The sequence below is a fragment of the Acanthochromis polyacanthus genome, chromosome 23 (assembly GCF_021347895.1).
Source record: "Acanthochromis polyacanthus isolate Apoly-LR-REF ecotype Palm Island chromosome 23, KAUST_Apoly_ChrSc, whole genome shotgun sequence".
Taxonomy (NCBI): domain Eukaryota; kingdom Metazoa; phylum Chordata; class Actinopteri; family Pomacentridae; genus Acanthochromis; species Acanthochromis polyacanthus.
Window position 1 is genome coordinate 12,335,270 of NC_067135.1, and position 144,179 is coordinate 12,479,448.

Here is a 144,179-nt window from a genome sequence, read left to right on the forward strand (position 1 = left end):
AAAATGCCAAATAGTGAATGAAAACAAGTCTGTTTCACCTTCAGACAACTGGCCAGTCATGGTACTGAAGTACTTGTGAATGTTACCTCATGTATCAGACCATCCAACTGGCAGTTCGAACAAACCATGAACCCCATTTATGAACAAACTATCACCCCCATGTTCAATATTTTTTAATAGAGTGTAAAGCAAAGACTGTATATCCAGTTTCTGAACACAAAAACATGCATTCAGTGTTAAAATAATGTTCATGCACAGATTTCATGATGGCTCAAACTACTCTGTGGTCCAACTGTTCCTACTGCAGCCGTGAATTTTGAACAAAGGCCACACACGCTTATGGTGTAATAAAACATGGGTGTTTATACTGTTTAGTTATTCACTGCAACACTTCTCTGTCTTTACCTCTTTACAGCTTGAAAATGAACTTGCTAACAAGAACATGATGGTCAGAGACAAACAGATTTCCTACAGTCATCAGGCTGTTGACACTGATTTCAGAAGCAATGGGACGTTCGACAGAGGTCACGTAATTCCCAGTTCTTATGGCAGCACAGAAAACGACAAACGGTCGACTTTCACCTTGACCAACATTGTTCCACAAGCAGGTTCGTTCAACAAGGGCAGCTGGAACAGGATGGAGAGCTGCGTCCGATGTGTAATGGATAAATACTGCACCAACAGCAGCGGCTTCACCGAAGGGTTCGTGGTAACTGGAGCTCAACCCAGCTCCAGCAACATCCTTAACAACAGGGTCAACATTCCCTCCACGCTGTGGACGGCCTTCTGCTGCTACAGCGCCGACATGAATGTCTGGATAGCGAGCGCTCACTGGGGCAACAATGTTCCCGATGGCGCTAAAAACAAACACCTCCAGACGAAGACACTGGCGGAGCTTCATGACCTGCTGAGGACCAAAGACTCAGAGTTCAGAGTGTTTCCCGGAGCTCATTGTCCTCTGCACACAACCGTCGCCGAGTTCTACCCCCAGGGCAACAACTGCCACTGCCCATCCAGTGGCTCATCTGCTCTTCATAGTTCTGCAGTAGCTCTACACTTGCCCCTTACAGCTCTGCAACTGGCCCTCACACTACATCTGCCCCTCTCACTTACACATCTGTTTGTCTTACTGCAATATCTGCCCCTTAAACTTTAGCTGTTGCCCTTCCCATTTCAACATCTGTTCTTAACAATTCAACATCTGCCACACACAGTTATACATTTGCTTCTCTTATTGCAACATCTGGTCACCTTTCCCAAACATCTGTCCCTCAAATGTAAACATCCATTCGTCTACTGCAACATTTGCCCCATAATTTTTTATGTCTGCCCCTCAAATGTCATCATTTGCCCCTCAAACGTCATGTGCCCCTAAAACTTCAAGATCTACCTCTCAAATTTAAACATGTGAATCAAAAAATGCAATTGAAGCAATTTCTTTACAAAGTTTCTGAAATATTGTAGATCAGAAGTAGGTTATATTTTAAACAGAAAACTCTCCAATATGTTCATAAAGCTTTCATTAAATTTTACTATTAACATTTAGTTTTCACTCAAAAATATTAAATGATGTCATCCCCCCCCCCCCAGGGTGTCAAAGTTTTATCTGGTCTTATTTTATGCATTTTAAAATATCTGTAGTAAACCTGATGTAGTGAACGTATGAAAAACGTTTTCTTGCCATTTTTTTCAGAAATCATTTATTTTAAGGCTAAAACTTTCAAAGAAGATACCAACATGTCAAATAAATCATCATATTTTCATGTTTGTATCTGTAATCTGTGTACAATGAGGCCATCTGACCAAGTTTTATCTGATTACTGTCTTATCTGATGAATATCTTGCTGTGTTTTGCTCCATTGATAAAACCTGATGCGCCTGGAACTGATGAACAACAGTGACATTTGGACAAACAAAATTAAAAGCTACATACTAGAAAGGACTATCTTCTTACAACGGTACAGGGATCCTCGACTTACGTTGGAGTTCTGTTCCTGTGGATTGATGTAAGTCGATTTTCGCCGTAAGTCGGAACTCTGGCGAAAATCTAAACAAATCTGTAACATGCATCATAATATCAATCAATTCTTCAGAAAAGTCATGAATATCAACGACTTTCATGCATGTAGGAGTCATTTTACAAGAAAATAACAGAATATGTTGCACTGTTTTTACAACTTCATCTAATAATATCAATGTTTGTTGGTGTTTCGCCCTGTTCTGATATATCTAATTTCCCTTCCATGGAGATGGCTTTCTTTTTCCTCGAAGCACTGTCATCAGAATACTCCGAGTTACGTTTGGGAGCCATAATGAAGGGCAAAAAGTTAAATGTAGTACAATCCAAGATGGCGTATATCTGGCGAATGTAAACAAAGCCGTCTTATAGCGCTGCGTGACGACGTAATCGTCCACTCTGCTTGCCAACTAGTTCCGACGTAACAATGAAACACTGTATGTTGTAAACCGAGGACCGGCCCATAAAAAGTTCTGATGTAATGACCAAACGCCGTAGGTCCAGGACGTCATTAACAGAGGACCCCCTGTATATTGTGTTTAAAGTTGGTTTCTGCTGCCCTCAAGTTCTCACAAAAAGAAAATCAGATTTTGCAAGTTTAAAACCTTTAAAATGCTCATATGAAATGATTTTTGAAACATGATTCTGAGTCCAATACACCCCTGAAGAATACTATGTAAATGTCAATGTACTACAAACTCCAAATATTCCTCTTCTTTAAGTTTCTGCAGACTGGAAGTCATCTTGTCATCCAATGTTTATGAAAATCCATGGGCATTCAATGGTGCATCTAAAAATATCATCTCAACATCTTTTGCACTCATGCAGCCCTAACATCATCACACTTCTACCTCCGTGCTTCACTGTCAGGACTACGCATTCACTGCAGTAGTCCTGGACAAGTTCACACCAACCAAACTGGACTCAATCTGAATGCAACTAATTTATCTTGGTCTCATTTCACCAAAGAATGTGCTTCCAACGTTTGTGAGGCTTCATATGTCATTTAGCAAAATTTGATCTTACAGGGCCGGACTGAAGACTGTTGTGGCCGACTTTGACTGCAGTGCCTTCAGAGATGTTAAGGGAAGCTGCATCATTGACGTCTAACCATGAAACTGACTTCATATGTGCCTTGGGTTTGTTGGCTGTCATCATGGCTGAAATAGGCTAGATTATAATGCTTTCTTATTCGTCCTGTGGAATGGGTTTGTTTGTTGCTGGAATTAGTAATTTACTAAAAAAGAAATGCTAAAAACCTTCTGGTATCAGATTCTAAAATGGAAACTTTCACTTCTTTTCTTTGCTTGTAAATTAAACATCACTAAGTTTTGATGATTGTGGGAGAAAATAGATATTTATCTTATCTGAATCAATTGTGATTGTTCAACATAATTTTGTCACATGTAATCACTCTGATGACTTTTGATTATAATCTAAATGTAGCTCAGTTTCAAACCTATATCCTTATTGCACTACTTTCATATCATACCATGAGTTGAACAGCCATACTAGCTACTGCATTAAACTACACTCAACAAAAATATAAATGAAACACTTCCTCTGAATGCGGAAGACAATAATGTGGCAAAAGGTTATTCTCCATGAAGAAAACATCTGATATTGGACAGCATGAGTCTTAAAATATAGATGTTGCACAGGGTTCTCTCTGAGTTTCTGTTTCAGTGAAGGTAGAGGAAACATTTTCTCAGAACAGTCTAGAAACTCCTCCATCATTAGGGTGGTTTGGCCTCTCTATCAAAGACAGGAAATATGGAGAACAAAAACAACTGGTTGGAAAACTGCCACATCTCCACAACCACCAGTTAAGGCGACGTGTTTGCTGGAAATTCCTCAATGGATAGCTGTGATTAGATCTTTATCTAACCCAGGAAATGTAGAGAATAAAAACTACTGGTTGGAAAACTGCCACATGTCCACTAGAGCAAAGAAAGACTTCTCTCACAGGGTCAGTTAAGGCACCGTGTTTGCTTTCCATTTCGGTTTTAAACATATAAAACCTGGACTGTCAGTCTGTTTCTGCAGATTTCAAGAAGCTCTAATCTAAGAAGGTAAGTTTTTCTCTGCATATTTTTCAGGATTTTAACTAACTGCTTGTTGTGTTTGACCAACGATTACCCAAATTTTCATATTTTTCTCACTTTAAATGAATCTATCAAAACAGTTTTCCAGAACACTTAGCAATAAGATATACAAGATATGTGGACATTATAGATCTTGTTACAGTGCAGGTATTTCATCATCTGCATTTTCACTGTGATGAGGGTTTTAATTCATGTAGTGTTTTTTAGTGCATGTATTTTTTAAACTCTCTCTTCCAATTATGCAGTGTGATGATGACATCTGTGAGGATGTGGTGCCTGCTCTTTGCTGCCTTCATGCCCATCGTTCCCACTGTGACTGAAGTGGTGGATTCAGTGTCACAATGTGCTGAGTTTCTTCTAAACAAGAGTCCACCACAGATCCCAGGCATCTTACAGAGGGGCAACATCCTGAACCAGAACCGATACAAAGTCATCTGCCAGACTTTTATGAACCAAAGAAGATTTTTGACGCTCTACGACACTGAGAACAAGATTCCAGTGTTTTCTGCCTACAAGTACAAAGAGGTGCAACACAAGGGAGGATATAGACCAAAATGGAAGATAGAGCCACAGGTTTGTTTTCCTTTCTGTAATTTATAAAATAACATTTGTTCAACAAATTTGCAAGCAGTGATGAGGAGACCAATCAGTTTAGCAGGGCACAGCAGCCACTGAAACTTTATCTGATCATGTTGAAAGCACAGCGGCAAGCGTTGATTGCAGGTTTTATGTAAATGAAGCAAAAAATTGCTTCATTTATTGCTTCTGATATGAGGTCATGTCCTGTTTTGGTCATCTGGCTGATTAACATTGTCTATAAAAAATATTCATCCTCCCTGGAAGTTTTCCCCATTGGACAGCTTTTCAGCATTAAATCAAGGTTGACATAATTTGGCTTTTATTAAAAGAATTGATGTAACTTTCTCAAGTCAAAGTGAAAACAGATTTATACAACGTCATGTCAAGCTCTGTAAGGTACACAGAGATCACGAGTGAAGAGCTATTTTCAAGTTCATCCACAAATCGTTAGTTGAGTTGCAGTCTAGGCTCTGACTCGGCAACTCAAGAACATTCACCCGGTCTTCAGACCATTTCTGTGTGGCTTTGGCTGATTGTCTTGCAAACTGCATCAGATGGTCATCCAGGATTTCCATATATTTTGCTGGATTTATTCGACCCTCTACGTTCACAAGCGTTCCAGGGTCTGCTGCTAAGAAACATCCCCACCAAAAAGGTCCAACTTTAAACATTCAAAGACATGGCCACAATTGAAGCTTTTGAGATCTGTTATGCTTGACTACACTGATTATGCAGATTGCAATGTTGTTTTATGGTTTAATTTTTCTGTAGACAGATCAAGGGCTACTATGATTTGCAGAATCTTAACTGTGGGATTCAAGTTAATCTGGTTACCTATGGATTTTCAAAATCTATAAAGCAGCAACTTTCTTCTAGAATCTAAATTACTTAATCATTTTGGATACATTATCAATGCCACTCACTGAATCTTTCAACTATCATCTGCAGCTTGAAGATATAGACATCAACATGAGAGATGACGAATACACCAAGCAGGCTGGTAACAAGGATTATACAACTGACAAGCCATATAATAGAGGCCATTTATTTCCAGCCTGTCATGCTTTTGACTCTAATGACAGAAAGTCAACCTTCACCCTGACAAACATTGTTCCGCAAGCAGTTTCTTTCAATGGTGGCAGTTGGCAAAAAATGGAGAGCTGCACCCAATGTATCCTGCAAAAGTATTGTATTAATGAAATTGGAATCTTTGAAGGCTTTGTGGTGACGGGGGCACAGCCAAGCACGAGCAACAAACTTAACAACAGGGTGAACATACCTTCCATGCTCTGGACAGCATTCTGTTGCAACATTAAGAACACAGACAGGTGGATAGCTAGTGCACACTGGGGCGACAACATTGCAGAACCTAAATCTAAATATCTGCAGACAAAGACTTTGGCAGAACTCCATCAAGAGCTGAGCAAAGAGAATTCAATGTTTGAGGCGTTTCCTGGATCAAAGTGTCCTCTCCACACAACTGTCGCTGAGTTTTACCCAGAAATTGATCGCCGATGCCAATGCCCTCCCCAGGCTTCAACCACAACTGGCCCTCCCACTACCACAACGACCAGCACAACTACTGCCACAACTGCAACTAGTCAAACTCCCACGACTATGATTCCACCAACCACAACAACAATCACAGTCTCCACAACCACAACATCTAGTACCACTACCACCACCACTACTACTACCATCAAGAATGATAACGAAGAGAACAACTCTAAAGAAGACAATGGGCAAGAAGGAAATCCGGAAAAACCAGCAATAACTAACAGGGCTCCATTTGGTGGTACAGTAGGAAGTGCTGGATTGTTTGCAGGGATAACTGCTATACTCACAGGTACTGCAGGTATACTGGGAGGTATACTGGGAGCTATACTGGGAGCTATACTGGGAGGTGCATCTACAGGTGCTGGTGTAACAGTTCCTGCTGCATCATCGACAACATTTATACATACAACCATTGATCCAAAAACTAATTCAACCTCCCAGACATCAACAACTTTTATTCCTCCCACTTTTGATCCCCAAACTAACACAACCTCCCAGACATCGACAACCTTTTCAGCTACCACTATTAAGCCCCAATCAAAAGCCCCTGTCACACAGTCTATTCAAAACAGGACTGATCCTTTATTCCAGCTCACCTTTCCATGTGAAGAATACGAAGGCAGAAAGTGGCGGCTCTGCTGCTGTGCCTTTAAGCCAGCAATGGAGATAATCACAGGGCCAAATCCACATCTGTGTGACCAGGAAAGTCAGCGTTGTTGCAATGCAGTTCACAGATCATATTCTGGAACGCTGGCCTGTCATCTACAAGCACACACTAGGTCACGAATACATCTGAATTGTTTCCGTATGTGCAGGTGAAGAAAGGTCATGAAAGACGGCATAATGATCGGGTCTTCTGAGTGGTTGATCACTGTGTGAAAGTGACTTAACGCAACCTCCCAGATAAACACATTTATTCATACACTGAATTAAAATGTTCTGTATGTTTTACTGTTAATCTTCTGACGGATTTACTTTTCTTATTATCAGTTTGTTCAATCAATAATATGATATGTTGATCTGAATATGGCCTGATGCATTTGTATTACTAGGAGATGCTGAGCAACAGTTTTGTTACTGCTTTGTGCTTTATGGCTTGAATACACACATATATGTATGTAGTCCTGACATGTATCACACACCTAAACATTGCAGGTCAGGCAAACCGCCACTCCCCCACCCCCCATGGCAATAGTAGTCCTTGATGCCAGTTGCCACCCTCAGGAGAACAATGGCTCACAGAACATGACATAGCTAAGGCGTTCACCCAGATTCCACACTCCCCAGTTTCAAATCTTATTGAGCCTCTGCGGGATGTGCCAGGATAAGCCTGATCTAGAAAGGTCCCACCCTGCATCCCACAGAATCCTGCCACTATCCTGGTGCCACAGGACATCTCCATTGGACCTGTGTCCACGCCCCACTGGGTCAAAGGAGTTTTACTAGCATCAGGGGAACAAACACAAGATTAGGCAGGTGGTCATAATGTTATGCTGGATAACACATGCTGATGGCAATAAATGCACCTGGAAATAAATTAAACTTTGCATGGAGTTCATTCTGGAAAAAGAGACATTTTTAATAGAAATATTTGAAGGAAAATATATTTTGGGAAAAAAAAAGTCCCTCGTGTCAAGGACAGATTGACAATGTCCAATCTATATTAGATAAATTTCAACTGAATTGCAAAAAAAAATAAAACTTTACAGACTTTAAACAGATTAGTTGTCCTCAAGATGGATGATTTGGTTTCACTGGGCATCATTAAACTAAAGTAGACCTGTTTTTAACAATAAAGGCAACAACAGATTAATTAGTACTTCCTAATCTGAATCACATGGTGGAAATTGCATTAAAAATATGTCAAAACTGCTATCATTATGGGTGGATGTAACCAGCAAATCCTCACACTTTAGATGAGGTAATCTGAGCATTTTAGCATCCTTACTAAAATAAAAGCAATCCAACTGCTGGCAGTAAGACATGAAAGATATTAGTTTATTTTTATTATTTAAGGGACACTGAATGGTAAGATGGGCTGTACAGTGGAGTAGTGGTTAGCACTTTCGCCTTGCAGCAAGAAGATCCCCGGTTCAAATCCCGGGATAGGCCTGGGATCTTTCTGTATGGTGTTTGCATGTTCTCCCTGTGCATGCGTGGGCTTCCTCCCACAGTCCAAAAATATGCTGAGGTTAATTGATAACTCTAAATTGTCCGTGAGTGTGATTGTTTGTCTGTATATGTAGCCCTGTGACAGACTGGCGACCTGTCCAGGGTGTCCCCTGCCTTCGCCCGAGTCAGCTGGGATAGGCTCCAGCACCCCCCGCGACCCTAGTGAGGATAAAGCGGTGTATAGAGAATGGATGGATGGATGAATGGTAAGATGTCACCAAACATAGCTTCTTTGGACTCAAAGTCATCACTCAACTGGTTCAAAACACTGGCTAATGCTAAAAGTCCAGTTTATATAACTGCTTTAAGTGTTTGTGCTGTACACACCTTTAACATTTTCCAACAAACATTAAAACTTCATCCAACTGTGCCTGCAGGCGAGTTTAAAACCATGACTCCAAACTACTCTGTTCTTGAATGTCAACATTTTTTTTGTTTAACAAAATTGTGCTTTTGGTTATCTCATTAATAAATGCCCTATTTATTCAGTTTTCATTGCACTTTGTATGTTATGGACAGTTTGTCTTTGTGAAATAATCAGCTGGGTTTTGTGGTGGTATCTTTGAGTTGAAATGGAAATCTTTTCACTTTAAGTGAATCTTCTTCATCTAAAATGTTCCACCAACACTTGCCTACATAATGCAGGTATTGTGGTATCTTGCAGTGGAGTTCTGCTTTTTTATTGCATCACTCTAATTTTATTTAAATTTTTAATAAACTTTTTACACACAGAAAGAGAATAGTCAATATATTCAACAAATTGTGAATCTAGCATGAAATATTATTTCTTTTTTATCAACCTGATCTTAAGGAAAACATAAATGTCTGGACTGAAATTCACGGCAATCCAAGGCTGGGTACAGTTAGAACATGATCTCTTGATTGCAATTATTCCACCTGACAGCAATAACTTTGTTAGAAGCTACCAGCAATATTACGATCACTATTTACACAGTTTTCCAATGTTTCCACATCACTCTTCTCTTGTAGTGACGTCTTTGTCACTGACAGCTGCAGGTGATTTCCAGACGTCTTCATACTTCTGTTTTAGCTAAATCGTCCGCAAAAGATTTACAGACATCAGTGGTGTCGTCTTGGAGCTCAGAGCTGTGTCTTTGTCTAAACGTGTGCGTCAGTTGTATCGGATTGTGGAGGGGTATTTGTGCGCGAGCAGCCGTGCATAAACAGCTCGGCTAATGTGGAAGCAGAGGCTAGATGTCAATGATCAGGAGTGAACACACACTCAGAGGTGGATGAAGTCAGAAGTCGGCAGGACTGTCGACTCAGAGCTTGTACCAAATGGTGAATTAGTCTCATAGTTATATTAGCTGGAGATTCAGGTAACAGGCGGATGTCTTGTCTGTGTGGTGGCAACAATATAACTAACAGTAACAGCATAAGTTTGTTTGCATGAGGAGGAGCCAGTGATTCCTACATGACGGTATCTAAGGTAAGAAAATACTATTTTAAGCAAGCTTTTAGGAAAAATATTACATCTGTAGTAGAGACTCGGTAACAAAGAAATAATATAAGTAAATGAAAATTTTTGCATGTATGTTGTTGGATAAACTGGTGTACAAGATTAGAAATATTTACCACAATTCCTATGATGTTTATGTGTAAAAATATAATTACATATTCATGAATTGAAGAGAGTTCTGTAGTCATAAGACTGATTTTTACTGCGTAGTGACATATAAATTCAACCTGGAAGCTGAATAGAAGTTAAGGACCATAAAGAATACTCCAGCACCTTGAAGTATTCATTTTCTCAGAGTGAGCTTGAAGAGAAGGTTGACATCTGTCTAATATCTGTCACGTAGATATGAAGCTGTAGCTAGTTGCTGGTTAGCTTAGCTTAGCCTCAACACTGGGAAACACTCATCTAAACAGGCAGAAATCTGATCCTGAGCAGCCACAGTAAAGGTCAGAGGTCAAGAAGGAGCTAGTAACAACAAAGAGTGAGTTTGTAACCTGTAAATATTTAAAAGGGACAAACATGCTGTCCTGGATGATGGATCTATCAGAGTGGGTGTGTGTGAATGTGCATAAATGATTAAAAAAGTTATTGAAGAAATTGATTTATTATTGATAAGATTATGGAAGCCAGCAATAACAGCTTACTGCATTATTGATTAAATGAGATAATGCAGCTGCTGAATTTCCATAGCGCTATTATGAGATTATGTCGACCTGACGCACGCACGCACACGCGCGCACACACACACGCACACACACACACACACGCACACACACACGCACACACACACGTTTGTACTTCTATCTTAGTGAGGACATCCATAGGCGTAATGCATTTCCTAGAGCCTTACCCTAACCTTAACCATCACAACTGATTGCCTAAACTTAATCCTTACCCTAACCAAACCTCAATTCATACCTGTTCTCTAAAAACAAGTCTTCACCCTCAAAACGGTGTTGCCACCCGTGGGGACCTCATTTTAGGTCCCCACCGTAAGACAAGTCCCCACCTTTATAGCAAATAGTCAGGTCAAAGTCCCCACCGGTATAGCAGAAACAAGTACACACACACACACACACACACACACACACACACACACACACACACACACACACACACACACACACACACACACACACACACACACACACACACACACACACACACACACACACACACACACACACACACACACACACACACACACACACACACACACACACACACACTTCTCTTTGTTTTCTATTATTTTTTCCATCTGATAATTTAAGCTGTGAAAAACAAAAATCTCAAGCCTGCTAATCTTCCTCCTGTGGCGTTTCCTGTCCTCCAGATGTCGTGGCGTTCATCTTTCCGCTGCTCCAAGTTTCGTCATGTCTTAGGAAAACCCGCCACCAGGGAGCACAGCTACGACGGGGTGCCAATCACACGCAGCGTCCACGACAACCACTACTGCTCAGCCAATCCCTGCTTCATCGCCGTGGTGACCGAGTGTGCCGGGGGCGGGTCTTTCCTGGTTCTGCCCATCCATCATGTTTGTGGGCCTTTCCCATTTCAGTACCATTAATAATATAACATTTTTGATCAACTCTATCATATTATCCTAAAGCACTTCAACACACAATCAGAATAACAAATGAATAGATCCAGAGCAAAACAAACTTAATTTTTTGTTTCAAGGCTGATTATGAAACATTTGGGGACATAGCCTTGGATGCCTGGGCTTAACAACTCCACCTCTTTTTACTATTCTAGAGTAAGCTAGCTAGTTGTCAACTGTAGCTTCATATTTAATTTATAAACATGAATTCTTAGCAACAGAGCCACTACATATAGAACTTTTCCTTTCAGTGTGTTGGGTTTTCTGTTTAAAAATGTAATCTGGTGCTACTTAAACTTCCATATTTTAATAAAAAACAATCCAGATTTTTAAAAGCAGGTGAGTGCCCAGTAGGTAAAATGTCCTCATGCCGTGTCTCAGACAGGCAGGGTGGACCCCCAGCACCCTAGGGTGTGTGGTCACAGAGCCAGAGTTCTGGACGTTAAGTGGAACCCGTTCGACGATCACTGCGTCGCCTCGTGCTCTGAAGACTGCACTGTATGTCAGCCTCGTGTTTATGCTAAAATTTGATGCTGAGGTTGGGTTTAATGGTGGTAAATGTATGACTAATAGCGCATGTGTTGGTTGCAGGTGAAGATCTGGGACATACCGGTCTGTGGTGTCCAACAGAACCTCACCAAGGCCAGGAAGACTCTGATGGGTCACTCCAGGAGGGTGGCGCTGATTGAGTGGCATCCAACGGCCGAGAACCTGCTGCTGAGCTCCGCCTATGACTACAAGGTCAAAGACATCGGCTTAAATCTACATTTTTTTGTCCAGACTGATGTATAAATCAAAACTTTTGTCATATTTCAGCGTATTTTGAACACTAAAGTACACACAAAAATAATAACATATATTGAAAAGCACAAATTTCCCACTCCCATGTACTACATGGGAATGTAACTGAAATTTTTCACAATATGAACATAAAAAAACAGACCAGTACTTTGTCAGAGATTTTCCCATTAAACCCAGCAGGTGTAAAATAGTAACCATCACCTTCGTGTTTCGGTGTGTTCAGGTAAACTCACCATGCAGAACCGGCTTGACTTTGTCCCTGGTATCGTTCCAGGTCCTGCTCTGGGATGTGTCCCAGGCAGGTGCTGTGATCAGGCAGCCGGTCCGGGTGGTGCTGATGCCCGTCCACCACCGCTACCCGTCCGAGGCGCTGCTTCTGTCGGTCAGCTTCAACACGGATGGCAGCAGGCTGGCGGTCACATCCAAGGACAGACGGGTTCGAGTCCTGGACCCACGGACGGGAAAGATTTTACAGGTGTGTTTTTGAAGTCTGTATTTACTCTGATTGTGTGTGCCCGTGGATGTGCAGTCATGCTACTAATGTTCCTGCAGGTGTCCAGCAGTAAGTCGCACAGGGCCAACAAGGTTTTATACATTGGAGCCTTAAAGATGCTTCTGTCCACCGGCAGCTCGCCCTGGAACCACAGACAGATCGTCCTCTGGGACCCTGTAAGACACATTGTCTCCCTTTACTTTTTATCTGATCATTTTTTGACCTTTTAATATAAAATGACCAACATCTTCCTGCAGCAGGCAAGTCACCATTGTTTGGATGTGGCCGGACATAAAATATGGTAATTGTACCAGACAGGGCAACTAAAGCTGCCAACTATCTGAACTAACTCTGAATAATATATAGCATTTTCTTTACTAGATTTTTTTTCAAACTGTGTTGTCAGTTTGCGGATACATTTGACAGTAACTTCTGTCTCATTTTGTCTGCATGTATATGCGAGCAGGACGACTTATCTGAGCCTCTGTATGAAGAAGATCTGGACGGTTCTGCAGGAGTTCTCTTCCCGTTCTACGACCCGGACACACACATGCTGTACCTGGCTGGAAAGGTATAAAACAAATACTACATTTACTCATTTTACAGTTTGGACTGTTTCTCTGCAGCTGGCTGGGTTTGAAAGGGACAAATCAATCTTAAGTAGCTGAAATTAGGTTAAGCCTCACAATAAGTGTTGTCTTTGTGTTTGTAGGGTGATGGAAACATCCGGTACTACGAGTTGAGTTCTGAGAAACCTTACATCAGCTTCCTGATGGAGTACAGATCCCTGCTGCCACAGAAAGGACTCGGTAGGATCAACAAATGCATCAACAAACCCCCACACACACACACCAAACTGTTGACAGAAAAAATGTAGCAAGATCTCCTTTAAAATTGACACTAGCAAAGAAAGCAATCAGATTTGTAACCTCAAACACATCTACAGACTGTATCAGCTTCCATACGTTTCTTTTTTTAGCTGCAGCAGTACTTAATGTATAATAAAGACTAACTTAGTAAAAGACCACTTTGAGCCAGCTGTATGTATTTTAGACAAACAGTTCCACCTTTGACTGTAGCTCTACAAATAAAACATATCAATTTTATTTACCCATACTTATTACAAAAAATAATAGCCGCTTAAGCTAGCTGTTCAGATATTTACTTTAGAAAAAAGACCAACTTGGCTAGGTGTAATAATACGCACTGTAAACAGAAAGAGCTAACTTTGTCTTTTCGTAGCAGTACCTGCATTAGCCCAACTTAGTCAACTTAATCAACTTTAGTACTAAGTAATCCCACACAGAACTGAAAAAAGTAATACTTATGAGAGAAAAGGACAAAACCTAACCAAATTTCAATCAAGTGTATCAATTACTAAGAAGACCCACTTAAAGAAGAACCAAGTACTGTTTGGTAGTTGTACTAATATGTACTTTACAAGAAGAAGTACTTTAGAAAAAGACCATGCTTAGCTAACTGTGCAATGTACTTCAGACAAAAAGTGTCTCCTTTGGAAAGCTGCTGCTATACCATTGCTAGTTTTAAACCACCTTAGCAAACTTGCATCTAAGTAGCTGTACAATATACAGCAAGTTTTAGGAAAACAACTTAAGTTACCAAAAAAGGTCAAAACCAGATATACAAACTGTTAACACAGCTAGTATCCTGTATACTACTACAGGTCTGTACATTCCTTACTACATTAGACTGCATAACAGTGCTTAGCGTGTGTGTTTGGGTGTTCTATGCTTGGAAAGAACCAGTTTTTGTCTAAGAAGGTAGTTGTGCGTCACAGGACACAGTCTTTGCATTTAGTATTATCAAAATCAAAATTAATGCTTCAGACATCCTGTTGGTTTGGAGCTGCATGGACCCCGGAAATTTAAACCTTCAAAAGAAATTGGCCAAAACTTTATGTGCCCAACTTGACACTTCAGCACATAGCTTAGACTCTGCACTGTGCATTTTTTTTCCTGGTAATCTGAAACAACGAAAAATTTTATATTCATTACCGCACAGTCAAAGTTATGAGTTGGCTTCTGCGACAATGATTACGCCAGCCGACCCAACATGACAAAGTTGTGGTTATAGTTAGACTAATGTGAATTGCGTCCTACTCTGCAAGCTCCAACTGAGCATCCGAGCAGCCAAATGTAACATGATTTAAACAGTCACTCAGGATATATCTGATTTTCATAAGCATATATTTATACACACTCTACTCTTGAAGTTTGATAGACATTAAATAAAACCTTAAAAATTACTTGTATGAAACATCCTTAATCTGTATCTTGTACTGTCAAGTCCTAAATGCCCTCTTGAATGCTAGCAGACAGCGCATTTTGCAATTAACATGATCAGGTCCCTCTCTTTTGACCTCTGACCTCGCTACAGGTGTGATGCCAAAACGTGGCCTGGATGTATGTGCCTGTGAGGTTTTCCGGTTTTATCGTCTAATCACCATCAAAGACCTGGTGGAGCCGCTGTCAATGATTGTACCACGGAAACAGGTTAGCGTTTCTCATGTTTCTCTAACTCTGCTGATATAGCTAATGCTAAGAGCAGAAAAAACAGTGGTTCCTTAACATCCTTCCAGTCAGGAACCTTCCAAGAAGATCTATACCCGATGACAGCTGGAAACCAGGCGGCCATGACGGCTCAGGAGTGGCTCTTGGGAATCAACAGGGGTCAGTAGTCCACCTGTCTTCAGTCTCCAGTCTCATATGTGATCATCACAACCACCACCCGTTTCTTACATCTCTCCACCAGACCCAGTGCTAATGTCCCTGAAGCCTGGGACTCAAGTAGCCAACCCTTACCCAGAAACCCAGGCTGAGAGGGGGCTGGTGAGGCAGCTGAGCTCCCTCCGGTTCCAGATGGGTCCAGCTGGGGGCGCTGTGACGGGGACAGACCTGGACTTTATAGAGCAGGTAGAATGCAGTAAATGTGATTGCACGAATTTGCATGATTTTAGAGATTGTTTTACATGAAGTTCTGATAACTAACCGTTCACTGGATCTTACTCCTTTGGAAACAATGACCAATTGGTTTGCCATATTTTACAGAATCTAAAAAACACCCTCTGTAAATGCTATAATGCAATTACTTGTCAAAATAATCTTCCAATTTAGATTGGTTGTTGCAACTTCTTATATTCTTGCAGAGCGGACTTTGAATGTTTTTAGCGTGCCTTGGCAACAGTGTCAGCAGCACCATGTGGGGGCTGTAATTATCCCGATTTTAACTCAGAAAAATCAAACCCTTTATTTTTATGACTATATCCGTGAGTCTTTTATATTAAAATAGGATTAGATAAGACTTTAAGTAAATTAAAGACAATTCTTTTGCCAGATGTTGCTCAGAAAAACAAATTGCTCAGTAAAAAAAATACAGTAAAATATAATCACAATACATAAATGAAAATGGAATAAGTAGGCTAAAAGAAGGGAAAGAATAAAAACTTAATACTGTAATTAAAGGTATTAAAGTACGACCACATAGGATAAACGGAAATTGGAATTTGCACATAAAATTAAAATATTTGACATTTAAAGTATTATTTTAAATATTATTCATAAAATATCATTATATATAAAAATATCACTGCTGAAAAATGAAATATTGGACAATACATTGGCATGCTGTATGTAAAAGTTAAATCTCAAATACTGCAAACTACAGTGACATCATGAGAGCGAAATATTGTATTCAATTAAAATACTGCACATGGTTAAATATTAGATATGAAACTGATGTTGCACAAATTATTGAGAAAAGTAATACTGCAAAGGTTATGGTTAGGTTACCAAGTAATCTGGGCTGAACAACATCCCACACTAGATTTTTCTTCCGATTGTGCGGACGGGTAAAACAATCTGTTCCAATTACTGTTTTCAGACATTGTTGAAAACTTGAGAACCTTCCTCCAAGTTCTCTCTGGTGGTTTTGTTGCTGTTCTCTGTTCAGGCCTTCATGGAGGAGCAGCTGGCTTACCAGGACGCCAAATACCCCAGAGATGTGAGCGATCTGTCCGGTTGGCAGCCGGACGAGACCCAGATCCCGCTGTGGACGTACTGCTGCACCCCACACTGCTGTGAACCCGCCGAGAGGCCGCCGCCGACCACAGAGAGCGAGGTCAGGCGTGAAATCATTCTTAGAAAAGAATAATGGACGTCTGAGATCACTGTGGACCAAGTTCCTGCTCCTTCTCCCATCCTGAAACTCACCCCAGGCTTCTTTGTTTCAGCTGCTGCAGGCATTTTACAAACAGCAGGATGAGATTCAAGGCCTGAGGGAAGAGCTCAACCAGAAAGACGTTAGTATACAAACAGTGCGACTTCATAGAGTGTCATAAAAACTAATGTACCACATTTTAGTGCTTCTGTTTCTGCTCTGCAGGTGAGAATCGCTCAGCTGGAGCTGGAGATTAAAAACACCAGAAACAACATGAGAGCCACCTTCTGACTCAACCGCTGCTATAAACCATCATTTCCAACCAAGACACACAGCTGAGATCTCTACATGGCTATTACGGTTGTTTCTTACAAAAGCTCACTGATTCACAATTCGATTACAATGTGTAGGTTGTAACCAACAAATCTTCTGTTGCAGAGTTTCTCCATGGAGATATTAGATGATTTGGTTTGAAAAATAAAGACTTAAAGCACAAAGCTGCAATTACCTCACATTTTAAGACCCCATACACACTGAATCTCTACAACATGCATGGTTAGCCTGATCCATAGAATTCAATGGAAAATACAGCAGGTTCCCACAACAGTGGAGTCAATGGTGACTGCAGACGTATAAAAACTGTCCAGAACCAAAGATATTACATATATTCTAATAGAAAACAAGAAATGGTTCTGAAATCCAGGAATCAAAGACTTATCTGGAAAATTGTTCCATAAAGAACCTACATTTGCAAAAGTTCTGTGGAGCAAGAATTATGGTACCTAAAGGAGCCATTTAGTGGTTCTTTACATAACCTCTTGGTAACAGGTTCTTTGAGGAACTAGTCTGACTCAACAGACTGTAGTTATAAGCCCGTTTTCTAAATCCCCTTAACTGCAGGAAACACCCTTCAGGCAACAACTTACATGTAGAAAATTACAATTAATTCCCAGGATGTTTGGAATTGGTTTAACGTTTTGGGCTTTTCTTGGTAGCAGAATGATGTGCAGCAGAAAGTTCTGATGGATGGTCCATCAACGCAAGACTGTTGTACAAAGAAAATGGTTCTTTTGTGTCAGCACTGCAAAGAACAGTTTTTGGTTTAAGTTAGCATTTTTACTTTCTTAGTGCAGCCCCAACCGAAGTCAAAAATATTTGCAGCAACGAAACCCCAAAATGGTATTCAGGACACACTTTGACATTCAAAACCTGTGAAAAGAAATGTTTGATAACCCCATAAATCCTTTTTTTGAAGCAGCAGATAGGATTTTTTTTTTTTAATCAAAAGGCTGGGAAAGAACAATCCAGAATCAGGGTTGAGCGTTGCCTAATGACTGTCTGGGTTTTAAATAAAGTGAATCAAATGAAAGATAAAAAGAACACAAAAGGCGCGACAGAGAGAAAACGCCAGGAGCAAAATGTTAAGATTTTATTTACAAAGTCCGTTTTTGTATGCTTTTTTTGTTTGTTTTTCATTTAACTTACAGAAAGTAAAAAAGAAACAAGAAAACACAAACTCAACTAGTCAGTGTAAGTGTGAAGGAACAGCTGGATCTCTCTGAGCGGGAAGAAATGAAAAGAGGCAGAGACAAAGAGGGAGGCAGAGGGAAAGGGAAAGAGAGAGCGTGTCCCCAGACAACCATACAAAATTAAACAAGAAACAATTTCTCTGAAAAAATATTTCTTTTAAAAAGCTCTGTTGGCAAAAAAGAGAGAACACAGTTTGCCCTGAGCGCGCTCGGCCATGGGGGGGAGGGATGGAGGGTTGTTTTGGGATTTTTAGGAGGGGATCTCGGATGCTCGCTTGAATGACATCACAGAGCTCGTCCGGAGCACAATGATGACATCAGAGCTGCTGGTTCAGTCCCAGAGTGATGATGTCAGAGAGGGACATTGGGGAAGAAGGAATAGAGGGAAAACAAAAGTGAACGGGAAATAAGGAAATCAGAGGTTTGGTTATCTTTCATTATTTCCATTTACAGATGCCACCTTTGTGTATTTTTCTTGGGTTTTAGCTCTTGGGATGTTTTCTTCTCCTGCAAAATTGTAACATGAAACCCACACGAAAAAAAATAAAAACATTTCTAACACCGAATTAATTTATGACAAACTTTTTTCGGGAACGTGATGGTTCGCTATTTTTGAGATTTGTGTTTCAATTGTAAAATATAAATCTTGTTTCTAACCTGCACTCCCCTCTGTGACACATTTTGAGCTTATAATGACCGGTGATGCATTTCATTCTAACGAAAAGCAAGATTTTGGAGTTCAGCTTGAACAAATTACCATCACGTTTTTTTTCTTCTTACAGAGCGACACGGCTTGATGACTTTTAATCCTGAAAATCACAAAAAGATGCAAAAAAAAATTTTTTTATCTCTTAAGTGAGACTTTGCTTTGCCTATTTCTGGCCTTAAAACTGTGCTCGTAATCTGCTTTTTTGTTTAACATCACCTCGCCGTGTTTCTTTCCTGAGTTCACACACAAACAGAAGCCAAAAAACAGTAATGTGAGGGGGACTTTAAAGTGTAAGACTACGCTGTAAACTGTCATATTCCTAGCAGGTTTTGTTGCATTTTTGGGATACTTTAGCTTTTGTGATGAGGACAATCAATGGGAGTGAGTTTTGGATCAAGATCACGAAACATGACGCACTGAACGATGAACACCGGAATTTAGAAGTTAACGGAAGTCGTTTAGGTCTGCACTGGGATGAGACCAGCTTCAGAAAAGGGATGCAGTCCTGGAGTCGACCGAGCGGAGGAAGAGGGAGGCGAGCGTTGGTGGGAGGCGGGGCGAGAGGAGGGAGGGGTTCAAGAAGGTCTTTAATCATCATCCTCATCATCCTCATCCTCGGGGTCCCTCTTCCTCTTCTCTCCTTTGGCCGGAGACGAATCCTCGTCTGCAGAAGAGAGATCGAAGGTTAAACAGCGCCAGTGATATAACAACACAACCGATCTATTTCCTGGTTCTGATCATTTAAACTGACCTAAGCTGCAACTGTCCCACTGATAGAGTAATTTTTCAAACAAAAACTTAAAGCAGTTGCAGGATTCTTGTCACATATAGTATTATGCACAGGGGATCATCGACCTACACTGGAGTTCTGTTCCAAGGATCAACATCAGTCGATTTTCACCGTAATCGAGAGCTCCGGTAAAAATGTAAACAAAGCAGCTAGATGAATCACAATATGATTAGTTCTTCAGAAAAGTCATGAATACCAACGACTTTCATGCATGTCAGGAGTCATTTTACAAAAGATAACAGAATATAGCAACGGACTAATATTGTTGTTGATGTTTCAATGTATATTGTTCAGTTCCAGATTTACCTAATGTCAGTGAACATGCCATGTTTAGTTATCTGACCTCTGATTGGCTCAGAGTCAGTAGTGATGTGTGTGTCGAGAAAGAGAGAGCTGGGAACAGCGGCTAATTCTGGGGTTAAGAAGATATTTTAGCGTTGACTATGGCCCACAGTAGCCGGTGTGAAAGTTCAATAAATGACCAGAGAACTAGATAAAGTCTCACTCATTCATCACAGATGGGCAATACAATATGTTGCACTGTTTTTACAGCCTCACCGATGTTCGGCGGTGTTTCACCCCGTTACGAGCATTTCATCATATCTTATTTCACTTCCATGGAGATGGCTTTCCTTTTTCTTTGAAGCTCTGCCATCATAAGACTAAAGCTTAGGAGCCATAATGAAGGGCAAAAAGTTAGCGAATGTAGCACAATCCAAGGTGGCGTACAACCGGCAAATGTAAACAAAGCCATCTCATAGCACCGTGTGACGATGTATTTGTCCAGATCCGATGTAACACGAAGTGTTATAGGTCAATGATGTCGTAAACCGAGGATTCTCTGCATATAGTTCCATTATTTGTATTTTTTCCTAATAAAATCTGAATTCCTAATATGCACTTTACTTTACCTGACTTTTACATGCAATATTAGATAGATAAATCGATAGAAAGATAGAGAAATACAGTGTATTTCTACAATACTGCTGCTTCATTTCATCCTGGATCCAGACGTTGGTTAGCATGGTTAAAGTCTCAAGTTGCCATAAAACTACATTATTTATGTGAATTCAGAGAGCAGCAGCGCTACATCTGACTATGTTGAAGTTTTGCTAAAAAGACAAATAAATCAACCTTAAAAATCCTAAAGAATGCAACAAGCAAACCATAAAATGTTCAGTATTTTTAAACTCCCTGATTTAACCCCTACAAAAATTGATGTGTGTCAAAGTTACAGATATAAACTTTTTATTTAACATGAAAATGAAACATTTGTGCATGTATTCAAGACTAACTATAACTCTAAACTACTGTCTCCTTTTAAAATGTGCAGATCTACTGAATCTCAACACTCGCTGTAACTCACAACACCAGCTCACTTACAACTGTAAAACTATTCAGCCACTCAAGTTAGAAATGAAAATTATTCCTGAAGAACAATAACAATCCAAATACTACTATGACTAGCAATAAGTATAATAATGAAGTAAGTAATAATACGGAAAACCACACCCTGTAAAGTGACAGGATTGGTTCTTTGGGTTTGTTTCGTGTGAAACCTTGAAAGTCTGAATCTGTGTTTTGTTACCTTCAGTTTCAAAGTGGAAATATTTAGTCGTGGACTTGATGGTTTATTAAAATAGAAATATTCCAGCATAAGTTAAAAACAATACATTTTTACTGGAGAGAGTCATAAAAAAACAAAAACTGAAGAAAGTGAAGTATTCATTTGAAGAAATTTCACGATTTTAGGATTTAAGGAGCCACAATTACTTACCATCTTCCTCCTCATCTTCCTCATCCTCATCTTCATCCTCGCTGTCCAACTCTCCGTTGACCTCTCCGTCCTGCAGAGACAAATATGACCCGATTGTTGCTTCAAACCCAAACTCAGCTGACTGTTTAACATGAAAAACCGACTTTGTGGTTTGAGGCTCAAAGATTTTAAGAGCTTAGGAATCGCTGCGGAAGTGAGCAATTATTTATATTATCTACCTCCACGAAGGTGAACTACAGCTCATGAGCTAACTTCTAACAGGCTGTTTACACACGTGGATGCAAGAGGACGCAATCTAGATAGATACTTTATTAATCTCAAGGGAAATTCAAGTATTCAGCAGCTTACAGGCAACAACAAAAAGATACCAGATAAACAATAGCATTAAAGGTTAGTGTATATACTAAAAACTTGCTCTACAATACTATAAATAAACAATTTTATTTACAACTTTAAGAAGCAGGTTTGACTGCATGTTTTGGCAAGAAATGGCTGAAAAAAAGGGTGCAAAATCAAGACAAACAGAAGCGCAGTTTTCTCACAACATACCACAGGACCCGTACCGTCGACTGAATACACACCCTGATTCTTTGCATCAGACTTTTACTTAAATGAAGCTTTAATGAAAGTCCTCCAAAAATAGTAGCCATTTCTTCAAACACATAAAAAAGAACTGGCATCAAATTAACAAGAAGTCTGAAATTAGTGACTTCTGGCTGTTTGTTCCCTCACGGGTCACTTCAGTAGAGCTGGAATGATAATTTTCTAGATTCATTCTAATAAATGGTTAACTAGAAAAGCAGTCAGAGAGTGCAGACCTCCTCCAAGGATAGAGAGGAAAACAGGAAACCCATGCAGTAAACAATCATGAGCTGGTAAAAATTCAAAGTGAAATTAGATCAGCTCTTCCTCTTACCATAGTCTACATCCCCTCAAAATTTGACTGCCAGACTGCCAGCCAGCCAGACAGACAGACAGACGCCAGGTGTCACATAACCTCTTTGGCGGAGGTAAAAATGTTGATGAGCGCTTCCCAAAAGCCCAAGAAGACGACCCCGAATGCCTTGTTTAGTCCATAACTCAAAGATATTCGATTTTAAAAAACAGAGAATGAAAGTAACCAAAAAGTCTTCGCGTTGAAGAAGCTGAACTGCAGAATTTAGACGTTATTTCTTAAAAATATTGATCACACAGTCCAGTCAGCTCTTGGTCAATGGCAAGGTGGAGTACTCAAAGCTCAGAGTTGAATTTGACCTGAAACAAAAAGTCTCACCTCATCGTCTCCACTGTCGTCATCTTCATCATCATCCTCAGCCACTACGTCTTCATCATCCTCCTCTTCCTCCTCAAAGTCCTCAGATTCTCCCTCTGGGACACAGAAACAAGGACAAAAAGTATAAATAAAGAAAAACTCAAAGTATTTGCTGACAGCATGGCAAAAAAAAATATTTAAAAATATCAACAGGAGCTTCTTATTTTTCCGGTACGTCACGACAAAGAAAAGCAAAAACAGGTCTTAAGATGCTGAAATTTGTAATTCTTCATACATTTTTCACTATTTCTGCTCCAAAATGACCAAAATAACTAATAAAATATCAAAAATAATGGCTTATTCTTCTTCTGTCAGTCAACTAAGTGAATAATTAACACTTTTTTATGTTGACTAATAGTTTGAACTGGTCTGTCTGCAAAGAAAAGAAATTTTTTTAACTCGTAGCATTATCTAACCATTTCCGCTTGAAATTGACAAAAACAATAAGTAAAACATCATGAATAGTGGCTGATTCTTCTTCTCAGTCAACTGAACAATTAACACATTTTTCAGCTCTGATATATAAATGATGCAGAACAGAAGAGAGCATTTCTTTTTTTGCAAATATTTAACATTTTTTGATATTTTTGCTGATAACGCAGTCCAAATTCCTGTTGAATTTTAAGACCAAAATTACGAAATATAACAAAAGCAGCTTATTATTTAGTCATCGAATTAATAAACTGATTCATGATTTCTGCATTACTGTCATCTGACAAAAAAAAAGCAATAAATCTTCTTTTTTTTAGATGTTAAAATCTGCAACTCGGGAGACATATTTTCGCTATTTTTGCCAAAAAATAATGTGAAATATCAAAACAGTCATCTGTCAGTCAGAGCCTTGCTGATACTGAACCTTCATCTTCGTCCTCGACTCCGTCCACTTCGCCGTCGGAGTCGGAGGCCTCGCAGTCGTCGATGTCGTATCCGTCCAGGTAGGTGAGCTGAGGCAGCAGCTTGAAGATGGACTCCCTGTAGTCGGCCAGGTTGGTCACCTCGCAGTTAAACAGGTCCAGGCTCTTCAGCTGGGGCAACTTTTTCTGGTGGGATCAAGGCAGATGTTATTGGTCAACCATCAAATGTCTGATTTCAAGCTTCAAGCAAAATTTTTACTTTAGATGGAGGCAAAAAATTCAGACAGAGCTGCTGCACAGCACAAAAAAAATGAAGCGTTTTTTTAAGGTAAACCATGTAAACAGACTTCAGCAAACACTAAAAATTCAATTAAAAACTTGTAATTGTGCAGAATACGGGCGCTTTAAGAGACACAGAGAGCAACTTAATACATTTCTACAAACATAACAGTCAAAACAAGACAGAAAACCAACAAGATATTTAGATTTAGGAATCGTTTTGTTCATTTCATCTGCAAAAAATGTGAAAAAATGTCACCAATTTGATGATTTACAAAAAAAAAAGAAGATACTACAAACCACATAATTGATTAATTAAAGTATCGTTTCACGTGTACGAAAAAAGCTTTTTAAAGACGCTGAAATCAGCAACTCGTAGACATTTGTTCACTATTTTTGCCGCTAAAATGTGGTCAAAGCAATCATTAAATATCACAATAGTGGCTTGTTATTCTTCTGCCAGTTGCATAGTTGACAAATCATTTTAAGTTTCGGTTTCGGCAAAATGAAAAACGGCTACATTTAACAATAATTTCATTTAGCATAATTAATTAATCAGATGTGAGGCAGAACACTGAAGATTTAGGTACTTTTTTTTAAACAAGACAAAGGGAGTGTTTTTAATCAACTACTAGCAAAAAAAGCTACACTAATGTGAGAGAAAAAAATTAACTGAAGAACTCTTAACATCCTCTGGAACCTTTTTTGGTCCAGGTATGACTTTAGTGCCTTGAGACATATAGGGAACAATTTAATACATTTTCACAAACACACGAAGAAAGACAGAAAACCAGCAACACTTACAACAACATTCACTGGATATAGCTGCATTTAACAGTGACTCATAGTACAAGATAACAAAAACTAGATGCAAATAGGAAACAGAAAAATAAAGATGGAGCTACATTTAGAAACTGTTTTTTGCTTAATGTAAACTTTATATTACGCTATGACGCGAACATTTAATAGCATAATAGCAATAGTTTGGATTGTTTTCAACCAACAACATACAAAAAAGCTAAAAGCAACATTTGGGACTCATTAAGATCTTCTGAATGTTGCTTTAACTTCACCCACCAGCGGCTCCAGAGTGCTGATGTCTTTGAACTTGTTGCCGCTCAGGTTAAGGTGCGTTAGGTTGACCAGTCTCTCCGCCAGGACCTCCAGACCTCCAGATATCCTGTTGTCACTCAACTCCAACTGCAAAAAGACAGAAAATACAATCAGTCTCAGAATAAATCACACAAACTCGACAGAGAAGAACAAAATTGAGTTTTAATATTGTTGGTTGGACGTAAAAAAAATAATGTGAAGATGTTCATTTTCACTAAAAGATCCAGCAAATGATTATTTTCTTTACAAATCCACCTGCAGATTATTTTCTAAATTGACTGATGCTTTTTATTTACTGGAAAATGTCAATAAACAGGAAGTTAACGTATAAATTTCCAGAATTTAAGCCATGAAACTTTAGGTTGCTTGTTGTACCGAAACATCAATCCTTAAAATTCAAACATGTTACATTAAAAGCATATAAGGCCGCGTCTAAATATGAGTTCTATTATTCATTCATCTGACAATTACGATTTGATTAATTTTATATATGAAAAGTCAAAACAATTGCTAATCTGAGGAAAACGTCTTATTTTGTTTCACTGATTAGACACGACACAGAAAAGCAGCAAATCGCCTCCTTTTAAGATGCTCAGATCTGCAATTATGTGATTTTTTTCACAAATTGCGCTTAAAAAAACACTGATAAAATATCAAATCAATTATTTATTTCTATACGAGTCATTTAACTGATTAATAGACCATCCTATGACAAAAAAGCAGGAAATCCCTTCTACTGTAGACACTGACATCTGCACAGCATGATACATTTTTCACAGTTTTTGTTAAAAAAATGGACAAAATAATTCATTAAAATATCAAGAGTGGCTTCGTATTCTTCTATTTGTCAAATAACTGAACAATTGACACTTTTTCAGCTCTAATATTACAAATGTAGAATGTAGAAAATGTAGAAAAGCAGCATTTTTAATCTTTTTGCTGATAAAACAGCCAAAACTATTAATAAAATATCAATAGAAGCCTCCTATTTTTCTGCAACTGCTTAATAGGCCTTATTTTTATATATACAAAAAACCTCTTTTGAAGATGGTGAAATTTGCATTTCTTAAGACATATTTTTCTTATCTTTGTATAAAAACAGCCAAAACACAATAAAAACAGCAGATTATCATTATGTCAGTCAAATAAGCTCTATTTTTATATATGAAATTTGATACTCTTTCACAATATTTGCTTAATTACCAAAACAATTTATAAGATATAATAACGGCAACTAACAGTTCTTCTGTTGGTCATTTAATTGATTAATTGACTAATTATTTCAGGACATTTTCTCATTTTGAGACATTGAAATCTGCAACTCTCACTATGTTTGCTCAACAATTTTCATAAATTACAAAGACAAGTGCGAATATTTTTCATGAAGTTAAACTCTACAAATATTTGACATTCTGTGTAAAAAAAAAAACTAACATCTGTAAGCCATTTACACACGTGGACAAAATTGTTGGTACCCCTCAGTTAAAGAAGGAAAAACCACAATTCTCACTGAAATCACTTGAAACTCACAAAAGTAACAATAAATAAAAATTTATTGAAAATTAAATAATCAAAATCAGCCATCACTTTTGAATTGTTGATTAACATAATTATTTAAAAAAAAAAAAACTAATGAAATAGGGCTGGACAAAAATGATGGTACCCATAACTTAATATTTTGTTGCACAACCTTTTGAGGCAATCACTGCAATTAAACGATTTCTGTATTTGTCAATGAGCGTTCTGCAGCTGTCAACAGGTATTTTGGCCCACTCCTCATGAGCAAACAGCTCCAGTTGTCTCAGGTTTGATGGGTGTCTTCTCCAAATGGCATGTTTCAGCTCCTTCCACATATGTTCAATGGGATTCAGATCTGGGCTCATAGAAGGCCACTTTAGAATAGTCCAACGCTTTTCTCTCAGCCATTCTTGGGTGTTTTTGGCTGTGTGTTTTGGATCGTTGTCCTGTTGGAAGACCCATGACCTGCGACTGAGACCAAGCTTTCTGACACTAGGCAGCACATTTCTCTCCAGAATGCCTTGATAGTCTTCAGATTTCATCGTACCTTGCACACTTTCAAGACACCCTGTGCCAGATGCAGCAAAGCAGCCCCAAAACATTACTGAGCCTCCTCCATGTTTCACCGTAGGGACAGTGTTCTTTTCTTCGTATGCTTGCTTTTTGAGTCTATGAACATAGAGTTGATGTGCCTTACCAAAAAGCTCCAGTTTGGTCTCATCTGTCCAAAGGACATTCTCCCAGAAGCTTTGTGGCTTGTCAACATGCATTTTTGCAAATTCCAGTCTCGCTTTTTTATGAGTTTTTTCAGCAGTGGTGTCCTCCTTGGTCGTCTCCCATGAAGTCCACTTTGGCTCAAACAACGACGAATGGTGCGATCTGACACTGATGTACCTTGGCCTTGGAGTTCACCTTTAATTTCTTTGGAGGTTGCTCTGGGCTCTTTGGATACAATTCGAACGATCCGTCTCTTCAATTTGTCATCAATTTTCCTCTTGCGGCCACGTCCAGGGAGGTTGGCTACTGTCCCGTGGGTCTTGAACTTCTGAATAATATGAGCCACTGTTGTCACAGGAACTTCAAGCTGTTTAGAGATGGTCTTATAGCCTTTACCTTTAAGATGTTTGTCTATAATTTTTTTCGGATGTCCTGGGACAATTCTCTCCTTCGCTTTCTGTTGTCCATGTTCAGTGTGGTACACACCTTTTCACCAAACAGCAGGGTGACTACTTGTCTCCCTTTAAATAGGCAGACTGACTGATTATGAGTTTGGAAACACCTGTGATGTCAATTAAATGACACACCTGAGTTAATCATGTCACTCTGGTCAAATAGTTTTCAATCTTTTATAGAGGTACCATCATTTTTGTCCAGGCCTGTTTCATTAGTTTGTTTTTTTAAATATTTATGTTAATCAACAATTCAAAAGTAATGCCTGTTTTTGATTATTTAATTTTCAATAAATTTTTATTTATTGTTACTTTTGTGAGTTTCAAGTGATTTCAGTGAGAATTGTGGGTTTTTCCTTCTTTAACTGAGGGGTACCAACAATTTTGTCCACGTGTGTACATTTAATTTAAACAAACGGTATCAGCTCCACTATCATATTTGACAAAAGAAAATCAGAAATAGTTTCTTTTTAAAAGCTTAATACTGCAAATAGTTTCACAATACCAGCTTAAAAATAGCCAAAACAATTAATGAAATATCAATTTAGCAGCCTGCTATGTTTACACCAATTAACTAATTGATTAATCACCCAATTGTTTGCGTTCACCTATTACACATGACCAAGAAAAGCATCAAATTATCACATTTTAGAAGTTAGTACCAGAAATTTGCCGGGTATATTTGGGTGTAAATGCTTCAACACTGTTTGTGAGATCGGTTCTGTTACCTTTTTGAGTTTGTCCAGTTTGGGGATGTCTGCTACGCTGGTCAGGCCGACGTTGATGAGGCTGAGCAGCTCCAGGTTTGAGAATTCTTCTGTGATTCCTTCGATCTTTCCTACACTGGAGCGACAGTTATCCAGAACCAGCTCCTGGACCTGAGCAGAGGGACACGGGTCGGGTTAAAACAAGGTGGGTCACAGGGTTTTATAATCAAATTAAAGTAGATGCATCACAATTTTTTACATTTTAAGCTGCAGGTGAGCTGTTACTGACTGTTGGGACAAAACTCAGAACTCCGTTTCAAAATGACATCAATGATGTTCGTGGTGTCAGTATGAGTAATTCAAACAGTCATTTTACTCCTGTGAGCTGAAACAAAGATGAATCTGCACACGGGCAGCAGCGACAGGAAATTCCATTCGTTTTTCTTATGAACACATAAAGTCTGATCTCTAGATCACATTTTTTTTTTTTTGGTGCGTTCCACAGCAGAATGACTGACATTATTTGTGAACCTCAGGCCGAAACCATCTTTTGTGTCTGTATCTTTACATGTCTAAATGATTTACCTGTACCTACATGTATTTGCATAATACAATTATCATGACATTTTGAATTCTCTGATTATTCTTTTGTATTTTACTGAATTTGCCTTTTAATATTTTAGTGCTGTTTATTTAGTTTATTTATAAATGTTATCAAAAACTCATTGTTTTCCATCATAAATGGCAGAAATGTGCACATTCACTGTTCAACAGCAGCAAATCTCTGGACCTGCTTTTCAATTAACAGAACTGTTGCTGGTTCATTGTATAAATGATGACAGAAGTGTGATAAAATTCACTGCAGAGAACTCATCAGCTTCTTGCTGGACCGGATCCGGACTCTGTTTGTAAACTCCTAACACACGTGACGCTGCAAAGCTAACTCTCCTGCTAACTGCTAGCGTCCCCGCTGCTCTATTTCTCATCTCCCCGGATCATGAGAAGCTACCTTGACTGAAAACAAACCCGCTTCTTTGGAGTTTCTGGGAGTGATATAGACGAACATAGCAAAACAGGATGTACAAGTTAGCCACATTAGCACGCTAACGCTCACACGCCGCTGGCTACGCGCCTTTAGCACGTTATGAACACGGGGTCCGACTAGTTGCTGGAAAAGCGACGCTATAAACAACCTCGTTTGAGTTTTTGAAGATTTAACATAACTAAATAAAGGCTTTTCTAATAGGAAATAACTATACGTATTTGAACTACAATGCATTTCTTTATTTGCGTTAATATACGATTAACCACAAAGTCGCAGGTGAATTTTAACGCTTATTGCTAACATTATCTAAAAAAATTTACGAACTGAACAACAGCTATAATTTAGAAATAATTAGGAGATTTAAAAAATATATAGTGTTTTGTTGATTAACAAATCGTAAACTGGTGTGAAAATAGACACAATTCCTTTCAAACTTCGAAATATCGTAGATCCAGGTATTAGCCATGTCCGGGACACACGGATGTTGGTTTCAGCGCCGAAGCAGAAGGCGCTTTTAGGTCTTTTCACAAACACGAAATTCGTAACTAACTACTTAACAACTTGCAAGGCAGTTTTAATTAAAAATATCGCTAAATATGAGTGAAAATGAAAATTACAACGCGGTAAACAACTGCGTGACGCGATTGTTTACGAGCGATTAAACTACCGAGAGGGTAAACACGTCCGGGAGTGAACGGAAGCCTTCAAATGCAACTTATTACATCAATTTCCAGGTTTTACATCAGCTCGGAGTTGTACTTTAATCGCTAAATACGCATTTTGGCACTTTTGTGGAGCTGCAGACATGCTGCCATGTGCTCGCCTGCCCCCTACTCCTCCGGCCGGCCAAGTTTACGCAGTAACGAATCCCGTAAAAGCGAGCACAAAGCGGGTTACTCACCTCCGTGGGCGACCGGTGCCTCAGTTCTAACGAGACCCTCTTTTTCATCTCCATTTTTCTGTGGGTTCGGCGAGAGTTTGGGACTCTGCGATGCGGAAAAACTTGTTTCTCCTCGATCCTCTCTTCGGCATCAACACGCGGAGACAGTGTGAAGTTAGCAACAATGAAAACCTACGCGTTCCCGGTAGGACTTCCAAAATATGATTTCTAGAAGCGCAAATGAGACATTTTCTGGAAATGACGTGTCATTTTCACCTGACATATATCTCTTTGATACTAACTACATGTTTTCGACACTTCTATTTAGTTCAAATAATAATTTCTGTATGTATTACTAGTTCACTTCATGATTTTATTTTGAAGACAATACATTTAACTTCCGGTACGTTCCTATTTTCTTACGTGTAACTTGACGCAGCTTCACAACGACGCCGTGGCATGTGTGAAAAGTGGGTCAAGCCGTTGCTGCATTTAATTGTCCTCGAAAATATTGAAAGTGTTTAAAAATTCGCATCACAAATTCACCTCTAATTAAAACAATTTGCAATTTCCAAGCTTTACAATCATTCTTTGCTACTTAATACCAGTATTATTCTACTATATTGAAGAATATAGAAAATTAACACAGACCTCGATTTCAACGCGAGTTCTATAATCATTTAATGATTAAAGACTCAAACTGTATTGTCTCAGTTGTTTTATTTCCATTTTAACTCCTTATTTGATTTATTGTTGATACGTTTTGTTAAGCTCTTTTTGTTTTTCTTATTTTTTCGCCAGATAATATGTGTTTGTTTGGTTTTTAAAAAAGTATATATTTGAGTTTTTCAGGAGAACATGAATGTGTCACATGTTGATTTGTAAAAGGAGGGAAAAGCAGCATAAAGGAAATAAGTATCCGCAGCGCCACTAGCGGCCATTTAGGCTCATTACACACAGAAAAACAACTTCTGTCCATCCATCCATTCTCTCCTCACTTGGGTCGCGGGGGGTTCTGGAGCCTATCTCAGCTGACTCAGGCGAAGGCAGGGGACACCCTGGACAAGGCTGGGCAAGGCTACATATATAGACAAACAATCACACTCACACCTACGGGCAATTCAGAGTAACCAATTCACCTTAGCATAATATTTGGACTGTGGGAGGAAGCTGGAGTGCCCGGAGAAAACCCACGCATGCACAGGGAGAACATGCAAACTCCGTGCAGAAAGATTCCAGGCCCACCCCGGGATTTGAACCGGGGATCTTCTTGCTGCAAGGCGAAAGTGCTAACCACTACGGGACAAGCAGGAGTTGGCAGCCCAGCAAAATTTAATCAATTAATTATTAGTGTTATAATTAGCTTTGATCTTTTATGCTAATTTTGCCTCTTAGTATTTTAGTGTTATTTTTATCCAAACGCATTATTGTTATTATTTTAACTTTTATCCATTTGTTTGTATCCAACCACACTTAAATGTCAATGTTTCTCTTATATAAATCTCTCGCTGAATTGTGATTGCTTTCTCTGTTGTCTATATTAAAATATTGTTATATCTCAGCTTTCTGGAAGGCATTATACTAGGCAGATAATTGCATTTTTATTTAATTTATGCTCAACATAATGCTCTGTGAATATATCAAACAAAACAATCTTTATAATTAAAAACAAAAAAGCAGGACTTTTCATTGAAAAAAACTGTGTTTCTAACCTTTAGGGCCAAAGCTATTTTTTAATATAGACTCACATTTAAGTGTTGAATATGTGCAGAATTTCAAAATATAAGTGGCTGATTGTTGATGCAGTTCCACTTCTGTCCAGTTGGCGGTGCTGTAGCTCTGTTTACTACAAAACCAGCCACATTCTCTGCATGAAGAACAGATTGGAGTCTGGTTGTCTGCAGCGTGTCATCATAGTGTTAATTCTTTATTGTCATTACATTGTAGTTCATCTTCACGACAAGCAGTTATACATACAGTGGTCTTAGATTATATCGTCGTCCAATACGAGGAGAGCAACAGTTAGAGTTAGTATCACAGCGAGGTTTTTTCCACTGACCACCCCCACCCAACCAAAACCCCCAAAATCCCTCCACATCACACAGCAATGTTGTGACAACCGTCAAATATGCCACAGGTGCCCGACCAATAAATAGGACGCAGGAATAAATAAATAAATACATACATAAATAAATAAATAACCAAATGAATTTGTAAAGTCCATAAATAAATAGCAACAAGGTGTGTATACACTCACACACACACATATAGCTCACCAGGAGACGGCAGGTTCCATCGGCCAAGGGCTTTTTTTGTCTTTTTTTTTCTTACAGTCACAAGGCATACAGTAATATTATGTAACAGCCACGGTTCAGACCAAGACCACATTATTACAACCTGAAAATCAACCTGCAGACCGGAGATACAGTTTTTGAGAAATGTCTCTTAGAAGCAGTCCATTAGCAACCTAACAGGTGGAGTTAAACCTCAGCGAGTGGAGGTTTTTATACAAAGTTGCACGACAAAGGGAAAAAAAGAAGATCCAAAAATGCAAAGAAATTATAAATTCTAGTCATGTTTTGAAACTATATTTATGAGCCTGGATGCTTAGTGGAAACTAAACAATTTATTTTATCTCTTATTTAACGTTTTCAGCTGTGAAGACAACCAGAAGATCTGAGCGGATGTAAAACCACAATTTGACCAAGTAGTTATTAACAAAGCTATAAGTGAATTGCTATCTTGTGCTAAGCTAACTGGCTGTAGCTTCATGTTTACCATGCAGATGTCGATTTATTTCTCTAATCGGTTAATCATAGAAGCTGACAGTCAAGAAAAGGTTTTGCTTTTACTCATTTTGATTTACTGGTTGCCTCAAAGAATGAGGTTGTTCTCCTTGCTTTTTGTTTGTCTGTGTGTGAGCAGCATTACGCAGAAACTACAAGGTCAATTGAAACTAAACTTGTTGCCTCAGTAAACATTTTCCTAAAGAGTTTATGATCTTAATTGCTAGTTTCAAGTTTATTCCAATGCAGAAAGATGATCTTTTTGTAAATTATGGTCCCATTTAGCGGAGAATAGGCAATAATGCAAGATATGCTTTAGGGCATAGCTACCTTGTGATTGATAAGTCGTTATCATTTGTGCATGTTCAGATCTGAGCCAGATCCAAGATTTTAAAACAGTAGTTTACAAATCCAATAGGTGGCATCACAGTGACTACATGTATGTTTTACATGTTGTTTAGTTGATGCAGCACAAGAAACTTTGTAGCATTTGATTTGGCATAAAATAGAAGACCGTATTACTGGTGGATTCTTGCATCATGTCACCCATCCATCCATTATCTGTACGCCGCTTAATCCTCATTAGGGTCACGGGGTGCTGGTGCCTATCCGAGCTGACTTAGGGTGAAGACGGGGGACATCCCGGACAGCTTGTCAGTCCATGTCAGGGCTACAAATAGAGGCTAACAAGCACATCTTCTAACCACCAAACCACTGTGAAGCTCGTAAAATTTCATATGTAACTTAAAATGAGAAATATGGAGGACATCACCTATATTTATCAGCGCCTGAACATAAAGAGAAATTCATTCTTATCAGGTTTAGCCCAAACAATGGGAGTATTTCTGTTCTCAGAGCTGCTGTGAGAACTGAAGCTTCAGTCTGCAGGTGCGGCTTGAAATGCAACACTCGATCCACCAATCTGAGAGTGATGCTGAAACCAAAACTCAGGCAGGGAACATGGCCGAGGTCTGACTCCCGTTGAGGTGAACGGGGATGGTGGAGGGTAACACTGTACAAGTCCCTCATTGAGGTTAGAATACATGTCGCCATAGAGGGCAAATCAGCACGAAAGAAAAGAACAAACATAGAAAAAGAAGAAGAGCGAAAAAATAAATTAAAACATTCGAGAAAATTAAAAATGTCTTAAAGCACTTTGTAATTGGAATAAGAGCGCTATATGAATATAGCTTAAGCAGGTAAAAAAAAACAATACAGTAATCGAACAACAGAACTTAAGAACAGCAGTTAACTTAGGCTCACTGCATCACAAACAAAAGCCAGCAGGACAAACATCTCCTCCTTTTGTTTAGATCTTTAAACTTTTTTTTTCCTTTTTTCTTTTTTGGAAAACCATCTCGAACAGCAGATGTAAAGCGGGTCAGTTGCATGCAGCTCACAGACTTTCCACAGGCGGACTCCAAAAAAAATCAGGTTTTCAGACACAGAAGTCACGGACGAAATAATTTAAAAAATAAACAAATAAAAGGAAAAACTGAACACAGATGAGCTCCAAACCCCTGACAATTACAACAACCTGAAATAGTTACAGAGCAGCAGAAAGAATGAGAGAGGAACAGAGATTATTACCCAGTTTACTGCAGTTGTGATTGTATTGTTGTTATCATACATGTGCTTTGGCAATGGAAGAGATGTCTGAGCAGATAGATAGATAGATAGATAGATAGATAGATAGATAGATAGATAGATAGATAGATAGATAGATAGATAGATAGATAGATAGATAGATAGATAGATAGATAGATAGATAGATAGATAGATAGATAGATAGATAGATAGATAGTTTTCCTTAAGTCATCTCTTCGTCTTATTGAAACTTTCCGTCATAATTTATTGCGTTTATATTCAGTGTTTATTGACATTTAATGGAAAGTCTTTAATTTCTGTGACCAGCCTGAAACTTCCATTTTTATTAATATTTGTGTCCAAAAGAAACATAGCTTTGAACTTTTCAATCCTCTAATGAAACACTTCATATCATATTTTGTTTGCTTCACTCGTGCCTCGTGTCTTGTACTTGTGGATTGTGGACTGGCTCAAAAAAAAAACAAAACAAAAAACAAAGTACAAAGTACCCACATTCAACACAGGATATATTGTTCAATAGATACTTCATAATTTCTCAGAAGAATATTTTTAGTTATGAGCTAGCTATCTTAACCTGATGAGGCGGCATGGCTCAGTGGGTAGCGTGGCAGTCTTGCAACCCAAGGGTTGCCGGTTCGATCGTCGGCCCGTTGGGCTCATGTCGAGGTGTCCTTGAGCAAGACACCAAACTCCTGATGGGTCGTGGTTAGTGCCTTGCATTGTAGCTTCTGCCATCAGTGTGTGAATGGGTGAATGTGATGTATCATGTAAAGCGCTTTGGATACCTTGCAGGTATAGTGAAGCGCTATATAAATACAGGCCATTTACCTGATGAATCCTAATTTACCTTTTTTTTTTAAAACTAATTTAAACCAGAATCTATAAAAGTAAACAAACAAACAAAATATCGGAAAATGAACTTTCCGATTGTTCTTGAACTAATCACGTGTGATGTGTATGGTTACGTCAGGAAAATTATCCAAATCTAAGCTAATATGTAATTTACAATCAAGTTACTTGACATGCCTCATTTTAAATTGGTTTATTCCACATTCTGGAAAAACAAAACAATTCTGTTCTCCTTGACGCAACCAAAATTCAGCTGTGACCATCAGTCACCTGAAGTGACTTAGTCCTGCAGTCTGTCCAACAGCCAGCAGGGGGCGACTAGTCTGGTTGCAGATTGTACGGAAGTCAATGAGAAAATGCCCGAACTTCTCACTTGATTTGTTACCTCAGTAAACATTTTACTAAAGAGTTTTAAATTCAACAACTTTTCAGCTGAACTGCAGGCATTGTTTACATGGAGCAGAGAGGTTCTGAAACATTGTGGAAAATGAAATCAGTTCTTAAATAGAAATCAGAGATAGTTGAAATCTCCCATGTTTTCCTCTTGGTTTTCTCTCTATATTTTAATAATTTCATTTATGTGTTACATTTAAAGACGTGGTATTCATTACTCAGGAAATAAGTAGTCGGTTCTGCTCAACTCAGCATCCCCAAAGTGCACAAATGTAAAGGTCAGTTGGTCAGTCACATCTGGCTCATCAGCTATGCTAGCACAGATTCCTGCTGATATTCAAGACATAATAAATAATGCCTAAATAGAAAAACCCAAAGCTTTTTAGAGGCTTTAAGCTGCCAACCATGTAGTTTTTAGTTTCATTAAAATGAAAATGACAGCAAGAATTCTATTTACGTGACTGATTTTACATCCCGATGTTTGCTAATTCCAGCAAGACATGACTACAATATGCTGCTCTCTGGACTTGTCAGACATTTGAGCTTCTAACGTTGCAAACTGGCTGCCAAATTTTGAATCCAACTCTTAAAAGTTCCACATCTGCATATGACACTCCCTGTCAACTTGTCTTGCAGGTAAAAAGACTCAACAAGCTCCAACTTTAAACATGTGAGTATATTATTTTTGAAAGATCAGTCCCACCCCATCAGGTGTTTTACCTCCAGGCTGACCAGCTTTCAACTTTACTGCAGGTGGTCAAAAAATAAATTGTGGGTACTGGGATTTATGAATAGTACTGAAGAGCCTTTAACAATAAATAACAATCTTATAAGGTCACACTCCTTCATACTGCCTTTGAAGAATACTGTCATTTAGTTAGGTAGCACTTTGGTAGAGTAACAGTTGCAGTCATTGTACCAGCTCCACTATATACTGTACGTGATGCATGCTCCAGGGAACTAGTTTAGCTTATAGTTACCACCAATACTGAGTGCTTCCTAACACTAAACTAACTGTTTGAGTATTGAAATGTGATTTATCCCAAAGACTTTAAAACAATCAACAAGAGCCCACTCTCTTTAGAGCTTCGTATCAAGACCAGACAACAACAGACAGCCTTTTCTGCTGGAAAATTACCAGCAGTCAGAGGTTTTGGACAAAAGCACAACTTATAGCATTAGCATTATAGCTAAGGCAGTTTCGCAGTCTTATATATCACGCCGACGGACGCAGAACATGCAGCACAAGACTCCTGTTTTTCCACTGTAATGTGAAAACAGATTAACACTGGAGGTGAAGACTGGTACTGAGATTCTAGAAATGTCTGTAAGTCAGAAAACGTTCAAGTTTCTGGAGCGTTTGAAAGGTTATACTGAAACTCCACACTATGAACGACATACTAAATATGTATATATCGCTGTGCAGACAGTGCCTAAAAAAATATTCACTGTGCTTGGGAGTTTCTCTCTTATATTGCTTTTCAACTTTAAATCACAGTCAGTTTTGGGGATTTTTTGACAGGAATGGACAAAAAAAGACCATTTAAGTGCAGTGAATGCATCTCAATGATTGTAGTAAAGACATCTGTATCTAGAAGGTGAATCAATACACCTGGATGTAACTACAACATGAAGACCAAAGAACACTCCATAAAAAAGGCTTCCAAGTCACTGAATATCCCTTGGAGTGCAATTAAATTCATTATTAAGAAATGGAGGGAATGTGGCACATGTGTAAATCTGCCTGGAGCAGTCTGTACTCAAAAAGAAAGTGACTGAGCAAGAACAAGACAAGTGAGGCCACCAAGACACCCATGACTCCCTCTGAAGAGGCACTGATTCAGTCATTTATTTCAGATTTTATATTTTGAATGAATTGATGTTACTTTGTAAAACTTTTTTATTTTATTTTAACATAAAGCAGTCCTTTTTTTGTAAATTGAAATGGCCTTGATTCATTGTTAAAAAACAACAAAAGGAACATCCTTTGGAGTGGAGTTAAATCTATCAGTAAAAAAATGGAAGGATATGGCACATGTGTAAATCTGCCTAAAGCAGGTTGTCCTTAAAAAGTGATCGACCAAGCAAGAAGACACCAAGAATAGAGAGAGGCCACCAAGACTCTCCCTGAAGCAGGACGGACTTAGTCGGTTTTTGACGTAATATTTTTGAATTTGTTGATATTACTTTGAAGAGAAGTTTTTTTTTCTTATTTTGACATGCAAGAATCCTTAACTGCCAAAACACCAAAGTGACCATGATTCAATGTTGAAAAGCAATAAAAGGGGTAAAAAAATCCAAGGGGGGAGAATACCTCTTATAGGCACTGTACTTTTTAGTGAATAAAGCATAATGGGTATCTTTTCATTGTCTTTACCTCCACTAGCATCCGTTAGCTTGATATCAGGCAGAATTCTCAACTCGGTACACTTTGTTTCCATCTCAACCTTAGACTTAAACCAAAGAGTAATGGTCATTAAGGCCTAGTTCACTACTGCATTGAATTGTGGGATATTTATGCCGGTATAGTGTCCAGTGCTTACATACTGTAATATTCTCTCAGAAACATTGAGCACTTTGCGTACAGTAAGTTCATAGGAAGGCATTGGAACTGAAAACTGGAACTGAGTATCGACAGCAAGAATGTTTTGAAGGTTAGAGAATTTGGTCAAAAACTTTCTGTGTATCGTGAGGTCACATTGGAATGTCTGCTGCCTTAATGACACCGCAAATATTCAGGCAAATCCTACTGACAACAGGTTGTGTGATAACAGCAATCGATAAACTGTCCACCAACTGCTGTGTGTCCTACTTACATGGCCAACCTGAATAGATGTCCAGACAGGTTTCTGAGCAAATAAAAGTTCTGAAAACAGGAATTTTACCACTGTTCACACGGCCCTGCATGCAAAAGCCACAAATAAGACGAGTCAGCAAGCACCTACTCCACACAGTACACACAAAACACTGTGAATGGGTAACTTAGTTTAGTATACAGCGAAAAACAAGCCTCTTTTCCTCTACGCAAGGCTTATCAATTCACCAAGCTGGTGGTACGTTCTGTTCAGTACAACAGACCTGTGCTGCTTACTGATGAGTTCAAAGAGTTTCCTGACCCTCAAACGGTTGAAATTTCCATTACAGGACTAAGCTTATTGCAGGTACTGCTTTACCCCAGCAATGCACTCCTAAAACCTGGATTTCACCCGGCGTTCTATCACTTGAATTTTTTCAGTTTGGCTGGTTCATGCATGCAGCCGCTGAGCTGAAATTCTATGCAGAGGATTCTCGGAGAAAAAGGCAAAGTATGTTACAAGAAGAGCTAAAAAAAAGAGGGCGAGGTATACTCGAACGGAAAGCAGAAGGGTCTGACGCCCAGCTGTAGCTCTGGATCTGTACCGAGTATGGAGCCATGCTGAAAGGCAGTGCTAGGCAAGGGAAGAGGACAGAAAGACAAAGAGAGAGTACGAAAGACAGAAAGTGGGGAAGACTGTGACAGCTGCTTAGAAATCTGAAGAGGAGCACAGGAAAGGAAGGCAAGTCAAGGTAGAAAAGATATTCCAGGGAAAGAGAAAAGTAGGAAGAGAGAAAGAAGGAAAAGCTGTCAGGCAGTTGCACCGACGGGCAGGAATTTGTGCTGGCTTGATCATAATAGAGTAAGAAGAGGTCGAAATGCAGACACATACATGCACGTACATATACACCGTGCCTTATGCAAGTCTCCAAAGCCTCATTGGTATCCAGTGCTGCCCGGCCAAGCACCGACTCCTCTCGGCTTGCTTTAATCCTCACGCTATGATCCTCATGTCCTTCCCTTCTTCTCCTCTAATCGCTGCCCCGTCCAGTCCGTTTTGTGAAAGCAGAATCGCACAGAAGCACAGAAGAAGAAGAAGAAGAAGAAGTAGAAGGAGGGCGTGGTTTGTTGTTTATGCAAATACAGGCTGTTTTCGGGGGGTCAGTCGAAGGGGAAGAGGGCCGGGTCTGGGCCTAATGAGGGAGCGGAACCAGGATATCCACGTAGTTGATGGGGAAGAAGCCCGACTGGCCGTTGATCATTCCCTCGTACCAGTTGTCGTCGATCTGGTTGGTCAGGGTGATGACGTCGCCCTCTTTGAAGCCGAGCTCGCCTTCGTTCTCCGGCTCGAAGTCGTAGAGCGCTCGGCAGCACGGCTGGTCCATCGGGGCTGTGAGGGGACAGAAAGAAAACATTAGGTTTAAATCGATTTACTGACAACTTTTGAATACATTGAGCACAGATTAATAAAGTACTTTTGCTCTCTTTACTAGCTTTGCTGCAGCCCCTTCAGTATTTGTGAGCTACCTGGTGATCTTCCGGGGGATTTGGCAGAGTGTATCCCCCCGTTGTGGCTCTCGCTGGGGGGCAGCAGCTCCAGGGTCATCCTGGGTTTCGGTGCGTACTCCTTCCTCGGTTTACTGGACACCTCCTTTATCCTGGAAACCAAAAACAAACGGCACATCAGACCTATTCAAACGCTGACATATTTTTGCTGGTAGGCAGGAGGACGGATGGTACCTGTCCTCCATCTTGCTGGAGAGCTGCTGGAGGATCTCGGCGGCCCGGCTGTGGTACTCTAGCTGGGCCTGGACCAGCGCCGCCAGCTGGCTCACCTGCTCAATCTGCAACACACACAGGACAGGTGCTATTTCTGAGCCCGGCTTCACGCTGGGCCCGTTCTGAGCATGCTCAGACGCTGCTTTTGTAGCTATGGCAACAGCAGAAGCATGTCAATATCCAGAGCAGACGTAAATATTTGATGTGTGTGTGCCATTCCAGGACTGTGGTGCTTTAGTTTTATCATGCTTGTGGTTATTTTTATTGTTGTGGTTCTGCTTGAAACCCGTTATTATTAGTTTTTCGCATTTTATTTTATCCTTGTTTATTTGAAAATATTTATTAAAAGTATCTGTTCGTTATTGTTGTACTAACAGTAAAATTACTGCCTGTATGCTTTGATAAAATGTAGTTTCGTTCAAAATATACCCTCAGATTCCTCTTTATAATATTGTAGACACTTAACTCTATATTTTAATTAGTTGCATGAATTGATAGAATTAGCAATATTATAGGACTACGTAGATCTTTGTTCTTACATCGCTCTCCAGCAGGTTAAACATGCTCTGCTCTGCGATCTCTTTGCTCTCGTCGAACTTCTCCAGCGCCTGTTTGATCTCATCGTCCTGGACTTTCCCCTGACGCTTCTTCTTGTAGTCAAAGTCCAGACGGCGTCCCTCCATCTTCTTTAGATGATGCTGCATTGGAGGAGACTCAGGTCACTTTGGATTCACGTGGCTCCAGCACAGAATCTACAACATCCAGCTGTTCGATCTAACCCTCTTCTGCTTCCACTTTCGGCTGACTCACCTGTATCTCTTTGAGGTCTTTGTCGTGGAGGTTCTGCAGCGGATCGATGAAGTTCTGTTTGACCTCCATGTCCAGAGCATCCTTCACCTCCCCGAGTTCCTTCATGGCCTCACCGGCGTCCATGAGCGCCAAACCTGGAGGAAACATAGAGGATCGGTGGAGAAACTGTGAGAAAGCAGAAGAGGTGAGAGAAGATACAAATGGAAGAAAAGCGCATTTCTGCGATTACAACAGCGTCTGATGGACTCAGACTGCACTTATCTCTGATATCTCGTCTGGTTTTTAATGCTTTCTAGTTAATTGCTGGATTTTAGTGATTCACAAGTGCTTTATTAAACTGTGATATCAGATCTTGACCTTGTTACACCAGATTTGAAATTAATAAGCTACTTGAAAGTGAAAATAAAACATCCAGGACATTTGCTCATTAATTAAAGCTAAGATAACAGCCCTTCAAACTAAGAGGTTTTCATAGCAGCATGTTGCTTCTGTTATTCCTCAAATCAAGCTCGAGCTGAGTTTTTAGTTCCACTGTTCGTTTGTTTGTTTGTCATTAACTCAAAATACCAGACTGAATTTAGTAAAATGTTGTTTTGGCACAGTGACCTCAAAGATGAAACTTTTTATGACGTCTTCAATATGTCTTTGATTTGAACTAACCCATTATCAGAGATTATTTGACCTATTTGTTCAATACTACAGATTTCTGAATCACAACATGTTGAGAAATAACAATGAAAATATCAGGTATTCGTCTTTAATTCAAACAGCCTCAAATTGAATGTGCGAAAAACCTGCTGAAAGTGGGTCAACGGGCAGGATTTGTAGGACTTTTATCAGAAAAAATGCTGCATATCGAAGCTAAAATTTCACAAATATGCATGTTTTCCACAATTTAAAAAAATCGGGTAAATCAGAGAAGGTTTGAGCAGACATTGTCTTAAATTGCTGCAGCTGTTTGTAACTCACCGAAGCAGGACTCTTCTCCTAACTCCCGTCCGAACTTCAACATGGCGTCGCCCAGGACGGTCTCGGCCTGCGGGTAGCCGGGGCCTTTGTCCTGGCCGCGGATCTTGGACATGGTGTTGATCATGCTCAGCTTGGCTCTGGATGCTGTGAGGAAGCAGGAGTTTTAGACGATGCTGTTGCTTTTTGTGCGACGCTGTGTGCAGTAAGTGTGTTGTGTACCTGGGTTGGGCTGTAGGTACTCTGTGGTTCTGGTCATGATGTCCAGGACCGCTCTGCTGGTGATGTCCACTTTCTACGGAGGAAAACGTGCAGGAAAAATGGTGAGAGTCGCAAAACAACACACGGATATTAATGTGGACACGTGCTCATGCGCAACAGACTCACTATGACCAAGTACACATTTTAAATAAAAGAACAGCTCCACATTTTGTAGAGAGTTAAATGATTCCTGTGTCTGTTTAATGTGAAGCTACAAGTAGAAGCAGGTTAGCTTAGCTTAAAGACTGGAAACAGGAGAAAAGAGCTGGTCTGATTCTGTCAAAAATAGCATCAAAGGGCCTCTCGTTTAATTTGCACAAAAATCAAAGTGTGCAGGACATTTTGTTGGATTTACTGCTCAACTACACACAAAATGACCGCAAAGAAACACAAAACAAACAGAAAGTGACACAAAACAACTACAAAGCCACGTAAAACAACCACAAAGAGACACAAAACCACAAAATGACACAAAACAACCACAAAGAGACACAAAACAACCACAAAGCGACACAAAACAACCACAGAGAGACACAAAACAACCACAAAGCGACACAAAACAACCACAAAATGACACAAAACAACCACAAAGTCACATAAAACAACCACAAAATGATTGCAAAGCGACACAAAACAACCACAAAAAAATTGAAATCAAATAATTATAGTAACAACATAATAATAGTAAAATAATAACACAAGTATCACAACAACTGCTACTACTAAAATCAATCAAATGACAAATGCTATGACAGCAATAATACAATTAACAACAGTAATCAGGATAATAATATTAATAACAAAATACATTTAAAATTACATGCAATACTACTACTACTACTACTAAAACAAATAAAAAATACACTCCCTTTATTATTAAGAATAAAATATATATAAAACAAAGATGACAATGATAATAATGATTGGTCTAATAATAAGAATAAGTAAAAGAAATGAAAAGCCAGACTAAAAAGTCAGGTCTTAAGTTTGTCTCTTAATACATCCACAGTCTCTGCAGCCCTCAGCTCATCAGTGAAGCTGTGATAACTACAGGACATCTCACTCTGGGTTCACCTTCTGACTTTGGGTGTAATTAAAAGGTCACATTTAATTATACCAAGTGTTCTCATTTCAACTTTACCTCAACATTTCACAGTGAAACACAGAATCAGTTCTGTTCACTAATATTTAGCAGTGACAGCAGCAGACTCCACAGCTGCAGAAACTGATGCAGATCATGAAGACATCAGCACAGAAAAGCCCTGATAGAGATTCAAAGTTAGCTTCACCATCTGAAGTTTAGAGCTTACTGACTCCCCAAAAAAGCAGAAAATAATGCAGGTGTGCCAAAAACAAGCCCGATTCATCAGTAGAGTGTGATAAGAGCTTTGTTTTGTTGCTTATGGAGGCAAAAATAACATTACACTTTGTCTCCAGTTTGTTTACTTTTCTGCCAAGGAGGTGGAGCCTCTGTGGAGTTCTGTGACGATCAGTGTTGGTTTGTCTGTTTTCCTGTCTGTCAGCAACATTACTCAAAAACAGACTAACGGATTTGGATGAAACTTTCAGGGAAGGTCAGAAATGACACAAGGACCAACTGATTAGATTTTGACAGTGATGCCGCTTACAGTCTGGATCTATGGATTTGTTAAAGATTTCTGTATCACTGCGAGACAGTGGCACAGCATCACTGTAACTATGACAACAGGTAAACACTATACCAGCTGCCTGCCTTTCGTAGCAAAACACAGACTTTCCCTCTGTGGATTAATAAAGTCTGTCTCAGCCTCAGTCTAACTAAAGTTCGTTTAAGTGCATATGTAAGAATTTATCCACATTTAGAGCTAAAAAACAGAGTCTTTGATCAACATTTCACCAACGTTTGAGGCCTCTAACATCAGTAGATTTTGATGTACAGCAAGTATGGGATAACATGGTTCTAGTTTTGCTATTTTGACAAAATTCAGACACGACTCATTGGTAGGAAACCAGACCTGGAGTTCATAGGGGACTATATGTTTGTTTTATATGTCCAAAGTTACAAGCTGCTTCCTTGTTGTATGAGGCTTATTTCAACTTCATGTATATTTTGAAACTAAAATAATAATAATTATATTAAATTCACTCATATAATAAAGTGGAACCAAATCACACAGATCAGGAAAGGAGACTAAATATGATTTCCCACAGAAAATTTGATTTTTTTTTTTGCGCTAATAAAGGAGAATATTGATTTCATGACATGTAATGTAACAGTGACAATAGAGTGTTTGTGGTGTTTTGTATAAATAACAGACAAATTGATCATTACCTTTTCCATTTCTTTGAAGTCATCATCTAGTTTGGTTCCTTCTGCTCCTCCAACCTTCTCGCTGACTTTCTGTAATGAGAAATCCAAAGAGAGAACGAGGAAAGGTTAAGATTTTTTAAATCTGACACTTTAATATCTCGCAGCCTGAAAGAAGAAAGATTCGGTTCAAAGTCAAAAAGCAGAGAAAACTGTGAGTCTCTTCTTTGAAAGCAAAACAAAGAGGAGAGCCGCTGTTGAGGAAGAAGACGGGGAAAAAACCTAAAAGGATTATCAGATCATTTATGCAGGAAAAAAGGCCTAAAGCAGAAAGTCAGAACAGTAAAATGACAAACATTAAACCACTGATCATGGCAGTTAAACTTCCTGTTAACCTTCAAATGTTCAGTGCAGCCATCAAGACACAAAAAGTGACTCAGTTTCACCTTTATCATCTGTATCTCAGCCTCCGAAGGCACAAAATGAGCAGTTTGAATCCTCAAACTGTATTTATTTCTCAGTTTTTACTGCAATCCTCTAATGAACAGTTCATGGACAGCAGAATATCTGAGCCTTCACCTCATTAGATGTTTCAGCGAACACTAATGTCAAAGGTTCAGCTCAGTTTTTTCATCAACTAAGAAGTATGTTACTAAAGCAAAGCTAAGGTTTTCTTCTGGCCGTCTTTTTATAGATATACATACATAATATATGTAATGCCTCTGCAGAGCTTTTCAAAGAGTGTTCAGGTAGATTTATGTGTCCCTTGGTAGCCATGTTTCTGACACAGTTCATTTTAAAATGACAAAATTATCACAAAGAGACACAAAATGGCATGAAGAGACACTAAACACCCACAAAAAGACATAAGATAACCGTAAAGAGACACTAAATGACCACAAAAAGACATAAAATAACCGTAAAGAGACACTAAATGACCACAAAAAGACATAAAATAACCGTAGAGAGACACTAAGCACCCACAAAAAGACATAAGATAACCATAAAGAGACACTAAACACCCACAAAAAGACATAAAATAACCGTAAAGAGACACTAAATGACCACAAAAAGACATAAAATAACCATAAAGAGACACTAAATGACCACAAAAAGACATAAGATAACCGTAAAGAGACACTAAATGACCACAAAAAGACATAAGATAACCGTAAAGAGACATTAAATGACCACAAAAAGACATAAGATAACCATAAAGAGACACTAAATGACCACAAAGTGACACTAAACAGCTGCAAGGAGACACAAAATAACCATAAAGGGAAACAAAAACGGTCAAAATTACAGTAGAGACAGATAATATGACCACACATACACAAAACTACCCCGAAAGAGATGCAACGTGACCACAAGGAGACAGAAGATGACCAAAACATCACCATGAAGAGACACAGTGACTATAAAGAGACATACAATAACCACTAAAGGACAAAAGGTGACCCCCTAAGGGACACTAAATGACAATAAAGAGACACAAAATAGCCAAAAAGTCTTAAAGACAAGTAAAACAACCAAAATTAGACACAAATAGCCAACACAAACAGTTACCAACTCTCTCATGGTGCCCCTTTACAAGCTAAACTCCCAGAATCCTCTGCTTTCCAACCAGGAAGTGCCCACCTCTGCTGGCTGTTTTAGTATTACAGGATTAAACCAGTGGTTGGTACACTTTTATTAGCATGTTGTGGTTTTACTCGTCATGTTTCAGATGTTGCACACAACAGAGTCAGAGTCTTTGTGTCTTTTTCAGGTGTCGAGACTGGACTTTCAATTTTAAACGAATCAATAATTAATCTCACACAGATGCTTTGTTAAACTCCATCATCAGCTCTTAGCTTACAGACATGTTCCCTATGAAGTGTTCTCAGCCAACAAGCTGACTCAGTAAATCCTGAGGCATCAGTCTGACCACCTTCATTCATATCAAGTCTTTCTGATGAACATCTTTGTTGTGCTGCTGACTGACACCCTTCGCTTTCTCATCGCCTCTGGGTGCATTAAAGGAGGATGGAGGAGGAGGAGGAGGAGGAGGGGCAGAGTGGGATTTTCCACAATCGTGACTCACAGCAGCTTCCCACTCAACACTGGTACACACACACACACACACACACACACACAAATACATAAAGGCTACGCAAAGTGACAGCACTCACATACATTCAGATTCATATAATAAAGCTGCAGATGCATGAATAATTAACCAGATGCAATGCTGTCACTGCAACTCTTATTAATACCAAACATATTAGATCATGATATCAATAGACAATGACTATGTATATGAGAGAAAATTCTATTTTTTATTCTCCCAAGCACCGGTCTGCACTGCAAAAAAGAAACAAATCTGAAAAACTGTGAAAATCTGTCTGCAAGGGTGCCAGAAAAAAATACAAAATAAAAACTATGAAACACTGTAATGTTCAAAATTTGTAAAGACAATGAAAATGCCAGCAAATATCTGTGAAATTATATTTTGAGCTGATTTAAATACAGATCACACATTGTAAAAGAAGAAAATACCATTTCAAAAATACAGATTTTTGATGTAGACATTATTTACAGTTTTGGCCCATTTCATTTTATTTATTTATTTTTACATTTTCACAGTCAACATGTTAAATAGTACCTTTTTTCTAAGATTTTCTAATAACAAGGAAAGTTTATAAGAACAGTTGAAAAATGTGTCTGTCCTTATGAAAAAACAACTTTCTTTCGTTTTTGCCTGTTTTTTCTTGATCATTTTCCTTCTTGTTTTTACAGTTCACATGTAAATTAATAATTCCTCCACTGTGACTTTACTACATATTATCAGGAATTTAACAAGTAGAACAGTATGTTGTTGAAACAAATTAGACAGCTAAAAACGTGTTTTTTGTTTTGTTTTTACAATGTGATAAACTTTTTTTTTTTTTTTTTTTTTTTACTTTTGTGTCTTTAAAGAACAAATGGTATGTGGACGTGTTGTTTTTGTCTCCAATCTGACCAGAGTCGTTTATGTTTAAGTATCCATTTTCTTGGATAAAACACACTTCAAGTATTAGCTGTAGTACCTGGTTGCACCACCAGATGGAGCCTCTCACTGTTACATGCTGACCAGAGGGGTCACTGCTTGCCAAGAGCATTGCAGGACTGTAGCTAGTAAAGGGGCACCGTGACAAAGATTTATGTGACGCTTAATGACGTTTGGAAAGCAAAGATGCAATGAAATATTTTTTCACATTTCTGAAGCACTGGCACAGCTTTGTCCTAAAATCTATCACCTCAAAAGTGACGTGATCAGTCCAGACATCCTTAGCTACATATAAGTAACAGTTATTTTTCTGCTTTTACATAATTAGCTCATAAAAATCTATTTTAAAATGACTAAACTAGTAGTTGCCACATTTTTATTAGGTTTTTGTCATGCTTTGGCTGTTTTTGAGCCGTTAGCTGCTCCAGTAAACAGACATTTCCCCATCAAACTTCTTACATGGCTCATTTATTTAAACACGCAAGACAACAAAATGTCCAATTATTCTCAAAACACAGAAATTTTAATGAGTTGAAATGAGATTGATCCCAGATTGGTTTTGTGAGTCGTTGGAGTTTAATGTATGTTAAGCAGCAATAATAAAATCATACTGATGCACGTGTATTAAGTATCTAATTATGCGAAATATAATAATGTAAGTACATTTTGCTTATAATTAAGTATTTCTAGACAAATATAGGATTTTTTTTCCAGCACTGTTCTCATAGAAACCCATTATGCAGAACACTAAAACCAAAAAAACATGCAGCCAGTCGGCTGAGCAGCTGAAAATACGTGTGCGTTGTGTTAAAGCAGATGTCAGGCGTTCTCCTCATCAGACCAACAAGCCATGCAGACGTAAAGGTAAACATGCGTGTGTTTATGTAACCGCTCACACACCTGAGCACCTGCATGTGTGTTGCCGCGGAAACGATTCGATCACGCCACGCGACGATGTGTGTCTGCGAGGTAACATCTATCATGATGATAATGATGTAATGACGAAATGTAAAAACAACGCGGGACAGACAGCGAGAGCGACGGACGGATGAGGAGGAAGATGCAGTTGCCATGGAGACAAGGATCCGGCTGCATCCTCTCATGTTTCCAAGAACCAAACAGACACATGAGGATGAGCCTGGTGTACCGACACTCTGTTACATAACTCTGTCTCCACTGTCTCCTCTTTATTTCCGTTTATTTCTGTTTCACCTGCTTCTGCAGCTCGGTGGTGTTTATTTTTCCTCTCGTGTTGTGAGAAGCTTCCAGAAGACTCATCTGGAAAGGTGACACAGAAGTCAACTTGACTTTGCTCATGAATAAAAAACATTTAGGAATGTGATATTTGGAGTTTATTGTTGAGCTTACAGTCATGCTAGCAAGTGTAGTCTCATCCGACTGTCTGCTAAATCACTGTGAAAGGTTTCTATACAGGATGTAATCATGCTGAAAAATAATGTTGCTGTTAAGTTTTATTTAACGTTAACAAATTAGTCAAGTAGATCTATGTGATATTCAATTCTGTAGCATCTGAACTGTAATTTCTAAATTAATTGAGGCCATTTTTTTTACAGTGTTATAATATTGTCAGGTCTGAATTGTAAAATTTCAATTTGGCAGATAAGCTTGTATAAAAAGTTTTCTAAATTTATGTGGCAAATTTAAATACTGGAGTTACGACCCAACAATATTGTGCTATTGTTGGCTCTGTACAGTAAATCTGTCACATAAATCTGTTCATTATGTAATATTCATAGACTGTATATATAGTGGACGTAGCATCTGGCTCCAGAATTGAAGCCAACCCAGAAGTGTCAAAAACTTGCAATATCACGCCGTCCGCTAGGGCTGGCTCCAAAAAGCTTTTTCTCCATAGACCCCAATTCATTTTTGGAAAAAATAAAATTTGATAGACTGATTTTCTACAGCTCAGGATTTTTTTCCCGTTAGTTTTCATGGTCAAAATGAGAGATCAGGTGGCCGATCTTAAAATAAATCAATACTGAATTTTAAATAAATCGTTAAAGTTGGCGGAGCCAGGGGGCGTGGCGATACTTGATAGACAGCAACAGAAGCCTCTGCGGTAAAATGTGGGCGGGATAAGAGAGTCCTCAGCCAATCCTGCCCCTAGTTGCTCTCCGGTCCAGTCTGTTTGATGACGCTTTTTACGTCACTGGCTCCAAAAAATCCACAACGGCGACCAGGAAGTAGCAAAATCCGGGCTTCATTTTCTCGGCATTGAAACCAACGGGTGACGTCACGGTTAGTTTACGCCTGGTAATATTATAGCATCTTAATCTCAATATTTAAATTATTAAGGTAAATCTGTGTTTTATATACATAGGCTGGTAACTAATATTTAAATTCGGCACACAAATTTGTATAATATATTTCGCAAATTTGTGTGCCAAATTTAAATATAAGGTTAAGACCCAACATTTTTTAAAATACTATGAAGTCTTACCTTCGCTATTATTGTTGCAAATTCATCAGGCAAAATTTCATAAACTTCACTATTTAAATTTTAGACATCAATTTCTATATATTGAATTAGTCAGGTGATTTTGTATTTTACATAATATTGTAGAGTTTCAACTTTAAAATTTAATTCAGATACAAAAATTGGCATTTCCGATATTATTCTATGGTTTCAATGATATTATTTCAATTAGTCAGTAAATTTAAATTACATAACGTTATAGCGTTTAAATGTTAAGATTTTAGTTGATCTGGTAAATCTGTATTTTAAATAATGTTGAGGGATTTCAACTTAATGTTTTAAATTGGCAGCTAGACATTCAACATGTAGTCCGTAGTTGTTCAAATATTAAACTCTGCACCGACTGACTGATGAAAATATAAAGGCTAAACAACACAAAGTAGAATAGAGGTGCAGCATGAAATAAGAATAAAAACAGGTTGAATCTGCAGCTCCTCTCGGCTGTGCAGAGATTTATTTTGACATTAATTGAATCATTTATCAACAACGCCACTGTTTTGGCTCCGTGTCACAGATCTCATGCTGTTGTTTCAGCTGCAGCCAGCAGCTGCTTTCAGGAAAAAAAGCTTTTAAAAGATTCTGCACTTCACCTGCTCATCAGCAAACAGCAGGAAGAGAATAAATGGGGAACAAAGTGGAGGATTTAGCTGCTAAAGAGGCTGATTGAGGTGGTGGAGACCAAAAATGGAGCTAAAAGTGACAGAAGATTGGTCTTAGATTCATCAGGTGGACACAAACATGACTCCAAATGATTGATGTTGTTGGTCACTGCTGGATGCTTACCTACATCTAACTAAAACATATCTCAGGGTGTTTCTGAGATGCTTCTCACAGGATGTGGTGGAGACCAAAAATGGAGCTAAAATTGGGCTTAGATTCATTAGGTGGAGACAAACATGACTGAAAATGACTGATTATGTTGCTCACTAACTGTTAGACGTCCAAAAAAAGAATCTGTTTGCAAAATAGTTCCTTATTTCAGCTTGTCATTTTTGTGCTCATATCTTGTGACAGTAACGGACCAGAAAAAGCTTAACTGCTGCTACACCAGTGGTAAAACTATACGTTTCTATTTTTTCTTTGACAACATACTCTTAAGGCACCTTTAAAAACAGCATGCAGAGTGTCATCATGACTGCTAACAACAGAGCAGAGAGTCTGAAAAGCAGCAACAAACACATGATTCATAAAAAACAACGGCATGCTTGAGATAAACAGCTACATTAACGCTTACAGCACATGATTCGCTTTGCAAATTAGGTAAAATATGCAACAAGCCGAGTTTTATAAATGCACAGTGTATGATTGTGTGGCAGAGTATTTATGCACGGTGCAGCTTGGTTATGGATCTTATGCTGTTTGTGCTGTGATGCAAATTTCCTACTAAAAACGGTGGTTTAAAACACAGCTGCACACGCAACCATTAAAAGAAACCAGAGCAGGCTGTCATCTCTAATTTTACCAGCATGACATCAGCACATTTCACTGTGTGGGTGACTAACAGAGAAGTCAAAGTGTTCAGACGCTGATCACACACCTGGATGAGGTGATGCAAAGCTACAAAACCAGAGAACACGACACAACACAAACTGATCCAGACCGACAACATTTCTGTCTCACTGAGTCTCTGTCAGGTCACAAGAACCTCTGAGCATCAATGAGAGGATCAGGATTTGTGCCGTTTGATGTGTTTTTTTGCCTCTACATTGACCTGATTTCAACACATCAGTGTATAAATGGATAGAATCAGAGTTTTAGTGTTTGGGGATGAAACATTCTGAGCCTTAATGATAGAATTTAATTATACACTATTAACATTAAAAGATTTTGCTTTTGTTTTTGACTTACAAAAGGCATCTCTTCCATGAATTTGAAGCAGATCTGCAGATGTTTATTCACAGTGGACTGGACTTTCTTTTTTATCTCCACAAAGACAGAAAAGTTAGTTTTGCGTAGAAATTGAAAATGGACTCGTGGGTGTTTGCGAGTCATTTCACACCCACATACTCGCCCACAGAAACACAGAATGTAGAACAAACCACCTTTCAGACCACCGAGGCATTAACAAACCCATCTGTTCTGCCTTTCTCCTCCTCCACAGTGTTCACTTTCACTTTTTGCGACTCCCACCTCTTCTGCTGTATTTCCCTGCTGACCTCCTCTATCAGTTTCCCCTCATTTCATCCCCATTTTATCTCTCTGGTCGCTGCGACAGAGACCCGCAGGAAAATAAGCTTGTTTACAAGAAGGTTAAAGGTTAAAGATCAGAGGTTGAATAAAGCCCTGCTGCTCTCTGCTGACATTTATCTTGTGAGAGGCGATTAAAAAGAGCAGAGTTTGGCAGCTGAAGTCGGTTCATCCATCAGTCTGAACGGCTGCCAGAAACACTCAGACGCCATCTTGGACTAAAAGAGGCTGAATCGATGGCCAGCTCCGGCTGTTTATCCAATAAGTCTGTTTCAGGGCAAAAACATTTCATTTTTCCAGCAATATTTAAGAACCTTTGGTGACTTTAGACTTTGTTACTTTTTTAATTACTTTCAAATCATCAGAATGTGATGGTAGTATTTGATTTCCTGCATTTTAAACAGAAAAATTTTGAGTTTGTAGTCCATAATTTTTACTTTGAAGCATTCGAGTACTTCAGCGGCTTCAGTTTAAACTAGTAAAAGTTTTTCTGTTAGTGCTGCTGCAAAGGATTTCTATAGTAAAAAAATAGCGTTATTTAACAGTTTTTGCGGTACAGGAGTAGCTTGGAAAATCCACACTGAATCTCCATGTAATCTCCTTAGGAGATACAGGAGAATCAGTTTGGCATAGGGCAAATTGAATCGCGTTTCCCTCCCGGTACAGTTTGGTACGACCAATCATAGAATGGGAGGCGGGAGTTAATGCTGCGTCATCTTCAGCGCCTTGATTACCCATAAAGATGATGTCGGAGGAGGGGGGGGCGGGCCACCGCCGTAAAACAAGAAGGAGAGAGAGAGAGAGAGGAGGGGGGCCAAAGCAAATCTTTTTGTGGTCTCTTGGCGTTTTGGATGGCGTTAGTCGTTGCCTCTTTTTACTTGACGTTTCTGACGATGAGGAGGCAGTGGATGGCTCGTTACTTTCGGCTTCTTGCCATTGTTTGTACAGAGGAAAATCCCGTTCCAAACGTGTGAGTAAATTTAAGCAACTTTTTCACATATGCACCGACTTGGTTTGGCTCCGATTTAAAGTTATTCCTAACACCGCTAATCGCTCGGAAGGAGTCTTTTGTTGCGTAGCCTTTTCAAAAATAAGTGTTGTGCTTGAGAGTACCCCATGTATTCGCTGATTTTTGTGACAAAAACGGCAGTAATCATTCACTGCGACGCTTTCTCGACTGTATGCCATTGTTGTTTGGACTACATGGACTTCAAGGTCGATTTGTTTGTGCGTCACATCCGTGTTAGGCTGACTGGTTCTTTCTCGTTCAAGCTGCATTCGTTAGCCCCTCCTTTTTGAAATTGTCTCGTATCATCACAATGCCAGACTGCCTTTATTTGTATTGATATTAATACATAAAAAAAGTCAGTCTGGATTTTCCAGGCAAGTACAGGAGGTCTTTAAAGGAGCAACATTTCATTGTTATGTGCAACATCACTAGGTTATCATCATCGTCTGTCTTACTTGTGTATTCTAGTCTTGTTTTAGCTTACTTAGTCTTATTTTAACCTTTAAGAGATGTATTGTGATTGTATCTCATTGCTTTACTATAGTAGTATTGTGTTGTTGTCAAGCTTTACTGAGCAACATCGACTAAACTGCAGTTCAGTTTACATTTTCAGAAATAAAAACCTTGAAATCCTGAGTTACTAACATGTCTGGCAGCTTCTCTTTCTCCTCCTGCAGGAGACTTTTATTCCTTTGTAATTCTGGTTGAAAGTAGACTTCTCTGTGTAATCTCAACAAAGCTGCAGTTTTCATTTAAAACTTTAACTTGATCTATTATGACTATTAATCACCTTTATTGTGCTTTGCTTCAAGCCAGTGAAGACTATTATTATAATTTATGATATGAAATGTCAGGTTTTAGTCTTAGAGCCACGTGGTTCGTTGATTTTAACTGCAGCAGGTTTGTTATAATGAGATGCAGAAAATTATGCAAGTTTTCGCTGTCAGATTCAGAAACCCAAACAGCCACTTCTGCCTCCAGCTTTATTTAGACGAGGAGTTCGGATGCGTGCCCTCGACAGAGAAAATGTGAGAGCAGCAGCCATTTAATTAGCAGACTGAGAGGGAGGTTTGGCTGAAAGGTCTGCAGGAAATCAGACAGAAAGAGACACAACACAGATGTCTGTTGCTATTTCATGACATGTGGAGATAAACATCAGCTGAAGGCATCAACAGAGAAACAAACAGGAAAGAGATGGCAGAGAGGAAAAACAGAACATCTGATTTAAAAAAAAAAAGATGGAATGGAGTTACCTTTTTTCAATTATTTGCACTAGGAAAATCATGTTTAAAACAATTTCCTGTTATTCTACAGATATTGCCTGATTTGTTAATAATAATATCTTGTAAAGTGCAGAAAAAAAGGAGCATCATGATGTGAAGCATGGTGGTGGTGGCATTATAGTATGAGGCATGGTGGTGGTGGCATTATAGTATGAGGCATGGTGGTGGTAGCATAGTATGAGGCATGGTGGTGGTAGCATTATAATATGAGGCATGGTGGTGGTAGCATTATAATATGAGGCATGGTGGTGGTAGCATTATAATATGAGGCATGGTGGTGGTAGCATTATAATATGAGGCATGGTGGTGGTGGCATTATAATATGAGGCATGGTGGTGGTAGCATTATAATATGAGGCATGGTGGTGGTAGCATTATAATATGAGGCATGGTGGTGGTAGCATTATAATATGAGGCATGGTGGTGGTAGCATTATAATATGAGGCATGGTGGTGGTGGCATTATAATATGAGGCATGGTGGTGGTAGCATTATAATATGAGGCATGGTGGTGGTAGCATTATAATATGAGGCATGGTGGTGGTAGCATTATAATATGAGGCATGGTGGTGGTAGCATTATAATATGAGGCATGGTGGTGGTGGCATTATAATATGAGGCATGGTGGTGGTAGCATTATAATATGAGGCATGGTGGTGGTAGCATTATAATATGCGGCTAGCCTAGCTTAGCTAGACTGTATTCCCGTTATAAGGGATATACGGGAATACGGTCTAGCCCTCCTCCATTGACACATTTTGACAGGTTTTCAAGCTCCGAGCAGATCAGACTGAACCAATCAGAGCACCAGAGGCGGGAGTTAACGATGCGCCATCTTCAGGGCCGAGTTGGCGACCGCAACAGAGCGAGGTTTCTCTCGTGCGCTTTCCTCTGTTTTGCACGGGCTGAATTTGTCCTTAAAACCTCAACAAGAAGCAGCTCTTAAAACTTTTCTTTTTAAAAAGGATGTATTTTTAATTCCGGCAGGCTGTACGATAGAATGCATAATGCTGTCCTCCACTGTTGAAAGGGAGAGCTTAGATTTTCCTCAGGACCCCTGTACGGCGAAGGAAGCTGTTAAAACTACAAAACATCATGGCGGAAAGGCAATTGTTAGGTCGCTTAGTGATTGCGTCACACATATGTTACGCTGATTGGCTCTCTCCAATTCAAGCTGTGATCGGTAGTCCCGCCTCTGGGCTAGATTTGGTTCAATGGAGCAGTTCCAGACTGACTTTATGTGTATTTGTAATACACAATATAAAGGCTGTCTGGTCCCCACGCAAGTATGAGGCATGGTGGTGGCAGTATGATTAACCCTATTACAGAGTAGAGATCTTCTACTGCAGTTGTTCAAATGAAAACACTCTAATATTACTGAATGCAAACACATAATTTCCTCAGCAGATGGATGTTTTATCTTCTGAGAGTTGTGTTTTGTTCTGAGAATTTGAGCATCTGTATCTCAGCTAATTCTTTGCGTGTTATCTGCCAAAACTTCCTGATCTAACCTGGTGTTTTACACCCACAAAGACGGCAGAATCAGAGTGAGGTACCGAGACAAAGAATCAGAAATCTCTTCAAAACAACAAAGCTTTGAGAAAGAGAAACCGAGTGAGTTTTGGATACAAACTGAGCGTTCTCAGAGAAACAAAGATCACACAGCAGATGAGTCTGTGGAGGGAAGGAACTCTGTTTGCGTCTGCGCTGATGTTATCTAAAAAGAAACTGATCTTAAAACCTCTCTACGGAGATCAGGATCAGACAGGCGGACGTGACTGATCTGAAAGTGGTTTTAATCCAGACGGGAAAAGATCGGATCAGGAGAAAGAAACACAAGCAAGGAGGAGACACTGGGAGACAGAAAGGACAGAAGATAAACCACGATAAGAGAAAATGAAAAATTAGAAAAGGAAAGAAAAAAAGGCAACAACATAGAGGAAGGAAGATGACAAAGAAGAGGTCATGACGGTAGAAGAGAGGAACAGGAGGATGTGGGCAAAGCTCCTGTTTGTAAACAGCTTCATGTGTTGCATTAGAATTCCTGCAGGTTTCAGAGGTCTGCAGATGCATTTTAATTCTCAGGAGGTTTAATTTCAGCAGGAAGAATCTGACCAGCTGCAGTGCAGAGAACACCTCACCAACACTCATGCATTATTAACCACAAGAGAAGAAGATGAAGAAGAAGAGGTAACTGCAGTTGCATGCAAAGCCATGGTTTCGATTAACACCTCTGATTGGTGGTTTAACAACATGTCAGTCTATGTAATACAGCTGAGTGTTCAACACCTTTTATTGTTTTTTATCAGTGGATCATGGTCAATTTAACTTGGATTTTTATACGAAAATGTACAAAAAATCCCATTTAAGGTCAAACTGAAACCACATTTTAATTCAAAATATGAAGTTTAAAATAAATAATTTAAATAATAAAATATATAAGTGACCTTCCTCATTCAATGCAGCTCAGTTGGTGCTAGAAGTCACACAGTTAGTGTATTTAAGAGTGACTCCGGTATCTGGAAGGACTCCTGGATGTAACTACAACATGAAGACCAAAGGTTATTGAAGAGCTTCAGCCAGGAGATGGATACGGGAAATTTTCCAAGTCACTGAAAATCTCTTAGAGTCCAGTTGAATCAGTCATCAAGAAATAGACGGAATGTGGCACATATATGAATCTACCTACGAGTGATGTTGGCCACCAAGACACCTATGACTCCTGAAGAGTTACAAGCTACAGGGCTGAGGTGGGAGAGACTCTAAATACAACAACTGCTGGCTGAACCTCACCAATCAAAGCTTTATGGGAGAGCGACACAAAGAAAGACACATAAAAACAAGCTAGTTTGAAATCTTTTTAAACTGGATGACACTAACTACTACAGCAAAGCAGATAAAAATGATGTTATGTTACATCATAACAGACTGTGGAGGAGAAAAAGATTGAAAAATAAGACGGAATCAAGGCGCTCATTCAGACAAAAAGAAAGCAAAGATCAACTGGGCTGAATGAAAACATCAAATATGAATGAAATCGTAGCGTGCAGCTTCCAAGTGTCTCAGACCTCCGACACTTTCACACTGATCCGTTTCTGTGTTCATTTGTACTCAGACCATGAAGCCATCATGAAGCAGACTGCAGCTGCTTCAGTCACGATTCACAGGCGGGAAAATGAGTCCAGTCCTGAGCTCTTACAAAGCAGACTGGAGCCTCAGGGAAAACTTCAGGAGCTCCACAGGCTCAGGGTTATTATTATTATTATTATTGTTGTAAGTCAGTATCATAGAAATATTGAAGTCATGTGGCCAAAGTTCAACAACAAAAGTCAGAAAATTCTAAACTTTTCATGCTTTGTATTCCTTGGACCCCTATAACATTCCTTTTCTTTAAAAACTCTCCATAATTAAACCGTTTATCAGAGTCAGAAACTGCAAAAAAAAAAAAAAAAAAAAAAAAAAAAACACAGAAAAACTTCCAAAAGTCCTTGAATGTATCATATATGATGTTAAGTCAAGAAAAATAACTAAAAACACACTAAAAATTTTGATATTTGATCAAAATCACTTTATTCTACACATTGTATTTTTTAAAAAATCAGAGTATAAACCATTTGTTTTAAACAGATTTGGTAAAAAACAAAAAACAAAAATTGAGCTCCTCATTAAAACTGAGAATGCAGGAATGATTCCTGCAACTGACAGTCACGTAATAAAAATTCAGAGAGTTTTCAGATGAACTGCAGGCTGTGTTCCCACAGAGTAAAATGAAACAAACTGGATGTAGCAAGAAAATTCAAATTTTAAATATTTTTTTTGCATGAATGCATTTCAGAAAGTCAAACTAAAACAAAAAGCAAAACAAAAATGGTTGCAAATATTTATAAGAATAATATAAAGCAGGAAAAATGCATAATAATATAAGAAATTAAAAACCAACCAACTCAACATTAAAATGATTAATAATTATTACTATTTAAAATTATAAATATTTTTCGTTACTATACTAACAGCTGGTCTCATATTTAATTTTCTGATTCCACATTATTTTCTCTATTTCAGAAACGTCGCTCACTTTTGAATTCCAGTTTTTAGAATGAGAAACCTATTTTAGAAACTATCCACACAGCTCAAACATGACTTCAACCGGTCAGCCGTCCGACACTCGACTTCTTTCAGACCACGAGAAGCTTTTTGTGGCCTGCAGGGTCTGGATTGATGGACCAATAAAGGAGCTCTGCAAACTGCCACAGAGCGCCGCCTTAATATAGACACTGACTCTGAATTGTGTTTTGTGTTGAGAACATGATGGAGGGATCGAGAAAATGGAAGAGATGGAGGAGAGAACGACTGACGGAGCTCAGCAGTATGTTAAGTTTGTTTTTAAGATGAGCTAAAGGCATCACAAGCAAAGCAAATGTGCAGGAAAGAAAACTGAAAAGCTTTAAATAAACCCTCAAATGCAAAAATTGGGTTATTAATGATGTTTTTCTTGCGTGTGATTCAAGGGTCGTGACAATGTGACGAACAAATGAGAACAAACTTTCCAGTAACATGATGCTGCAGCACCTGGGCGACAGGTTTAGTGCAGAACTGCATTTGATTTAGTGGCAGCAGCTCTACAGATGAACACAAACCTGAGAAAACAGATCATTTTAAGCGCAATCGGAGCATGAAGTTCACATCTTTGTCAAAATATGTCTAGTTGGCGTCCAAAGAGAAGTCAGAACTGGTGATGAATGTCAAATAGTTCCTCAGCTGTCTCGACTCTGCTGCTGCAAACGCCGGAGTAGTTTTCCAGGATAAATCTGCAGAAGCCAGAAGATCTCACAACGTCTCCAGGAAATAAAAGCTGATGGAGGCTCTAATTGTTTTGTAGGTATCAGTTTATGAGAAGTTACAGCAACATAAGACAGTACGAACATGAGTCGTAATCATCCAGGAAGTGAAAACTGAACTTTAAACTGATGTCTATACATGTTTATAAAATCTTATAAATGACAAAAAACTATATTTCTTGTTAATAATCCACTCTGAAAAGGCCAGAAGCAGCTTTTCCTGAGTTCATTCTGCAGCCCAACCTGCTGTGTATAAATAAAAAGAGGACTGTGGCCGTAACTCCTCATCTGCGGATCGATTTTCTGGCTCCAGAAGATAAATAGTCCACAATCACTGCAACCACAGTCGGACACAAACACACTCCAACCTCTCGGATACATTTCGAGCCGAGCGGAGCATCGGCGTGTCAACATGTCAGTTCAGCTGTATGCTGAGCGCTGGGACCAAGTTCATTAAGATGCAGAACAAGCAGACATCTTTTTAGAGCTTAAAAACAGCCGTAAATAACCTTCACTTCAAGGCTTTTTCTGCAGGAAAACACTCCGCCGTGTCCAACAATCAGCCCTGAACTCATGAAAATGAAGCCGAACGATAAAAAGTGGTCGTATTTGTCGTCTCTGGCTACATTATATTTACTGATTTAGTTAAAGTGGAGCCGATTTTATGGTGATTTGATGCAAGAAAGACGATAAAAACGGTCAAAGTTGTATTGACGTTGAGGCTGTATTGACTGAGAAACACTCAATAAAATCTTTCCACCTTAAGAGTTGCCTTAAAAGCTACAAGGTTCAACATGAATTATTAATGTTTGATAATAAAGTTTTGGCTCAAGCATCTACGCTTTGCTTCAATTTTTTTCTATCATAAATAATCAATATTTAAAATGATATCTGAGAATTTCTAGCTTAATATAATGAATATTTTCAGAGATAAATTAGTTTTAAAAGTCACCCATCGACCCGTTTTCTGCAGGCTTTCGTGCACGTTGAAATGTGTGGATGTTTAAACAACAGTATCTCCGGAAATATTAAAGATAAAAAAACGGAAATTTTCACAGTTTTTTCTCATCAAATCAATCATCAAATAATTTCTGATTGTAGATAAGTTGAAATATGAAAATGAAAGTCTCATTTTAGAGCTCATATTAACAAAAAAATCTAAACAGTCAAGGAACATGACTTCCTATTTTTTTTCAATCCTTAACATACATAATATCAGATTTAAATAAGAAATAATTTGTGCCAATAAAAATTTTCTTTTTTATTCAACAGGTGTTTAAAAAAAGAAATTGCTAAATAATTTTCCCGTCCCCATTTAAATTATTACTTTTTTCTGTGATCTTGCCAGATATTATCAGTAATTACAAAAAACATGGAAAATTAAAAAAATAAAAAATAATTCAGTTCTGAATTTTCGTAATATTCCTGTCGAATAATGACCATTGCTCAAAAGGAATAAAAGAAGAAGTTAATTTAATTGAACAAAAAAAAGGGGAAATCTGTACAATAGCAGCAAATTTGAAGAAATTCTGACAAAATAATGTAATTTTTTAAAACTTAGCACACGTATTAATGTGCTATAAATTCTACGGATCATATCGATGACGGCGACGTTCATCATTTTCCAGCTTTCTCTGGTTTTAAATTAAAGTCGTGAGGAGGTGACAGGTGAAGCCGCAGTAGAGAGATTCTTCTGCTTCTCCCTGAAGGTCGATCAATTATTGGACCGACCAATCAGAACGCAGCCTCAGTGTGTGTGTGTGTTCACTTCCTGTTCACACTTGTGTGGTTGTCACAGCAACAGCAGAGAGAGGATCAGGAAGCAACAACAAGCCTTGATTTTCTCATTATTTACACGTTTTTTTTTCGCTCCTTATTCAATATTTCTGCACCAATCCTCCTTCTTCTCTGCACTTTCCTCCTCTTTTATTCTCTCTGATGTCCTTCGCAGACAGAAAACATCAAATAATTAAGAGCTCGCAGGGTAAATTCAGCTTCATGCGTCTCAAGAGAAATGTGATAATAAAAGATAAATATGAACTTCAGCTTTAAAGCTAAGAAAGATAAAAATATCTATAGTGTAACAACAGCTGCCAGTATGACTGCATGTGAATTTAAAGGATGAAACACTGTTATTCGGAAATGTTGCATAAATCCATAAAAATTATACAGAATGTGTTTGCAGCTCATTACTTTGTCCTGCAGCTCTCTGAGATCAAGTTACCAGTCATGACTAAATTGTGATTGAATAATCAGGAACCAGTCAGGAACAAGACAATATTTAAATGACGAAGCATAGATTTTTACTGGTCTAGACCCATAAATATGTCCATTAAAGTGGACACAGGGTCTGAAGGGGTTAATTTTTTTGGCATTTTCCTTTTTTTCCCCTTTAATGTGCTTACAGTGATTTGACCAGATTCATTCAATAATTTTACAAAACAGGGAAGATCTGGAAATTATCAGCAATCGTTTACATATTTTAACTTTTTTTAATTTCATTTTTTGCAGTGTATCCGTCTTTTCGCAACTGCTTTGCCTCCTTTCCTGTCTCCTCTTTAATCCGTCTCTCTTTGATGTTTGCACACTGATCTCTGCTCCCTCTCATGTTTTATTCAGCCGGTCCGACCGGCGGTGTCCCATTTCCTGCCCTCCTTGGCGGCCATCTTGGTTGGTGGCGCATTGACTTGGCTTCGTTCTGCCACCACTAGCTTATTCTGCTCTGGTTTTATTATCCATCTGCTAAAGTCCAGGAGAGCCACATGTCTGAAACACACATGAGCGCTCTCTCATGCTGCGATGTGTCCTAGATTCAAGCCTCAGCTGACTGGAAGTTCATATTTAAGTTTTAATGCGCCTCGAACCTGATTGGCTGAACACAAGGAGTCAGAACTGGAAAGCTTGAAAGCTCACTCACTCCGATTGCCCTGGAGAAAATGAAAAAGAAAACCAGGTTTCCTCTCATTAAAATGTAAAAACGGAGCTTTCACCCCAAATAATTGTGATTTTAATATGAACAATCTGATTTAGACTCAGATTCATCTTTGTATTTTCACCTTTTCTCATTAAATATCTTACATCTGCACTAAATCAGTTTTTTTTTCAGGTTTCTTTAAAGAGGTTTTAGGAAAATTACAAGAGGAAAATGCTAACAAACTGAGAATAATAATTTCTAAAAATCTAACAAATTCAATTTATTTATTTTTAATATTTTTATCAATAATAAAATGCCCAGCTAAATATGCTAAAGTGTAAAATTACGCAGTTTTTATTAGAATTAAATCTTTAAAATATTATTATTTGCAAATATTTACTGTCATTTTAAAGATAAATTATGTAAATTAAGGACTAAAAAATTGATATTTTACAGATTTGCAATTATTTCCATAGTTTTTACTGAGTTTTTTTCAATATTGAAGTATTGCACAGTTTTGTAAAACTTGTTTTAATGTGTTTTCTGTCACCTTTGCTGCTGATTTTCATCACTTTTAAGACAGCTTTTTGTCTTTACAGCTGTGATTCAGCGTTGTGTTATCTGAAGTGACGCTGAGGACTCGACCTGCTCACGGTTACATAACTGCACTGAAGCTGTAATTAATAAAGTGGCTGCTGATCGACGCTGACATTGATCCTGTTGATGCAGCTGATCAATAAACTATAAACAGCTGGAAGCAACAAACTGAAACTGCTATTGTGATGAAACCAGATTAAAGAAACGATCCATCGATCAATACATCAACTCACCAGTCAACAATCCAATACGATCAATGCAAAATTAAGACACTGATCTCAAACATCATCTTTAAGTAAACCGATAAAAATCACTAAATGTGTCACTTTATCGGAAACGACAGAAGATTTATTTTTGTTTTGATGGAAAAGGTTAGTTTTTTTAAAGAGTTCAGTAACCAAGCGGTCAAATCTTAGTGTATTTGCTTTTTCCACATCGCATCACAAGGCTATACAGTGTAAAAAAATAAAATAAAATAAAAAATAAAAAAACAACTATCAGATGAGGAAAAAACTGGTGAAAATGTGGTTCTGGAGTGCTGACAATTATGTTAAAAATAATGAAATGCTGCAACGTTTAATAACTGACAAACAAATACAACAATCATAACTGAATCAAATTATTATTTTTTAATTATTATTACAAATAAAACTATCAGATTTTCTCATGGATTTAAATACAGAAAAACTTTGCAGCTAAAAAAAAATTTGTAAAAGAGAGTTTTGATGTGAATGTTTTTACAGTCACCATGTATTTTTTTTTCTGTGGTTTTACTAGATATTATCTGTAATTTAACAAAAACAAGGAATAATATCTGAAATGATGCTCCAAAAATGACTCACCATTTCCAGTTTAATTAGTGCTGATTTTCCTAAAACCTTTTAGACGGGTCAGAAACAGAAACAAACATGATTTAGTGCGAATGTAAGACACGCAAAGATGAATCTGAGGATCTGAACCGGATCGTTCAAATCAAAACTTTCAAAAAAAGCTCCTTTTTCTTTTTTTTAGCGACTGACAGCATCACTGGAGTGAGACGGAGACTTCTCATCAAACCTAATTTCACAATAAAACGCTGCATCTGTGAACGTGCAGCGTTCAGACTTTGATTTTTACACCTGCTTTCCGTTGTGTTGCTGCATTTAATCCCATGTAATTCAGACTCAGCCTGTTGCTCTCCTCCTGCTGTGTGAACGTCTGAATTAAACATGTGGATGGAGCAGATCACAGCAGGCTGATCAGCTGCTTCAGGTTTCACTCCGATCTCTGCTGGTTTCCAGAGCTACGGCTCGCTGACGTCTCTCTCCACTAACGTCCGCCGTTGATTCACGCGTCTATTTCTGGCCTCGCTGTCGACGTCTCACCTCCAGCACGTTTTTAATCGACACCTCCTGCTCTGCGCGATGCAAATCTGCCGTTTTTAGACCGAAAGAGGCTGAACCGGAAGCTGATCGACATCCTAAACAATCCGTCACAACGTCCCTGAATTACTACGAGCACAAACGCTGCAGTTTATTGTGACTCAGACGCCAACCTGCTGCACAAAATGTTCCCTGAAGCATCAGCGATGGAACACAGCAAATTATGAGCCTTTTTCTTGAAATGAAACTCCACGAGGCATTTTAAAAGATTTACATCCAGGCAAACTATAACTAGTGGTGCTTTTAGTCTTTTCATTGGATTTGCTTCAAAGAATAGAAATAAAAATATTTTAAGTTTCTGATATTTCAGTCCCTTGATGTGGATATTTTTTTCCCCATTTTCAGCTAACAAATAACAAATATCTGTAAAATAAAAACGTTTGCTGATTTGAATGCAATTAAACAGTGAAGTTTTATGTTTTTTAAATATTGATTTTGATGTGGATGTTATTGATAATTTTGTCTTGTTTTATTAATATATAAATATATTTTATTTTGAATGTCTAAACTACTATTTTTTATTGTGACTTATATCATAATAAAACAGGGAAAACTTGGCAAACAACTAATGAATAAATAAAAATCAATAAAAAAATGAAAAATCTTTGTTGATTTTGTTGATTTAAATACAATAAAATTGTCATTTTATGGTCAAAAGTTGTAAATGAACAGATTACGGTTTGTACAAATGAAAGAAAAAAACGATTATTGATTAGGACATTATTGATTTCGCAACACATTATTTGTAATTTAACAAAACAGGAAAATCTATACCATTAAATAACAATATTCACCATTTTTCCCCATTCTAAATATCCAGATTTTGAAATAACAGTTAATATCTGCAAAATAATGTTTTGCTGATTTGTATAACATAATGTAATTTTACAGTTACATGTTGTAAAAGAAAAAAAATACTTTTTTATACATAATTTTGATGTGAACAGTAGATATTTCTTGTTTTAATACGTTTTTTTCCTGTGATTTTAATGGATGTCATCTGCCATTTACCAAAGCAGGGAAATTCTAGAAATATCCCAAAAAAAATAAAATAAAATATAGTCTTTAATGCATGTAATCTTCTGCCAAATAGCAACAAATATCTGTAAGATAATAATATTTTTGCTGATTTAAATACAGTAAAACATTAGTTGTCACAGATGAGTTGCACCAAAGACCTCAAAGTTTTTAGATTTTCACTGAATCTGGTTTGAACAAATAGTTTATTTCTGGTGATTTTTAAACCAATATTGAGTGAATTTGATGAAATATCGCAACTTTAAGCTCACATTTGGTGAATTTTTCCCCATCAAATGACAGATGAGTAGTTCAAAGGCTGTCGGAAAGTTAAAAATGTGTTGACTTTTTCTCTTAACAATGTCCAGCTCTGATAAATGGTGTAATTTTGGAGATTTGTTTCACATCAACATGTCTTTACAACCCGCTAGCAGCTTTGGGTTTTGAAAGTTCACGTCTATGTTAGATGTAAAAGGACAGAACTTGAATTTAAAGTTTAATTTGTATCATTGTTTTTGCACGAATATTCAGAAAACAAGCCAAAAATCAGCCACTCCTGCAGTATTTTTAGCTTTGGGACATATCTTTGTCTTGTCCTTCACGAATTAAATCCACCATAAATTAGAAAGAGTCAAATAAAACCAGTTTGATCCGAATAACGCCTCAGAAAAAAGCTGCTCTGGGCCACTTTGTTTGCCTTTTTTCTTACTTCTCTGCCCTCTGGATCCTTCAGAACGTTCTCCGTCTCTGTTGCTGTACTTTCAGTTTTTTATTTGCTGCTGTGTTCTGCTGCAGTGACCCAGTTTCCCCCTCAGGGATCAATAATCTCTGTTTATCAGCAGCGCTTCATCGGACGAACACTAATAAAACAACATGCAGGAATTTGTCCCGATGACAGACCAGACAGAAGAAATGGATTCTTTCACGTTCGTCTTTTTGACATTCTGGTTCCTCCTCCTGCTGTTTCTGTCAGTGTTGGATACTTTTACACTTTTTAATGGCATTAGTGATGCACTCAGGGTCCGATTACTGTGTGACAGTGTGAAATAAATAACATTTTCATTGATTTGGATGCTCTGAGGTTTGATTTTAACAGCTGCTGGAGGCCAAAGAGGCAACTGAAGCTTCACAGTTTTGCAGAGTTGTGCAGAAATAGTCGTTTTTTGGTTTTTTACCAAATTTACTCAGCACAAATGTTTTACTCTTGGCAAGAGACATGTGAAATAAAGTGATTTTGATGAAATATTACAAGTTTAAGCTAAGATTTGGTTAAGCTCAAAATATACAAGCAGTTCAAGGACAGTTGGAAAGTTAAAAATTTGACTTTTTTTTTCCGTTTTACACTTTCTCACTCTGATAAACCATGTAATTTAAAAAAAATCTTCTAAAGACAACATATTTTACATACATGCTGGTGGGCCTTGAGGTTAAAGTATTATTTGAATAGCTTTTAATGCAAATATTGCACAAGAACATCTGAAATATATCAAAACCAGCCAAAAAAATAAATTAAAAAAACAGCCACTGCAGCAGTATTTTTTAAGGGACTGTTGATCACAGCGGAGTCACTCAAATTCTCACAGATTCATCGAGAAATGCTGATTTTTTTGTTTTTTAAAGGATCTATTTTACTCATACATTTTATCTTTGGTTAATTTTTAAATGACACACATGGAATTAAGTGTTTTTAATGAAACAGATGTGCAGTTCAAGGACAGTCGGAAAGTTTACATAGTTTCTCACTCTGATAAACTGTGTAATTTTTGCCCTTTTGAAAAAGACAGAATATCTCTCAAACGTGCCAGTGGGCCTTCAGGTTGAGAGTTTAATATCTAAGATGGATACACAGGGACAGGACTTGAATTTAAAACATTATTTGTACGGTTTGTACTTGAACATTGCATGAAAAAGCCTGAAACGTACCAAAACCAGCCAAAAAACAGTCACTGCAGCAGTATTTTTTCAATTTAATTTCCTGGTCTAACAGCAGGGATGATGGAGGGATGAAGGAGGAGTGATAAGTGTGTGAATTAGAGATGATGAAGGACGAAGAAATGAAGCACTGATGGAGGGATGAAGGAGGGAAGATGGAGGAGTGATGAGGGATAAAAATGGAATGATGAAGGGATGAAGAAGGAACGACGGAGGGAAGATGAAGGGAACATGAAAGGATGATGAGGATGACAGATGAAAGGATGAACGAGACATGATGAAGAGATGATGGAGGAAGGATGAAAGGATGAAGAAGGGATGATTAAAGGGTGATGGACATGATGATGAAAGGATGAAAGGGGGAAGATGAAGGGAAAATGGAAGGATGATGGAGAGTTGATGAAGAGATCATGGAGGGATGACAAAGGAGGACAGATGAAAGGATGAAGGAGAGATGATGGAATGAGGATGAAGGAGTGAGGATGAAGAAATGAAGGAGGGATGGCAGAGGAAGGATGAAAGGATGACGAAGGGATAAATGAGAGATGATGAAAGGATGAAGAAATGAAGCAATGAAGCATCGATGAAGGGATGAAAAAGGAACGAAGCAGGGAAAATGAAAGGCTGATGAAGGGATGAATGACGGATGATTAAAGGATGATGGAGAAATGAAGGCGTGATGGAACAAGGATGAAGGAATGAGGATGAAGAAATGAAAGAGGGATGACGGAGGAAGGATGAAGGAGGGATGATGAAGACATGATTGAACAAGGATGAAGGAGTGAGGATGAAACAGTAAAGGAGGGAGGATGAAGAAATGAACAAAGGATGAAGGTAGGATGATGGAAGAAGGATGAAAGGATGAAGGAGGAATGATTAAAGGATGATGGATGAAAGGATGAGAGAGGGATGAAGGGATGATGATGAAAGGATGAATGAAGGAAGAAGAGGTGGTGAAGGAAGTACAAATGAAAGGATGAATGAGAGACGAAGGAGAGATGATGAATGACAGGATGGAAGGCTGATGGAGGGATGGATGAAAGGATGAAAGAGGGAATTCCCTGTTGCGTGGCAGCAGCCAATCAGCGCTGCGGATACATACACCAGCGTTACGTAATATTACATCCAGACGTGCGTGTGTTCACGGGGGTTTTTCCTGCTTTAAACACACACACTCCCCAAACATCGCGAGAAAACGCTAAATATTTAACCATAAATCTCGTTTATGTTGGAGGAAAAGAGAATCTCTAATAACTGTCTCTATTTTAATTTAAAAAACGGAATTAAAAACAAATTTTTCTTACTTGGATCAACAAATAAACGTATCAAATCCCTTTAAATGTGAATTCAGAGCTTTAAAAGCACCAAAAAGATTAAATGAATGCAGAAATTAAACGCTTTTTCAAAATAATATCAGAAAACGACGCAAATTTTATCTTAATTAATGTAACAGGTTCCTGCAAAAAAGAAGAAAAAAAGAAAAAAAGAAGATTATAAGGTGTGTGTGCGGGTATCAAACGGAATAAACATCTTACCTGAGTGGCTTTATGGAACTGCTTTTTCAACCCCGCGACAGACATCACTTCGGAGAGGTTGGGAAATATAAATGAGGCTGATTAGAATTTAAATAAAAATAATGTTTCTGATTCAAGCAGGATGAAGAAAACCCGGAGCTAGCTAAAGGACAAAAAGATAAACGGTAAATCCTCCGGTAACGTCCGTTTATTTTGGTGGAAACAGGAGTCGATGATCGTCAGACCAAACCCAGCTGGATCTATTTTCAGTCTGAGGGATGAGGAAGAGGAGGAGGAGGAGGAAGAGGGCGGAGATCGTCTAATGAAGAGATGCATCACTTCAGAGGGAAACAAGTGCAGAGAAGCAACAAAAATAAGCAAAACTCTTGCATTTAAACACACATTGAGCTGAAATGACACAGTGAAATATTGTATCTCCATGAGCTTCATCCGAGTCACCAGCCTCAGAAATCACAAGTTAACAGTAGCTCAGATTAGAGTCCAGATAAATGTTACACAGATGTCTAGCAGCAGACACATCTTGACATGAACTATTGAGAGGAGACTGAACCAATCAGGCCTTTATAGTCGAATAGCTGCTAAGAAACCACAACTAAGGGGGGAAAAACAGGCAGAAGAGATTTGTTTAGGCCAAGAAACACAAGGAATGGACCTTAGACCAGTGGAAATCTGTGCTCTGGTCTGATGAGTCCAAATCTGAGATCTTTGGTTCCACCCGCTGTGTCTTTGTGCAACACAGAAAAGGTGAACAGAATTTCCTACGATGAAGCATTGAGGAGGAAGTGTGATGGTGTGGAGGTGCTTTGCAGGTGACACTGTTGGGGATTTTTTCTAAACTGAAGGAACACTGAACCAGCATGGCTACCACAGCATCCTGCAGCGACATGCCATCCCATCCAGTTTGTGTTTCGTTGGACCATCATTTATTTATCTTTCCGGTATAGACGATCTTCGGCAGGGAGGGAGTCTCACGTTCTTCTGTGACGTCAGCGCGCCGCCCTCCGCCGCCCACGAGCCTCCCCGCGTCGAGCACGAGACGTGAGTCCGTGCGGGGGTCCGCGGGGCCGCTCGCGCTGCTTCCACAGAACAACAACAATAATCACATCAGCGGCACGTGACCGCGGCGCCACCTGACAGGTGAAGGTGAGCAGCGGACCGGAAGCTGCGGAGCTTCAGCACCACGGACAGCGCGGTGCGTTCAGAGCCGCTGGGACGATTCAGCTTCAGGTCCAGCGTCTGACAAGCTGCAAACGTGTGTTCAAAGTACACTGTAAAAGAAAACTAAAATCTGTTAAAAATGTGGTAAATATCTGCCAGCAAGATAACCAGAAAAAATAAATCAATAAAAATATGAAACTGTGAAATGTTGGAACAATACTACTACTACTACTACTACTACTACTACTACTACTACTACTACTACTACTAATAATAATAATAATAATAATATATCCAAAGTTTATTTTCATTTTTAAACATGTACATAAAAAGATTTCTGTGATTTTGCTCCTTATGTGCAATTTAACAAAACAGGATACACCTGTAAAATAACAGCAAAAAAATTATCTATCATTTTTCAATCTAATATTCAGATATTTAAGGTGGGATAATGCAACATTTCTGTAGAATTTACACAAAATTGTAAAAACAGAAAAAAACAATCATTAACTCTGGTCTGTTTTCCAATAATACACAGTGAATACTTAATATATATATAGTAATTTTGCTAGATATTATCTGTAATTTAACTAAACATTTGTTGAACAGTCGTCTGTATGCACAAATGACAATAAACAAACTTGACAATCTTATAAAATGTAATAAATTGTGACCTAAAATGTCCTGTTCATAATGTATACACCTCAAAACAATAACACTGTAATGACAATACTAGCATTTTAGCCTTTTAACACATTTTCTACAGTAGATTTCACTTCACAAACTGAAAATATGAGCCTGACAAATATAACTTTATTCTTTAAATATAACTTTATTCTATAACACAACATCAAAATTAAACAAAAAATTACTTCATGTAAAAGCAAGAGAATGTTATTTTGATAATTACATTTACATAGATGCAGTAAAATAAGCCACATTTTAAATGAAGAGAAGACAAATCATGATGAGACACAGTAACTGGCAGCTAAAAACACATTGAGAAAACTAAGTTCAAAATACGAATCTTCAGATTTTATTTACTGATATTTAATGACACAAAGCAATGCTTCAAAAAAATGCAACATCCAGCTGTGCCTCATTTACTCTCCTATAAATGTAAATAATACAGCGAAAGTGCATCAGTTTATAGTTAACAGCATTTATTTCACAACAACACTTCTGGTTTGTAATTTAAAAAAAAAAACTGCACCAGATGTCCATCGTGTGGTTTTATGTGCTGAAAACTAAAACATTAAACTGTTTGTCCTTTTGAAAGACAGTAAGAGTGACTGCAAAGCTAAAGGTTTTTCTGTGAATGGAGGAAGCAAAATAATGACAACTTTACTCTGTTATTTTTTGAAATCCCAGTGATAATTCCCAGTTGACCTGAAGGCACCATCAAAGGAGCAGATTGTGAGGGTTTGTCGCCACCTACTGGTTTAATAAAGTTTCACACAACTTGTTTTATGACATTCTATTTGTTTAACATTATGAACATTTATATTTATGCACGTCAGGGAGTACCCCTGCGACAGACTGGCGACCTGTCCAGGGTGTTCCCTGCCTACGCCCAAATCAGCTGGGATAGGCTCCAGCACCCCCCGCAACCCTAGTGAGGATAAAGAGGTGTATGGAGAACGGATGGATGTCAGGGAGTCATAGAGCTAGTTTATTTTTGTGTGTTTGTGTATTTGCCTTTTATTTTTACTTAATGTTATTGGATAAAATAAATATAAATGTATGTCCGTCTCCAGAGTTGTTTGCGTGTATCGCCTCTTTCCAACCTTTCAGATTGTGCTGTTTGAGATCTCAACACCACAAATAATACCACAAACATCCTTACATGATTCCATTATTATTTTACCTGATAATTACACAATTTGTCCAAATGCAAGCTGTTAAGGAATTAATTCCAGGCTTCTTCATGGAACAGGTATTCAGAACTTCATCGACATAGACCGTCAAACATTAACCAACATTTTCCAGGAACTCACAGAATATTTCACTTCCATGTACAGTGGCACATCTCATTCAGAACTTTATTTATCCCCGAAGGGAAATTCAACATCACATTTTATCATACTAACCAGAGAAAACCTACTTTCCCCTTTCTTGATTTTTGTCCTAATTTTACATCAGTAAAATATGTAGTGACATTTTTTAATAATTTTTTTTTAACAACAGCTGTACACACAAAAATGGGAAAAAGCTTTACTTTCCATTACAAAACTCAGTGTAAAGCCCCCTTTTGAATAAATTAAAAGAAAAAAACAGTGCTTTTGCTCTCCGGTCTTTTTATTTTGTTGATATTGTGAAAGTACCATCTGGTCGTACATTCTGGGAAAGTTTGTGAAACTTTTGCTGAGCTAACAGCCCCCAGCAGACCCTGAAAATAATGAAAGTGAATGTTGCAGTTCCTCGTGTGTTTAAATGTATCACTGTCAATACAGCAACAAATCTGTTTTTTCATTTCTGAAGTAATCACACTGTATATAACTATCTGGTTTAGTGCTGGGTGGACCAGCAATGACTTTATGTTCAGTTAACTTGGTGATTATTTTTTATGTTTTAGTTGATAAAAGGTCAGAGAGAAACGCAAGACCCAAAGTCCAGAGTGACGCCTTCAAATGACACATTTTACCTGATCTACAAAGATATTTAACTCATTAAAACTTCATAAAAGACTCAGTGCTCTTATAAAACTGTTGTCACAAAGGTTGAATTGATAAAACTATCTTTATTTTTTTATACTATTTCTTCATGGTCATATGATAAAATGTTTGTTTGTTCTGAAAACAGCTGATAGGAAGCATGATTAAGCAGTCATGAGTTTGACATTTTCCAAATGTTACTGTGTACAAAGAACAGTGTTTACGAACAAGTTTCCAGCAATTTCTCAGTGATCAGATCCATAATGATATGATGTTTTTTGTTTTTTAAATATTATTTCAGACAATTTCAGGAAGATTATTTATTCCCACCAAGATTAGGTTACAGTTTATAATGTCTATTTTAGAATGAATCACTTCTTAAATAACGACTGAAAACAAACATAAATGTAGAATCTAAAGGTTTCTTCTTGTTTCTGTGCCCTGATCCAGTTTCTCCAACTGTTTTCACTGCTTACTGTGTTGTAAACATGTAAATCATATTTTTTCTGTGGTTTTGCTACTTATGTGCAAGTTAGCAAAATATTTAAAAGTATTTTTTCTGATTTAACTACAGTAATAAATAATGTAACTTTAAAGTCAAACATAATTTTTTCTTGTGAACATTATCTACAGTTTGGGCTTTTGTTTTTTCATTTTCTGTAATGACATATCTGTAAAACAATGACATTTTTGCTCATTTAAATACAGCTAAAGAGTGCAAATTTCTCATCACAAAAACAAACAGAAAACACAACATATACTTTTGATGACGTTATTTACAGTTTTGACCTGTTTTTACAGTAGCTGTAATTTATCTTTCAAATTACAGTAAATATCTGCACTTTTTCTTTTTCCTATAATGTCAAAAGTGACAAAGGAATGAATGAAGCTTTATTAAATTACAGATTTTTAATATGGATGGTAATTTATTTTATGTTTAATATTGAATTAATAGTCTTCATTCAGTATCAAGTACTCCGTATGTAAAAATGACAAACTTGATAATCTTATAAAATGTAATTAATTGTGACCTAAAGTGTACTAAAATATGAGCGCATATAAATAGAACTTCAAGTTTTATCATGAACTTTAGTTTATGTAAAAGCAAGTGAATGCTATATTGACAACTAAATTTACAAAGATGCAGAAAATAAGCAACAAATTAAATGAAGAGAAGACAAAGCATGATGAGACTCAATAACTGGCAGCTAAAAACACGGAGAGAAAGTTAAGTTCAAAATACTGCTCTTAGGATTTTATTTACTGATATTTAAAGACCCAAAGCAAGACTGGAAAAGATCCAACGTTCAGCTGTGAAACAGAACTGATCACACTCGAACGAAGCACAAAGCAAACGCTCACAGCTGCTGCAGTGAGTTCACTTCATTTAATGAAACAGCTGAGAATTACAGCGAACTTTGTGGAAACACCCAAGAGACAGAACGAAGCACACGTTGGTTTAGTGCAACTCAAACTTTTATTCACTGCAACTATGGCTCAGAATGTAAAGAGGTAGAAGTAGTTCACAAACAAATGGGAATTTTTTTATTGGAACACTTTTTAAAGTAAAACAGTGCCAATATCAATACATGAATTACAAGGTTATTTACCACAATAAATAAATGTAGTGCAATAAATACAACAAACTGTAGGTGCCTCACTAAAAAGCTGCTGATGCTCAGGAGATCTGACTTTTTTTTTTTAATTTTTTACATTTTGTGGTTTATAAGTAGTTTAGCTCTGGAAATGAATGTGTCAGACTTACATTCTTCATCTGAAACCCCACAGGGTGTGTTCTGGTCGATTCATATTCAGCTGCTGCATAAGACCAGAAATAAATGAAGGCTGGAGTGACTTTAAGTTTCTTATCATCAGTAACTGAAATAACGAAGACGCTACAAACTGTCACAAAGGAAAGATTTTCTCCTTGGCTGTACTGCCGAGGACCACTTTAAATTTAAATTTAAATTACAGCATCATCATTCATCATCATCCAGTCCGAGTTACAGAAACTGGAACTTTGCATTGAACATAACATCAAGTTACTTTTCAAATCAAAAGCAGAAAAACCTGAGAAATGTCTTGAAAGTGTAAAAAAACAAAACAAGCATGTAGTGTGATCAGAAAACCTCTTCTGCAAACACATCACTTACATTCAGTTACAGGCTGCATAAAACTCCATCTGGTAAACATTTGACTGCTTCTGATCACAATGTGTCGGTTTCCATATCGTAGCACAGTTTCTTTATGAAGTAAAAAAAAAACAGTTTCCAGAATTTCTAAAAGTAGAATGGAAGGCAGACAGTTCAGTTATCAGGCGCCTCTCCTGTGGAACCAGCTCCTAGTTTGGGTTCGACAGCCGGACACCATCTCTATTTTTAAGACCAGCTTAAAACAGTCCTTTCTGACCGACCTGCTGGCCAGCAGCAGATGGGTCCCCCCATATAAAGAGCAGGGTTCTGCTCAAGGTTTCTTCACATTAAAAGGGACTATGCATTAGGGCTTGCTCTGGGGGTTCAGGTATGTAGGTTCTGTAAAGCGTCTTTAGACAATTTGAACTGAGTTGAATTGAAAAAAAAAATGTAAATAACATTAAAAAGTTTGAGCCTGTCAAACATGCTCACAAACAGCTACTCAGCAGCCAATAAAAGGAACAAGTCCCAGATTTTGATGTAGATCTTGGAGTAAATCATGTTTCCAAGGTAAAGTTCCTGTATCAGGCATTTTTGGATACAGTTGTCCTGAAGATGTGGCTGACATGTTCACATCTGTGCAGCATCATCGAACATCCAGAAAAGCAAAACCAGCAGGGCTGATGATTTCGACCAAAAATATGGTTGAGAAGTTCTGTGGGTTTCCATCCATAGAAAAAAGTCCTAAAAGACGGCTCCAATTTCTTCTACAGGTTGAACGTTTATAAGAAGATCTCCAATTTGTTGGCAAATGTTCAATGTCATTGCAGAAGTTGAGAAAAACTCCATCAGTGAAACAAGACTAGCCTTGAAAGTTTCCCAACTGGACCAGATTCTTCCAGCAGCCAGGAGCTTCAGCTGGACAAAGGAGACACACAATGAGTCTTTGCTCAACTACAGTTTGTGTAATATGAAATTCACACAATTTTTACTCTGCCAAGGAACACAGTGGAGTTATGAGACGATCGGCGTACGTTTGTCTGTGAATCTGTCTGTCTGTCTGCAACATTACTCAAAAATGGACGAACAGATTTGGATGAAACTTTGAGGGAAGGTCAGAAATGACACAAGGACCACCTCATTAGATTATGGCAGTGATGGGGCTTATAGTCTGGATCCACGGATTTGTTAAGGATTTGCCATTGCAAGATATCTCAGCTGGCACAGCGTCACTGTAACTATGACAACAAGTGAAAGTTGTCTCAGTTACCTGCATTAATCCACTTGACCTGCTATATATTTCGGTAACGCAATTCGGTATCTGTACATAATGTATGCATGCACAACACATGCCTGTGCTCACGCAAGGTAATTTTGTATTTATTTAGTTAGTTTGTGGGTTGATCATTATTAAATGACCAAATTCTATGTTGCCGTGACTTCTGAATACACAAATTGAGGAATGAACAGTCTTGGCGGAGTACTGTGCTCTCTGAGTGCTTTTGTTGTTCATTTCATTTTACTGGTACAGCTCTTTGCATGATAAACATTAGACCACATCAACATCAGTGGCTCTCCTGTTCAGTTCGGAATTTTTGCATCGACTATAGCCTGCAGCTTTGGGTTTTTTTTTAAAAACTCATTCCCATTTGTCTTATCTCTGCTCTGTATAAACAATGCCTGCAGATATCCTGGAAAACCCCAAAGTTTTTACCACATGTCTGTTGGTCACAGCAGACTCACTGATGGTTACATCGAGAGCAGCAATTTTTTTGTTTGTTATTTACAGAATCTCAGTACAAATGGCTTGCTTTTTGGCGTTGTTTTAATACGAAAAATGTCTTTAAACCTACTGAGGCTTCATCGGGTCAAACTCCACAAACGTCGACACACAGACACGAATATTTGACTTACAAATCTTGTGTAAATTTAGAATCTAACTCGAACGACAGAAGGCAAATTTAAACAAATTTAACCTAATCTATCTGTTGATAAGCTGACAAGTTTCACTTTCTCAGAGCATCAAGAACAGCTCACACTGAGAAGCAGAAAAAGAAAGAGAGGCTCCTCAGATGCAAAAAGAATCTGTGGGCAAAAGTTTAAAACAGACTTACCTTCTTTAGTAGATGTTTCGTTCTCCTGAAGAAGTCGCTGTGACTCCTGGTGGCTGCTGGTTAAAATCTCCAGATTGACCAGTAAGATTATGAAGAGTTAAATTCCCGATAAACTCGTCTCCATTCACACCAACAACTCCTGAGCGAGGCACCTAGACTGTAAGTGGTTTTTTCTGGGGGGCATCTTTGTCTGGAAGCTGGAAGAACAGTTCAAATAAGTTTAATAATTAGTCATGTGTCTCTCAAAAATATCTGAATGATGTCTTTTGCTTATTTCTTACTTACATTGTTTTGTTGAGACCTTCTCACTAAGAAATAAGCACAGACGGCTACTAAGGTGAAGACTAAGAGGACCACAAGCGGGATCACAACACACAGCGTGGAATAATCGTCTGCTGAGGAAAACAATGAAACAAAGTCAATAAGAATTCAACAAATTCACTCGAGGAACACATCAAACTCCAAATGATTCTGGAAAAAGTCAGAGTTGCAGCGTTCTCTCACCTTTAGGCAGATTCTTGTCCAGTGGATCTGGAGTTTGGAGGTTTCCAGGATTCAGCGGCAGCTCAGTTGTTGAGGTTTCAACAGTGCTTGGAACTGGAAAAACACAAGATTTAAACAAAATATTTTAAAACAGCAACAGCAGCAGGACAACTGCAAGTATAACAATTCATCATGGTTGCAGTCAGGACCCATGAAGAGCAACTAAACAAATCTACTCACCAACAATGAGCTGAAGTATGGCTTCGTTCACTTTGCTGTTCAACCTGGAGATAAAGCATTTGTATCTGCCGTGGTCTTCAAGTGTCACATTTGTGATTTTGAGCGATATGTTCCCGTTTTTCAGTTCATCTTTGAACAGCGACGTCCTGCCAGAATACAACGGGATCTGCCTGTCGGGGAGTTCTTTCCTGTTCCTGTACAGGTGCACATAGTCCACCCCTCTCTGAGGATTCAAGGGGTCTGGTTTAAGGTCCGGTTTGGACCAAACTACTGTCTTACCCTGAACATCAGCCATGGGCTCCAAGTGACATGGCAGGATGACATCATCACCAAGAGCAGCTATGATTGGCTGAGCTGGACCAACCACCTGGCGCTGACCTGGAAACAGACAGAGGATTAAAACTTAACTTAAAACCAAAGTCTGCTGGGAAATCTGTCTGGACTTTGCAATAAACCAGAGTTCTAAATCTGGTTTCTGTGGTGTCAACAAGTAGTAGTTTGGTGGAACATTTTGAGGAAAAAAAAACAGAAACCATCCAGGAAAAGTTTTTGAACATTCAGACGACAAGCAAAATCACAACATACAGCAAAGACAAAAAAAAAAAGAATAAAGAAAGCGATGAACGAATGTGTCAGCATTGTTTGTGTAAGAACTTCTATTGTCAGTAGGGACAACTTCTAAATAAATACAACTATTTTCTCTAAGTTCTAAATTTCAAGCATCAAAAATACATCTTACATCAGCAGCGACAAAAAAGAAGCTTTACAAATGCAGTTGAGAGTACTTTTCAGAAGTCAGGGCAGCAACTAAAGTTTTATTATCTTTTATCATGACGTAAAATGGAGACAAGTGAACTGAGAATGTGGAAATATGACGACTGAGTAAATTTTAGAGTGTAGCTAACAGATAATAACCGTCCTGTCAGAAACTGGAAGATACTGCAAGCTGAAAAGGAAGTTGAACAGATGCCAAGATTTTGAAAACAAATAACACTTGGCGCCAGTCAAACAACAGTTGTCTGTGACCTGCAGACAGATTTGATTGGTGGATACAGAATCAGTAATTCCAGACAATGTTAAAGTAGTGTCTAAACAACTTTGTTTTTGGTTTAAGATGTCTGACACATTTCCTGCACTGAGATTCTGGAGATGTTTTAAATGACAATGGACAATTTGCCTGTCAGTCACCAGTAACAGAATGAATCATGTCTGTGGTGGAGGCTGAATCAAGATGACACGTTAAATATAGTCACCAATTAGATGATGAAATGTCTAGAACAATCACACAAATCTCACAAAATATAACGAGAAAGATCATGTACGTAAAAATGTGAAAAATCAAAAGCATTATCATCTTGAAACAATTTTGAATCCAAATTCAAAAGAATTAGAGAGATATCAGCTAAACTACCATAAAACGAAAACGACACTCTTTAGTCTGAATCAAAAAGACAAACTACTTGTCTCTTGTGCTTTCGGATGCTAAGCAGCCACAACCAGAGCTTCTTGTTCAAATTAGTGAAGGTTTGAATGAAGTCTGGCAAATTGGACAGTTTCAGTCACAATAACTCGGTTGACTCTCAACGCACACTTACCAAACTCACATTCTTAGATCACATGCCACTTAGATTACCCCATGACACGATTATCTTTGATGTACATTTAAAATAAATTTCCATAAATCGCTACACAACTCAGAAATAAGGTTGCACCTTCAGAATGCAGAACGTGCCTGAGAATTACCGCGTTTCAAGCTTTTTTCTGTGCAGAACTCATTCCTTCACAGTTGTCATTGAATTTAGCGACATGAAGCAAAGAAGACATGTTAATAGAGAATTCGGCACTGTTAATTCTCAAAAATGTACATTAAATTTAAGTTAAAGAAGGACTAACTTTTAAAGCTAGCAACTTGATTAGCATCGTTAGCTAAAAGTAGCTTTTATACAGTGATAGTAAAAAAAAATGTGTTTACCGTCAGTTGGTGTGCTGAGGACGAAAGCTGAGCAGAGAGTGAAACTCCAGAATGAAACAGTACGATACAGCTCCATAAAGTTCCTTTTGTTCGTGTAAATAGACGTAGAGTCAAACTCCCTCTTGAGACAGGTCAGAGTGAAGTCTGAGCGCAGTGTTACAGTTTAAAAGAGCGGACGACTTGCGTAACACGTCATACGTAACGGAACATACTATTGGTTAACGTCACAGTGGTTGCTAAGAAACGCCTTTCATTGTTTTACTTTAAACAGAGAAATTGCCTCTGCTATATTAATTATATTTCTTGCAGTTTTTGTCCTGGTTTCACATCGATAAAATAAAATTTAGAGATTTTTTTAAATGATTTAAATTAGATATTTCAATATCTTTATGATATATATATATATATATATATATATATATATATATATATATATATATATATATATATATATATATATATATATATATTACAACAGCTGAATGTACCAACAAAAAAGCAGTAGGGTTTTTAAAAAAAAATAAACCATGTTACATCCCCCTTTTAAAAAATTTAAAAAGTGGTTTTGCTCTCTTGTGTTTATGTTTGGTTTCACCGGTTCATATTATGTGATAAAATGTTTGTTTACTCCGAAAACAGCTGATGAGTGGCATGATTCAGCATTCATGACTTTAACATTTCCCAATGTCATTGTGCACAAAGAAAAGTGTTTGAGCAAGTTTATAGCAGTTTCTCAGTGATCAGATCTGCAATGATATTATTATTATTATTATTATTTGTACATTTTTTTTCAGACATTTTCAGGAAGATGATTTATTCTTAAGAAGATTAGGCTACAGTTTATAATGGCTATTTTAGAATAAATTACTCCTTAAATAATGACTGAAAACAACATCAGTGTAGAATCTAAAAATTTCCTGTTGTTTCTGTGTCCTGATCCAGTTTCTCCAATTGTTTTCACTGTTTACTGTGTGCTATGTAACTGATTCTTGCTCTTGTCGCGGTGACTACACAAGCGCAATACACATTATATGATTTCAAAATGAGATCAGGTGCCGGACAATGCAACCCAGGGAATTTCGCCCAGAGAATTACCTTTCTCCAATACTGGAAGCACACAAGTTCATTTCCTTCCGGAGGCTAGAGACGAGGGTCCAAATTAAAACATTTTATTCCATTTTTCTAAAAATGTACGTTTAAAACAGATTAAAAACCATTCACACTGGAGGTAAAAAAAACCCCGAAAGAAATCAAATCAGTTGCTTGGCCTCCAGGTGGGTGGGGCTAGTGAAGGGGAAGGGAACACCCCAAAACACCCCAGACACACGACATACACTCGTGACATGAATCAATTCCCTGGAAGCACAGCACACAAGGAGGAGGCCCTCGGCAACTTAAAAGTAAACAAAAACAAATTACGGGGGGGGGCAATTAATACAACAAAATATACTAAAAAACACAGAATATAGCTACAAAAAGGGGCAGGTTCAAATTCAACTATATAAATTATACAAAACACTAAATGCCCGATCAAAACAAAATGAACAGAAACATCAACCAATAAACAAAATAATGCAAGTCAAAACAATATAATTTTTCCAGTCATGCAATTAAAATGAAGCTCATTGGTGCATGCGGTACATCACGCAATGCTCAAACAACAATGAAGACCCTGCAGTCGGCGGAGGTCCAGCCTGCAGAAACAAAGCAGTGGTAAGAGACCAAGCAGCGAAGACAAAGCATCAGAAGACAAAGCATCAGGAGACAAAACATCAGCAGTGCGCACAAGCACCCAGGCCTGCTCGAAACAGCATTAGCATTACTGTGCTAAATTGCTAGCAGACGTCGCGGTCGCTATACTTCCAAATGTACGTACCTTTCAGTAGTGGCAAGAACACACACGCACGCACACACAACGAGGGAGGACGAGAGACTCGGCAGCTCAGCACGTTTCCCGTGGCCACAGGAGGGTAGGCCAGGTGATGGCAGCATACACAATGACGCGGTACGAGAGAGGACACCTACCACATGCAGCCAGGAACGGCTGACGCGCACACACAAACTCGAGGCGCTCCAACCGGGGAGACAGCAGTCGCTCTATGGCACAAAGCAAATGCCCTAAGCATACCAGCAGAGAAACCTTACCAGTGATAGTCCGGGACCCCACCTATTTTTTTTTTCCACCTTTATGATGTCCTAAATAAGACTTTGAGTGGTAACAGTAAAATAACTCATTCCAACTATATATTTTTTTACAGTATTTTTACTTTACCCCAACATGCAGTTTTTTCCACTAATTTTTTGGTTTTTATTTATACTGAAAACTGACAGCTATTGTGGCTATTTCACTCATGGCAATCATATCATCTTATATATAATATAAAAGCTTGAAATTTCTAATTTACAAATATATTGTTCTTATATTTTTATTACAATAGAAATGACATGATACAATGACACAATGTTTCAGAGTTAACTTTTTCATGGAAATTTTTAATATTAGCAACTCAGATTTTATTATACATATATTTATGTTAACTTTTTTATTGAAATATAGTATATTCCAGATAGAATGTGATCAATATTGCATATCTGCACTATAATGTCATGCATTGCAATGTTTGGATGCTTATGAGTATTGACTTAGTGTATTAGCTTTGGATTCATTTTTGATCACTTTTCATTCCGTTTTTAAAGGATTTTCAGTTAAGGATGAGGGTCCATCTTGGGTTACACCAGCAGAATTAACAGATTTTCAGATTTTACCCCAGGAGTGGCAAATACAATGTACATAGCAATGTAAAAAAAAAATCTTTGTTGGAGCATTGATATTTTTTGACTTTCCCAAATTTTTTGGTAAGTTGTACTTCAACTTTACATTTCAGTTTCTGTTTTAAATCCAAATTTGACTTTATTGTTCATTATGTAAGTGCTAACAACACTTAATCTGGTATTTATAGTACATGTAACAATAATATACTTCCATGTTTATGTTTTTCTTTAATATTTTTTCAGACACCAGTAGCGCTGCATTGGATATTCTGCTGATAGTAGAGCCGATAACTGCAAATTTCAACCACCAAAATTGACACACATACTCCTTGGGGGTTGCTCTTTTGATAAAACCCATTAGCCACCTAAAAATTCAAGATGGTGGCCATTTTTCAAGATGGCTGCCATTGAATATACAGAAATATTGTTTTTCGCAATAAAATCGCAGAGACTTGTTCTATTTGAATGATCTTGGTGTCAAATCATACATTCTTGACTATGTAGAATATGAATGTTTAACTATGTACCTACTCACTGGCTTCCTGGTACAATAATATGAGACATCAGAGCAGACATACCTGTTGCACGGAAGTGACGCAGCTGTGAGCAGAGGAAGAAAAGGGGAGAGTAACTTAAAAAGTCAGCCCCACTTCGATGATTGGTCACCAGATGCACAGCATCAAGTGAGGCCATACAGCATTAAGAGATGCTTTTGGTATGAACTTTTCCAGCTATATTAATGTATTTTAAAAATACAAGATCAGTCACTTCAAGGGGAACATAGAACCCTGAAAGCTTAAACTGACTTTTGGTTCCAAACCAGAAATACAGAAACTCACTGTTATGGATGAACTGTAAAATGTAGGTGTTTGCAGTGTTTCTGTTTGTTTTCTAAGTTCTGTTTTTACAGCTCATATGACAGATAAACATTTCCTCCCAAATCAAGTGTGATATGGCCACGGGGAAAGGTTTGTGACCACGTTGTGAAGGCCACGTGATTTAGGGGGAAGCCCTATGAAATGATGACTCATCACTAAGGCTGAGCCAACAAACTGCAATAAATACTGAAAACAAGTCTCAACAAGCCTGAACAGTCATCAGCCTAATATATCTAATTTCAAACCTAAAGTGAAACGCACCAGTGTTTCCCCTGTAGATGAGTTCATGTGGCAGAAAGCTTCATGCGAACTGAATGATAATTTCCTGTAAGTAGTTACTTTGCTCATTTACAACAATGTACATGCGGGGAAAAGCAAAACATTGTGTTTTAGAAGCTGAAAACAGAGAATATTTGACAATCTTGATTAATCAAGATCTTCTAATCAACCAGTACCTTCAGAAAGTTAAAGTTATGGCTATAGCTGACCTTTAATTAGCTTCTGGAATGAAACTGAATGACCAACAAAGTAAAAAACACTTCAATTTAATAATATATATATTTTTTCTCTTCATGTTTGTCATTTGCATCTGATATTGTGCATCCAAATTGTTATTATCAGTAAGTTCTGTGAAGTACTAATGTTTTCCTACATATAAAATAATCCTGTGCGATCTAGGAATTCCTACAGTATCTTAATTTCCTTGAAGATATGATTTAACTGTAGCTGATAAACGGTGACTCTGCCTGAAGAAACGATCATGGTGTTGTTCGTTTTTGTTTTTGAGATATAAGATAAGCAACATCTCTCCGTTAAGATTGTTTATTATGCGATGTAAAATTAAGTTTGATATCAAAGACCGTTAGTGATCAAAGGACCACAATCAACCAAGTGTTCATTTGTAGGCATCTTCCAAGGAATGAATGAAGTCCACAGTATACAGAGTATTTTATGATAATCTTATCGAAAATTCATGGAGATGAGTCCTGGTTTAGACCTACACCTCTCTTCGTTGGTACACAGGCATGTCCTCAGTCCAATCAGTCAATGCTGTGACTGTAAAAGAGACAATCCCTATATGATACACGTCTCATTCTGTATTGTCCCTTTCACTAGTAACTGCTGTAACTGTCATATAATATTATTACAGTTTCTAGTTGATGCACCAACTCCAGTCATGTCTATCTTATCGGTTCTTAGACACAATAGCTTTTGTTCTCACAAGTTCTTATGACTTCAGTGTTGGTGTGTCATGAGTGCAAGCTTCTGCTTTTCCTTCAGTCTGATCTGGTTCAATCTTCAGTTGTTCTACCCTTTAGGGCCAGGGATAGATGCTTCAATCACTTTTATTCATTCACAGATCAGTGCAACTTTCATTTATCGCATAAAATCAATGTGTAAATCAATATTAAGCCAGCAGTATGTTTAATAGAAATAATAGAAATAATAAAATCTAACAGTGACCTTCTGTTAGATCCTGATGCATCCTGTCTCCATGCTTGTGATCATTTATAATCACGAACATCCTGAGATGACCTAAAGGATCAATATCAGGGACAATCATAGCATTTTTTCAACTGATTGTATCGGCACCAATCTAAGCCATTTCCTTAGTTTACATCCCCTGTCACTTCTGCATCATTACATGATGGCTGAAGTTGTGAAAGGAAGCATTGTTCAAAACATGATCGCTCGTCACGTCTTTGTCATGGTGCCTGCTCCCAGCTAAACCCCACAATTGCTACAGTATGAAACAATAAAAAGCTCCACCTGGTGGAACAACTAGGTACTACAGCTACTGCACAACATTTTTTTTTTGACTTGCAATGAGAGAATTCAGGGTTTTTTTTCCATCTTTTGGACCTTGTGGAGCCTCAACACATTCTAAACTCTAACACTGCATTTCAAACAGTGTCCTACAGGCATACAATAAAGTTTGCCTTAGTTCCTGCTTGTCTTAAAAACATGAACTCTGGCTGAAGGTCACTGAGCATCAAAGAAGTCTTTGTCATGGTGGCCTATTATTGCTTGTTAAACAAAGGTAAAAATGAGCCCCGGGCTGGTACTGGGGGGTATTGTTGGTTTGAGTGTTTAATAGAATCTGATATGATCTCAAAGTTTAGGGCTAATCCAGACATTTCTTAACTCCTCAGTAAACCTTAACTTGATCCTTGGTTCATGTCTCACTTCAGGTGTCGTAACGGGAGAGCCAGTTTGTGTCAGAACACCAGGAATGCAAATATTTTATGGTTTTCTAAATTAATAATCAGTAGTGCTATCAAATAATAAGCTGAAAACACAAGAGCTCTGATCTGACGTCATTAAACAGAAGTCTCTGTCATGTTGCCTGTTGATAGTTAAACCATAATGCTCTCTGCTTGCAAACATGAACTGTGTCTAGTCCAGGTGAACACCTCCTTTTAAATAGGAAGAGGTTCTACTTTGTCTGAACAACCAGGTAGTACAGCAAATCTTCAATATATTTTTTGACATGAATGTAGAAAACACAGGTTCTGTTAATGTAGTGTGGAAGTTAGGCGTTAATCTTTTGGAGCTTGTGGAGCCACAGTACACCCTACACTCTAACACTACATTTCAGAGAGTGTCCTCCTGGAGCTTTACAGCGAGACTATTGATCATTTGACCCTTGTTTAGAAATTCAGGACAACTCGAAGTACTGTTGCTTTTGCATGCTTTTCTGGTGATGCAACTGCATGCAGTTACTCAGTCGACCTAATAAATCTGGCAAGCATAAAGCTGAGACGTTCAGAAGCCGCAAACAGATCTCAGGGTTAAAATGAGACATGCCTATTCTGAGGTGACAAACTAACTCTGGCTTGTTAGTCGTAAGGTGTTGAATATTTAGTTTGCATTTCCTGTCTGATTCACCGCAGAGCACCCTCAAATTCCATGATAAAGAGCCAAAAGGAACACATTAACAGTAAATTATACCAAAAATCAATAACAAACCAAGCAATGACAGTATGATGCAGCTATTTATTCCTACGAAAGGAAAAGAAAATGTTCAGGAACTGTTTGAAATTAAACACTTTTAAAACCTTATTATGAGATCAATGGATTAATTGTTTTGTTAAAAATACTTGTAAAAACCCAGAACAATTTCTAAAGTACATAAACATTCACAGTTACTTCAAGTAAAGTAAATTACATTTTTTTTCTTTTATTCTAGAATAAGAAGACCGTCTCATCAGGTTGCATGCCAAGTTCTGGTAGTTGTAGCCCTTCATATGGAGAAACCTTGTATTTCAGTTTCCATGAATCGTTGCACACTTCGAAATGCACAGACTTTATATAAATGTCTTCTGTTCATTAAAACTCAAAAGAAAATTCAATGAGAGTCTTTTGACATTTGAGGCATGGGAAAAAAGCAAAAAAGAAACACTGCACAAACAATTTCTTCTTGTACCTGGAGTTTATTGTTGCAGCAGGAAGCTGTGGCCTCAGTGACACACAGTCAGACGGTAGGTGTGATGCAGCCCCCCAGTTTATCAGCCACTCAGTCAGTCTGTGCATCAGCAGCATGGAGATAACAACACTGTGCGCTGTCATGGGTGAGTACCAGGGTGTTTCTGCAGGCTGCCGCTTTCTGTAACTTGGCTGATTTAGAAATGTTTACATTCATGTTGTTTCTTAGTTCTTACATCACGATACACTAAAGTTATATTCAACAGTCTCAGCAGTTACTGTTGTTCCGACATCACTTGATCTAATCAACCACAGATTAACTTTTCACAGGTTACTGTTGAGTAATTACACAAAAACAAAATGAAAATTCACCAGTTCACCACAATAACAGTCTGTTTTCCTTCTCAGTCAGATTCTTATCGTACAAGGCAAAGACGAGGCTGAATTTGCAGCTTTATCATGAAAACGTTAGTTTGCTGTTTGATCAAAGGCAGCATGTGAAGCTTTCAGTGCATCGACTGCAGAATAAGTAGTAGGTCTCTGCAGCTGCTGTCAGTTCTTTGCTGTTCACAGTTTCAGATATGTGGTCAGAAGCAGAAAATAAACTTAAAATAACATCACAGCAGCCTGAAACAGACTGACCTGTTTGTTCACAATCACATCCACAGTGAAACAACAAATCTAAGAAAGACTTGCTGAGCTTCTGTACATCAGCCAAAGCTTCATGTTTGCTCCTTTCTGCAAATACATTCACAAGAAAAATAAATTTCTTGTTTTCTTGCAGCTTCTCTGAGAGTTCTTCCAGACAGATCCCAGTTCTTCCTCTTTGAGTCCGTCTTTCTGAGCTGTGAGCAGCATGGAAACTCTTCTGGGTGGACAGTTATGAGGAACACTTCTACACAAATAAATGAAAAGTGTCCCACATTGTGGGAGAAAAGGAATGAATCTGACTGCATAATTGATGACCTTTTGGCATTAGATAGTGGAGTTTACTGGTGTGAATCTGGAGCAGGAGAATGCAGCAACACCGTCGACATCACTGTGACAGGTTTGTTCAGACAAACTCCAAACTGGTCCTCAGATAATTCAATTAAAATGTTCCTACATGATCCTGAGAAGTGAACCATGTGTGGCCAAGCTGATAAAAACCGTTACGTCTCACAGTCAAAGCAGGATGTTGTGAAACCACCACAAAACGCATCAGATAATAAGAACCCTGCAGTTTGCGTGTAAACATGAATTCTACACTGACTTGGCATGACTCGTGTCAGTTGATGCTGCAGGATGACCTATATTCAGCTGTAAACTGTTCTCAGCCTTTGATTGTGGTCTATCAGTGTTTCATATAGCTGTTCTGGTCAAGCAGGACACGACTGTTACACATGGAAAAAAATCTTTCAAAACTAGAGATATCGTGGGGTTGAGTATAAAAAGCACCACACTTCAGGCACATTTGTCATCATTTTATGGTGTGAACACAACTTTTAAACCACCAAATGCAAATGATATGAAGCTGATCAAACTTGTGTATCTTTCAGCTGGTTCTGTGATCCTGGAGAGTCCAGTTCTTCCAGTGATGGAGGGAGAAGCTGTGACTTTTCGCTGCAGAGACGAGACAACCTCCTCCAATCTAACGGCTGATTTCTACCAAGACAAACTTCTTATTGGGAGCAGCTCTACAGGAACCTTTACCATTGAAAGTGTTTCTAAGTCTGATGAAGGACTCTACAAGTGCAACATATCTGGAGTTGGAGAATCCACAGAGAGCTGGCTGACTGTCAGAGGTGAGCTGCTGCTTTAAGTCGGATTTTCTCAAACAGCTTCTTTTTATAATGTTATCTAGACAAAGTTAAACAGTGAAAGTTGGTTCACCTGTAATATTTCTGTATTTGACTGTGTTTCTGTGCATCAATTGAAATTTTGCTGTTTTCCACCTAGAAGCACATTAGCTGAGTTTGTACCTCTTAAACTGAGGATGGCTTATCCACAAGCTTTGTCTGTTTTGCTTATTTAGTCAGAAATATTCGTCATAAGCATGTAGAACTATTAAGGGTCTGAATTTGTGCATCTTCACAAACTATTTGGTTCTTCTAACTCCATGATTTAGGACTGATTTATGGCTAAATAGATGCTAGTACATGACAGTAGAAGCAGTTCTATTGGCCCCCCAGTTTAATTAATTTCTTGACAAGGAGATGTGTACAGCAAAGTTTTTCAAGATGAAAATGGAAGGCACTATTTTAAAAATACTTTGAGTAAGGTGCTAAATTCAGGAATAGTTGGAACAAGTTATAGATTTTTACTCTCATAAAGGGAAACCAGAAAATATGTGGATTCATGAGATTTTGGAGTTCAGCAGCTGAAGTTGGACGTTTGGGTAAAAAGTCCCAAAGTTGACCAAATTTTAACTCTTCGTGACCACAAAAACAGCAGCGCCTTGGATGGATTAAATCTGTGATGCTCCCTTTGCAAAGAAATGAAAAAATACACCAGGATCAGCAAAACATGCTTTAGTTTCATCACCCAGAACTACAATTAGATTTCCCCAATGCCAGTTTAATCAGATGGATTTACACTGCCAGAATTCTTACTCCAGATATCTGTAACTTCATGTATATCTGACCAACCAGAAGATATTTGTAATTCAACACTCATCACACACTTAGATAATTCCTCCTTTGTGAAGCAGAAATGGAATAAACCAGACGGTAACTTGCAGCTAATCATCAACACCTGCGCTCTTTAAAGTCGAATGTGGGTTTCCGGGCTAACCGTTGCTCAGCATCAAAGATGAGCATCGTCTCTTTACTGATCTGACTTTCATGTATTGATTTATTTTTAGAGTTTTTAGATGAATCCACATTTTCAAAACGGTTAACGATTGAGAAAGACGGAGGATACTTTAACATCTGCAACACTGAGAAGACTCAAAAGTGCACAACGAAACAATGAGCTAATTACAGCTTAGAAAAAGGTCTGCACATGTTCAGGCTCTGAACTAGTCTCTTAATTAAGATTTTATTCAAAGGCAGTGTTTCGATCGATGTTTCTCTGACTTCTTTCACTGTAAGAAGCAAACCTACAGCTCAGGACCAGTACAACACCCTGGCAGAGATTCAGCCTTCAGCTGCCACACAGATAAAACTCTTAATTTGTTTGCATTTGGGCCAACTTGTGGTATATTTTGTTTTGAAGCAGGCCATCCTCCGTCGTCTAACTTCCACCTCGTATACGTTCTTCTTCCTGTGGTGGGCGTCTGCGCCTTTCTCATCTCGCTGATGCTGCTCGGCCTCTGGAGAAGCCACAAAGGTCAGGCTGTTTTCATGTCAACAAAAAGCGACATTTTGCGTCCTGCCGTTCCAAAGGTCTCAAATGTGGTTAACTCTATGAAATAACACAGCAGTTTGCAGCAATCTTTTCAAGTTACAACAACTTCTCGTGAAATTATGTTCCACCAACAAATTATACTGAGTTTTATGGAATTAGCTTTTCTTCAACAATCAGTGATATTTTCAATTTCTGGAGGAAAATCCTGAACTCAAGGTGAAGAAAAAAGTTATTTAGTTAATGTCAATAAGTTAAATCAATCAGAACTTTATTTAAAAAAAATGAAATTTGAGTTTAAATGATTATTAATTAAAAATAAATTGCTTTTTACAGCTACCATGTACATTAATGCTTGTTTCCCTGTAATTTTACTGATTGTTTTCTGTCATTTGAAAAACCAGGACATTCATTGTCGGTAGATGTTAAGAAACAATAGTACAAGCTATTGTTTCTGTTCTTGTTTCGTGGGTTTTCTCTGTAGCGTACAGGTCAGATTCCAATCATTGTAGACAGATCAGACAGTAACGTCACATAGTATATATAGTAACGTCTTTGTGACATGTCTGCATTGATTGTCACAATGAATAGATTGTTTTCTAAGAGCTCTACATGAATACTCCTACTGATAAGACTGGGAGTTTCACCTCCTACGCACCTGTGACTGCAGCATTTCTTCTAATGTTTGAAGGTCACTGAAGTGTTTCTGTTCTTTAAAAATCGGGCAACATGGAGTTTTTGGTTTGTAGTCATCAGTGATGGACTCATGTTTGTCTGGTTTTGGGGCATTAACGCATCATTTAACAATTAAATGACCGAGAATTACCTTTAGATTGGTTGAAATATGACATAATAGTGGATCTGTCATGAAAAGTTCCATCTTTGACACATTAACAAAAAAATGATAATGCAGAAGTCTGCATGTCACAATAATAAACAAATATAACAGATATGATGAAGTACTGAATGTATCCATCCATCCATTATCTATACACCGCTTAATCCTCATCAGGGTCATGGATTGCTGGAGTCTATCAAAGCTGACTTAGGGTGAAGGCAGAGGACACCTGGACAGATCACCAGTCTATCAGAGGGCTACACACAAACACACTCACATTCACACCTACCTACAATTTAGAAAGATCAAATAACCTCAGCATGTTGTTGGACTGCGGGAGGAAGCTGGAAGACCCAGAGAAAACCCACATATGCACAGAGAGAACATGCCAACAGAAAGACCCCAGGAAGGCCAGGACGAGAACCTTGGATCTTCTAGCTCAGGGGTCGGCAACCTGCGGCTCTTTCAGCCCTCTGTTGTGGCTCCTTGTAACTTTGGAAAATAAAGTGTTCTGCCTTTCAGGCGCGTTTCAATGCATTTTAATATAGAGAGTTTTATTGTGAAATTACCTTATTTTGACGTGTCACTCCACCGGATGTGCTGCTGGGGTTTTCCCCTGGCTGGGACATGAGAGTGCAAAGTTTATGCAGAGAAGATGGAGAAGCAACGCCGGTAGTTTCACATCGTTTTGTACTCAAGAATGTCAAGCCTGTATATTAAAGCTCCACTCCAAGAAAGACACGTCTTGTCTTTGAATCAAAAGTACTCATGATAGGGTAATACACGTTACTCGCAAGAACACCGCTCGATGTCCAGGCAGCAGGTCAGAGAGTCAGAGGAGTGTCTTCTTGGAACATAGGGCAGCGACTTACCGGAGAAAAGTTATTAGCTTAAGATAAATAGATTTTACAAGTTAAATAGACATTCTCAAAATATTGATTTCCAGCTAACATTACGTAACATATGAGGTCCAGGAGCAAAAATGACATTAACCAAGTAAGATACATATTAGTGGAAGGACACAATTTAAAAAATGAATCGATCGAATTAGAGGCTTTGTAATTAATTAATCATGACTGATTAACAAAGGTATAGAGGTTAAAAAAAGCGATATATGCAGTGTTGTCTTCATTTTAAATGCCAAAATGATTTTGCGGCTCCCGGTGGTTTCTTTTCTGTGGGAAACTGGTCGAAATGGCTCTTTAAGTGTTAAAGGTTGCCGACCCCTGAACTATACTATGATAAATAAATCATCAATTAGAGAACAGGGCTTCTTCTATGGGGCTGGAGGAAAATTAATGAAACAAACACAAATTTCTTCTCACAAACTGCATTGAAACAAAAAAAAACACTCAATGTGAAACCATGAAAACAGCAAAAATAATGAACTGAAAGAAAAATTTTCAAAATGGGACAAAGCCTTGCAAAGTAATTTCTCAATGGAAAGGAAAAAAATAACTGTTTGTGCAGTTTAATCCGACCACAGCAGCAGCAGTAATGCAGACAGGCTTGAGGCCTCCACTGAATCAGGACTTTCAGGGTTTTCTTGCTCGCCTTCCGATGATTCCAGTTGAACGGAAAAACAAACAAACAAAAAACAGACCTCTCCAGGGAGACAGGAGACAAGTAAAGAAAGTCTTTCAGGGCTTGGCATGACTGAATGCATGAATGCATGCATTCAGTTGCACAGGTGTAGGGCGGGACAAAGCTGTGCTTTCACTGGCTTATGAGCTTGGATTAGCAGCTTAGCTGTCCAGTAAACACAGACCAGACTTTCTGACTGATGGCCAACAAAATCTGTTACAGAGTGACTGCTTTTACCTGAGTTACACAAAATATATAGAACATTTTTGATATGAAATACATAGTCACTATAATATAAAATATTGGGCAGGGTTGATAAGTTATGGATTTTTAAAATTCTCCAAATATAATTCAGAAAATATAAAAAGTTTAAATAATAGTGGCATATTTCCATAGTCATAATTCCAGTGATGGTGAATCTACAATATTGGTAAAAAGTGAGCTCAAAGGTGGGACTTTTTATTACTGATTTCTCAAATTTCAGCTCATACAAAATCTGGTTTTCATCTTTAATAGTTCCTAAAATGTTGTTGAAACAGCAACAAATTTTAATGTGTGGAGAAAAAAAACTGCAGAAAATGAGTTGATGGGCATTTATAAAAAACATTTTTATTTTAAAGCAAACTGTATCTCAGAAGGTATTTGATAATTCAAGCTGAAACACAGATACCATTTTAAATATAAAAGTTTCAAGCAAATCAGAAATGCTCCAGCAAAAGAAAAATGATGGTTTCAGCAACAGTTTGTATTATTTTCAAGTTTTACAATTTCTACAGTATTAAACAAACTGACAGTCACTTTTTTACAACATGCTTAAACTAAATAAATAAAACTTCTTACCACAAGTTATTCTGAAGTCCTTCATGTATTTGTTTAGACTGCAGTTTTCTGTTGCTGTTGTTCTGTTTTTAACTTTTTAAATCCTAATGAGGAGTTTTGTTTGCAGGTAAAGTGGACTCTGCTGTGTCCTACACTGATGTCAGCATCATATCAGCAGTAAAACCTCACAGGATCAGAGGTAAATGCAGTTCTGTCTCCTGTGTGTGAACTGATCACAGCTCCTCAGCAGCTTGACTCGAAGAAACAGGACAAAAAAAATCTCAAATATTCATGTGAGATTTGAACAAAAAGCTGAAACTGAACCAGACGTCAGATTATCAAACAGAATTCTGCTTCACTTCTTCCACTCTGTTATGTAACTTCCTGTTGGGCCATGTGTGTTTGTTGATATGTGGAAACCCGCCTTCTCACCCAGTGCTCTCATTAGTTCCGCTGTTACCATGGCTACAGTATTGAAAACACTTGGCACAGCTCACAGTCACACCGGTTCTTCCACTGACCAAGTTTCTATTTTTAACTTTTATCGGATAAGAATTTTCTAGAGTGGAAAGGTCATTAAACTCTAAACTCCAGCAGATTCTATTTTTGTTTTCAGGTTTTATTGAGCTGCAGTATAAAGTCCTGCAGCTCTATGGAAACAAAACAAACACGGAGAAGGACAAAGAGCTCTGGACTATTTTCTGTGCAGTTATAGTGAGAAAAATCATTAAAAAGGAAAAAAAACGTTTCTTTCTTTTGATTGCTGCTTTTACTACTTACAGTTTTAATTTATATCGACACTTAAACGCTGCCTGTAGTTCAAATGAAAAGTTTTAAGGTTGAAAAATAATTAAAAAATGAGTCGCTCCAGTGTTGGGGTGGAAATCCTGAACTCAAGATGAAGAAAGCTGTAGTTTTATTAAGTTACAGCAATTTGAATTTATAGTTTTATATCAACTAATGCAAAAAATATATATGAGTTTAATTAACAGCATTTGTATCTCAATACAACCCATCAAAATAATGTTTTTTGTTTTTTAATCTTAGAATTTTTATCTTGGAATCTGGTCATTATATTAGATTTATTTCTTGTGTGTAGAGCACCGAAAATCAGAGATAAATGGCATTGTTTCCCCTCCAAATGACTATAATAAAAGCAGAATAAAATCCCATTGAAAAATATTCAAAAAGCCTGATTTTCGTCTGTGCCACTCCGGTTTAATCATTTTAAACACCTCATATAAACCACACACTTGCACTGACGATGACATTTTTTCCTACCAGTATTAAATCATTTTGTAGTTTATTTAAAAATTTCATGTACTCTGTTTAATCCGCCTCTAAAAATAGCTCCCGGTGTGTTTTTAAAACAGTAAAATGACAGTGAAGGTACAGTTAGTGGTTCTAATAAATGTTTAGATTTCCATTTTGCTCTGGAACAAAAACAAGCACTTTTATTTCCACTACAGAGACAAAATTTTCCATTTTAATTTCATGCAGAGCTTCACTATTAGAAGAGTCGCAGAGGAAGTGAAGATCATGTTCACAGAAATCCCCTTCAACACCACAGACACCACATTTCATTTATTCCGGATGTGACTCTGTACTATATTTGAAGCTGCACATCAGGCCTGAAGGGAAAAACTTAGAATTCTTCTGTCTTTAATTCTTCCTTATTAAAGCCAATAAAGCTCATCCAGTTGAGTTTAACAAAACTTGTGATGCATTTTTTTGTGATTTTGTTCAAACGTACACCACACTGATGAATCCTGAGGTTAATATTTGTCCGTCCTCCTCAGATTTGGACTCTGGGCCGACGTTTTATTCAACACTGAACCTGGACGCCATCTGATGGGACTGGATTGTTCTGGAGTGAACAGAAGATTTTACAGGAAATGGAACAGAATTTAGTTTATTTTCATCCGAAAAAGATGTAGAAATTTGTCCAGTTTCTTGAGCTTTTAATATTTATACAAATCAGTCTGCTTGAAGAAATGTGTTTGTTTTTCATTGTTTTACATCCATTTGTGGTCAGTTTCTATTTGTTTCTTATTCATTTGTGATATTTTGTATCTCTGGGGTCATTTTTTTTCACTTTTTAGCCATTTTGTGATAATGTTTTGTGGATGTTTGTGTTGTGTTTTGTTGTCTTGTCTCTGCGTCTCTTTGAATAGGGATGTTGTGTCTCTTTGTCGTCATTTTGTGGTAGTTATTCACCTGTTTTCTAGTCATTTCGTGATGTTCTGCAATGATGTGTAGACATTTTGCCATTTTTGATCATTTTGCTAATCAAAAGTGGGTCCTCATTCCTCCAAAGTCTAAGTGTCAAGTCGTTTTTCATCTGTTTTTTCGATAAAGTCTGTTTTTGTAGTTATTTTTTGTCTCTTAATGGGGATTTTGTGTCCTTTTGTTGTCATTTTGGTTATTTATGGAAACTTTCCACCCATTTTGTAGCCATTTTGTGATGTTTTGTATTTATCTGAAGCCATTTACTTTGTGGTCAATTTGTATAACATTCAAATTGTTTTATGACTCTTTTCATTGCTCGAAAATCAGATTGTGATGTTGTTTTGCATGTATTTGTAGTCATCTTGTGTCTCTTAACTGTTTTTCTGTCTCTTTGTAGTCATTTTGACTCTTTGTGGTCATTTTTTTTACCTGTTAGTGTTGTGATTCTGCACTGTTTTTTATTCATTTGTAGACATTTTGTGTGACTTTGTGGCCACTTTCCAGTACTGTAGTGATTTTTGAACCGTTCAAAACCAGTTTGTGATGTTTTGCACCTCTTTGTCAGCCTTTTGCGTATTCCCAGTGACTTTGAATGTGATTGGCAGATTTTCATCATTTTTACAGTCATTTTGTGATGTTTCATTTCTTTGAAAGCATTTTGTGTCTTTCAAATCCTTTTGGCATCACTTTGTGGTCATTTTGTGTTACTTTGTACTCATTTTTCTACTCTGTAGTGGGTTTTCATCCCTACAAAGTCAAAGTGTCATCTTGTTTTACTTCTGTTTACTGTCTGTGTTTGCAGTTGTCTTGTGTCTCTTAACTATGTTTGTATTAGTCGTCATTTTCGGTCCATATGGTCATTTTTTAAACACATTTTTTGCTCTTCTTTGATGTTTTCTATTTCCTTGAAAGCATTTTGTGTTACATTGTAGCAATTTTGCAACTCTTTAATGAGGTTTCATCCACTCAGAGTCATTTTGTTATATTTTTTTGCTTCTCCTTCCATAAACTTTGCGTCTTTGTCATCATTTTCTGCCTCTGTGTAAGTTTTCTTTGTGTGAACAGATCACAGTTGTTCTTTCCCAGAGTCAGCTCTTAACATCTGCACAGAAACCAAACTTGAACCACTCAGCCAAGATGGAAACATGCTGCTGTGGATGAGTCAGACCCTGAAATCTCTGTTTCATTTTCTAAATTTACAAATGAGACTGCTTTGGTGTGGGTTTCAGCAGTTTTTCCCTGTACATGCTCGGTACTTTTTTTATTCATTTCATCTGAATCAGAAATAAAAAACAAATGAAACTTGGCACCGACTCATGCTTGTCACAGGAGAAGGGAATTATACCAAAACTTAGGTAGTGTCTACAGATATGGACCCGTACCCGTAGCCTGTGGGCTACGGATACGGCACTTTCCATTTGCCAGACAGATACAGACCTGTACGTGAGTCTCGCGAGTCAAGAAGCTGCTAACCACTGCAAACTGTTGAAAGGTAAGCAAAGGTTAAGGTTAGAGTTAGGGTCAGGTTTAGGGTCCGTACCTGTAGTACCAATGCTACGGGTCCGTACCGCTCGCATCTACCGGGAGTCACGTGACCAGATCTCGCCTATCTGATTGGCAAATGGCAAGTGCCATATCCGTAGTCCACAGGCTACGGGTACGGGTCCGTACCTCTAGCAACAACCAAAAACTTAACACAAACTCCCCCTGGACTGTGTTGAAATATTTTGAATGTTGAAGTTTGAGTTTCTGTACAGACATTAAATTGATGTTTTCATATCCTCAGAAATTATTTGCCTCAACATCTCAGATGCTGCTTTAGTATTCAATGTTTTCTGAATAGAAATAGTGCTTGTGCTGAAAAATGTCAACAGCAAGTTTATCATGAACAGAAAAGGAATTTTTCTCCCAGTTCTGACCGATGACACTCAAACAGCAGCAAAATAGGTCAGAGGTGACAACATTATACTACTAATAAAAATAGAGTTTCATGGTTGAATCTATGTCAATAGAGACACTAGAAACTTATGATTCACTCGGAATATGTTGGTGCGAGTGACTCATTTCACGTGACAGAAACATTAGAGGATATTTCTATTTATGCGGCATGGAGATTGTGTGTCTCAGATTATCCATGACTTTATAACTCAAACGAGTATTTCCTCATTACTATGCCACGTCAATGGGAAGGAATTCCCTTCTCTAGATACCAGCCAACACAGAGTGAGTCATGATGTAATGGTTTACAGAACGTGTTCAGAGCTCACGTTGCTGCTGGCGGAATGTTGTTCCATCTTCCTGGAGGGGTTGGACAAGTTTTTATAAACTTTTTACCGCTGTATGAGGTGATTTCTGAAATGACAGATGTAGCATTCACGTGCCTGGCTACAAACCAAACCGACATGTGAGCATCCAGCATGAAAACAGAAAACTGTTCTTGTCTTCCTCTTGTTATGTAGTTGATAAACCTTCGGCTGCAGCTTTGATCCCGTGTTGGTCTCAATCAGCCTGAACATAAATGTTGCACTTCTACCTCACAGTTCTTTGCAAAAATTAAAGTTTACACAGGGATCATGAGTTAACTCCTTTCAAGTCCAGCCACAAACTCTCAGTTGGATTGAGGTCTGCATTCTGACTCGGCCTCCAGAAGATTCATTTTATTGTCTTTAAACCATTTCTGTGTAGCTCTGGTTGTTTGCTTTGGCTCATTGACTTTGTAGGAAACAAATCTTCTCTCAGCTGTCAGTTCTCCTACAGACAACAACAGGTTGTCCTCCAGGATTTCTCTGGACTTTGCTGCATTCATTTTACCCTGTAGCTGTACAAGCCTTCCAGGGCCTGCTGCTGAGAAGCATCTAAACATCATGATGCTGCCACCACCATGCTCCACAGTGGAGATGGTGTGTTTGTGATCATCTGCAGTATTACAGATCATCAACATAGCATGTAGCTCAATCTTGGTCTCATCAGACCAAAAAAAAAAAAAAAATTCAATTGACTTTAAAGTCTCTCGGTCATGAAAGAGTAGAACCCAAGCAGCAGGCATAGACGGAATGGTGAATTAATAATGATTTAATTAAAGAAAACAGACAAAACAAAGATTCATCTTAAACAGAGCAGGAGGGAAAACTAAACCAAATTAAACCAACTAAGGGAGGACCAGACAGTCAAGGTAAAACTATTAAATAAAACAGAACTGAACTAAACAAAGGACGGACCCGAAGGCCGAGATTAAATCAAACAAACCTAATTAGAGTGAGGGGAAGGTGGCTTACTTATTGTCCAGGTTATGGAGGACGGGAAAAGGCTGAGTTGACAGAGCCGACGGGGAATGAGGTGATGGCCGGGAACTGGCAAGGTTATCCAGGAGGGGCAACGGGGTCCGAGGATCAGGACGTGGCGAAGATAGTCCGGGGGGGAAAACAGAGTCCAAGGTATAATACACAGAAGACGGAGAAACGGCGTGTTGCATGTTGCATATTGCAGGGTGTGTCGTGTGGCGGGGAGGAAAAGTCAATGATGCAGCGTTGGAGTGGTGGAGAGCGCCAGGCTTTATGCGGCGCTAATTATTAATCTCACCCGGCTGTGCTTCTCTGCACAGACGTTCGTCATCAAACTGATGAGTCGGCTCGCTGCAGCCAGAGGGGCGTGACACTCTCATGTCTTTTGGTGAACTCAAGTACTGTTTTAGATTAGATTAGAAAGTCTTTATTGTCCCATTTTGGGTCATTTGACATGCGCGTTTTTTCTCAAGATTCTTTCTCTTTGTCATTCTACCATAAAGCTTTGACTGGTGAAGAACAGTTACCGTATTTTCACGACTATAAGGCGCACATAAAAGTCTTAGATTTTCTTCAAATTGTGCGGTGCGCCCTATGGTGCAGTGCGTCCTGTGTGTGTTGTTGTAAGGCGGACGTAGACCAGGTGGTTTTTCCACGCATCACCCTCGCTGTTGATCTGTGACTCTATGCGTGCCCATCTCACAGCCGATGTGAAAAAACAAGTGAAGCAAATGAACTCTGAGCTTGCTGTCATTCCGTGAGGCCTGACAAAGGAACTCCAACTGCTGGACATCGGTGTGAACCGGCCGTTCAAAGTAAGGCTGCGAGCGGCGTGGGAGCGATGGATGACCGATGGAGACCACAGTTTCACTAAGAGTGGAAGGCAGCGCCGGGCGAGTTACGCCACAATTTGCCAATGGATTGTAGATGCTTGGGCTAACGTGTCTGCTGGCACTGTTGTTCGAGCTTTCGCAAAAGCCGGCATCATTTCCGAGGCGCCGCACGGCACGGAAAGTGACTCTGACAGTGAAGAAAGTGAACCTGGCATGTTTGATGGAGGTTTAGCGCAGCTGTTCAATTCAGAAACAGAGGATGAGGACTTCCATGGGTTTGATTGATGACGATTACCGGTAAAAAAAAATGTGAATACCAAACTCAGTTTTGCTCCCGCTCTATTTTTAAATACGCACACTTGTGTGCTTGTTTAATCCGTGTGTTTTACCATGCCCGCGACTATTGATGATTAAAAAAATGTTGTAATCAATACTTAAATAAAGCACAACCAAACTCAGTTTTGCTCCCGCTCTATTTTTAAATACGCACACTTGTATGCTTGTGTGTGTGTTGTTGTTGTAAGGCCGACGTAGTAGAGGACACCATGAGAACGTTAAAGGGGGAAATGTGGGCGTGGATTGTATATAAAACCCTCGCCATATAATCAGGTGCGCCTTATGTGTGTGTTAAATACAGTAATGGCACACATAACTGAGACTGCGCCTTTTGGTACAGTGCGCCTTTTGGTCGTGAAAATACGGTAACAGGTTTTACATTTACAGTCTCTTCGATCTCAGCCAGTGAAGCTTGTACTTCATCAGAAGAATCACAGGTGTCTTGGTGACATTTTACTTCTATGTTTAATGATGGGTTTAATTGTCCTCTAAGGGATATTTAGTGACTTGAAAATTTTCCTGAGTCTGTTCTCTCAATCTCTAATCTCTCATTTTTAAGTAAGATAATTGAAAAAGCTGTTTTTCAACAGCTAAACAATTACCTAATAAAAAATAACAGCTTCAGTGTTTTTCAGTCAGGTTTCCGACAGCACCACAGCACTGAGACGGCTCTCATTAAGGTAATTAATGACATCCGCTTAAACACAGACAGCGGCAGGATGTCGGTCCTAGTCCTGCTGGATCTGAGTCCTGCGTTTGACACAGTCGACCACAATATACTACTTAACCGACTGGAAAACTGGGTGGGACTATCCAGCACAGTACTCAACTGGTTCAAATCTTACCTAAAGAATAGGAATTACTTTGTGTCTATAGGTAACTTCACGTCTGAGCAGACAGTAATTACATGTGGAGTTCCCCAAGGTTCCATTCTTGGGCCTCTTCTGTTTAACATCTATATGCTCCCACTGGCTCAGATTATTGAAAAGAATAATGTAAGTTACCATAGCTATGCAGATGACACGCAGATCTACATTACAATGTCCCCAGAAGACCATGGCCCTATACAGGTGCTGGGAAAGTGTATTGAACAGATAAATGAGTGGCTGTGTCAAAACTTTCTTCAGTTAAATAAAGACAAAACTGAGGTAATGGTTTTTGGAGCCAAGGAAGGGCGATTAAAGGTGAGCCTAGAGCTTCAGTCTTTACAGTTAAAAACTGCAGACCAGGCCAGAAATCTGGGTGTGGTGATGGACTCAGAACTCAGTTTTGGAAAACACATTAAAGCAGTTACAAAGTCGGCTTACTATCACTTAAAAAATATCTCAAGAATTAAAGGGCTGATGTCTCAGCAGGATCTGGAAAAGCTAGTCCATGCATTTATTTTCAGTCGGCTTGATTACTGTAACAGCATCTTTACAGGTCTACCTAAAAAAACACTCAAACAACTGCAGCAGATTCAAAACTCTGCTGCCCGAGTCCTCACTAAAACCAAGAAAAGAGATCATATCACTCCAGTTTTAAAGTCCTTACACTGGCTTCCTGTCACTCAGAGGGTAGATTTTAAAGTCCTGCTGCTGGTCTACAAAGCTTTAAATGGTCTAGGACCAAAATACATCAGAGACCTCCTGACTCAGTATGAACCACCCAGACCACTCAGGTCATCTGGATCAGATCTTCTAGTAGTTCCTAGAGTAAAAACCAAACACGGAGAAGCTGCATTCAGCCTCTATGCCCCATATATATGGAACAAACTCCCGGAAAACTGTAGATCAGCTGAAACTCTCAGCACATTTAAATCCATTCTGAAGACGTACCTGTTCTCAGCTGCTTTTGATTAAAGTATTTTAAATCATTTTAAATATTATTTTATGACAGTTACTTTTAACAGTTATTTTAGCTCTTATTTTATGACAGTTATTTTAAACAGCCCTTGTTTTCTGACTCTTGTTTTTGATCTTTTTACTGTTCTGTTTTCTAATAATTGCCCTTGTTTTCTGACTTCTGTTTTTGATCTCTTTACTGTTCTGACTTTTTTTTTTAATGATTTCATAAATGTTTTCTTTTGTTTTTCTTTCTTTTAATAATCATCATCCTCTGTTCTTAATGTCCTTGTAAAGCACTTTGAATCGCCTCGTTGTTGAAATGTGCTATATAAATACATTTGCCTTGCCTTGCCTTGCCTTCTCTGACTCATTCTTATTAATAACCTTTTCACAGAGTTTCTTGCAGCGTTCTTTTGTCTTCATGGTGTAGTTCTATCCAGGAGTACTCATTCATCAGTCCCTGGAAATTCCATTTATACAGGAGTCTTTATATTACAATCACCGAGACACGTTCACTGCTCTCAGATGATCTAATTGTTTGACGTCTAGAGCTAATTGGCTGCACCTTTGTTGAATTAGATGAGTCACTTTAATCAGGGTGAAAACTTGTGAAATCACTTTTTTATGTTTTACATTTTTCATTATTTAAACGTTACTTTGGAGAAATCTGTTCTCACTTAGACATGAAGGAGTGTTTGTTTTTGTAAATTATTGTTAAAAAATTAAGGTGACCTTGATTCTCTGCTGGAAAGCAGTAAATGGGACGTGGGTGAATGCTATTTATTGGCACTGTACAGTCAGTAGTCAAAGGTGTGTTTGTGTTGTGACGTTATCTAATCATTGTGCTTTTATAACTACACCTGATAAGACTGTAGGTTAACTCGGGGGTTCAGAGTTTGTCCTCAGCCGTTACAGAGATATTCTAACTGGAAGAATAGAAACACAATCATTAGTTTTTTAGAAAAAAATAAGAAAAAAGACAGCTGAGTTTGTATTTTTTCTGTCTGCTCACCCTGCAGAAAAAGAGCAACACCACCAGTCATTAGCCACGTCCACTGATAAATCTAAGACCGGTATTAACACTCCCTTTAAGTTCTGTTTAGGTTTCAATCAGTTGCTGATAAATTTGCCTTTTTTGGTCGCTGAAGGGTAAACTGTGTTTAGCAGCTCATCACTGATTATGTCTGTCTGCAGGTGGATGCAACCAAAAACCACAATCTGAAATAGTGCTCTGAAACTGTGATTTATACAAAGCTTTTTTAACATGACTTTGTTTCTTTCAGTTTCTGTCCCTCTGGTACCCACAATCGTTTGACTTTAACTGTGCATCCTCTAAGCTGAAATCAACATGTAATAATCGATACACTAAAAAAACTACTCTTCATTGACCTACTTACTGATTAAATTATGGTTATAAATAACACAGTCATTTACAAAAATGCTCAGTTTCTCATCAAGTTTAATGAGTTTTTAATTAAGATATGTGTTCATTATCTCCTGAAATCACTGGCTAAAATGCTTCTTTCAAAGTAATGAACACTTGGATTCTTCAGATCATGTGACTGTGATTTCATCATCAGCAGGAAAATACTCAAACATTATTGGAAATTTCATTCCTTTCCTTGTTCTTTCTGATCTGTGTTGCAATAGAACAATAGAGCCTCATCAATCATTCAAAATGAAAGGTTTATTATAAAAGCTGGGAATCTTTTCATCTTTATTCAGGGAAGAACAAGAAATGTTTTTAGTCAGTGATAAATCTGTCTGGGAATCTCACAGTGGGTTACTTCCTGGTTTTTAGTAGAAAAAGTACAGCAATTAACTGTGACTATACATGTCTGTTGTAAAATAACATAATAAATCCCATAAATCAAAGATACAAGATGTTTTTGTGTAATATCACATGTATAAAACAATTTTGAAATGCACAAAAATATCAGAAAGAATTCCAAAAATATACAGAATTGACATGAGGAAGATGACATTTTTTTAAATCTAAAGTTGTGTCTTAAAACCCATAATATACAAGACACTTTACTATTGTAATTATAGAATGCATTTGTTTAGGAACAGTAGTAAGTCCGGAAGTAAATTTTATGGATGGACTGACCTAAACAGCAGTTTTAAACCAAAATAGGTAAAATTATATTGTTTTACTTTTGTTCTGAAGCATTATGCCTGATTATTTGTCTGAAAATGACCACATCCATAATTAATTTCATTAATCCATATAAAAATAGCATTAATTAAATATGAAACTGCATTAAAAATACCCTTTAATGAAAAGTCAAGGCTGAAAACTGTATTTTAATGGTGGAAGGTGACAGTTTTTTTGATGAGATTGTGATTTTACTGTAGTTTTTGGTGCCACCGCAACTGAAATATAAACGTGTATGTGTGTGTGTTTGTTGTTGGTACATTTAGAAACTGTCTGGGAATAACTTGGTTTCGACTGAGTGTTCATATCATAATGGAGTTCTTTGTTGTTAGAGTCCCTATATTATCAGAGTATCGACATGACGGGTCCAAAAAATTTTGGTCACGTGATGTATAGGAGCCTATTTGTTCCCTATTCATGAACGCGGGGTTTTCCTGTTAACGTTGTTTACACCGCAGAGAGTAATTCTAGGTCCTTTTTCGCTTCCTAAATACCTGAAAAATGACGGGTTGTTGTGCCTTTGGGTGCGCAAATCGATCAGAGAAGGGATTCCACATGTTTAGATTTCCCAGTTATAGTGAAAGAATGAAACTGTGGGAAAATAAAGTCCGGAGAGTGGGATGGAAACCGACTTCATCGTTTTTGTGCCAGGTTAGTCCCATGTATGTACTTTCATGTTATGATGTATGGGTGAATGACAGATAGAAAAGTTTGATTTGATTTTAGGCAGTTGTGGTTATTTTGACTTTGACCATTTTCATGCATGGAGATGCATGAAATACGGCCGCTGAAGTTTAACAGGGTAACCCGTTAAACTTCAGCGGCCCGTATGTGCAAACGTATTTTGCTAAATTGACCGAAGCTGCAAACTCGATGATAGAAACATTATACACCCATGGAAAGCTTAGATTCTCATGAATCCGCCGGTATAAACCACTTTCAGATGTGATTACCACAGCAGGTAATAAAAACACATCTGTCCAACAAATAACGTAAACAGCAAAACTCACCTTTGAATCCTCATAACTAGTCACAGATGAAAATATTCCACAAAAAACGGCCATAATCCAACCTTGGACATCCAGACAAAACAAGCCAGTAAAATATTTTGTCCAAAACATGTCTTGAAATCAGTAAACAATCCACAAATAGCTAGCTTTCGTGAATGTGCACCTCGCACTGCGCGTCCCATATTGACTGAATGGAAACAAAATGGCTTCAAATCCCCAGTTGTCGCTACTCTGATAATATAGGGACTCTAGATGTTGTGACACAATAGCGCCCCCATCTGTGGGTTTGTGGTAATAACAACTAAAAAAATTGAACGATTGTAGCATGAGGGGCACCACCAGAAACCACTGGAAAATATCAGAAAATAACCATCTCAGAGAAATACAGCAATGCTCTATTATTTCTATTCTTATTTTACATGATGTGTATTTGTAATGTTTAATGAAGGATATTTACATGTGTGAAAAGAATAAAATTACCTGTATTATTATTATTATTATGTGTAATAAAATAAAAAAACATCATTATGGAACACCTATGATTGCAAATTATAGTAATAAACTATTAATTTCATATCATATCAGGTGTTGTATGAGTTTTAACATACAGTTAACACATCATTTTTGATGTTAGTTGACATTAAACGTTTAAATTCACCATCTGATGTTGGAATTCGCTGGATATTTTCATGCATTTGAAAAAAAAGCTGAAAAATCTCTGAAATAAAATGAAAAATTCCGTGTTTTGTTTAATCTTTTTCCACTGTAAGAGGATCAACTTCTAGATGAAGCTGCCAGATGGGTGACTTAACTGAGAAACACAGTTTTCTTGACCTTACACCCATGTTTTTAATCTGTTGCCTCTTCGAATTCTTCAGATTAATTTATAACAGCTTGAATACTGCATCTTAAACATCCAGTTTCTTTGCTGATCTGCTTTAGAGTCGCCTTGCTGATGCAAAATTCAGGTTTTCCTGTCAAACTTCATAAAATTGACATTGACAATAAATGCATTTGGTTTGATAAATTAGCAATCTTCCACCGAGGTAAACTCTGACAAAATGTGATGCTCAACTCCAATAAACACAAGAATTAAAAATATACAACAAATAAATCTCATTTTCTGCCCAAAAAAGTTCAGATGAAATTCTCTAATAATTTCCATTTATCTAAAATTTGTGTAGTTTTAAAAAAAGTTTACATATTTCCTGTATAATAATAATAATAATAATAATAATAATAATGAACTAATGAAAGTCCTCACAAGAAAACAAGAAATTGCAAAACAAATACAGACAACCAAGTCAACATCTTTATTAAGCAATAGCAGAGATTAACACTGTAACATTAGAATAACAAATGCAAGTAGCATAATGTTTAAGTCAAGCTTATCAAATAGGTGACATCTTTATATCAGTTTGAAGCATCTTATGTCATGAATGCATCACGCTGTGCCAGCAAAGTGATTATAAGAAGAAGTTAATGTCATACTAAATATGTATTTTTTTTAAAAAAAGATGATTGTCTTCTTCAGAGTAAAATGTTGTTGTTCCTCTCATCATTTCAGCCCACGAGAAACTCTGTATTTAGCTCGAGCTGCATCAAGAACAGAAATGTTTAAAATTACAGTTAATTCCATACCAGCACTTCTTTAGGTTTTTGCATTTCACCTGGATCAGTCCGAGTCATTTTAGTGTTCTTACATCACCCAATTTGTAATTGGGGACCCAAAATAAAAGATTTTTGAGAATTTCATATGTCTTCATACCCGAGAGTTTTTGCATTTTCACCATCAAAACAACGTCTGAAGTGAGAATCCATTTTAAGTGTACAATATCTCCAGAAATATAACTGCTACAGTCATGAACTTCGGTGAAGACACAAACAGAATAGCTTTGAGCAGATCTAAGTGATTGAATGTCTCCAATAGAAGTCCTGTTTCTCATGATAAGACCTTGAAAATGGATAAAAGAGCAAAACTTTCAAACAAAGTGGGTATTGTGACGCTAAAATATTCCTGTGAGTGTATATATAACTATATCTATTTCACCAACTTTTTTTTAAAGTTGTTTTTTTGGCCATTTGGGCTTTATTTGACAGGCAGACAGGAAAGTAAAGGGGAAAGAGCAGTGGCAAGACCAGCAGTAAAGAGCCGTGAGCTGGAATCAAACCCAGGCTGCTGCATCAGGGACTACAGCCAATGTTTATGGGTTGCCTTCTCAGCTGGTTGAGCTATCTGAGTGGCAAAAAAGGTTCCAGCTTTTTGCTATTTTGACAAAGTTGCAGCTGAAGCTCCTGCCATCTGTGCCCTAAAACCTTTTACAGAGGTTAGTTTTGGATCCCAAATAAAAAATAAATGAACTAAATCTGTGTCTGAACTGATGTAGTGTCTCCAGCAGGGGGCTCCAGTGTGCCATTTAGTGTTAGTTTCTGTTTATTTACTTTCTGCTTCTTTTTTTTTAATTTTTTGATCAATGTTTCTGTTCTACTGTTGACTTCACCTTGTTAAATCAACCATCACAGTTTAGATCATATTATCTGTTTTGATTCAGTTTGAAATAAATCAACAGCTGCTGGAAGGTCTGATGTGAAAGTTTGTTCCTCAAGGTCAGTTCTCTCAGGAGATGAATCTTCAAATCAACACTTTACCTCGCCGGCCACAACCAGCTCGTATGACAAAATTGACCCTGGTTTCCTGGCATTGAGCCTGACCCCCTTTTCAGTTTGTCACCATAGCAACCTTGGTGGACGTCACCCAATGTGACCAAAATCAGGCTGACCACGGACACAAATAATATTTTGCTCTCATGCTTGTGGTTTCTGTTTTATCAGTAATGTCAGGCAAGCACAGCCACACATATAATAACTTAGAATAAAACATAAGAGTCAAACAATAAAACATAAACAGATGTCAGCTTTTCAAAATACTGTTAGACAGTCGTGACAGAATAATACAGTAAGCAGAACATGAATATCATCAATAAAAATCTTACGATGTTCACCTTTAATCGTATGTGATGCGATATAAAAATGATTTTACACAGAAAACTAAACTAAAAGATGAAAACTATAACGAGAAAGCAGAAACGAGGCCACGTAGCTTTCACTGGAAAGAAAGCAGTTCACTGGAATTACAGAGTTAGGTGGATGACAGGATTGTTTTGGCCTGATAGCACCACGTTACTGTGAACTCATTCAGCCACCTTTGAAGAATGAATCCCAGCTGAGGAGAACAAGATTAAGCTCAGATAAACTAAGCTAAGCTCAGTTAAGTTGAGCCAAGTTAACTTAAGTTACGATAAGTTAAGGTACAACAAATTAAGCTAAATTACACTTATGTGAAGCTAAGCTAAGTTAGGCTAAGTTCATTTAAGTTAAGCTAAGTTAATTTAAGCTCATTTAAGATAAATTAAGGCAAATTAAGTTACACTAAGTAAGTTATGCTAAGCAATGTTAAGCAAATCTGTGTTTAGATAAGTTAAACTGCATTAAGTTAGACTAGGTTCAGTTAAATTAAGCTAAGCTAAGTTAAACTAAGCTAAGTTAAGTGAAGCTAAGCTAGTTGGATTATGCTCATTTTGTCATTTCTTACTATAAAACAGCGTTACTTTTAAACCGACAACTCATACTATACTTTCCTTATTGAGTTGTCGGTTTAAAAGCAATGCTATTTTACAAGCTAAGCTAATTCTGCCTACACTAGACTAAGCTTCAGTTCAGCTCTCTTAACAATTAGTGAATGATGTAACATGAAATTTAAGAACCTGAGTAATTACAATGACCTTGTGGCTGCAGATTATCTATCTATCTATCTATCTATCTATCTATCTATCTATCTATCTATCTATCTATCTATCTATCTATCTATCTATCTATAAATGACAAATTACATGATTTTCACACTTTCACACTGACTTTCTCTTACCTTGAGCCAGCTTTCTCATCACGTAGACACACAGTATGAGTATGACAGTGTAGAGGATGAACAGCAGGATGAAAGACACCAGATTGATAGGAGTTATCCCAGGAGGATGAGTGGGCGTGGCAGAGGTGGTTGTACGCTTAGCTTTGACTGTAAATAAGGAAACATGAGAGTTTTGTTGATCATCACCAGCTGCTGACAAACTCAGTCCTCCACAACATCGAGGATATCTGATTTCTAGAGATGTTCTGTCATTTTTCAGACTTTGCTAAAGGGGTTGTGTTGCTTAAAATTTCTCTACTGGATTCATCTGAATTGTGGTTTATTGACAGTCATGGTGCATCTATAACTGTCATCTCCCCAACACCTTTCACACTCATGAGCCTCATATCATCACACTCCCTCCTCCGTGCTTCACTGTCAAGGCGATGCATTCACTGTGGTAGTTCTGGTCAGGTTCACACTGAACAAGCTGGACTCCATCTGAGCCCTACAAATTAACTCTGGTTGCATCTGAACAAAGAATGTTCTCCCTGAAGTTCATCGGACTTCTTTTCATGTTCTTTATTAAAGTCTTAACTTGCAGTTTTGTATTGAAATGTAATCAAAGGTTTCTTTTCTTAGAACATGCCACCAAGCTTGATGTTCTTAGGCATCCTTCACACAGTTTGAGCTTCACAGAAACTCTGATTCCCATTGATAAGTGTCTGTGTTTTTAATAGTCTCTCTTCACAGTGCTTTCATTGGTCTTGCCAACTTAGAAACAACGATACTGTGGAAATCCCCTCCCACTCTGCTCTGTGAGCTTTTGCTCGGTCACGTGCTTCCTGTGGGTGAAGCCACAGAATCAAATCTATCTGCATTTTCTCATACATATTCTTCTTTTGTTATTTTGAACTTAAGTTTACATACACCTATACAGATCACGTATGTCATGACAGTCTTGAGTTTCTAATGATGGATTTTGGTATTTTTCCAAATGACAGATAATGTATCTATGAAGAAACCAAAATGCATGATTGCATTTCTGTGACAAAGACAAAGGAGTCTCTGGAAAGTTCAGACTGCTGTGATATACGTCGTCTTTAAGGTGTATGGATACTCTTGTTCCCAGCTTTAGGTCTGCAATAATAAGTCACAACAGCAGAGTAAAGTTTGTTAGTCCACCATTACATAAATTAATCAAATAATGCACAATTATTCATCCTTCTTTTACTAAATGCATTATGTAACCCAGAAATGATGAGTTATGGGGGGTTGAAACGTCATCTTTACCTCTCACAGTCAGCCAGCTTGATGGTGACACTCCCTTTACTGGGTGTCCACATTTGTAGGACCCTTCGTGGGACTTGGACACAACTGGAAGGACCATCTCTCCAGTGTGATTTCCCTGAAAAACGTCATTTTTGTAGAATGAAGCATTGAAACCAGATGAAGAATCCTGGTCATATCTTTCCTTGTAGGAACAGCGAAGTGTCACTTTGCTTCCCTCCATCACAGGTAATGCAGGACTCTCCAAGATCACAACGTTAGCTGCAATACACAAAGACAAACAAGGAAAAGCATCGTAAACATCTGATGATTTAAAGAACAAGCCAAACAAGATGAAGTTCTGAGACACGGCTGCAGGACGAACACAAACCTGCTGATACACTAATGCCTGGATGGATGATGCAATTATATATTAATTTTATGTCTGCTTTATGCTGATTAATTCACCAGAAAATGAAATATTGACTGAAACAAATATGTTACAGTGTAAAAAAATATGTTTTGAAAAGCATTTTTCAATTATAATATATTGAACAACTCTCTGATTTTAGAGGTTGTCACTGTTTTGTTAAATTACAGATAATAACTAGTAAGATCACAGAAGAAGATTACAAATGTCCATTTTAACCATATAAAACAACAAAACTGTAGATAATGTCCAGAAATCTGTATTTTCATAAATGGGTGATTTATTCTTTTACAGTGTCTGATTGTCTGAAAATGAAGTTACAACAACATAAAAAAGACCCAAACTGCAATCTGTCAAGTTGTTGATTTACAATACGTTACTAGAAATTTGCACTGGCTTGTGATTTTGTGGCTTTCAACCAGTAAAAAAATCTTCCTTTTTAAATTTTTTTCATATTACAGACACTTGCTGTTATTTAGAAAATATATCCAGGGCTAAAAAAATAAGGTAAATTATTTTTTACTTTATTTGTTTTAAATGGCAATTTTACAAATTTGCCCTGTTTTCGTAGAGAATAGCAGATAATAATATAAATAAAAAATAAATAAAAATGCTAGATTGTTCTTTTACAGTGTTTGAATGTAAATTGAATGTATATTTGACACTGCAAAAAATATATTTATTTTTCGGATATTTACCATTATTTGGAAGAAAATATCAACAATAATAAACTTTTTTTTTATAGCTGCTATTTTACAGGTTTTCCACAGTTGGTAGGTTTGGATTTAGTAAAATCACAGAAAAAAGGTATGAATTTAATGGCAAAAGCAATGTGATTAATATATACATCAGAAATCTGTGTATTTCATGCTTTTATAATGTGTGACGGTTGAATTACACTGTTTTATTGCATTTAAACCCACTAAAAATAGAATTGTTTTGCAGATATTTTCTGTTATATTCTGTTTTAAAGTATATTTTTCCTGACACCTTTGCTACGAGATTTGCTAGAAGCTTTGAAGAATAAACCATCACTTATTTTATTCCAGCTTTTTTGTAGCTCATAGTCAGACTTGCTCTTCATTGTTTTAATATCTCATAAAGCACCTCCTGTTTCAGATGATGCTGTAGAAATAAAGTTGGTCCTTGTAAAATTGAACAAAAAGGCAGAATTTGTGAATTATGTATGTTTCTACACTAAAAGGTTTGCATGTACTGCTTCATACCATTAATTCTAAATGTAAACATGAGTTTTGTATCTCTACATCTTTAATTTAACTCAATGAACGGCGTGTTTCGTGCATGTTTCTGACGTGTCCTTACTGTGCACAGTGACGTTGAGGACGTTGCTGCACTCGCCCTTCTTGGACTGGCACCAGTACTGTCCAGTGTCGGAGGCGTAAATGTTGCTGTTGTTGCACATGAAGCCATTTGGTTGACCCCAATTGTCCCCACATTGAACAAAGTTCTTAGAGGAAGTGTTCCTCAACACCTTCCAGTCGCTGGAGTTGTCAGGCACCGAACAGCTCAAAGAGAAGGATTCATACCGGAAAAACTGGGATCTGTCTGGCAGGATGCTCAGAGTGGCTGCTGTTGATTCAAGCACAAACAAAACCATCAGGCAGAATCTCCTTTGTGCTTGTTTTCTGAGTGCCAACTAGCCTCTAATGCCAAAGACTGACTTACTTTTCTGCACAGAAGACAAACACATCTGATCTTTTTGTTGAATCAATGACTGAAAACATACGGTTTCCTTGTGGGGTTGTTTAAGTATTCACCACATTTTACAGATTTTGAAAAAATTGCATTTTCCTTGTCATGGTGTTTAACCTTTAGATGCATGAGTGGGTCAAAAATGACCAGTGAGGTCATTTTATTGCAATATCTTTGTATTGAAAAGTATTTATCATTTCGTATTCCTCAAAAAGCATGTTTTTTAAATCATTCTAATTACATGTTTAAGTTACATTTTACACTTTTAACCCTCATGTTCCTCATTTACAGGCATCAAAAATATTGTTTCCTCATCTGAAAGACATCCAAAAATTCAGCAAAAAAATTCCTGAAATTTCTGAAAATTTGCAAAACCTTCAAGAAGAAAATTCCAATAATTCCTTAAAAGTTTCCCTGAAAAGCTTTATTTAGGAAACAAATCCCCCAAATTTGGTATGAAAGTTCTTGTAAATATTTTCAAAAAATTAGTAATGATTGTTTTTAAACCTAAAAGTGCCTTCAAGTTTCTGATGTCAAAGCTTTTTAAAATATTTGGCCTTATTTACTGCTTTTTAGTCAATGAACAATAAATATATATTTACTGCATTTTTATACATAAACGTATTTTTGCGTATTAACTTCATCTGTATGCAGTCTTTCAAAGATCAAACAAGTCAACAACTTTGTCACTCTGCTGCTGACTCCAACCACAACAAAAGACTGTACACAAACAAGACTCTACATTGCGAAAAAGCTGCGTGTGAAGAAAAAAGCCAAGTTACTTACAGATCACCAGGCAGGCTGATGTGAACTCCATGATGTGTTGGTGCACTTTGACGTCAAGTCAGTTTCAGCAAGAGATGTACTCGCTTCCTCACCTCGCTGCGGAAATAAAACTGCTGTGGTTCACACGAACAACATGCTAATGTAAAGCTAGCATCCTGAGGTTAAGTTAATTTTTTTAAACAAATGATTCAAAATCTTTTGGAGAATAATAGGTTTTATTCTGAGTCCATGGCTGCAACAGGTTTACAAATCATAGTATAAATAATACATAATGTTTTTTCTTTGTCTTCTTCTTCTTCTTTTCCTTTCGGCTTTTCCCTTCAGGGGTCGCTACAGCAAATCAATTGCCTCCATCTAACCCTGTCTGCTGCATCCTCTTCTCTCACACTAACTACCTTCATGTCCTCTTTAACCACATCCATAAACCTCCTCTTTGGTTTTCCTCTAGGCCTCCTGCCTGGTAGTGGGAAACTCAGCATCCTTCTACCAATATATTCACTCTCTCTCCTCTGGACATGCCCCACTGATGTACTCATTCCTGATCCTATCCATCCTGGTCACTCCCAAAGAGAACCTCAGCATCTTCAGTTCTGCTACCTCCAGCTCTGCCTCTTGTCTTTTCCTCAGGGACACTGTCTGCAGACCAAACAACATGGCTGGTCTCACCACAGTTTTGTAAAACTTTCCTTTCATTTTAGCTGAAACTCTTCTATCACACATCACACCTGACACTTTTCTCCAGCCGTTCCAGCCTGCCTATACACGCTTCTTCACCTCTTTTCCACACTCTCCATTGCTCTGGACTGTTGACCCCGAGTACTTAAAATCCTCCACCTTCTTGATCTCTTCTCCCTGTAACCTCACTCTTCCACTTGGGTCCCTCTCATTCACACACAGATACTCCGTCTTGCTGCGGCTAACCTTCATTCCTCTCCTTTCCAGGGCAAACCTCCACGCCTCTAGCTTCTCCTCCACCTGTTCCCTGCTGTCACTACAGATCACGTCATCTGCAAACATCATAGTCCATGGAGACTCCTGTCTAACCTCGTCTGTCATCCTGTCCATCACCATAGCAAACAAGAAGGGGCTCAGAGCTGATCCCTGATGTAGTCCCACCTCCACCTTGAACTCCTCTGTTACTCCGACAGCACACCTCACCACTGTCTTACAGTCCTCATACATGTCCTGCACCACTCTAACATACTTCTCTGCCACTCCAGACTTCCTCATACAAAACCACAGTTCCTCTCTGGGCACCCTGTCATAAGCTTTCTCCAGATCTACAAAGACATAATGCAGCTCCTTCTGACCTTCTCTGTACTTCTCTATCAACATCCTCAAAGCAAATATTGAATCTGTTGGACTCTTTCTTAGCATGAAACCATACTGCTGCTCACAGATGTTCACCTCTGCCCTTAGCTTCAACTACTCTTTCCTATAGCTTCATAGTGTGGCTCATCGGCTTTATTCCTCTGTAGTTGCCACAACTCTGCACATCTCCCTTGTTCTTAAAGATGGGCACCAGCACTTCTCCTCCAATTCCTCGGGCATCTTCTCACTATCTAAGATCCTGTTGAACAACCCAGTCAGAAACTCTACTGCTACCTCTCTGAGACACTTCCATGCCTCCACAGGTATATCATCAGGACCAAGTGCCTTTCCGCTCTTCATCCTCTTCAATGCCCTCATCACTTCATCCTTAATAATCTTTTCTATTTCCTGGTCCACAACACTCACCTCTTCTACTCTTCATTCTCTCTTATTTTCCTCGTTCATCAACTCTTCAAAGTACTCCTTCCATCTTCCCATCACACTATTGGCACCTGTCAACACACTTCCATCCTTATCCTTTATCACCCTAACCTGCTGCACGTCCTTCCCATCTCTGTCTCTCTGCCTTGCCAACCTATACAGATCAGTCTCTCCCTCCTTACTGTCCAACCTAGCATACAAGTCATCGTAAGCCCTTGTTTGGCCTTTGCCACCTCTACTTTCACCTTACGCTGCATCTCCCTGTACTCCTGTCTACTCTCTTCAGTCCTCTCAGTGTCCCACTTCTTCTTAGCTAACCTCTTTCTCTAGATCCACTCCTGCACCTCCTCATTCCACCACCAAGTCTCCTTATCTCCTTTCCTTCCAGATGACACACCAAGTACTCTCCAACCTGTCTCCCTGATCACATTTGCTGTAGTTGTCCAGTCATCTGGAAGCACCTCCTGACCATCCAAAGCCTGCCTCAACTCTTTCCTGAAAGTCATACAACTCTCTTCCTTTTTCAGCTTCCACCATTTGGTCTTCTGCTCTGCCTTTGCCCTCTTCATCTTCTTCACCACCAGGGTCATCCTGCACACCACCATCCTATGCTGTCTGGCTACACTCTCACCTACCACTACTTTGCAGTCACTGATCTCCTTCAGATTACACCGTCTACACAAGATGTAGTCTACCTGTGTGCTCCTACGTCCACTCTTATAGGTCACCCTATGTTCTTGCCTCTTCTGGAAGAAAGTATTCACTACAGCCATTTCCATCCTTTTTGCAAAGTCAACCACCATCTGTCCTTCTGCGTTCCTCTCCTGGATACCAAACCTGCCCATGACCTCCTCATCATCTCTGTTTCCTGCACCAACATGTCCATTGAAGTCTGCACCAATGACAACTCTCTCACTTCTAGGGATACTCTGCATCACTTCATCAAGGTCCAACCAGAATTTCTCCTTCTCCTCCCGCTCGCATCCTACCTGTGGAGCATACCCACTAACAACATTGAACATCACACCTTCGATTTCTAGCTTCAGGCTCATCACTCGATCTGACACTCTTTTTACCTCCAGGACATTCCTAACAAACTCCTCCTTCAAGATAACTCCTACTCCATTTCTCTTCCTATCTGCACCATGATAGAACAACTTGAAACCTGCTCCTAAACTTCTAGCTTTACTACCTTTCCACCTGGTCTCCTGGGCACACAGTATGTCCACCTTCCTCCTCTGCATCATGTCAACCAGCTCTCTGTCTATTCCTTTCATAGTTCCAACATTCAAAGTCCCTACTCTCAGTCCTAGACTCTTCCTCTTCTCTCTCTTCCTACGAACACACCTTCCTCCCCTCCTTCTTTGACCAACAGTCGTGCATTTTCCACCGGCACCCTGTGGGTCGACAGCACCGATGGCGGTCGTTGTTAACCCGGGCCTCGACCGATCCGGTATGGAAGTCATACATTTGATTTGCATGTTTGATTTGTCCAAAGTTTTACGTCGGATGCCCTTCCTGACACAACCCTCTGTATTTATCCGGGCTTGAGACCGGCACAATAAGACACTGGCTTGTGTCCCCTTGCGGCTACATTAATACAGAATGTTTTATAACGTTCCTGTAATGTGATATATTAAAGGTGGAACATTTTACCTTTTTGTGGACCCAACACATTAGCAAACATTCTTCTCTGAGATGTTCCTGCAATGTTCCACAAGATCACATGACAAAGGAAGAATGTTCTCAAACTAACACTCAGTGTTCTCCATATGTTATGGAGGCTTCAGATGACAGAATGTTTTACAACACTCCTGTAATGTGGTGTATTACAGTTTTTCTCGATTGCTAAGACACTTTTCTGGAAAGCTGCTCTCCTTTTCCCTAAACTGTGAACACAAAACCCAATTTTCAAGCTACATTCACAAAACCTCTGACTCTTCTTGCAAAACCAAACTTTCACCCCAAAACAATTCAATCTGTGCTCAAAACTGAACTTTGCTGTCAAATCATGCCTCAAGTCAATCAAAATTAAATACTCTACTGAGCAGTCACTAAACACTACATAGAAAAAAGGAAAACACAATGCTCAGGACATGAAGCGGTAGAAATAAATGTTTATTTAGGCTAAATGCATGTGCAAAACAAAATACCTGGGCATTTGTAACACTTGTACATAGAAAAAAGAATCTGCAAAAAAACAGAAATCCTGTGCATTTACATGTAGCAGTTGTAAGTAAAAATAAAACACAAAAATTTACAAATGAAGTACAAAGAAAAGAAGTGCATTACTCTGCCACAGCATCATTTCTCCATACTGGGTCAGGCCACAGGACTTCATCTACATCACAGGCTGCATTTTCTCTGGAAAGAAGGACCTAATGTGTCTGATCCAGCCCTAACATGCATCAACAGAAACATCACCACATGTCAAGACCATTGATGGCAAAAGATTTTACCAAACTATGGCTGCTGCTCATAAACCTTCCACCTCCATGTAGAGAAGAATTGTTCTATAGGATTCAGAAAGGGAGAATATGGAGACAGAAAAATCACAATAACTTGAGGGTTCATATTGAACCATTCCCAAATCAATACTCCTCTATGAAAACTAACATTTTCCAAGGTGTAATTGAGAAAAACTGTAAAGGTGGAACATTTTCTTTGTTGAGAGAACACACTGAAAAATGTAAAGGTTTCCTGTAATATCCCTTGAACATCCAACATGTCTGCTATGCCTTCGCCACACGGTGGCATTGTTGGTGTTCTCAGCTGTGATCATGTTCATTTATTTATAATCAAAACAGGACTTTAATCTTGAAAGAAAGACTATCAGACTCAACAATCAGTCACATACCTTTATCTTGTTTTCAACCTAGTTTTCCTCGTCTTCCAATTCTTAATGTTCATTCAGAAGCCATTTGTGATTTTTTCTCCCAAAAGTAAGAATAACGGTAAAATATAGTTAATAGTTTAGCAAAAATAATGAGATATTATTTTACTGTTTTTTGACTTGTGCATGCTTTCCATTGACGGCACCCCGACACAATATGAAGCCCTAATTTCTCCAGCTATCCCGTGTTGTGTCCGTCGATAGCCGATAGCCATGATGATGTCCTAAAAAAAATAAATAAATAAATGTTGCAGCTGTACTGATCCATGCTATCCAAAAAGTTCAGCTTCTTTGTCGCTTTATGGAAAGAAATCCTGTCCACGCCAGTGCTGCTCAAATCTGCACAACAGATGCTCTTTACTAAAATAGACATATTTTTCAGCATTAAAAATAGACATTTTCCCCTGTTTTAAAACATAAAAAATAGCATAATACAGAAATGTAAATATAGGTTAAATAGAGAAAAGATATTAACTTATTTTCTATAAGACTGCTCAGAATATAAACAGGCTGTTTGATTTAGATTTGCATTGTTAAAGTTCATCTTCTTGTGTTTTGTGGCAGGAAACCAGAATCCTCACTCATCAGAAGTTCTTCGTTTAGCATCAGCGCTGGCTGCAGAAAAACCACAGCAAAGAGATTTTGTTAGACGTGTCATCCATAACATTAACAACCACTTTCTTTAATAGAATTTAATCTACATCAGCCGCATTAGACAAAATATATAAAGACTTCCTCTCTCTTTAGGGACTCATATCTGCCTCATTTTAGCACCATCTGCTTAATTTCTGCCTGGTCATGACATCTTGTATGAGCTAACAGCTGCCCTGAGACTTGGGTAGAGGATGTCAATTCAATTTATATTGCACCAGTTCACAAGATAGGTCATTTCATAGGACATCACATATTTTAAACAAAGAACAGAGAACCCAACAATCCAAAGCTGCTTTTGGATCTCCTATGAGCAAGCAGTTGTCAACAGTTGGAAGGAACCAAAAATAAACTAATTTTTAAAAATTTGAACAAAGAGAAAACCTCTGAACTAACCAGGCTCAGGGAAAGCGGCCATCTGCCTCGACTGGTTGGGGTGAGACGGCAGATGGCGATAGGAGGGTAGCAGGTGAACAGAAACAAAACAATGAACATTTTGGAGGTGGGTGAGACCAGAAACTGAAAGTGTTTGTTCCTCCTCTTGCTTTCCACTGGTAATGTTTTGCTGTTTTCACCTTAACAGGCTGCTGCTGGCTTAACATAAAAACACTACACAACTGTGATGAACTGTTGAATCGTCTCAACAAGGAAGTTCAGCTTTCAGAGAACTTTAACCCAAAAATCTAAAAACTGCCACCATTTCCATAATCAGTGATAGCTCAGGGACATTTAAACCTCGTTTTTGAAATTGAAGATTACAGAAATTTAAGACATGCTAAAGTACTTCCAAGTGCTTTCGTAGAACTGGACTCCTCCAGATTTAAGACTTAACGCAAACTTTGTGAAACTGACAGGTGAGGGTGACTCAGGATGTTGATGACACAGTCTGAGCAGAAACCTCAAGACTGTATTATAAGTATCTGATAAGTGATGGTGTAGGTGGTCCAGTTTAACACAGCTGACTCCCTCTGGAGAGCTGCCAGGTGAGCGATGACGAAAATGTCTGGGAAGGCACCTCAAGACTGCATTATAAGTACCTGATAAGTCACATGATAGAATTCCTTCCCTGTTGAGAGATGACCTCCCTAGTTGAACATAGATGACTTCCTCAGGAGTTAAAGATCCCTCCCTGGGCAGTTTCACCACCATTAACACCTCAAGTCATCTGGTTTGGGGTAAAATCTGAGATTTGACAAGATATTTGCTCATCCTCCTTTGTATTATATTTTTGTGTTGAATATGCGATAGGTTGGCTGACAAGGAGTCGACAGTGTTGTGATAAAATGAATAAACATTTTTGATGTGACAAAATATTTTTCACTCAAATTGTATAAGAATGCAATTTTTAGGGGACAAAGCATGATTTTGGAGGTGTTCTTACCTCGCGTCACCTTTCGGTATATGCACAGGCAAACTATGAAAATGATGTTGTAGAGGATGAACAGCAGGACACAAAGGATCAGCCTGGTTGAGGACATCAAAGGAGGAGTAGGAGGACTGGTGGGAACAACTGCAGTCTGATCTCTGGCTGTGAAAGAAAAAGCAGCACATTTTAAAACTTGTGGCATCGACAGAATGTTTCCATCTAAATATTTAAAAAAACAAAACAAAACATCAGCGCGTCAGTGGCTGCAAGGAGACCGCAGCATAAAGTGAAATTTTTGGTATTTGGATGAACAATTTTGTCTTCTCTGGGCAGAAACCGTACTTAAATTATACTATAAAACCAACCAAAGTTAGTAAATTTTCTGAGTATAGACCTTAAATTTCCCAGAGTAATGCAACAGTAGCGTCATCAAACAATGGCCTCGACAACATACACGGAACGACTGTAATAGGACAGAACATCACATCACCTTTCACTGTCAGCCAGCTCTGCAGCGACTCTTCTTTTGAAGGGTGAATACACTTGTAGAAGCCTTCATCAGATTTAGACACCCGTAAGGTCTTCGTTCCTGTATTTTCTGTCCCGATGTAAACATGGCCTTTGTAGAACGCAGCAGAGAAGTTTGACGTGGATTTATGATGGTCTTCTTCTTTGTAGGAGCAGTGAAGCGTCACTTCATCTCCCTCCGTCACTGGATGTGAAGGGCTCTCCAGGATCACGTCATCATCTGAAAGGCAGATAAATTTGCTTTTTCTTTGCAAAGCTGCAATGATCAAACATTTATTTCTCATTCTCTGCATCAAGAAACAACTGGAATATATGTTAACACAAACATTTCAACAACAAAAACAAATGTTTGTACCCTAATCTTCTGCCTTATTACACCAGGTTTCCTTCAAGACATGTCAAATGGTTAATTGTTTAAAGTTCATTTTCTTCTGGCCGTGCGATTTCAAATTACGTCTCAATAGGCTACATGTTTTTTGTTGATGTGAGCATCATATAAACATATCAGACTAAGTTTAAATCATGTCATTCCATAAAATGCCAAAGATTACACAATCTGACAGGTGTAAAATCATAATTCTCCATCAGCAAGGCCACCCTGAAAGCAAGATTAGTGAACAAACTGATGGTTTTTGAGCCGATTTACAGACATTTAAAGCATCTGGAGAGTTGAAAAACAAAGGTTCAAGTTTTGTTGAGTATGTTTTTTGAAAGACCAGAAGCAGTCAAGCAAAGAAGTTGCTCAGCATCATCTGGAAGCTGGTCCTGAGGGATGACTGCTTTGGACCACTTTGTCAGACAGGGAGCTGGGCAAAAAGGCTGAAATATGAACACAGATTGGAGTGAAGATCAGTGGACTCAAAAGCAAACAAAAAGAGGGGAAATTGTCTGGCTGATACATTGACGAAAATGTATCTTGTACAATTTAATTTTATGCTTCCATGATGAACAGGATTAAATCATGCAGTATTTACGTCTTAACATTTTTTAGATCCATTTATGTAGAGATAAACTGAGTCAGTCTAGGCTACCCTGAAGAAATTATTTCTAACTGTTGTAGTAAATGAATTTGATCCAACAGAAAATTTAATTGTGTGTGGAAATACCTACTGTGACTTTTTGATGTTCATTCAAACAGTTATTTTCCACTGACAGTGTGGGAAAAACAGGACGAAAATGACAATATGTTAATGTACACATTGTTCATGTACAGTACAAATGATGACGACAAGGTTTACTGCATTTTTTTTAGAAAAATTCACTCTTCGTAACTGTTGAAAAATCCAGGATTTAAAAATAAAAGTAGAAAACTTAAACAGCAACGGCATAAAAATGCAAAACAAATCAAAAACGGACTTAGAGGAATAACATTCAACGCCTCGTGACCCGTTTAAACTTGAAATTAAGCTTCTACTGTAAAATCTGGCAGAGCTACAGGGTTCCAAAGATGACTGGGTTTTGGTAGCCATCTGGCCAACTTCCTGTTTGTCTCAATGTCGATTCTTAATGCAGCTTTTTACAAATTTTGTAAAAAATTGTGCAACAAATCAGCACCAAACGATGGAGTAAACCATTCCCAAACGAGCTGCATGTTTTGAAGGAGAACGTGTATGGATTTTCTCAAAGTTGCGGGAGGAGTTAGGTGGTGAAAATCACATTGGAAGCAACTATAAAAATAAGGAATCATAATAAGTGTTCTTCAAGCTTATGCACTGACAGATTTAATCAACCAATCCATCATAAAGTGAGCATCTGCTTCTTACTGGTCACTGTGATGTTGATGGTGTTGCTGCGGCATCCCTGCTCAGATTCACACCAGTACATGCCCTTGTCCGATGGGAGGGCGTTCTCGATGGTGCAGGAGGACTCACCCGGGATACCCCAGCCATGCTTGCAGGCCTGAGCAGACCTAATGTCAGTGTTTCTCTTCACCGTCCAGCCGCTGGAGTTTGCAGCGCAATTCAGAGAAATCTGTTCATACTGGAAGAACTGGGATCTGTCTGGAGTGATGCTCAGTGTGGCTGCAGGGAGGAGGTCAAAGAGGAGAAGTTAGGAATTTAGTTGTGGGTTATTTCATCTCAAATCATCAGGCTCTCTCTGATTTGCTTGAAACTTTTTAAATCATAAAATCTGGATATTTAAAATGGTTTCTATGAATCTGTTTGAAATATGAAGTACTAACAATAAAAAATATTGAAATATGAGCCCATTAAAAACATGCCAATATTTAAAAAAGATTAAATTAAATTGTTTTTATATTGGGCTGCACAGTGGGGTAGTGGTTAGCACTTTCACCTTGCAGCAAGAAGATCTCCCTGTGCATGCGTGGGTTTTCTCCGGGCACTCCGGCTTCCTCCCAGTCCAAAAATATGCTGAGGATAATTGATTACCCTAAATTGTCCGTAGGTGTGAATGCGAGCATGGGGGCTTAAAAATGCAAAATTTTGAAACTGGCCCCCAGAGTGGAAAAGTTGAAAACTCTCCGCCGTTACGTTTCCATCTAAACAGCAAAATGCAAAACTTTGCCAAGATCTGACCACGTCACGTTCACGATTACGTCTCATACGTGCGCCGGTGCTTTGGTTTGCCGGCCGGTACAAGGAAGTAAACAAAGATGTGTGATTATTTCCATCCTTCGCAACTCTGGCAGCTCTATGTACACCACAGGAGTCGTACCAACAAACGTACAGAATCTGTACAGATTCCATTCATGAACATTTACCACAGCGGAGATCCGAAAAGGGAGACAGTAAGCATGCGCGTAGACATGGCGGAGTTTTGTCACAGCGCCACCCAGCTGCCTGGCATGCATATCCAATCGAATTCCACACACTATAGAGTCACCGTATATATGCAGATTTTCTTCAAAACCACTCGTCTAAACGTGAAATGACAAGGCGCCACTTTTGCGTTTTCTGTTAAGATGGTCCTCGTATAAACGTAGCCTAAGGCAAGCGTCCTCGTGTAAACGGCCCCTAAGCTAAAGACAAAGGAAACTGAACTCCTTAGCCGAACTTAACAACAGGAACAACACCCACCACAAGTAACAAAAACTAATACAAAGAGTGAACAGAACAAACTACACAAAACGGGTGCCTCTGAACGCACACTTCACAAATACTCTGAACAGCTTCTTCTCTAAGTTGGTGGACTGCTAACTGGACCCTCGGTCTCCACTGAGTCTTGGGGCTCCACACCAAATCAGCAGCCACCAAAAGAAGCTCTAAATGTGTCCGTAGTACCCACCACAAGTACTTAAGGTCCGACAGCCCTCACAAGAACATAAACAACACACAACTTACAGAAGCACCAGGGCGAACTGGTCACAACTAGCAGCCACTATGACTGAGAGTCTTAGCTGCAGATATACTCGTGTGTGGCGAATCATGGGGTCTTTTTGGAGGAAGATTCTTGGTGGTAGACTAATCGCATGTATCAGGAGGCGGGGAGATCAAGGGCTGGAGTGCAAATCATCTACTCCAGACTCATCAGTTGAGATGAATGACAGCTGGGGTTACCACAACTTTTTTCAAGATTTCAGCCGTCAGAAACGATACGACTGAGCAGCCTTGGTGGAGTTCTGCGCTCTCTGAGTGCTTTTCTTGTGACATGCAACTATATGTGGTTCAGAATATATCGCTAGCTGATTTCGGCATTATCAATTTTTTATTGTGAGCTCAAAGATGGATCTTTTCGTGATGGCTGAATTTTTTATATATATTCCAACTCCCCCATAATCAGAGATTATTTCATCTACTTGACCAATATTGCTGATTGTGACATTGTTGTTCAAACAGCCTCAAATTGAAATGTGAGGTAAAACGAGCAGAAAGTGGTTCATTGTGCAATTAAAAACTTGGATTTATGTTGGAAAGCGTTTGATATGTGAAGCTATAATTTCAGAAATGCCTTTAAAACACAAATCCATGTTCTGTGGTTTGAAATCAGAGATGTTAGGCAAAAATAGTGTTTTACAGGATTTTTTTGACAGTAAGATGAAAAGATCCAATTTGAGCCTCAGCCGAAATCTTACTGGACAGTGAGTGAACATGAACTTTAATACCAAGCGTCATGATCACAGTCAGAATTCCCCCACACCCTCATCTAGACTTGGTGGCCCAATTGAAAGGCATATTGTCTTTTAAAAATTCACCAAATGACACCATTTAACAGAGCAATACACTGTAAAAATATGAGTGATTTCCAACAGTCACGCTGTAAAATTAAGCTTAAATAATGACATTTCATCAAAGTGAATTAATTCATCCCATTTCATTTCTAAAAATTGACAAAAGTTTACCGTTTTCATTAACCCTTTAAGCTGCAGTCAATTCCAGCCATTTTCAGTACAAAAAAATCACTAATATTCTATTTGTAAATAAAAATATGACGAGAAATACAGGGAATATTGGACGCGCATCGTGAGGTGCTTTCCTCGAAAACGACCGATTCGTGGATTATATACCGACTTCAAGACATGTTTTGGACAAAATATGTTACTGGCTTGTTTCGTCTGGATGTCCAAGGTTGGATTATGGCCGTTTTTTGTGGAATATTTCATTTGTGTGTAATAATGAACCCGGAAATGTGAGTCGCACTGTGTACGTTGAAGCCGCGTATAGAGAACGGATGGATGAATATTCGTTGTTTGTCGGACAAATGTGTTTTTCTCACCCGCTGTGGTAACCGCATCTGAAAGTGGTTTATACCGGCGGATTCATGAGAATCTAAGCTTTCCATCGGCGTATAGTGTTTGTATAATTGCGTTTGCAGTTTCAGACATTTAGCAAATTGCTTATGCAGATCTCAAAGTGTACCACGGGCGGGACACTGAAGCGCAACTGAAGTGCAATGGGTTAACTAGATCATGCAAAAAATTCAGAGCCAAACTATCATTCCATCACACGAGTAGTATAAGGCTACAACCAACAAATGTTTTAATCATCAGTACAGGTGACAAGTATTTTCTTTAGAAGCCTATTGATTGTTTTTTTTAATCTTGAAGTCAAAAAACAGTGGTACTTGTTTAAATAAATGGCAAATGAAGACATTCAGATACCTGAGAAACAGTCGAAGTTCCCCAAATGTAAGTTTGCTATCAGAGACTCACGGTGAAACTAACAAATATTCACATCTGAGAAGCTTAAAATGCGGAAATATGGAGTTTTTGCTTGTAAAAAAATGACTCAACTAATGGAAACAAAACCCATTTCCTCGACACAATACATTCATGCTAACCAAGTTTTGTTCTCGTCTAGATGTTTTAAAATTCAAAAGCAAACTGTGATTTTAATAGAAGGATCAGTCAGCTAAGAGTTCAACGATCAAACGGGCTGTAAATGTGATGGAAATATATACATTTTTAATTTAAAAATGACTCACAGAGCATTAGGCAGATTGATGTGAGCTCCATCCTGCGCTGAAGTTGTTTTCCTCTAAGTCAGGTGTTAACTGGTTTCGCACCACAACCTAACACAGGAAATCCCCAACGCAGGACCGGACCATCTTTTTCATTTAAATTTTTATTTGTTCAACTTAAAAATAAAACAGCAGAAACACAACAACAAAAACAAACTGTGATGAGATTCTCTAGACATTTAACAAAGAATAAACAACACATAGACGAAAGTTTAAAAAAAGTCACTTTTTTCTAACTGTCATGAGTCATTTGTAGGATCCACCAGCCATTATTACACAGTGAAACAGGACAAGAACACATTTAACACCTTCACAGCCACAGTGGAGATGAGGCTTGCTTTGATCAGTGAAGCTGAGACACCAAGACACTGCAAACAAAGATACTTTCCACATCTGGCCCGAAGATGCAAGGTATCAAACCAGCAGGAGAGCTGGAGACCAGGTGTTACAGGATTTCCCTACACAGACTCCCACTCACTATCAGGACCAAATGGCCACCAGTAAGTATTCTGACTGATTCCTGAGCCATTGAAGGGGGAGCTCAGAACCTACATGACAACTTCAAAGACATTCCACTTACCGACAGTGGCGGTTTTTCACGGAGGCCAAGGGAAGCCTGACTTTCCCAAAAAATATGCAAGAAAGAAAAAATATAAATAATCTTCACCACTATGTATTTTATGTTTTATATTTTTGTCATTCCTTGTTGTCAAAACACTACATCAGGCATTTCTGCTTTGTGAGGAGCAAAACAGCGCCCCTCTTGTCAAGCTCTTTTTGTGCATTACACTACGGGTGCTTTCACACATACGCCTTTAGGTCCGCTTAAAGTGGACTGGAGTCCGCAACACCAGCAAGTACGGTTCGTTTGGGCTGGTGTGAAAGCAGACCAGATGTTTTTGGTGCGGACTAAAGAACCGGACCGAGACCACCTTCGAGAGGTGGTCTCGGTCCGCTTCTATGTGAACTCCAGTTCGGTTCGCTGCTGGTGAGAACACAAACCTGTCTCCATTCGGACCGGCTTGATGGCGCAGCAGACTTTTTGGTCTACGGGAGCTTCAGTAGCAACCTGCACGGGGAATTTTGGGATAACGATAACGTCTTGCAATGCATCTTCTCCGTGCCAAAAACGACTGTGTAATGTTCTCGTACCGAACGCGAGCTTCATGCTGGAACAACAGCAGTATTTGTGCTTGCTGCATAAAGCAATGATACGAATATATGGCAACAAGAAGGAACAGGAGAGCATAGTTCATTGTTTACGAATAAACTTCGATCCATGGAATAAACACAGCCTATTGTTTTCTTCTGGGATTTTTCCCTCTTCACATGCTGCGCCAATCAGCGTTCACCTACGTCATTATTTTGTGAACAGCGCCGCCAAACGACTAGGGGGAGATATAACATTCATCGTAGTTGGTTCAACTGCGAAAACACTGGTGTGAATGCAAACCGAACCAGTTGAAATTAGCAACATTGTAACAACTTTTGGGTCCAGACGAACCACTCTAACGGACTAACAGGTGTGAAAGCACCCTACGTCTCTCATGCCCTCTGCGCTGTCTGTCTGTTCAGAGGCCAGCTTCGCCTTGCCTCCCTTAGAGAAAAAAACAGTCCGTATTCGCCAATCAGATTGAAGCAAGGCGCATCGCTTAATGGTCGATGCATCATTAAAAAAAAACATAAGGGAGGCCAGATCAAATCTGGCTTCCAACCAATCACAAACTGCGATGAACAATACCCACACTAATGCCGCTGTCCCGCCAGGCGAAAGCAAGCACACACAGCAAGTATAGCCATCAAACTAGCCAGAGAATGGATGGTGACAGGGACCTTGAGTTTCTTGTAAAAAATGACTTCACAAAACTTCCTTTTGAAGTTCAACTACAAGTCAAAAGGGACGGTAGGCCAACTCCAAAGCTCAGTCTAACTAAGTGTAGAGCTAATGGAAAAGCTCGCTCTTTTTGTGAAGCTAACTATGCCAGAAACGAGTGGCTAACGGGAAGTGCCAAGCTTAACTGGCTTTTCTGCTGGCCATGTCTCCTATTTGACCAGTCTACCGGCTCCCTGAACAACCCCTGGAGCACTTAACCTCTTTTTTTTCACTGAAATGAATGAGAAGTCGGTAGAATAAAGGTACTGTAACAGCAGGCTGATTTGTTTACATGAAAATAACAGTTAAAACACTGAATCTAATTTGTTGCTCACACTGGCTTCCTCGATAATTTTGGTCACGGGCCGCCACTGCTTACCGACAAGGAACTCTGAACTCCAATCAGAACCAACAAAGACAATCATCTCACAATTCTGAACTAAACTTTCCAATAACTTCATGGTAAATCTATATCTTGCCTTGTCTTTAATCCTGAGTTTTATTTGTTTTAGTACCAACGTCATAATATCAGCATGTCTGCCAGTCACATATGATCATGCTTGGTATCATTTTAATCAGCTATCTATCAGTAATGCTCCTAGATAAACCATGTTCACCAAATTTCAATATTTTGGAAAGTTACAGAAATTACCTGAAAATGTAACTCTGTGAGAGACATCTGGACATCAGTCCTCCCTGACGGAGGATGTACCAGACCCCTGCTGAGTTAATGATATACAAAGGCCCACTTTAAAAGATCACATTTGAAACCACCATTTGGATTCTGTTTACCATGTAGAGTCTCTTTTTATCACCTGAGAGTCCATCAGGAGTCTGTTTACCATGTAGAGTCTCTTTTCACCACCTGAGAGTCCATCAGGAGTCTGTTTACCATGTAGAGTCTCCTTTTACCATCTCAGAGTCCATCAGGAGTCTGTTTACCATGTAGAGTCTCTCTTCACCACCTGAGAGTCCATCAGGAGTCGCTTTTACCGTGTAACATCAGGAGTCCACCCGGAGGAGTCTGTTTTACCACTTGGAGTCTCCTTTCCTACTTGGAGTCCCCTTGCACCATCACAGTCAAGAGTCCTCCTGCACCATCAGAATCCTCTGTTCAAAGAAACAACTCTCCTTTGTCATCAGAAGCTTCCAAACCAAGAGTTCTCCAGACTCCGAGGCTCCACTCTGTCCACCGTTGTTCCGATCCACATCAACAAAGACCGACCGGACCATCCACCGAGGCAGCAGCAGCATCATCTTCCTCCTCATCATCATCATCATCACGGCACGCAAGTACATTTCAGTCACTGGAACTTGGTGCAACTTCCTCGAATTATCTTTCCAAAGATAAAATTCAAAGGCTAACAAATTAGCCTACTATCAAACTGACGGCTGCTTTCAGGTGTGGTCTATTTATCCCTTTTCCCTCAGAACTCCATATTTCAAGTGTAATATTAATCCCAGTGTTACGTTGAAATATTGTGTTCTCTTCCTTTCCTTTTCCCATCATTCACATCTCACCATCTTATTTGTTTTGTGTTGTTGTTGTTCATCTTAATGTGTGTTATCGTTGTTGTTATTATTCAGCTTAGTTTAATAAATGTACACAAATATAAGTTCAGTGCCTCAATGGTCTTGTTGTTCACATTTTGGTCCCTAACTTGTATAGATTGCAGCTACCACGATTTTATACATAACCTGTCAAGCTAAATAATTTCCCTTATAATTCCTGAAGCTTTTCTAGACAGTACAACAAGAAGTGTTTCATATGCTAATTATTATATTTGTCTAACCTAAAGACTTCGCTGGTCGAATATCAGGTAGACTATACCTGACTTTGCAAAAGTTCTGTTACACTCGGTTTCATGATCTTTAGAGACGTTTACATGTCGAAGTGAAAAATTCCATTAAATAAACTGAAAGTTCTACCTTATAGGCAGGTGTCCTTAATACAATTTTTTTTTTCTCCGGTGAAGTTGTATCAAGATGGAAGTCAAAAGAGTTGAGATATCTGCTCTCCTTCGTGCTGAACATCAGCCGGATGACCATCCACAGAGTCGCGGAGAGGCTAAAGAATGGTGAAGATCTTTCAGGTCTTCACCATTCTTGAAAGATCATCTGAAAGATCTTCACCATTCTTGAGTCTCTCCGCGACTCTGTGGACGGTCATCCGGCTGATGTTCAGCTGCTTGGCTCTGTCAGACTTGTTGTGGCCAGCATGAAGGAGAGCAGATATCTCAACTCTTTTGACTTCCATCTTGATACAACTTCACCAGAGAACAAATTTGTGTTAATGACACCTGCCTATAAGGTAGAACTTTCAGTTTGTTTAATGGAATTTTTCACTTCGACATGTAAACGTCTCAAAAGATCATGAAACCGTGTAACAGAACTTTTGCAAAGCCCGGTATACTAATTCTGTATAAAACCATTAACCCCATTTGAGCAAACATTAACCCTACATTAATATTGGGGGAGAAACATTATTGTAATCTTATGGTTATAATTGGTGGAGAAAACCCTTCCAAACATATCAAGTAATCCTACACATTAAAACCCTTTTCATATTGAACAGCTCTGGTTCTTACTGTGTGCTGTTAGTAAATGTTTCACAGTTTGTTTCGGATCTTTTTCTGAATGCATGTTTTGTTTGTTGAGTTCGTTCTGCTCAACAACTTGCTTTAGAAACTTTAGAATCAAACTTCACTGTCATTAGTATCAGTCTTCCTCTTTGCTGGAAACCACAGGCCATCAGAGAGTTGGTGTTTTCAAGAAACAGCTCAGTAGAACAGGATGTAAAGCGGCTTTGACACATATTACGTTATGTGTGTTTTGTCAGTTATATCCGAGCCATCAGTACACCTGAAAAACTCATTATTTTCTGTGCATTTTGACCATAGCTTTCTTTAAAGATTTGTACCTCTACACCAATAAAATAAAGCTTATTGTACCTCCAGCACTGAATAATGAAGGAAAGACATTACAAACACATGTTTACTATTACAGCGTTCCTGTAAATGGATGAGATATACACCTCAATGTCAGCAGATCGTTTATTCTCAGTTGACAGTGTTACAAAGTGCATGCACAGGACAATTTTCTCATCTAAATGTTTCGGCGACACTGAGGAGTGATAATACTGTGCAGTAGATTTATTATAATTTTTTAAATCCAAAATCTCATTGTTTTGTTGGACATTTGATGCCAAAAATTTGATTCGCATTTATTTCTGTACGTTCATTTGGTTCTTTCAATAAGAATTTACAAATAAACTATATGTCAAAGTGAAAAAGATTAAATATATAATATATAATAGCCTATGTTTCTTTGCAAAGCTACTCAAGCTCTGACAGGTTATACAGATATTATCAGGATACATCCCTTTTAAAGTCTGACCACAAACTGTCACTTGGATTGAGGTCTGCTCAGGCAGCTTCAGAACAGTCGCCTTGTCTTTAAACCATTTCTATATAGCTCACTAGAAAACAAATCTCCAACCAAGTTGCAGTTCTCTTGCAGGCTGCGTTGGGTTGTCCTCCACGACTTCCTTTCATTTTGCTGTGTTTGTTTAACCCTCTTCCTTTACAAGCCTTTTGGGTCTGCTGCTGAGAAACACCCACACGTCATGATGCTGCCACCACCGTGCTTCACAGTGGCGATGACAGGTTTGTGATGATGTGTACTGTTTGGTGTCTACCAAGCATAGCGTCTAATCTGACTGCCAAAAACCTCAATTTTGGTCTCATTCGACCCAAAAAATTTCTTCCACTTGACTTCAGAGTCTCCCACATGCCTTCTGGTGAACTTTAGTCAAGACTTAATATGAGCTTTTGTCAACAGTGTCTTTCTCTTCGTCAGTCTCCTCTAAAGCTGGTGAAGCACAGGAAACAGTTGTTGTGTGTGCAGTTTCTTCCATCTCACCCACTGAATCTCGAGTCTTTGATGTTTTTGTGGCCTCCCTCACTTATCTATGGCTTATTTGGTCACTCAATTTTTTAAACGTCCTGCTCTAGGTAGATTTACTTGTGAGCTGTTAATTCCTTAATGATGGATTTAACTGCACTCAAAAGGACTGTCAGTGACTTGAAGATTTTCTGTATCATCCCCTGACTTTTGCAACCTTTTCACGGAGTTGTTTGGAGTGTTCTGTTGTCCTCGTGGGGTAGTTACATCCAGGAGTACTGATTCACCAGTGACTAGACCTCACAGATACACTAACTGTGTGACTTCTAGCATTGGCTGGCGTCACTTTAAAGGGAGTTTAAACTTATACAATCGCTTACTTTAGATGTTATATTTTTAATTGATGGACATTACTTTGGACAAATCTGTTTTAAGTACCACATGGAAAAGTGTTTTAATGTGATTTTTTGGCCATATTAAAAAGTAATAGAATTAGAAAATTTCCAAGGTCGTTGAATACTTTTAATAGGCGCTGTACATGTGGAAATGTGTTTGAAATTGAAACTCTATCAGAGAAACACATCAAAAAGCAATGACATGAGCAACTGGAAAATAAGTAGTGTGTATTTACACATCAATGTTAGATTTTCTTCTCCTGTCCAACAATTTTATAGCGTTTTGTGTGATCAAAGTATGGCAATATTTGTGAATAGATGACAAGTTCACAAGATGTAAAGACTGATCTTGGGAGACAAGGATCCTAAATGTGAAATGTAAAAAAAAAAAAGACCTTCAAGGTTTATCTTTACTGTCAGACTAAAAAATTAATGAGTTTCAGCCACACACCCAAAACTCCAAGCTATCAGTTTTTAACTAATGCATAACAAATATCCAGGTAACAAAAACAGTCAAAACCTTTCTGCCATACAAGAGGAAATGGTTAACTCAGGCTGTGATTGCCACCTGCAGGTGAAATAAAAAACAGTAATCAAAACAAGAAGTCCACGAAAGAGCACAGAAACTCCAGAGATTCCTGGATTTTATGATAACACAAAGACTTTGACATATTTTGAACTGCTAAAATGATTTCTGTATCATCTGAGACATCACAGAAGCACAATCAGGAGGCAGGCCTTCAAAAGACAGGAGCTAATGTGAGCTCTTTAAGGTTGGATAGTATCTTAGTTTTCTCTGTCTTTCCTACTTAAGCTAATGCAAATACATGAAACCCCCCAAACTGGAGTTTTCACTCAATTGAAACACAATTTTTTATTCGGTTTTAGGCCAAAGTATGTGGCTTCAGCAACTTTTGATCTGTTACAGTTTTAGGATTAGTTTTATGGTTTGAGCCCCTCAGATTCACTGAAGACATCATAAATGTGTCATATTAGAAGCATTTTTAAAAGGTAATGGAAGTCTGAAGTTTCATGTCAAATTTCTGCAACTTTTCATTGATTCTATAATGCCTGTACATCCTCTGCTTTTTGTTCCAAATGAGCTGGTTTAGTGTTGGCAGTTCTGAATGTGATCGAGCTGCTGCTGTTCACACCTTTACTGCTGCCGCCGCTATGGAGACCCTGGTAAAAATGAGACAGGACCATTATGGTCCGGACTGAAAACAGGAGTTCAACTGTATGTTTGTTCCAACAACAACACAGTGAGTTGTGTAGGCAAGTTAGCAAGTGGGTCTGCATTATATGATGTTTTCATGCAACTGATTGATTCATTTTTGGTATTAAAGAAAGTGTTGGAATTCTTGTAAAATGTCTCCTTTAGTGCAACAGCCTGTTAAGACATTTTAGATGATATTGTGTTTATGACTTTATAGCAGCCATTCCTGGTTGGACCTTTCTGTTTCAACATTAAAATGCAGCCCTGATCAAAGTCTGTTGCATAAAGAGATCGTTGTCCCAGTTTGGTGTAGAAGAACTTGATCTGCACCGAATCTCGACTCCTGATCAGATTAAACCAAAGCAGATGAACTGTGTTTTCTTATGAGAGGTGGTTTTCTGCTGTTGTTGTCAGATGATCAAAGCTCAAATACTGAAGTATTTAAAAAGGTCAAACATGCTGTAAAAGTTCAAACTGACTACAAAAGTGTAAATGAGGATCATAAATGCTATCAAAGTTCAAACTGCTTCTTTTTTTGCAGTCTTTATGACAGACTGGTAACTCTCCTCCTTTCCAACAGAGTCCAGATATACATTTCCTGCTTCCTCTCTTTTCACATATCTGCCACTTGAGGCACTGATGCCATCACAATGTTGCAAAGTATAAAAACGGACAAACCCATTTACTGAAAAACAGTGTGGGACGTATAAGACACTAAAGTTGGGTTTGGCCCCATGTAACTAGATTAGATTAGAAAGTCTTCATTGCCCCAATTTGGGCTATCTGATTTGCAACAGCAGTCAACAATGAGATTCATACCATGAAACAGTACAATACAATACATAGAAACATAGATATAAATAGTAAATGCCATCAGGTGAGTTATCATGACCATATATGTAGACTACAGTACAAGGACACCAGCCTAAAGCTTATTTAGAAACCCGACAGCTGAGGGAACAAATGACCTGAGGTATCTGTTTGATTTCCCTATTAGGGAAGGTATAACTTTTTCCAACTCAAGCTGCTGCAGGCTGGTGCCAGTGATTTCTTGGCAAAGTTTGACAACGTTGACTAGCCAATTTTTATGATAAGGTTCTTGTACCAGCAAATTACTGTTAAAGTTAGGGTTGACTTGAATGACTTGAATAAGGGATTACCAAAGCATTTTAAAAGCAAACTGTCAACACTAAACTCCTTCAGCTTCCTTAAAAAGAACAGTCTCTGGTTGACGTATTTTCAGATATGGTCCATGTCGGCCTCAGAAGTCAGTTTGTCATGAATTATTGCACCATTCAATGAAATCGTCCATCTAGGACCGGGCCCTTCTCCCTGGGCCTGCAGGAAACTGACAATAACCGAATCATCTGCAAATTTTACAATGAACCTTGAATAGGGTGACCAGATCTCAGTAAACCAATTGTGGGACAAAGAGCATATTTGTGTGGGACAATGTGGGACACCTTACCAAAGCTGAGAGGGGGGTCTTGAAATTTCCCATAGATCTTTTGAAACATCCGTATTTTATGTTATGAACAATTCATTTGAATCAGAGATGCTTGAGGAGAAATGATTCTTCATGTGTTGGAGCCTATTTCTATTAATTGATGATTGATTGTTTGAATTGTTTTGATCATTTTGCTGGTTGTGATTATGATTAACTGCTCACCTGCCTCCTACTTGTTGAGCCATCCCACTCCCTTGATTAAGGGAGAGCGATCGGCTGTCGCTGGGAGGGCTCTGCTTTTTGTGTTGAAGGAGTGAGGAGTGAGACAGTTTATCAACCACTAAATTTCGTTATTTTTGCATTTTGAGAAAGTCAACAACGGAGAATACTTAACTTGTGTTTCCGTAAATAAAACTTGTTTTTGAATCATAGTAGATCTCCGCATGTGCTTATTAAATTAGTGAGTTGTAAACCTCCTCCTCAAAAGACGAACCGGACTGTTTTGGACGTCTTGTTTTTTGAAAGCAACAGCAGCCATAACAAGTTAATAAACTTCACTAAGGACTCGGAAGGAATTGGAAACGTTAGTGAGTCCAGACGATCGCTCATCAGGAAATGAACCCGGCGAGTCGTGAGTAAAATCAGCTGATCAAATGTATAAATGATTGCGCCGCTGCGCGCTAAAGAAACAGTTGAAGACAGCGGAAACCAAAGCTGTGAATTATGGATTGTGGACATGGATGGTTTGATGCTGGATGTTTGAGATTTGAAGGACTATAAGAGCATTAGAGGAAACTGTGTAGTTATTGCAATGATGTTTGGCACGAAAGAGACCGCAGCTGAGGCGGAGGATGTGTTGAGAACGCGCATTGCTTCGCGCAGAGCCAAACTGGGCGCGTGCACGAGGAAACTGAATGAAATAAAAGCTTTGTTGACTGACGATGGAAATGTTGATGAAGTAAATGACACATTTGAAACGTTTGAAAGAGCTGTGGATGAATTCAAAAGTGCTCATAAATTGGTGCAAGAACTCTTATCAGAAGAGGAAAGAGAAAATGATTTCAATGACTGGTATGAACCCAGAATAACAAATTTGGATTATTTTAAGAAAGATGTTGAAACATGGAAAAAAGAAATTGCACAATCAAGTGTTGGACCTTTGGATAGTATATCAAATGTGTCACAAAAATCAAAATCCTCCTCCACTGGATCAAAAGCCTCCAGATCTTCCTCAGTCTCCCTGGAGTTAAAAAAGGCCGAAGCTGAACCAGCTGCTGCACTGGCACGAGCTGCTGCACTCAAAGAAAAGCACAATTTACAACTGGAAGAAACAAAACTGAAAACACAAATGGAGCAAATAGAGCTGGAAGCAGATCTTGCAGCATCAACTGCTAAAATGAAAGCCCTTCAGTGTGTGGACGCTGCTCAGGAGGGTGATGACACGAATGCATACTACGACTCTCACCAAGAACCTAAAACTGTGGAAAGCAGTATGGATTTTGCACAGTTAGGAGCAGTACCAAAAACCCCACTTCATCAAACTATCTTGCAGTTTCACAGGTCTGCACCTGCTACTAGCACCAACACACAAAAGGATCCGAATAAACCTCAGAGCAGGAATAGAACTGTGGATCATCATCAGACTAGAGACCACGCTGGACAATGTGACATGGATGCAGTCCTTAATACTGACAGCATGAATGCAGTTATTCAGAGACAAAGTGACATTGCAGAACTCATTGTTTCACAGCAAAAGCTGTCTCTGTTACCTTCCAGAGAGATTTCTGTGTTTGATGGCAATTCACTAGAATATCAGTCTTTTATTCATGCATTTGAACACTTAATTGAAGACAAGACTAAAAACAATCAAGACAGACTCTACTATCTCGAGCAATATACATCTGGTTTGCCAAGAGACTTAGTTCGCAGCTGTCTACATATGGATGTTAATAGGGGTTATAGAGAAGCAAGACACCTCTTAAAAGAACACTATGGAAATTAAATGAAAATATCTGAAGCATATCTGGAAAAAGCCTTGAACTGGACAGCTATTAAAGCTGAAGATGGAAAAATGCTGCAGGAATATGCACTGTATTTGAGAGGATGTTGCAACGTAATGCAAAATTTACAGTATTTGGAGGAACTCGATATCTTGTCAAACTTAAGACTAATTGCTTCCAAACTACCCTATAAACTGAGGGAAAGATGGCGAACTACAGCTTATGAGACACAACAACAGACTGGAAGGAGAATCAGATTTCAGCACTTCGTGGAGTTTGTGGAGAAAAACGCCAAGATGTTTTTAGATCCATTGTTTGGAGACATTCAGGAACAAATTACAACGAGGAAGTTTATTCCAAGAAGCAAAACAGAACAAAAATCCTTAAGAAGTAAAAATAGCAGTTTTGCAACATCAGTAGGAGTGAATACAGAGAGGTCAGGGACCACCATGAAGCATTCATTAGTTCTACAACAACAGCATCAATCTGCACCCAATGCTATCATGGCTACATGTGGATTCTGCCAGGGGAAACATGCTCTAAGTGACTGCTCACAATTTAAGAAACAGTTACATGACAAAAAGGTTGAATTCTTGAGAGGTCACGGTTATTGTTTCGGTTGTCTACTGCGAGGTCATCTCAGCAAAAACTGTAAACGACGACTAACATGTCAGGTTTGTCAAATGAAACATCCTACTGTGCTTCACATTGTAAAAAATCCAAAGCAGGAAAATCAGCCAAAAGCTACTACTGACTCAGAAGAAACACCAGCCAGCAATGCTCTTGTGTAAGCAGGGGGCGCAACTGGGGCCGGAAGAGACTGTGCACTTGCAATTATTCCGGTCAGAGTCAAGGTGGCAAAAGGGAGCAAGTATATCCAGACGTACGCTTTCCTTGATCCAGGAAGTACAGCAACTTTCTGCACTGAAAAACTCATGAACCAATTAAATATAAAAGGATGCAAAACAGAGATTCTCTTTCGAACCATGGGGCAGGAAAATCCATCAGCCACCTATGAAGTCAGAGGACTGGAGGTGGGAGATTTGGAGGGCAATACTTACCTAGATCTGCCGAAAGTTTACACCCAAAATAAAATCCCTGTTTCAAAAGAAAACATAATCACAAAAGCTGATTTGAGACGGTGGCCTTACCTCAGTAGCATCCAGCTGAAGGCAATTGAAGCAGGCATTGAGCTCCTCATTGGGACTGATGTTCCACGGGCAATGGAGCCCTGGAATATTATCAATAGTCAGGAAAATGGACCTTATGCAGTTCAAACATTGTTGGGATGGGTGGTAACTGGACCACTTGGTGTCAATGGTACTGCTGGGTGTGCAGGACCCATTGCAGTTTCCATGAACAGAATCTCAGTTGTGGAGCTGAAGGATCTACTCATCAGACAGTATAATCAGGATTTCTCTGAGAACATGTATGAAGAGAAAAATGAGATGTCAGTTGAAGATAAACAGTTCATGAAGATTGCTTCAAGCTCAGCATCCCTTAAAGATGGCCACTATCATCTGCCACTGCCCTTCAGGGATAAAGACAAGGTTATGCCTGAGAACTACGAACTGGTTAGAGAACGCACACTGCACCTTCTGAAAAAATTTAGGAAGGATAAAGTGTATGCTGAGGAGTATACAGCATTCATGGAGGACATTCTGAAGAAGGGATATGCAGAAAAAGTTCCACCTCAACAACTTCACAGGAAAGATGGGCAGGTGTGGTATATCCCTCATCACGGGGTTTACCACAAACGAAAGCGCAAACTGAGAGTGGTGTTTGACTGTACATCCTCATTCAAAGGGACGTCTCTAAACAAGGAGCTCTTCCAAGGACCAGATTTAACAAACACACTTATTGGAGTCCTACTAAGGTTTCGACAGGAGCAAATCGCAATTATGGCAGACATTGACGCAATGTTTTATCAAGTTCATGTTGATGAGAGGGACAGAGATTTTTTGAGGTTTTTATGGTGGCCACAGGGTGATATCAGCAAACCACTTGAAGTTTATAGAATGAAAGTCCACCTGTCTGGAGCTGTATCATCCCCAAGCATTGCTAATTTTGCCCTACATCAAACTGCTCATGACAACCAGAAGCATTACTCAGATGAGGTCATAAAGACAATCAAAACCAACTTTTATGTGGATGACTGCCTCAGATCTGTGCCAACCAAGGACGAAGCAATTAAACTTATAACAGATCTGACAGAAGCCTGCTACCAGGGAGGTTTCACATTAACAAAATGGGTCAGTAACAGCTGTGAAGTTTTAGCATGCATTCCTGAACCACACAGAGCGACAACAGTCAAAGAGCTGGACCTGGATGATGATGAAATAAAGGGTCAAGCCTCAGTCGAGCCAGCACTTGGAATCCAGTGGAACATTCATAGTGACACCTTCAGCTTTAAAGTAGCTGTCAAGAGCCGTCCTGCAACAAGAAGAGGTATACTCTCGACAGTAAGCTCGATTTATGACCCATTAGGTTTTCTGTCTCCATTCATTCTAACAGCCAAACAGATACTCCAAGAACTCTGCAGATCCAGGTGTGGATGGGATCAAGTTATTCCCCAGGAAGTTGCAAATCCTTGGCAGAGATGGGTCAGGGAATTGAATCAATTAAGTGGATTTCAAATTGGAAGATGCATCAAGCCTGAAAACTTTGATCCAGTAGAGGCTGTAGAACTACATCACTTCTGTGACGCAAGTGAGTCAGGTTATGGCACAGCAAGCTACCTCAGACTCACAAACCACCAAGGAAAAATACACATCTCCTTTATATTTGGAAAAGCCAGGGTGTCACCTCTCAAGCAGATCACAATACCCAGGCTTGAACTCACTGCAGCAACACTAGCTGTTAAAGTGGATCGGATGTTGAGAAAGGAGTTACAGCTCCCACTTACTGATTCCACTTTTTGGACAGACAGCACATCTGTGTTAAAATATATCCACAATCAGACCAAGAGATTCCATACATTTGTATCAAACAGAGTTGCAGTGATCCATGATCTATCTCAAACAAGTCAGTGGAGATATGTTCATTCAAGAGATAACCCGGCCGATTATGCATCACGAGGGTTACATGTGGAATCTTTTTTAAGATCAAGATGGCTGAAAGGTCCTGAATTCCTGGATCAAGAGAAGAGGAAATGGCCTAAGAGCTCACAAGACCTGGGAGAAATATCTGCACAAGACCCTGAAGTGAGAAAGGAAGTTACAGTTCATAGTGTGAGTACTGACAACCAAGACAACCCTGTATGTAAACTGATCAAACATTACTCATCATGGAAATGACTTCAGAGAGCTGTTGCCTGGATATTAAAGGTGAAAAAATTACTCCAACTTCTAAATCAGCAGTGAAAGGGTCAGACACATGTTTCCATAGAGAAGAAGGGAAAACTCAAAAGCGATCATGGGCTACACAATCTATCGGTAGAGGATATGCAAGAGGCAGAAAACGCTCTCATTTGTTTTGAACAAAGGCGCTATTATAACAGTGAGTTTATGAGTCTGGCAAACTACAAAAGGATCAGTGCAAGAAGCACTCTTATCAAGCTGGATCCAATCATTGATCATGGCATCTTGAGAGTAGGAGGCAGAGTAAACAAAAGTGCCATGCCAGTGCACCAGAAGAATCCAATCATTCTTTCTAAAGGTTCTCACATATCCCATCTGATTCTGCAGCATATCCATCACCAAGTTGGACATTCAGGAAGAAGCCATATGCTTTCCAAGTTACATCAGAGGTATTGGCTCCCTCATGCAAACTCCTCAGCCAGAAAAATTATCAGAAGCTGTGTTTTTTGCAGATGCATGCAGGCAAAACTTGGAGAACAAAAAATGGCGGATCTTCCAGAGGAGCGTTTGTATCCAGATCTACCACCTTTTAGTCACGTTGGTATTGACTACTTTGGTCCCATTGAAGTGAAGAGAGGCCAGGCCATGGTGAAACGCTGGGGTGTCATCTTCACCTGCATGGTGAGTCGAGCTGTCCACCTGGAGATGACAAACTTCCTAACCACAAATGCAATACGCAGATTTGTATGCAGAAGAGGACCAGTTATAAGTATCAGAACAGACTGTGGAACCAACTTTATTGGAGCTCAGAAAGAACTAAAAGAAGCATTGAAAGAGCTGAATCATCAGAAAATTCAAAACACATTTTTAACCGAAGGGTTGAAATGGATCTTTAACCCACCTTTTGGAGCCCACCATGGCGGAGTCTGGGAAAGACTAATCAGGTTAATTAAAAAAATTCTCACATCTGTTCTAAAAGAACAAACACTGGACGATGAAACACTGTCAACTGCACTGTGAAGTCGAAGCCATTCTAAATGACAGACCTATAACCACAGTGTCAAATGACCCCAATGATTTAGAGCCATTAACCCCAAACCATCTGCTCCAGCTTAAGGCGAAGACAATCATGCCACCAGGAGTATTTGAGAAAAGGGATGAATATTCCAGAAAGAGATGGAGACAAGCCCAATATCTCGCTGATCTCTTTTGGAAGCGATGGACAAAAGAGTATCTTCCACTGCTGCAAGAAAGAAAGAAATGGCACAACATAAAAAGGAATTTGAGCCTTGGAGATCTGGTCATCATTGCTGACAACACAGCACCAAGAAACTCGTGGATTATGAGACGTGTGGTGAAGACATTTCCTGATGCCAAAGGCTTTGTGAGAAGTGTTTTGGTTAAAACCAAAAACAACATGGTTCAACGACCAATAGATAAACTCTGTCTCCTAATGGAGGTGGCGTGATGAACTGAACATGAGGCTGTGATTCTACAGCTTCCACCATAGACTGTTTACACCATCATGGACTGTGAAAAGAAAGATGGTTATCAAGTGAATGGACTTTGAACATAAAGAGTTTATATATTGTTATTGTTTGTTTGGCTCCTTTAGAATTTTGTTTGTGTAATTTTTTTGCTAAGGCCAACAATTAGGGGCCAGAGTGTTGGAGCCTATTTCTATTAATTGATGATTGATTGTTTGAATTGTTTTGATCATTTTGCTGGTTGTGATTATGATTAACTGTTCACCTGCCTCCTACTTGTTGAGCCATCCCACTCCCTTGATTAAGGGAGAGCGATCAGCTGTCGCTGGGAGGGCTCTGCTTTTTGTGTTGAAGGAGTGAGACAGTTTATCAACCACTAAATTTTGTTATTTTTGCATTTTGAGAAAGTCAACAACGGAGAATACTTAACTTGTGTTTCCGTAAATAAAACTTGTTTTTGAATCATAGTAGATCTCCGCATGTGCTTATTAAATTAGTGAGTTGTAAACCTCCTCCTCAAAAGACGAACCGGACTGTTTTGGACGTCTTGTTTTTTGAAAGCAACAGCAGCCATAGCATCATGTTTTCAGACTGAATGACTCTAAAGTTATATTTCTGTGCTCAGTACAAACTGAAACCACGATTCCTCCTATGGAGTTGATTAATTTTACCAATCAGTTACAGTCTGACTTCTGAATGCTTCTGCTGACCAACAAATCAAGCACTTTTATCTCACCTGTTTGTATTTTTTGGATCATATTTGATCCGTACAGTCACCAGACAGACTCGTGTTCTGCAGGCAGAAGTAAATGATTTATCTCTGACATGTCAAAGTCAATAAAAAGCCACAAACAAGCTCCTCAAAACATTTTCAGTCCAGTTTTTTTTTCTCAGACAGAACAGATTTCTTTATTAAATGTTTAATTTGTGTATAAGAAATCTGCTTAAGCAGGGGATAAATGTCTTCATTAAATATGTTTCCAGCTGCTTCTGTCTGCCTGGAAACTGGTGACTCTGCTCTGTGATTGGTGCTCTGTGACTCAGAGCACTTTGCTGCACTTTAAGTCACTTTGTCTATCCTTACTTCAAATCCACGGTTCAGCAACCACACTGCCGCTGCCGCTGAAGGTGATGAAGATGTCGAAGCTGCTTCTCGTCCTCTGCTGTATCCTCGGGGTCTCTGCTAATGGTGAGTTTTTATTTTAAACTGTCAGTTGATGGAACTCACTGGACACACAACCAGCATATAAGCAGGTTAAACATCACTTTTATTCTGTTTTTTTCTTAAGTTCTCCATGAGGGCGGTCAGATCGGTGGCTGTTCAGACTCTGAGGGAGCGATGATGTACACACTGGAGGATGAAGAGCTTTGGTACGCAGACTTCAAGTCTGGGAGAGGAGTTGCGCCTCAGCCAGACTTCATAGATCACATTAGTTTCAATCCAGGAACTTATGAACAAGCTGTGGCTGAGCAACAAATCTGCAGAGCTAACCTGCAAACATGCCAACAGGCGATGAAGGACCTGCCAGTGGAAAAGGGTGAAGACAAATATCATTGTTCCTGAAATTCCTGATGCACCTGAGCTGATTTCAAAGTCAGTTTGTTAGCACAGGTGACTATCAGTGAAAGAAGCTGCATTCTGTATTTCATATTTCCACACATGTTCAGCACTTTTCAACAACCATTCAGATGATTTTTTTCTTTGATGTTGCTGACATTAAACTCTGCAGTAATGACACACAATATTCTTATACAGGCAGCACTGAAAAGTAAAGAATAAAGAGTTCACTGCAACATGTACACTTTCAATGACTGTTTATAACAACTGTGTTTCTGCTCAGATCCTCCTGAGATCCCGATGATCTACATCAGAGACACCTTGGAGCTCAAAGTGAAGAACACCCTCATCTGTCATGTGTCTGGTTTCTATCCTGCTCCGGTCAAAGTCTCCTGGATCAAGAACGGAAAGAACGTGACTGAGGGAAGCAGCATCAACGTCCCCTTCCCCAACAAAGACGGTTCCTTCACCCAGATCTCCAGACTGGAGTTCATCCCACAGCTTGGAGACATCTACAGCTGTTCAGTGGAACATGTGTCCCTGGACGAACCACTGACGGCAATGTGGGGTGAGAAGCTTTGTTTAAATAGAGACCTGATTGCAATACAACTGATGCCAGATGTGCAGCTTCATGTCTCCAGATGTACAGATTGAAAAGTCCAGATGTTCAGGGTCTGTAGGTGTACAGGTTCACGTGTCCACTTGTGCAGGTTGTTGTCTCCAGATGTGCAGGGTCCTGTCTCAAGGTGTAAAGGTTCATGTGTAGA

At 38.6% G+C, this 144,179-nt stretch overlaps 10 protein-coding genes across 11 annotated transcripts in view; 5 read left to right on the top strand and 5 right to left on the bottom strand.

The window, feature by feature from the left end:
• Positions 1–444: 444 nt before the first annotated feature.
• On the top strand, positions 445–3,345 carry LOC110949510 (uncharacterized). The gene has a single exon (XM_022191620.2). It carries the CDS (start codon positions 446–448, stop codon positions 1,154–1,156), a length of 711 nt encoding a protein of 236 aa, XP_022047312.2. The 5' UTR covers position 445; the 3' UTR covers positions 1,157–3,345.
• A 2,275-nt stretch (positions 3,346–5,620) lies between these two features.
• Positions 5,621–7,383, top strand: LOC127532408 (uncharacterized). Its single transcript, XM_051944034.1, has one exon. The coding sequence runs from the start codon at positions 5,671–5,673 to the stop codon at positions 7,075–7,077; it is 1,407 nt and encodes a 468-aa protein (XP_051799994.1). The 5' UTR covers positions 5,621–5,670; the 3' UTR covers positions 7,078–7,383.
• A 3,800-nt stretch (positions 7,384–11,183) lies between these two features.
• Positions 11,184–17,571, top strand: coro2ab (coronin 2Ab). Its single transcript, XM_051944215.1, has 13 exons — positions 11,184–11,444; positions 11,892–12,008; positions 12,102–12,251; positions 12,586–12,786; positions 12,864–12,980; positions 13,271–13,375; positions 13,517–13,613; positions 15,202–15,317; positions 15,404–15,494; positions 15,577–15,747; positions 16,724–16,941; positions 17,054–17,122; positions 17,206–17,571. The coding sequence occupies exons 1-13, from the start codon at positions 11,244–11,246 to the stop codon at positions 17,269–17,271; spliced, it is 1,719 nt and encodes a 572-aa protein (XP_051800175.1). The 5' UTR covers positions 11,184–11,243; the 3' UTR covers positions 17,272–17,571.
• An 823-nt stretch (positions 17,572–18,394) lies between these two features.
• Positions 18,395–30,853, bottom strand: LOC110949519 (acidic leucine-rich nuclear phosphoprotein 32 family member B-like). The gene is made up of 7 exons (XM_022191628.2): positions 30,684–30,853; positions 28,759–28,908; positions 25,308–25,430; positions 23,954–24,137; positions 23,059–23,153; positions 21,786–21,855; positions 18,395–19,882 (listed from the first exon to the last, which is right to left on the bottom strand). The coding sequence occupies exons 1-7, from the start codon at positions 30,735–30,737 to the stop codon at positions 19,806–19,808; spliced, it is 753 nt and encodes a 250-aa protein (XP_022047320.1). The 5' UTR covers positions 30,738–30,853; the 3' UTR covers positions 18,395–19,805.
• A 1,715-nt stretch (positions 30,854–32,568) lies between these two features.
• sh3gl2b (SH3 domain containing GRB2 like 2b, endophilin A1) lies at positions 32,569–69,722 on the bottom strand. Its single transcript, XM_022191627.2, has 9 exons — positions 69,458–69,722; positions 45,220–45,288; positions 42,870–42,942; positions 42,651–42,794; positions 41,682–41,815; positions 41,411–41,569; positions 40,833–40,936; positions 40,620–40,750; positions 32,569–40,482 (listed from the first exon to the last, which is right to left on the bottom strand). Exons 1-9 carry the CDS (start codon positions 69,500–69,502, stop codon positions 40,286–40,288), a joined length of 1,056 nt encoding a protein of 351 aa, XP_022047319.1. The 5' UTR covers positions 69,503–69,722; the 3' UTR covers positions 32,569–40,285.
• A 5,005-nt stretch (positions 69,723–74,727) lies between these two features.
• LOC110970859 (myelin-oligodendrocyte glycoprotein-like) lies at positions 74,728–80,585 on the bottom strand. Of its 2 annotated transcripts, none has more exons than XM_051943869.1 (6): positions 80,211–80,585; positions 78,239–78,616; positions 78,020–78,112; positions 77,801–77,907; positions 77,516–77,712; positions 74,728–76,319 (listed from the first exon to the last, which is right to left on the bottom strand). In XM_051943869.1, the coding sequence occupies exons 1-5, from the start codon at positions 80,284–80,286 to the stop codon at positions 77,668–77,670; spliced, it is 699 nt and encodes a 232-aa protein (XP_051799829.1). In that variant the 5' UTR covers positions 80,287–80,585; the 3' UTR covers positions 74,728–76,319; positions 77,516–77,667. The 2 variants fall into 2 exon arrangements, with proteins under 2 accessions (XP_051799829.1, XP_051799828.1); XM_051943868.1 differs by having other exon boundaries at positions 77,801–77,910.
• A 6,808-nt stretch (positions 80,586–87,393) lies between these two features.
• Positions 87,394–97,386, top strand: LOC110949509 (low affinity immunoglobulin gamma Fc region receptor II-b-like). Its single transcript, XM_051943968.1, has 6 exons — positions 87,394–87,432; positions 88,071–88,334; positions 88,825–89,070; positions 90,482–90,595; positions 93,979–94,050; positions 95,651–97,386. The coding sequence occupies exons 1-6, from the start codon at positions 87,402–87,404 to the stop codon at positions 95,701–95,703; spliced, it is 780 nt and encodes a 259-aa protein (XP_051799928.1). The 5' UTR covers positions 87,394–87,401; the 3' UTR covers positions 95,704–97,386.
• A 9,428-nt stretch (positions 97,387–106,814) lies between these two features.
• On the bottom strand, positions 106,815–113,683 carry LOC110949512 (low affinity immunoglobulin gamma Fc region receptor II-like). Its single transcript, XM_022191623.2, has 5 exons — positions 113,627–113,683; positions 112,451–112,717; positions 110,722–110,979; positions 109,450–109,596; positions 106,815–107,120 (listed from the first exon to the last, which is right to left on the bottom strand). The coding sequence occupies exons 1-5, from the start codon at positions 113,655–113,657 to the stop codon at positions 107,083–107,085; spliced, it is 741 nt and encodes a 246-aa protein (XP_022047315.1). The 5' UTR covers positions 113,658–113,683; the 3' UTR covers positions 106,815–107,082.
• Positions 113,684–117,475: 3,792 nt separating this feature from the next.
• LOC127532307 (Fc receptor-like protein 4) lies at positions 117,476–126,245 on the bottom strand. Its single transcript, XM_051943805.1, has 5 exons — positions 126,199–126,245; positions 122,580–122,837; positions 120,779–121,036; positions 120,304–120,450; positions 117,476–118,886 (listed from the first exon to the last, which is right to left on the bottom strand). The coding sequence occupies exons 1-5, from the start codon at positions 126,227–126,229 to the stop codon at positions 118,849–118,851; spliced, it is 732 nt and encodes a 243-aa protein (XP_051799765.1). The 5' UTR covers positions 126,230–126,245; the 3' UTR covers positions 117,476–118,848.
• A 16,580-nt stretch (positions 126,246–142,825) lies between these two features.
• Positions 142,826–144,179, top strand: part of LOC110949517 (HLA class II histocompatibility antigen, DR alpha chain-like) — a 2,555-nt gene continuing 1,201 nt past the window's right edge. The window contains exons 1-3 of the mRNA XM_022191626.2: positions 142,826–143,043; positions 143,144–143,392; positions 143,696–143,980. Of these exons, the coding sequence (XP_022047318.2) occupies positions 142,986–143,043; positions 143,144–143,392; positions 143,696–143,980 (592 nt within the window). The 5' untranslated portion in view covers positions 142,826–142,985. The remainder of the gene's footprint in view (positions 143,044–143,143; positions 143,393–143,695; positions 143,981–144,179) is intronic.

Bases quoted from the DNA above. Each gene is read 5' to 3' on its own strand.
- LOC110949510 (XM_022191620.2), top strand. From the start codon at position 446: ATGGTCAGAGACAAACAGATTTCCTACAGTCATCAGGCTGTTGACACT.
- LOC127532408 (XM_051944034.1), top strand. From the start codon at position 5,671: ATGAGAGATGACGAATACACCAAGCAGGCTGGTAACAAGGATTATACA.
- coro2ab (XM_051944215.1), top strand. From the start codon at position 11,244: ATGTCGTGGCGTTCATCTTTCCGCTGCTCCAAGTTTCGTCATGTCTTA. The intron at 13,614-15,201 runs GTAGGATCAACA...ACCTCGCTACAG, and splicing joins GCTGCCACAGAAAGGACTCG to GTGTGATGCCAAAACGTGGC. The intron at 15,318-15,403 runs GTTAGCGTTTCT...ACATCCTTCCAG, and splicing joins TGATTGTACCACGGAAACAG to TCAGGAACCTTCCAAGAAGA.
- LOC110949519 (XM_022191628.2), bottom strand. From the start codon at position 30,737: ATGGAGATGAAAAAGAGGGTCTCGTTAGAACTGAGGCACCGGTCGCCC. The intron at 23,154-23,953 runs GTTCAGTATCAG...TCTGTGTCCCAG, and splicing joins AGTCGAGGACGAAGATGAAG to AGGGAGAATCTGAGGACTTT. The intron at 21,856-23,058 runs GTGAGACTTTTT...TTGTCTCTGCAG, and splicing joins ACGACAGTGGAGACGATGAG to GACGGAGAGGTCAACGGAGA.
- sh3gl2b (XM_022191627.2), bottom strand. From the start codon at position 69,502: ATGTCTGTCGCGGGGTTGAAAAAGCAGTTCCATAAAGCCACTCAG. The intron at 42,943-45,219 runs GTAATGATCAAT...TTTCCTCCGTAG, and splicing joins ACTTCAAAGAAATGGAAAAG to AAAGTGGACATCACCAGCAG. The intron at 42,795-42,869 runs GTACACAACACA...GCTTCCTCACAG, and splicing joins GTACCTACAGCCCAACCCAG to CATCCAGAGCCAAGCTGAGC.
- LOC110970859 (XM_051943868.1), bottom strand. From the start codon at position 80,286: ATGGAGCTGTATCGTACTGTTTCATTCTGGAGTTTCACTCTCTGCTCA. The intron at 78,113-78,238 runs GTGAGTAGATTT...GTGTTTTTCCAG, and splicing joins CATACTTCAGCTCATTGTTG to TTCCAAGCACTGTTGAAACC. The intron at 77,911-78,019 runs GTGAGAGAACGC...TGTTTTCCTCAG, and splicing joins GGACAAGAATCTGCCTAAAG to CAGACGATTATTCCACGCTG.
- LOC110949509 (XM_051943968.1), top strand. From the start codon at position 87,402: ATGGAGATAACAACACTGTGCGCTGTCATGG. The intron at 88,335-88,824 runs GTTTGTTCAGAC...TGTATCTTTCAG, and splicing joins CGTCGACATCACTGTGACAG to CTGGTTCTGTGATCCTGGAG. The intron at 90,596-93,978 runs GTCAGGCTGTTT...TTTTGTTTGCAG, and splicing joins CCTCTGGAGAAGCCACAAAG to GTAAAGTGGACTCTGCTGTG.
- LOC110949512 (XM_022191623.2), bottom strand. From the start codon at position 113,657: ATGGAGTTCACATCAGCCTGCCTGGTGATCT. The intron at 112,718-113,626 runs GTAAGTAACTTG...TTGAATCAACAG, and splicing joins ATCAGCCTGCCTGGTGATCT to CAGCCACTCTGAGCATCCTG. The intron at 109,597-110,721 runs GTAAAGATGACG...CCTTATTTACAG, and splicing joins AAGCTGGCTGACTGTGAGAG to TCAAAGCTAAGCGTACAACC.
- LOC127532307 (XM_051943805.1), bottom strand. From the start codon at position 126,229: ATGGAGCTCACATCAATCTGCCTAATGCTCT. The intron at 121,037-122,579 runs GTAAGAAGCAGA...TCTGCCTTTCAG, and splicing joins CATCAACATCACAGTGACCA to ATGATGACGTGATCCTGGAG. The intron at 118,887-120,303 runs GTAAGAACACCT...GTTTTTCTGCAG, and splicing joins ATACCGAAAGGTGACGCGAG to CCAGCGCTGATGCTAAACGA.